Raw genomic sequence first — 126,466 nt, 5'->3', positions numbered from 1 at the left:
AAAAAAAAAAAAAAAAAAACAGATATAACTACACTTAAAAAGAAAATAGCAAAAAATATATATATAATAATAATAATACTACACGTAAAAAGAACCTTATTTTTTATAAAAACAAAAACCAACAACATAGTACACATTTATATGATTTTAACTTCTCCTATAATTTCTAAGTTGATAAAAATCATAATTTGATTACAATCCAAATTCTATCATAATTTGATTACAATCCAAGTTCTATCTTAATTTGATTACAATCCAAATTCTTCATCTAATCCTTTATAAAAAAATTCTTAATTAAAAAAAAGGTAAAATTTAAGTTGATAAAAATCATAATTTAATTACAATCAAAATTTTATCTTTATTTGATTTCAATCTAAATTCTTTATCTAATCCTTTATAAAAATTAAAATAAAAATTTACTTAAAAAAAACCTGCAACATAGCACACGTTTGAGTTGAAAAAAAAAATCTTATTAAAAAAAAAAAGTTGAAAAACAAATCTTAATTAAAAAAAAAAATAGCAACATAGAGCACATTTTTATGATTTAAAAAAAAAAAATCGATATAGCTACACTTAAAAAGAAAACAGCTAATAAAAAAATATATAATAATACACGTAAAAAGAAAATAGCTCTACCAATTAAGTTTGAATTCAAGAGAAATTGAGTTGAACTAAAACTCTACTAAACCTACTCCACTCTACTATTTAAGAATGCTAAAATCAATACATAAAAAACCAAAATTAATTAAGTGAAGAACTACTAAATGAAGGATTTGGCTTCTTCAATGAGAATAGCTATCTTCTTTTTACTTTTTACTTTTTGCATTTTTCTATTAATGTAGTTCAATTATTGCTTAAATTCTATGCTTTTTTAAAAATATTTTACATAATGCAATTCATCTTAATTATTGATGTATTTTTTTGATTTAGTGTTCTTAATTGATTGTGCAGATTATTTCCTCACTTATAGCAATATCAAGATGGCTAGATACAAATGACAACATCAAAATAGTTAGACACGGGTAATTTATATGTAAACTTTTACACATTTACATTGCAATACAATTTTTCTTTTTTCTTTATGTACTTTCATTTATCTATTTTTTAAATTATTTTGATTGTGATACTCTAGAAGGTCTAGATACTTATATTTTTTTTTTTGTAATTTATGGAATATTTGTTTTAGTCAAAATATTATCACTGAATCTATTTGGGATGGAGCTCATCTACAATATGAAATTATGAGATTTATGTGAGAAGAGCTATCTTCATTTTTTTTTTAGTTTCTATTTTTCTATTAAAGTAGTTCAATTATTGCTTAAATTATATGGTTTAAAAAAAAATTAGATAATGCAATTTATCTTAATTATTGATACTATTTTTTTATTTGGTGTTCTTAATTGATTATACAGATTATCTCCTCCCTTATGGAAACATTAAAGTGGTTATGATTGGTAATTTATAGATAAAATTTTACATTTATATTGTAGTCTAAATACTTACATTTTTTGTAATTTATGGATTTTTTTTGGGTAGTTTATGGATTTTTTTTTGGCCATATATGCAAGAAATTTATCTATAATTAGAATGGAAAGATTTTTAAGTGCCACACACACACACACAATCAAATTACAATTTTAATACTAAGATCTTTTAAAAATTTAAAACTTGCCATAATTTTTTTAAAATATTTTATAATATCTTTTTTTGCAAAAAAAAAAAATACTTACATAATATACATTTTCCATGTACTTAATTTTAAAAATATTTTTACCATTTTATTTGTTATTAAATTTGATTATATTATCAAAAATAATAATAATTTATATATAAGTTTTTTTACTAAGCCGTGCATCGCACGGGCATAATACTAGTATATATATATATATAAAGTAAAGTTTAGAGAAATTTGAAATTAGAATCAATTTTGTGCCATGAGTCTAATTTATGTGGGATCATGCCATAAATTATCCACTTAAGTTTTTTAATCTTTTTGTCAAGTGAGTTAATGAGTGCAAAATACTAAGAATCTAAGTTATCTAACATTAATGAACTATAAATTTTTTTAAAAAAAATCACATATACTCAATAAAATCACTGCACAATAAAAATACCACACGTTTTATCTTATTAAAAATTTTTAAAAAATAATCATAAGTGGTATTAAATTTAGAATAATTTTAATATGTGACTAATTATGTTTACTTTAAAAAATTGACTAATTATTTATATTTTATGATAAAAATTGTGTTTAATTTTAAATATATCTATAATATGGATGTGTTCCATTCTTTTTTTAAAATTTGACTAATTATTTATTTTTATAATAAAAATTTGTTAATTTTAAATGTATGCATGCGTTTACATGCTAGTTTATATTATAACACATAATATATATATATATATATATATATATATATATATATATATAACCTAAGAATGGGCAATTAGCTACATTTTAAATATTATATTCCAAAAAAAAAAAAAACTATACTTTGAAATATAACATTTTATTATTTATTTTTTAAAAAAAATATAAGAGAAAGGGATGGGCCCGTGTACCCCACCCTCCGCCCCGGTTGGTTGGTATAGGTATTAAATCTATCAATTGAGAGTAATAAATAACCTCAACGCTCAACCCCTACATAGGACCACAATTCTGTTTCAAGATCTACCTGAATTACTAGCATTTATTTTTTTGATCAAGAAGGACTTAAACCTTTTGGAATCTATAGCACTTTTGAATCGTGTCATCAGTAGGCATGTTTTGTGGCCAAGCTAACAAAGATATTTCAAAATTTTTTTTTTTTTTTTTCCAGATAATGTTTATTGCACGTGTACAGTTAGACGTTGCATTTATCTGTACACACTATTTTGAAAATTATGTTTTAAAAGCATGATTTTAGTTATAATTTTGAAATGGTGTTTTGAAAACACAATTTCAACTGAGGTGATGTATACACTTTGTACACACTAATGTGTAATAATCAGTGCTCTAAAAAAATATCAACGTGTCAATCATATCTTTAAAACACAATTTCCAATCAATCATAAAAAACTTATGTAACAGGGAAAAATATGGTGAAATTACATTTTACCCCCTAAAACTATACTTCTTTTATATTTACCTCCCTAAAATATAAGAATGCACATTTACCCTCCTAAAACTATTATGCATTGCCTCCCTAAATTATGAGAGTACACACTTACCACCTTAAACTATTACCTGTGTAACATTTTGTACCTCACCCGGTCCAATTGGTAATAGTTTAGGGAAGTAGTACGTATTCTCATAGTTTAGGGAGTGAATGTAAAATACTGTATAGTTTAGGGGGTAAAGTGTGCATTTTTATAGTTTATGGGGGTAAGTATAAAGGGGGTATAGTTTATAGGGTGTAAGTGTGCATTTTCATAATTTATAGGGTAAGTGTAGAAAAGATATAGTTTACAGTGATAAAATGTAATTTTCCCTGAAAAACACATAAAAATATTCAACAAGAGTGAAGCTGGCTAGAATGTTGTTATCAATAAATTCTTTTTCTTTTTTGTATAAATTACAAAAATGGTTTATTGAAAATGAAAAGTACACACTACACAAGCAGTGTACAAAGGAAGTAACAATGCTTCAATCAAAATTACATAAATCTAGAAATTCCTCTAAGGAAGAAAAGTATTGGCCACTTAAATTTAAAGCAGCCAACCAATCGAACATGGTTTGCAGAATATACAATTTTAGCTCCACAAATGGACCCATCAAAAGTACCAAGGTTTTTGTCCATCCAAATGTTCCACATAACACAAAAGGCATGAAATACATCAACCGCATGATGTCTATCAAAGCCCCCCACTTTTTTTATTTACCAATAAGTTATACACACATCTAGATGAGTTTAAATTCAAATCCTTACTCTTCATCCATTCTTAAGGTCAATACTCTTATCAGTGCTTTCATAATAGAAAAAAATACCACATTTTAGTCAACTAAGTTTAAAATTCACAAACATTAGATCATGGAAAGTTATGTAAAAATATATGGTTGCTACAATAAGAGCATTCATACCAATGAATGTAAAATAGAAAAGGTGTCTAGTTATGAACATTTAACCCCAAAATTCTCTCACATCAGTTAAGCTAAAGTTGTGCTAATTTACATTGTTGCTACACTAGTAACCATGTACAATTATAACTTTCTATTCCAATATTTTAATATTTTTTTCTCTCACCTCTTTGCCCTCATTAAGCTTTCTCTCTCCCTCTTGTCCACCCTCACATAACTTGCAACCTAGCACCATTCAACCACCACCACCCAACCACCACTATCAAAACTCATTACAATAACAGAAAATCAACCTAAAAATACAACTGAAAATTAAACCTGATCAACCCAAATCAACAAAAAATCAACTCAAAATCAAGCCATCAATAGAAAACCCATAACTCATAACCTAAAATCAAAATCAAACCCAAACCTAATGGAAAAAGAGAGGCAAGGGTTGATAGGAGAGAGAAGAGAGACATTTGATTGCTAATGCTAAATATGAGAGGGAGAAGGAGACTTGAGATTACAAATGTAGTATTAAAAAAAGAATGAATATGAGTATTTAAATAAAATGGAAGGTAGAATAGATGATCTTATGTGAGTGTTTTGTAAAAGTAGTTGTTTATACAAAAAATGATTTTTATGCTAAAATAGACATAAAAATTTAGATAAACTAATGTTAATGTTCTAATGGTATAAATTTACACTAGCATTATTCATGGATGAATGAGAAAGAGGACGAATGGAGATTGTGTATATGAAGAAAGAGAAATAATTAAAAAAAATCAAGAAAAATTGATATTTTAATGAAATGTGGTGTAAACTAGATAATCTAATGTAAGATATTTTTAAAAATAAATATATAAAATAGAAAAAGTAAGTCTTTATATTAAAATAAACAGAATTTTTTGTGCGAACTGAGCTAACATTTCAAGTAAAGCTCATTTGTGACATATACTCCTATATGAGTTCACTGTTTACAACAAATCCATATTTAGATAACACATACAGTTACACTCCCCCCAACCTTTTGGCTTCTGTGGACAATTGAATATGAACCTGAAGATAATGGCGGAATCTCTACTTTATACCTTGAATCATAATAAGGGAAATATATAGTGCTTGGCCATTTCCTCTACAATTTATGAACTTACTATTGTCCTACAATGAGTTAATGAGAGCACGTGATCAAGATGGAAGTAGTGAAAATATAATTCTCAAATTAACAAAGGGTTTGTTTGGATACAACTTATTGCTAAAAACTGAAAACATTGTAACAAAATAATTTTTAAATGTGTAGATAGTACTATGGGACCAAATTTATATTGAAATCTGTGTTTGGATGATTTTTGTAGGTCCGTAAATAGTGCTATGGGACCCACATTTTTTCAGCAAAACACAGATTTCAATGCAGTCCGTAAACGTGCTCTCTGTTTCAATGCAGTCCAAACACTCACTAAAGAAGTAGGCTTTAGCTTTTTCTAAGTATTTTATATATATATATATATATATATATATATATATATATAAGTCACATGTGATGCCTGTGTGCACAACGTTTATATATACCGACTATCTTTACAAGTGTTTAGAGAGATATATATTACTTATAAATTTTGACCCCCATAAAGTCATCAAATATTGGCTCCTCTGGCGCCATTGACAAGGAGTATGTGGAGGAATATATATATAATTAAGGACAAGGAGTGGAGTTTGGTGTATTATATTATCAAACCTTTATAATCCATAATCGTTATTCATTAATCATAACAATGATTCATGAAAATCATAGTTGTTTAATATATATGATTATATTAAACCATTCTTTGAAAGTCAACAAAGATAATTTGAAAAAACCATGATTATATACCTAGAGTATTTCTAGGATCACTAATTTTTCCATAATATTTTTGCTACAACTCTAATGTGGCAGATTATGAGTAATTAACCATCACATAAAAATTGACTTATTATATTTTCTTCATCAATCACACTCTATCACATCATATTTGTGGGAACAAGTTGTGAAAAATTTTGTGTTACTAAAATTTTGCATACACATATGCTAAACTTTTGTATGACATCATACAAAAATCATATTGTTTGTGTAAATAGCTCAAGTTCACTATATTACAAGTGCACAACTTGCCAAATTATGGGCAGCCCGAGCCCCATTTCTTTGGAGTTTGGACCCAATTGAATTTGCAGTTTACTGAATATTTGTGCCTCTTTGTTTTAATATCTATATCTACTTTTTTTTGTTGCTAAAATTAATATATCTACTCATTTTAGCAAAAAAAGAAAAAAGAAAAAACAGGGGGCGGGGGGGGGGGGGGGGAGTTGGTCTGGGTCAAGTTCGTTACCAACCAGTGTGCCAAACTCAAAAATGAGTAACATGCATGGGGTCACATATGTAATGTAGGTGTTTTAATCCTTTATCGAGGAGTAGGGCGGTGGTTGAAGTGGATCTTTTGTGGGTATGCATGCTATTGTTTTGTAGGAACAAAGTCAACACCAAATTTATTGCATAATCTGACCGAAAAGATTTGAAAGAAGAGACAAAGAAACAAAATTCATTTCTCCTTGTTGGAAGCTGAGACCTTGATTTTTATCTGTACAGATAGCAACGTCAATGAATATGACTTTGTTGAGACAACAGCTAGCTAATTAAGCAATTATAGTCTTCAAGGGCCCTTGACCCTTATTGTTGCTATCGTTCCCTGCAACGCGCACTTTGTGGGATCTGAGATGGGAGAGCTGAAACAGACGCTGCATGTGGAGATTTAACACTTGTGATCCTTACAGTTGCAAATTGCATATGTTGCGAGTGAGATGTCTTAATAGATTGTCTCATAAAACACTTTTTCCGATTGAGAGATATCTTTGTCATGGAAGCAAAAATGACCTTATCCTTGAAAACTAAAATAATGCATAGAACTTGTGTGTATAGAAAAAATACATCAATATTTCTATTTATGGTTTCACTGTTTCAGGAAACTATATTAGTGACCCTCACAAATTTTAAGAAATGATAGTATTCTCATGGGCATTAAAAAGTTAACTTATTTTACTATTCAACTTATTTTTGCTATTATTTATGGGTCTCACTGTACTTTTTGGTACTATTTATGAGTCTCACTGTACTATTTTAGCTAACTTTTACCTTTATTTACAATACTTTCAGCAAAAAGTTTTCAATTTCAGTAAAATAAACGAATTTCAAACAAACCCCAAGTATAACAAATACAATAAAATTTATATTTTACCGTTGAGTAACTTATTTTAATTAAGTTACCCTTTCCCTAACAGTGGCTCTGACAACCACCACCAGAATGGTCTTTCAAGTGACCAGATCACTAGCACCAATCATCTGAACAATGGTTTTGGTGATTGGACCCCTAGCACTAATTGTTGGAGCTGCGGCTCTAGCCACTAGACTGCCAACATCGACGGCCTAGCCCACCAAACTAATGAACTAGCTACCAGATGGGGTGAGAGGAAATTACTATATATTTTTCTAAAATGTGTTACCAAATTTTTATAGGTAAAATGTTTTACATTTTTTTATAAAATGAAAAATATTTTACAAGTTTGACAACATTTTACATACAAACAAACATTCAAAATAGGAAAACATTTTGTCGTGACTCAGGGGTTTTGGAATAAAAATGAGTAAATGATATTTTTTCTGTATTTAAATATTAAATACCTTTTTAAGAAAAAAAATTAAAGGGATAAAAATCAAAATGGGGGAGACCACATATTTTAGTAATGTACATATGTCTTCCTATTAGAGATATATTAGCCCATTAGTATAGGCCCAAACTTAATTCTACTTTGTGTGCAAACCAAATCTCCTACTTGTACTAGAAGCCTGTTAGTCTAAGGTTTAGTCTACTATATATACCCATGTTATGGTTCACAGTAACATAGGTTTTATACTACACATTTATATAATAAAGATGTAACCCTTAAGGGTTTCTTCCATGGACGTAGGCCGTAAGATTGAACCACGTAACCCTAGTGTTCTTGTGTTCCTATTTTATACGTCTCACTTCCGCAACTATTCAAGCATATTCAATATAAAATATATCATAACTAATATTTAACATGGTATAAGAGCCACCTTCTTGTGACTATGATTTTCTGTTCTCACGATGTGTTTAAAAGCAATTTTTGTTTTTCTCGGTGTTTCTTCGTTATGTTCATCTTCTTTGACTTCCCACTGCTACCATCAAAACTCTTCGATATAATCAAGTCATCATTAGAAGTCGCATCAACATTATAAGACCATTACCTTCCTCAAACCACCGTCATAGAGCCAAACTTCATTCAAGGGATCTTCTCAACCTTATCAAATCTCAAGGTTTCATTAATCTTCCTGCATCTTGAGTTTAAGAGGGGATGTTAGAGATATATTAGCCCATTAGTATAGGCCTAAGCCTAATTCTACTTTGTGTGTAACTCAAGTCTCTTACTTGTATTAGAAGTCTATTAGTCTAGGTTTTGGTCTACTATATATATTCATGTTATGATTCATTGTAACAAATGTTTTATACTATACTCTTATATAATAAATATGTAATCCTTAAAAGTTTTCTCTATGGACATAGGCCGTAAAGCTGAATTACGTAACCCTAGTGTCTTTGTGTTTCTATTTTATGCTTCTCACTTCCGAATTTATTCAAGTATATTCAACATAAAATATATCATAACAAATATTTAACACTTTCAAACATCAATTATTAAGTTCAAATCCAATATTTCCATGAGCCATGATTATTAGCATGCACTAAAACTAATGTAAAGTTGAGTCGGCCAGATGCAGGGCCGGCTCTATGGTGAAGCAAAAAATGCAACCGCCTAAGGCCCCAAGTAAAAAAAAGGCCCCTAAATTTTAACCAATAGGATTATTTATAATCAATAAATAAAATAATTTTTTTTATTAGATGAAAAACAAATAAAAAAATAGAGAAAAATGCAACGTCGTTCACAATATTTTTCACAACATTTTTACAACTAATGCTAAGTAGCAAGTTATTACAGCCTATTGTTGATGGCAAAAAAATAATTATAGTGATATTTTCAAATAAAAAACAAAAAACAGTTTAAAATCTAGGATTTGTTGTAAAAAATATTGTGAATGTTGCACTTCTAAAAAAAAAAAAAAGAATAATAATAAGAGTTTAATTAGCAAACTTTTACTAGTTTTCATCTAAATCTACCACTAACACCACTGTTTTACTTACCACTATCAATCTACTACATCAACAAGTATGAAAAATTTTGTCAAATTTTTTTTGTCTTAAAAATTAAAAAAAAAAAAAAAAATTTCTATGTAGTTCATGTTAATTAATAGTAATTTTGCATCTAAATAAGATGATCAATTTTTACTTTAGGCCCCCAAATGCATCAAGCCGCCCCTGGCCAGATGCAACGTCATGGAAACTCTAAGCAGATGGACTTCTCAACCAGAATATTCCAGTACCGTTCACTTTGAAGAAAATTCAATTTCGACTTTCAAGCTACGGACCAATCATTCAAAATTTTCAGACATGTGTTAAATGCTCTTACCAGCATCATTTATTTCCACAGGGCTACTTAAGATGCGCAGAAGTTCAGTACGTACCAATACATTATTCTCAGCTGACTCTGGCTATCTCATATTCACCAAAGGCTGGTCGGTTTCAATGAGGATGACTCTGGGGATGCTATTGGCATTGGCTTTGATGCCAATGCTCTCACGAGCTCTGCACGTTGGTCAAGTAAGGCTATTGGCAGCTCAACATAACGTGACAAGTATCCTAGTTTTTGGAGATTCGAGTGTTGATCCTGGAAATAACAACATTCTTCCAACGACCGTGAAGAGCAACTATCCTCCTTATGGGAAGGACTTCTTTGATGGCCGCCCCACTGGAAGGTTTAGTAATGGAAGACTTGCCACAGATTTCATTGGTAATTAACTGCTACTGCACTAAGTTTTTGTTTTGTTTGGTTAACAATAGCGTGTTCAGAGCTCTTTGAGCAACTAACTATTCCTTGTAATCATATGTTTTTCTATTACAACTTCGAATTTTTACTGTGTCTGTGTTGTTTTCGGAGCCTATTACTTTTGGAAAGAAGAGTGAGTTTCATGCGGATGTAGACTCTCTTAATTTGGTGCCTCCAATACGCTCAAAAGAGGAAGCCATTTTAGTTTTCAGGCTAGTGCAGTACACTGTTATAATAATAATGGTCAAAAGATATTGTCATTTGTGTGTGACTGATGGCCTAGGAAGAAAGAAGTGGCTTATAAAGATGAATCAGAGTTGTTGCTTCGTTATATTAATTATTTTTTGGGTTATGTAAATATTTTAATTGGAGATTTGAGAGTGAAATAATAACACTGTTCTCTCCTAGTCTAAAATTCATTGTACTGTCATTTTCTCATGTTTATAAGTTGATCGTAATGCCACAGAGATTCATACTATGTAAGACCGTAGATCATTATGTGAAGAATAAGTTAACATTCTTGTCAGAATTGGGTTTGTATATTTATCATACATACCTGAAAACTTTACTTTTCATGGCCATGAATCTTGTTGTGTATATTACTATATTTGTTGTGTGACATTTATTTTGCCAAAGCCATTACTTAAATTTGATTGTTAGTATGTATTTCCACATAATCTTTTCAGCTGAGGCCATTGGTTACACAAAAATAGTTCCAGCTTTTCTTGATCCGAATTTAAAGCCAAAAGATATGCTACACGGTGTTAGTTTTGCATCAGCTGCTTCTGGTTATGATGATCTTACTGCTAACCTTTCGGTAATTAAAGTCCTTCTCACTTGCATCAAACTTGTCGCCATTAGAAAAAGGTCCATTTATGAGTACTAACATGTTTCTACTGTTTTTTTTTTTGGTTGAATTTTTATGAAACAGAATGTATTCTCTGTTTCCAATCAGCTGGAGTATTTCATGCATTATCTAATCCATATGAGAAATTTTGTGGGTGAGAAGAAGGCAACTGATATTATTAGATATGCTGTGTTTGTTTTGAGTATGGGCACAAACGACTTTCTGCAGAACTATTACTTGCAACCTATTCGCTCCAAGCAATTCAAAGTGGAAAAGTACCAGGATTACTTGGTCTCTTGCATGTCACGTGACATTGAGGTTATCACTCTCTCTCATTTTTTTTGAGAATTACAATCAATAATTAGCTTGAGTATCACTGTACCAGACTACCAGTACTTTCGCGTGCATAAATATTGAATAAGATATCCTTTTAAGGGTTCATTAAAATTTTTATAAAATAAAAATTCCTTTGTGTTTATACAACATCGTTATTTATGTAAAAAAGAAAGACTATAACATTGTTATTATTGTTGTTTTCTTCTATAAAAAGGATAACATTATTCCTCTTTTTTGAGCAATAAAGAATGCAACAAGATAATTAATTATGAAATAGTTTCCCGATTTGATTTATCGTTGTTATTAATTTATTATTGTTGTTGTTGTTGTGATAATGGAAGGGTAAGATTAGAGTTAGCTCATACTTCTGTTCATTTAGGCAATTAATTAAGGCTCTAAATGAGAGAAGACCTCCTATTTATAGTTTTCTAGTATACGCTACTATAGTACTATATATAATTATATATATAATTTAAAATAAAAAATATTTCGTACCCATTGAAATATTTTAAAGTGATCTATATAGTATATAGTATTCCACACCCAACCCCCCCTTGTAAAAGTCTTTCAATCCTTCAATCAAATCACTCTTTCTTTCTCTCTACATGCATAAATCTATTCACTAGCACTTATTCTCTATCTCTAAAAGTATCTCTAAGCATCCAGCTATCTTTTTTCTCCTACCAACTTATTTCCATAGGTCTAAAATCAATAAGTTTATTTTTTATATTATGCTTTATATATAATAGCTGTGAAAAATATATTATTAAATTGATTTTAGGTGAATTTGTATTTACTTTTAAATGTTAAAATGATTGTGTGATTTTATTGTTAAAATTTTCACTACTACTACTAAAAATGCTATATATATGATTAAAGTAAAATCACGTGAGAGAACAAGAAAATATCTCACTTAAAATTATTATATAATGTATGGATGATTTAATGAAATAAGATGCCCGTTTTATTATAAAAGATTTAATAAAAGATATCCTAAATCCATATATCTACAACTCCTCATTGGTCCATCAGTGCTATTATATATAGAAGATACCTGTGTTATTCTAAATTCTTTTGTATGTTGGAATGCCTCTTTTTTATTCAAAAACTCTAACTTTGTAACAAGTTTGGAACTCTCCCTTTCTCTGTAGTTTTTGAGTTTGTGGAAGGAGGTGTAGGCTAAATATATCCCTTCCCATTCCCTTAGTTTTGTAAGTGATTGGTCTCTTTTCTTTGTAAATAAAATGTGTTATTCAGCAAAAAAGAGAAAAAAACAAAGAAAAAAAAAAAAGAGAGAAAAGAATAAGAGCACTGATGGTCTCTTTTCTCTATGGGAAAAGTGCGAAGGTTCTACTTAGTTGAGTAATGTCATATAAACACAACAGTTTTTATAATAAATTTCTTAGGGCCCATTTGGTATTTGTGTTTAAACAATAGTTTTCAGTTATTTTAAAAATACGTGTGGGTAAAAAAGTTTGTAAAAATACATATAATATTATTTAAAAACTAAAAACATGTATTTAAAATGGTGTACCAAACAAGGTCTTAACGGTTAAATTGACAAATTATTTTGTATTTTTACATAAATCCATTACTGACATAACCACTGTTTTAAAAATCGGACCGGACCGGCCGGTCCGGCCGGTTCAACCGGGAACCGGAAGCCAATCCGGTCCGGTTTAAACCCCCAAACCCGGTCAAGAACCGGTCAAGAACCGGAAAACCGGCCAAAAATCGGTCAAAAACCGGGGTTGAACCGGAAATTCTAAAAAAAACGGTTCTTTGTCCGGTTCGGTTTTCAAAACCATGGACATAACATTATTATTTGGGTAATTATAAGTTTATATTGTACTATAAATGTAAATCCTATATTATAGATTAAACAAATGTAAATTTACATGTAAACTAAAAATTTTCCTTACTATCTATCGCTAAAACATAATGTCACTTCAAAAATTTATAAATTTTTTTGTGGATGAAATTCTAACTCTATGGTTTTTTTTAAAGAAGATTTAACTCTAGACTGATTGTTACTTAGTTCTATCTTCCCTAAGAACCTTAGCAACAAGTGTTTTATTAGTTTACATGATTAGTTAAATTATAGGTGAAACCTTAATTTAAATTCACCATATTGCGTGCTTTTTTTCTTTATGACGTCTATCTCTTATATTGACTTCTTCTAGTTCTTTTTTCTTTATCTTTTTTTTTTTCAAATTACATGATCTAAATATTTTCTGGTGGTTTTGAAATGCAGTTAATGCATAGACTAGGGGCCACAAGGTTGGTGGTCGTTGGAGTCCCACCATTGGGGTGTATGCCACTTGTGAAGACATTAATGGAGAAGACAGGATGCGTGGAAAGTTACAATAAAGTAGCCTTCTCATTCAATTCCAAGATACAGACAAAACTTTCAACCCTCAAGGCCAAATTACGAATGAAAATTGCCTTTGTTGATGCATATTCTATCATTGACAATGCAGTTAACAACCCCACGTTATACGGTTAGTACATTCTTTTTTTGGTGAAAACGGTTAGTACATTCATAAATAAGGAATTTTTTCTCATTAACTCTTCTTTCTTAAAAATATTCGTAATTAATGTAGTTCTTTGTAGTTTATTTTGAATAGTACAGTATTTAACAAAAAATATAAATTTTTTTTGTTAGTTTTTATATTAAATGTGTGACAAAACATTAAAAGTTTACTTCTTTTTTTTAAGAAACTAGTTTTGTTAAATTTATAAAATAAACTAAGACAAAACAAAATAAAATAAAAAGATAATATTTTTTGAACAAAACTTAGGTACAATACATTAGATGCTGTTTCTTAAGTTTCTCTCTTAAGATTCAGTTATGTGATTATTTAATTAAAAAATATACTTCCATTCTATGAGAAAAAATCCACATAATAAAATTTTAAAAGACCTAAGAAATAACATATAAGTATTGTATCTAAGTCTTGCTCATATATATATATATATATATATTTTAGGATCAAAAGATAAAAGTTTTTAACAAACAATAATAAGTAAAGAAATGATTCCAACTATGCCTAAGGCAATCTGTTTTCAACTTCAATATATTCCATTGAGTTTAGTTTCATCAATTTATTTTATTTGTTGTGCAAAATTTCAATTATACAACATTGGAAAAAAGAAGAAAGAAAATAACACATTCAGACAAATTTTAAAAGTAGGAAACAAATAGTCACATAAATAAACTATTCATGTTAAGTATTATTTTGGGAGTTTCTTTAGTAGGAAAATTTGATTTATATATGATGCCAAAATAGTACACTTAACAGTTTGTACATAGTATAGCATAAAAAAGTAATCATTTTTTTTTTTTTTTTGCTAAGCAATTACTATTATTATTTTGAAGTTTCCTTGAAACACAATTGGAGAAACAAAATAATATTTCTAAAAAACATTTGCAGATATAGACGAAACTTCAAAGGGGTGTTGCGGCACAGGAACTGTAGAATATGGCGATTCATGCAAGGGCTTAAGTACATGCACTGATCCAACAAAATACGTATTCTGGGATGCTGTTCATCCAACCCAGAAAATGTATAAGATCATTGCAAATGAGGCTTTGAAATCTCTCAGTGCAGAACTCTTAAGCTAAGGACATAAATTTTTTGTCTTTGGTTCTGAGTTTCTTAGAAATAATTATGTATGGCATATTGTACTTTTTTTTTTTTTTTGGATTGAGAAAGGCATATTGGACTTGATTGTACAATCCGAAGTATTCTAGAATGAAAACTAAATAATTAAATTTTTATTTTTCAAATGTTATTACATTGACTGGCCCAATCCTGTTTTTTTATTATTTTTTATGTAACACTAAAAAACCATTTAAATCCATGGTTTTCTAGGACAATCTGCCACATGAATAAAGATTAAAATGAAGTATGATCATCAATCTGTCACCTGTACTCGATAGTTTTGTACAGGAAAATGCCTCAACTTTTTTCGTGGCCTTTTTCTTGGGTTTGATCTTTGTTTTTTTTTTTTTTTTTTTTTTTTTTTTTTGAGGAGAAACTTGTATTTCATTACACAAGAAAAGGAGTACAACAGAGGCCGAAAGCTAACATAATCATCCTAGGCCTGATTGAATTAAGTGAACTAAGAGGGGCGGAATAACACCATTCCAGAGATTGGAAGCTTGATTACATTTAACAAATTGGGCTAGCTCATGAGCGGCCCTGTTGTAATCCCTTTTCACTTGATGGAACGAACAGCAGGAGAAAGAGGGCCTTACGGACTGAATGCTTTGCACCAGGTGGCCCATTATGCCACCATTACAGGCTTGAGAAACTGCTGATATGACCGAGGAAGCATCAGATTCGAAAATCACCTTTGAAATATTCATCTCCTAAGCCAAGAGTACACCATGCTCTAAAGCAAAAAACTCCGTCCATTCGGCGGGGTAATGCAAGGGCAGAGCCTTACAAAGGGCAGCGACTACCTCACCCATCTCGTCTCGAATGATTACCTCGACACCAGAAATTCCGCTGCCATCAATGGAAGAAGCACCATCTACATTTACCTTGAAATAGCCCGACGGGGGAGCAACCCAACCATTTTGAGGAGACGGCAGAGGGGTAAAGTCCAACAAGGAGGCCTCCTTAAAATCCTCAACCAAGTTCTTGGCCATTTCCCAGATTTGCATAGGCGGCAGACCATTCTCATCATGGATAAGCTTGTTTTTGTTGTACCAAACTGCCCAGGAGATGGCAAAGAAGAATTCAAGGTGTAAGGCAGTCGGGGAAGAGCAAATTTGGAGCACTAAATCATTGAAGTCTTTCGCATTTAGCAGCAAATCAATGGGGCAGTCTTGCCAAAGGGACCACACCGAGAGTGCAAAAACGCAAGAGATTAAAGCATGAATAAGGTTTTCAGGCTCCTCATCACAGATTGGGCAAACACAAGAGGTTTGTATACCTTTTGCAACCACATTTGTGAGCATGGGAAGGCCATTCACACAAGCACGCCAAGAGAAAATCTTAATTTTTTCTGGGAGCTTTAGAGACCAGATTTTCCTCCAAATCCAGTCATTTGGATCTCCAAAGGAGCATTCCCCTTCATCCCTTGTGTCAAGGAGTTTAATAGCGACAAAATAGGCACTCTTAACTGTGAATAGGGGTGGCAAATGGGCGGGTTGGGTCATAAATAGGTTGGGTATGTAATTACCCATTTATTCATTTATAACCTGTTTATATATAAATTAATTATCTATTACCCATCCAACTCATTTAATTAGTAACCCGCCCATTTAATCCAATATGATCCAAATAAATAAATAAATAACTTGTTAAAAACTTTAAAAACAAAAATTAAAAAGTTCAAAAATCACTTTTCTTGTTCTTTCCTTTCATTTTCCCTTCACAAAATTCATTTCTCAGCAACCAAAAAAAGCCACAGAGAGAGGAAAAAAAAAGAAAAAGAAAAAAAGACTTTTTTCTTCTCTATATATATATATATATATATTTTCGATAATGAAACAGAGTCTGAGAAAATATTACCTAAAGAAAAAGAAAAAGAAAAGAAAAATAAAGCCCTAGCAACATCATATAGCTAAGGAAAGCCCAATAAAATTCATGAAACGCGGAGAAGTTAAAAGGAGGGAAAAAGTTTTCATGGAAAAACAAAGCTTTTCCGAGAAACAAACATGGAGTACGTGGGAAGAGCTTCTGCTAGCTTACGCTGTCTACCGTTACGACATGGAGAGTTGGGACTCCGTCTCGGCGGAGCTTCGAAAGCAGAGCACCACCATGTCCTCACACCTCCAAAAGTACCACTCACAGTACATTTTGGCTGGGACGCCTTCAAGCTCGTCGGATTCCAATGCCAGTTCCATAAATAGCTTCCTCAACGGTGACCGGAGACTCAAAGAATCGACCTTGGACTTCAAATCTCTGTTGTAACCGCCACCGAACAAAAGATCTCAATTAAATATCGGAAATATCAGCCAGATCTGACTGTTAACGAAAACATCGTCCGCCGATATTGGCAACCCATCTGGATTCGTACAAGAAAACGAGAACACTGACGAACATAACCAGCTTTGCCGAAGATGAAGCTGATACACTACCTCTGGTGAACTCCGATTCCATCCCCGTTCTCTCTCTAGAATTTCCTTTTGTTTGGTTACTGAGAAAATCTGAAGGAAAGTGTTTGGGCTTAGAAATCTAAAGGTTAAAGTGTTTGGGAAAATGTTTGGTTACTGAGAAAATCTAAGGGAGAGTGAGACTGAGCTCATACTGTTTATTTAAGTTTTAGATTTTAGAAGGGTTTGGGTATTAGTAGGTTTATTTAATTTTAAATTTTAGATGGATTTAGTGGGTATTAGTAGATTTATCCATTTAGACTCATCTAATTAAATAACCAAATGGGTCTTTATCCATTTAACCCAAATATTTAAATGGGTTGGGTTAAGACTTATCCAAATAAGGTAGATAATGGGCGGGTTCATGGATATGAATAAAAATTGACACCCCTAACTATGAAATCACCCCTCTTATTCTCCATCCAAATGAGTTTGTCCTCAGGCAGATTTTAACTTAGAGGAATTTTTAAAATCATATCAGCCTTAAATGGGAAGAAGAGAGCACGGTCAGCCTCCATTTTCCACCATCTAGTCACTGGATCAATAAGGGAGGAGACCATTGGATAGTCCTCAAAAGGGCGGAAAGGGGAGATAACTTTATGAGTTGAGGGGTTTGGGAACCATTTGTTGTCCCAAATGTGGATTAGACGTCCATTTCCCACTCTCCATCTTGTTCCACTTCCTAAAACCTCTAGACTATTAAAAATACTCTGCCAGATGTAGGAGGGGCTGTTGCCTAAATTTGCATGGAGAATATCACAAAAGGGGAAATATTTCGCCTTAAGGATACGATAAACCAAGGAGCTCGGGTTTGATCTTTTTTGAAAAGCAATGCTTGTGTGTGTATAATGTCTACATCTTTTCCTTGCTTCTCAAAAAAATTTTTTTTTTTCCTTTATCAAACTCACATCTAAAATTTGATAATGAAATCTTGCATAATATTTAATCGCAGTCGCATCAAGTAGCTAGGTTGCTAAGGTTGATGGAATAATACTAGTTAAACGAGCTTTGAAAATTGAGATGGTTACTACGTAGCTACGAATGACAAGTTTTTTTTTTTGATCTCCTACGTACGACAAGTTGCAAACAAATGATGCGTCATATATGTGTGGTATAAAAGAAGTTTCAGTCGTTGACGGAAGGTGAAGCTAGATTGACTCTCAAAAAAAAAAAGGTGAAGCTAGATTCTGACAGTTTAAATAAACTATATATTGATCTTCTAAAAAAAATTTAAAAAAAAAAAAAAAAACTATTGAAAGGTTTTTATTTACGTGTTTTTTTTTTTTTTTTTTTTTTTTTGAGGGATTTTATTTAAGTAGCTCTAATTAATGAAATGATAAGTCCATATATGGGAGAGACGGGACCTTGTTTTATTCCTTGACTGTTGGCTTTAATAATCAATAAGTTACTTTTGTTTTAAAAACAAATAGGGTTATTATAAATTTTATTATATAAGTTTTAGAGACTTTTTATGCGTCACAATTTATAAAAAGTAATTAAGGTGTATTTATTTATTTTTTTCTAGATGAATTAGTGTATTTCTTTACTATATCATAAATTTAAAGCCACATCAATCAGACCTTTTGTAAAGATAGTTTTGTAAGATTTTTATAATAAAATTGATAGTATTTTAACATTTTTTTTTTCAAAGAGTTAGAAAATTCTAAAACTACTATTAATTTTATTACAAAATGTTTATAAAATGATTTGATAATTATTATGATTAGTGCAACATTAACAACATAATAAATAAATAGATGAAAAAATTAAGTAAAATATTTTAGGCAAAATACATTAAAATTTTCAATTAAATTCAAATACTTAGTTGCATTAACCAATTTAACCTAATATAATTAGGAGTTCTTAGAGCATTCCCATCAAACATTCTAAAAAATTTAGCATTTACCATCTCAAAAATCAATTTTATAATATTTAACACATCACTTTATTACAACATCATTTACATCAAAACTTCTATTTTTTTAACACTTCATTTAAATATTCTTTCTTTATCATTTTTTATTATTTTTTATTCTTCCTCTCTCCGTCTCTCTCTCCTTTGTGTCTCTCTTTCTCAACCTAGTGCCATCGGCCACCATATCCACCCATCCATACCACAATCACCACATCCACCCACCATCGCCACCACCAGTTACCAGCTAGATCCATCACAACCACAAACAACAGCGGAGGAAAAAAAAAAAAAAAAAAAAATCTATCCAACGTCTTCACCCATCTACCAAAATCACCCAAAACCACCATCAATGCCACCCATAACCTGGCCCACCCTCACCCCAATACCAACAGCCACCAAAAAACCCACCACCACCCACCCACCCACCCACCCTGTTCTCAACCCCAGCCAAAACCCACCACCCCGATCTCAACCCTATCAAATCCGTCATTGAGCACCACCGATACCCACTAAATCACAAACCATACCCATCCACCACCACTAGTCCACCACAAAACTATACCCATCCAAAACCACAAACCATACCTATCCAAACCATACCCATCCACCACTGGTCCATCCACCGACAAGCTTGCGACTTTGCAGACGAAGAGCTTTTGTTGATCAGCGACCTGTAGGTATCGAGGACAAGCAGAGATTGGTGACGAGCAGTGATCGACAACGAGAGTGATCAGTGATGAGCAGAGATCAGGTTTTGGAAGAAGAGACAACGCCAGACCACAACAGATCATGAAACACCAAAGAGATAAGAGAGAAGAGGGAAGAGAGAAGTGAGATAGGAAAGAGAGACAGAAAAGAAATAGATCTATTAGGGGAATAAAAAACCTTTTTTTTCTTCTTTTTTACAATCCAGCTACAGTAAGCTTGTATTGATACAAGCTCACTATAGCTTGGTGCTAAATCTTTTAAGATTCAGCATGTTTGATGGAAGTGGATTTTTATCATTTGAGGTGCTAAAAATGCTAAAAAAATAGCATTTAGCATTTTTAGCACCTTTAATGAGGGTGCTCTTAGAAAAGATAATACTAATTGTGTTTTATAGGTGAATGCAACTAAGTGTTTGAATTCAATTGAGAACCTAATATACTAAATCTAAAATACTGTACCTAAGTTTTATCCCAAATAAAAAATACTACGAATTTCTTTTTTTGATGAACAAAATACTACAAATTTCACTACATAAGTGATAAGACTTACAAATGGATATGTCCAAAAAAAAAACTATTTCAAACATTCAGTTATTAAATTGTTAAAGTACATCAATCACATTCATTAACATATTAATTTGTAAATATTTTATAGTAAAATTTATAGTAGTTTTAATTAACATTTTCATTACCTTATTGTTTTATAATTTAAAAAATGACATATAAATTTGTAAGACCTATGTACCGTAGTAAACGTCTACTATAACACTACTTAAAATTTTCATATCCGTTTCATAAATAGTTAAGGTGGCAAATTAATATTGATTAAACTAACATCGCTTTCATATGAATAAATTATTAATACTACTTGTATTATATACATAATTGGTTATGTTACGAACAAAACATGTGAAATTTCTTCATTTTTCCCATTAATCTTAAAGGTAATGACACTTCCTTTCCCAAAAATTAAATTAAAAACTCGAGTGAGATTAATCAAACCAATCCATTACGGAAAGCAAGGTAGAAGAAATCTTTCACAATCTGCTCTTTGAACAAAGATCACTGATATTGATGGCCGCTGGAATATTTTTATTTTACCCTTTTTTTTATTGTCTGGACATATTTATATTGAGCTTTAGTATATAGGAACTAGGAAGTGATAATCATATGTTTAAATCAATCTCTGCTTTGCAAGCAATGATTAATTGATCATTGAATCTTACCCGCTGGTGATGACATCTATTGTAGAACGAATGTCCTGAAAGACAACGTTGTATGCCATTTCAGTAGGATGTATTGCGTCCCAAAATACATACTTAGAAGCATCAGTGCACACAGTTGAAGCTTGATTACACAAAATTGATGTTTCTACATATCCAGATCCACAACATCCGACATTAACCTCTTCATACCCTACAACAAAAATCACAGCTGATCAGTGAGTTGTGATTGTACTAAAGTTCTAAAAAAATAATTCAAGTTAGATTTAGGCATAATCCTCAATGGCCAATTTTTTTAGATACGGTATAATTTCAACTTATGACGTTCGTTTTATGATAATTATTCTTTATTATCATGTCAAAATACCAATTGATATATTTTTGGTGTAATTAGAATTCAAATTTCATACCTTTTATTCTATAATAAGATATTTAATCAGTTGAACTAACTATAACCTACATTATAGTCAATTTTAGGATTACCCAAAAAACTATCCACTCACCATATTTTTTAGGGTATTGAACCATGTCGAACAACGGTCCATATATGTCAACGTAATAGATTTTGGCACCATGATTTGCTGAACTTTGTTGCATCTCATCCAATTCAGTTTGAAGCATTTGATTATAATCTCTTGCCACAGAGGAATACTGTTCGATACAACTACGATTGGTGAAAGTATTGTTGGAAGAAAAGGTGTCAACAATTGGCAAGCAGCCCATTGGAGGTAGCCCAGACACCCCTATCTTTCGAGCCCCTTCATCCCACAAACCCTATAAAGCATAAACACAGATATCTCATCAGATTTGCATAACATAGGATATTCCAGATTGTGACTTAAAATCTGTCATTTAATTCAACGAATAAAATCTGTCATTTAATTGACACCCTTAATTTGTAGAAAGGGCTTTATTGGACTTTCTTGTTCTAGATGATTTTGGTGTCTCTGTGGTACCAAGTAAGAGAGAATTTGTTTTAAACTTTACAAATCATATTTTTCAAAGCAATCAAGTCCATACATTCCTTTTCTTCTTCTTTCTTTTTCTTAGATATTCTTTGTTGTGGCTTCTTCTTTCTTTCCATTTTGGGGTATGCCCTTAAATGATTATAAATTGCTCTGATCCAGAGTTTAAAGTTCAAAGGTGTTCATGAATCCCAAACGCAATATAATTTAACTTATGTAAGTAGTACTATGAGGAGAAAGAACAAAGGAAGTAAATAATTGACTTCGTGACAGATCCTTGATATACTATGTATGGGGTTTTGCTTTCTTTTGAAATTTTCTAACAAATTTGTTACCTAAAAAAATTCAATGAATTCCTCGGGTTGCTTTTAGAAGTCTTAGAATTAATTTGGATGATTTTATTCATCCAAAACTAATTTTGGTGATTTTATTATTTATTTTTTTGATGATTGGATATGTGACTAAAAGTGTTTCTTTTATACAATTTTTTTTATAAATGTTACAACTACAATATTTTCACAACAAATTTTAGGTGTTAAATTATCACTGGTTATAATTTGAACCTATCATTAAAATTAATTTTTTGTCCATCAGTAACAGTAAGTAACAACCTAACACTTAAGATTTGTTATGAAAGTATTGTAAACGTAATAGCATTTATCATTTTGTTTAACTTGGCAACTCAGCTAGATAAGTGGATATGGATCTTTTGATTGAATTTCCAGACAATACCAGCGATGTATTATACTAGCTATTATGTACATATGTGGGGGAGGAGGGGGGACATTGCAAGATAATATCTCAATTCGATCACTCCAACCCCATATCATCACTATCTTCATTGCTCTCCTAACTCTGTCAGTAGAGAAAGAACCAGTTACTCCTCTTACCTTGTGGTCCAATGGTGAAACGTGTATAGAGCATGAGATGTAAGGGAAAATCTGAACGTGTATGGGTGTGATTGGTGTTGGCCCCCGCTTGTAGTACTTGAAGGAGTGAATGCTATTATCTCAATTCAATAATTTACCTTTTGAACTCTCTAAATTTTTTTTTTCTTTTTTTTTTTTTCCTCTCAAAATATCTTGTATCAATTGGTATTAGAGCTAGGCATAGAGAAAAAATTATTTAGATGTTTGGAGAAATACGCTATCATGAAAATGATGTAGGAAATAAGGAGGGTGATGAACAAATTAAAGAAATCAACTAAGTAGGGTGATGAAGACAGGGTGATGAACAAATTAAAGAAATCAACTAAGTAGGGTGATGAAGACAATGGGAGCTTTATAAAGTCACATTATTTTAGCTTCATGATTGAAGACATTATTGTAAAGTCACACGATACACGGACAAAATGGGCTTCTACCTTTTTCGGGCAAATTATTTAGCCTTTTGCCATTTTTCCCAAACTAATTAGGGAAATGCCCCTCTTTTGAAACTCGATTTTCTCAAAATCAAGTTAAAAAAAAAAAAAAAAAAAAAAAAAAAAAAAAAAACTCTAGAACCCTATAGTGGCGTTTTAAAGAACCTATAGTGGCGTTTTGTAACTTGATATCCATGAGTTTTACCCAATTTCAGATTATGCCAGTGAGGGAAAGGGTCGACTTTAATGGGTAAGGAATGGTACGTGTATGAGTGCACGAGGTGAAAGGGAACGCGCGTGGGTGTAGTTGGTCCCACATGGGCAGCACTTGAAGGTGTGAATGAGTGGGACAATCCTTTGAGAGACATTAGGAGCTGAGTGTATGAGTTTATTTGCTTTTGTTGAATCTATTCAGGATAAGCTCTTAGCCTAAAAGATTATAATAGCTCATGATTATAGAGATTAAAGAGTGCGTCCAAATTAAGATTAGGTTATAGACTTTTGTATGAACTAATTGCAAACCCAAACCCACGTAATGTAATGTGTGCAAATATATAATTATTTTGTAATGTGATATAATTAATTCTTTGAAATTTATTGAAGATAATATATTATGATTAATTGTTTTAAAAAAAAATATACTCACTTAGCAAATACGTGTTTTAACCTTCAACAATTAATTTTCATTTAGTCAAAGCTATAAAGGGAGAGAAGGGATCCGTGACAGAAAACATAATAGAAAACATTAAAACACATCAATCCAAAGTGGGGTTATCAAATATACAAAAACTCATCAACCCAAAGCAAACCAGCGAGAAGGAATTAAAATAAAAAAATTAAAAAAAAAATTCCATTAAAGAAGAGAGCTATAAGAGAGAGTAGTCACCTTTTTTTCAAGGGAAGTAATAACAAATTTATAAAAAATAAAATTGGGATAAAAAAAAAGCTAAGAAAGGGAAGGAAAGAGTTGGAAGAAGAGTAACAATAATGAAGAAATAATGGGGAGAAGAAGAGTTAAAAAAAGGAAGAATGGCGGTTAAGTAAGATTAAATGATTGAATTGGTAAAGTTGTATGGTTGGATTTGAAAAGTTAGTAACTGAATAGTTTCTAAAATTAAGTGTGCGTTTAGGACAAGTTGAAAATTTCAGCTTATTTGTAATTCCAACTTATTTTTACTATTATTTATGAGTCTCATTGCACTTTTTGGTACTATTCATAAGTCTTACTGTACTATTCAGTTAACTTTTACCTTTATCTATAGTACTTTCAGCAAAAAGTTTTCAATTTCTACTAAATAAACTGTTCCCTAATGGACACTAAATGATTGGATTTGTAAAGTTAATATTTCTTTATTTTTAATATTGTTCAACAAATAAAAGAAAATTTATAGAAAAAAGGTGATGATGTAGCTAATGAGGTGATGCAATAAATTGTCTAATATTATTTCACTTGGTGTAGGAGGTCAGGCTCCCTAGAAGGATACTCTTCTCTACAAATTCTAATTCTTTCTTCTATCTAAAGAATTGGATTTCTCATTATTGGCTAATTTGTGAGGTTGAAATCAAGATGAACCTCATATGGCTAGCTTAGTACCCTAACCAGGCTTTCAGGACATGCTAGTAGACTATACATTTATCTCTAGTAAAACCACAGAATATCATGACCAAAAAAATATAATTTCACCTAATATTCAATTTATTATGCTTGTCAAGATAAAAGGTGATGTTTAGTTCGTAATATACCCTTAGTTATTATCTATATGCTAAGCAATGACCAAGATATTTATCATTATATCTGTTTGATAATAATTAAAAGTGGCAGGAGATGCAAACCTGAATGAACTCTTTAACCTTTTGAAGTAAGAATTGCTGGTAACTTGAGACATTGTAGCTCTGTCGTCTAACTGGTACAGTATAATAGTTGACAACGAAGTCGTTTGTACCAGCACTGATGACGAACAATGCATTATTGATATGATTTTCGATTCCTTGGTTTCCAATCGCTGGCTCAATTTTTTTCTTGTACTCTCTAAAATAGTCCAGTTGCTTTGACATTGGAATTACACTCTGAGACAAAATTAATCCACCCGAACGGGTGATTTAGATTTAATGACCAGGCAAACATTTATAGAAATTAAAATAGCCAAAAAAAAAAAAAAATACTCCTAGAGAAGTTGGTGAAAATTTGGATAACATTCGGCCATTACATATAGAAATGGACAAAATTTAGGTACAGTATATTAGGTGCTGTTTCTTAGATTTCCCTTTTAAAATTCAGCTATGTGACTACTTAACTAAAAAATACACTTCTATTCTATGAGAAAAAATTCACATGATAGAATTTTAAGTGGGGAATTTAAGGAATAACAGCTAAGTACTTTACTTAAGTCTTGCTCTATAGAAATTAGTTAAATAATAGATTGACAAAGTTTTAGTTACTTGTAGTCAATGGCTACAACTTGCACTAAAAAAATTAATATGATTATATATTTTGAAAATCTAATCATTGAATTGCATTTTCTTTATGTCCTTAATATACATGTTAAATTTCATGCCAATCAAATGTTATTTACTATTTGATTCATAAACTTATTTTTAATGTATAATTTTATATTACAAAAATTTGAAATTTAAACATTTAATTGATAATATAGTTATTGATCTTTGATATTCTAGAAATTTTGCAAGTATAAATAATATAAGACAAAAATATAATCCAATGATGTATTTTTCCAAACCCACATCTAATAAAAAACATTGAATGAAATTGTAGCTAAACTTTGTCCATACTAGATATTCAATTGTTAGAGTTGTAGGAGTTTTGATTCAAAAAAATTGATAGCTACGTACTTAGTAAAGTCATATTGTTTGTGTACTCAAGGCCCAAGAGTGGACCCAGAAGAATTGGACTTAAATCCATTAAATTAATAGAATTTGAAGGGAAATAACTAGACCTGAACCCAACTTGTTGAAATGCCGATTGAGGCCGGGTCAACCAATACTCGCCCCTACTTGACCTATTTTTTAAAGAAGGGATCTTATTTAAAAATAAAAATAAAAACAAACCTTTTGCTTATTAATTTCTTTTATACTTGAAGGTACAATGTAAATTATAATCTGTAACCAACTTTGCATGATCTAAGATTAAAAAAAAAAAAAAAAAAAAATTCAATATGTTGTTTGAACTCTCTTTAATGGTGCATGATTTTTTTTTTATTTATTTAAAAAATTCGATAATTACAATTGGAGAGGAGGAAATTTGAATACTAGATGTCATAGACACACCTTGATGTTATAGCACACAATCTCTTAAACATTTTTATAATCATACTTGCTTTTTAATCAACTTTTAGTATTAGTCCATGAAACAATTTATGGTGATGATATACTGTACCTAAAAAAAATATATATATGGTCTATGAAATTTAGTTGTCTTTTTTCTTCGTTTATTTATGGTGATAATATTTTTCGTAAATTGTGGATTGTGTAAACTTAAGGATTTATGTATTATTTATGTAGGAGCACATTTTTCAGGCCGAGAGATGCATGGGACCTTAGACCAGTGAGCCCGATACAATGAATTTGTAGAGAGTGGACCAAAGAGTTGGGCTTTAGTGTATGGAAAACGATCATCGCGGTGTTCCTCATGGGCCGAGTTTACCAAAGAAAATTGGTCCTCGGCATGATCCGATGAGCTTTTCCTGGTATCCCTGGTGTGTTGGGGGGGGGGGGGGGGATCTCCCTTTCTATTTCTCTTTATTCCCTCTTTATAGTCGTTTTCTTCCTTCTGAATGGGGTCTCTAGGGTAGGTACTTGTCCTATCAGCCTTTCCCTTCAGTTGTTGGGAGTGGTTGTAAGGACAGAGAAGTATGGCTCTGTCAGGCACAAGGCACCGAATGCAATAGTGGCAGCCTTTCCCTTAGACTATTCCGTTTTCTCCGTTGTCTTTTTCTGCTTTAGTGCTTTTCCTGCCTTGTGGAACGATATAGAGTGTCACTACTGGTGGTATGTTGCCTCTTTTACCCTAGACTATATCTCAGTCGAGGAGGATTCTCCCATGGCCGAGGAGGGATTTTCATTGGGCTGGGCCCCTAGCCCAATGTAGACATCGACATGGGCCTATTAGTATTTTACCCTCCCACAATTTAAATTTTATTTTTGAGTCTTTTTTTTATTTGTTCTCTTATTTGTAATGAAAGAAATCCAAGTACAACATTATCATATTATTATTATTATTATTATACTGCATGAGAAAAATATAGGTCACCCGATAACCTAATTAACCTAACCTATATCTTGGTCAACCTGACTCACTCGCAACCTATTTAAAAGGTCCTATTTCGAACCCAAACCCAATCCAACTTATTGTAAACCGATTAATTCAATCCAATCAATTTGCCAGGTCTACCCAAGCCCATCCTTGGCCTCACTATACGCTTGTATTGCTATACTATTTATGTTATATGATTGTGATATACATTTTACTTGTGTATTGCTAATACTTTCTAGTCACTTTTTAGTCTTACTCATGGTTTTAAAAACTAGACCGGATTGGCCGGTTCAACCGAAAATCGACTACCAATCCAATCTAGTTATGATTAAAAACCAAAAATTATCTAAAAACTGAGAATAACTAAAAACCGACCGGTTCAATCGTAAAAACCGAAAACCAGTATGGTTGAACAGGTTATTGGCTAGTTTGCTTAAAACACTAAAATGCAGCAATTTTGACTAGATAGTAAAGATCTAAAAAACAAAACAATCAACCATGACCATCCTTTGTCGCTGAAAAAGAAAAAGTATAGAAAAAAGAAAAAAAAAGAAAAGAAAAGTAGTTGAGGAGAGGGGTTCTTCAATGGAGGCACCATTTGACTATCTGAGCACACACAAGCATTTTGACCAAGACAACTTAGACAAGTCTAAAAGAAAAGTAGAAGTAGATCTAAGTTGAAAGAGAAGGGAGAAATAAACTTTAATAAAATAAGTGGGGATGACTAATAGCATTTCCAATGGTATAGCTAAATGCATAAAAATCTCTATGATAGAGAATGACACCATAAAAATAGTCTCCAATGGACTTTCTATACCTGGAATTTTTTTGGCTTATGAACAGTAGCTCATCAAGTTTGATGGGCTACTGTTCATTCTTCAAATATTTTTTTTTCTATTATAATAATCAGGTATTGAATAAAAAAATATTAGAAGATGTGTAGTTGTTAAAAAAAGAATAAATAATGAATGAAAAAATAATATTTAAAGGAGATAGAGAATGGGATAGAGAATCTATTGAAAAATGTATTTGAAAAAGTGGGTGTTTAAAAGGTAAAAGTCACTGTTTATTCTTCAAACAGTACAAAAATTTGATAAATCTACTAAAGATACTCTAAGAGGTATTTGGCGAAAATAACAAGGAGAGAAAACAAGCGGGGGTAGGTTGGAAAGTAGGGTAGGTGGGGTATTAAATGGTTTTTTTTTTTTTTTTTTTCAATGTTGTCTTGTAGTTTATGTATCAGTATTAGTGTCGTTCTTTTAAGGGTGTGTTTTTAGCTTTTGGGCTTTGGGCAACCTTTGGGCTATTTGCGTATTTCATGAACTTTGATACAGAGGAAAAGAACTAAGTAACATGTTACTTGCCGATTGCCAATTGCCAATTTTGATCATATAAATAAATAATAATAAGATATAATATATGTAGCTAAAGCATAATATATATAAAAAAAATGCACAATAATAATCCATATAAATTTAATAATAAATAATAATACATTTTTTTTTGAAATAATGACTAATTTATTATTTATTGTTAATTTCATACTAAATAATTTTAATACTATATATAAGTTGTGGATTTGTTATTTTAATACTATATACTAAATATTCTTTGTTTCAAACTTATTACATATTCTATTATATATATTTTATAATTTAAAATTATTAATTATGATGTCACTGGTTCGACCATCAGTCCAACCATAAAACTGAGAACCACTACATTTTCGGTTGTTTGACTAGTCCGATTTTTAAAACCATGGTCTTACTATCATCCAATATATAAAGAATATTCATACAAAAACTCAATATATAGGGAATTTTATTCTCAAATTCCAACTTGCCATCAGAACCAAAACCCTAGCTTCACGGTGTTGCCATAGTAGTGATTGTCTTCTCCGGAATTCCTTTAAATACTACCAACATGCTTCATCGTTACAAGACTGCTGCCTTTCTCAAATATCTTAATTCGGAGCCTCTATATAAACAAGCTTCCATTGTACAATATTAAATCATTTTTATTGCATTCTTAATTCCAACAAATATTATATATTCAATCACAAAACTTATCATAACTCTCTCTCTCTCTCTCTCTGGGGACTTGAAGAAGAAAAAAAAATTCACATAATACCCTTATATATAGCCTAAAGATTTGAATCCAAGCTAACATTTCTTTTTGGATCTATTGGGGTACATAAGTGAGTGATCCATGACCTCTTTTGTTTTTGTACCTATCTAATTGAATTCTTCCATGTTAGAAATATATTAGACATATTAGCTCAATGTAATAGGTCCAAGACCACTCCTGCTTGTACTAGTAGTCTAGGGTTTAGTCGCATATATATATATATATATACACACACATATACTCATGTTAGGGTTCATTGTAACACATGATTTGCACTACACTTTTATACAATAAAGATGTAGCCCTTAAGGGTTTCTTCCATGGATGTGAGCCAATAAGGCTGAACCACATAACCCTCGTGTTCTCGGTATTCATATTCTATACTTCCCCTTCTGCATCCACTCTAGCAGATACAACATGATATTACATTACAAGAAGATTCCCACATGCACACCACCATTTGAAGTCACAGATCTGTCTTTGAATCTAGACTCCACGGTATCATGCAACCACCATGGCTCAATGTTGTGTCTAAGATCCAAGATCTCAGGAAAATCGTGACTTCTCAGATTTGTGCGCATCAAGCTTTCGCCTGATGAAACCAATCACACAAACATGCTCAATGGCCTTTCACGACCAAAACCCATGAACTCGGTCTCCATCGACAACTACACTACCACTCCAAAACTTCCTCCACGAGCCACTTCAAATTCTCAACTCCTAAATCAGCTTTTAGGGACACGTGCCGCCATGTTGGCCTCATCATCCGCCGCTCTACGAAGCCTAAGAATTTGGCCCTCATCCGAGCTAACAGGCATTCTCACAAGCCTCTTGTATGTCAGTTGTCACCCCCACGTGCCGTCGCTATCACGCACCATCCACGTGCTAAAAAACTATGTCAGCCTTCTTCTGACGTCATCCATGACGTCAACAAGAGCCACATAAGCCCTAGCCATGTCAGCGTCTAGTTAGTGCCATGTCACAGGACCATGTCAGGGTCTCTACAGCTTGATCTGTGACCTGACTCGAACAACCCAAAATTGACCCGGATCGTGTAGACCATTGACTGACTGTTGTCCCATTGACCGTTGACTTTGACCTTTATTTTGGCCATTGACCAAAAGTAAAAATTTTCGAAATGGCCTATCTTGCTCAGTTTTTTCACGTTGATTCTAATTTTGGACTCTGTTTCTTCATTTAAAACTCCAAAATCACTTAAGTGGCACATTTTTCATCATGATTTCTTCAAGGCATTACCAATGGATCTTCTCATGCTTATCCAACCTCAAACTTTCATCGAGCTTTTGCCTTGATCGAGTTTGAGGGAGGGTGTTAGAAATATATTAGACATATTAGCCCAATGTAATAGGACTAAGCCCACTCTTATTTGTAGTAGTCTAGAGTTTAATTGTATATATATACTCATGTTATAGTACATTGTAACATAAGTTATTGTACTACACTCTTATACAATAAAGATCTAGCCCTTAAGGGTTTCCTTTGTGGACGTAGGGTAACAAGGCTGAACCACGTAACATTTGTGATCTCGGCGTTCCTATTCTAATCTTCTCCTTCTACATTCACTCTAGCATATACAACATGATATAACATATCGCGTTGCTAATATATTTAACATAGTATCAGAGCCAAACTTTGTCCTTGGCATTAAGCAAATATCTCTACCCATAAAGAAGATTCCTACATACACATTTGAACCCCACAATAGTGTCATTGCTTAACTTCAAATCTAAACCCCACGTCATCACACAATTCCCATGGATCATCATCGCTGCCTTGCCACAGTGTCTAAGATCATAAGCCTAAGCAATATGTGCCTCTCCCTTTCAGAAATGTGCAAATCAGGCCTTCTCTTGATGAAACCAACCACAGAGACATGCTTCATGGCCTCCCACAACCAAAACCTAGGAATTTGGTCTCCACTAGAAGCTTCACGCGCTACCACAGATTCTAGCACTTACTCCATGCGCAACTCCAAGATCAAATTTTGGTCACACGCACTAACATTTAGGCCTTGTCATCTGCCAATCTACAAAACCTTAGAATTCGGCCCTCATTTGACCTCCTACACACTTTCACGCACCTTCTGGATATCTGGCTGCACCTTCACGTGCTAGAATTGAAGCACACGCCGAAGAATTTGCTAATGTTATATGACGTCATCTGATGACATCACCAAGCCATGTTAGTAGCCACGCAAGCAAAGCCACATCAGCCTTAGTCCACCTCACGCCACATCATTTGTTTACAAACTCAATGGATCCATGTGCCTTAACTCGGAATCGAACCGACCGACCTAGATTGGACCTCATCCATTGACTTTGATGATTATTGTTGACTTTGACTTCTTGCATTGCCCATTGATTAAAAGTCAAAATTTCTGAAAGGGCCTATTTTGCTTAATTTTTCACGTAGATTTTGATTTTGGAGTCTGTTTCTTCATTTGAAGCTCCAAAATCGCTTAATTGGCACATTCTTCATCATGGTTTCTTCAAAGGTATTCTCCATGGCAACTCCAAGGGATCTTCTCATACTTATCCAATCTCAAACCTTCATCGAGTTTTTGCATTGAGTTTAAGGGAGGGTGTTAGAGATATATTAGACATATTAGCCCAATGTAATAGGCTCAAATCCACTCCTGCTTGTACTAGTAGTCTAGAGTTTAGTTGTCTTTATATACTCATGTTAGAGTTCATTATAACATAGGATTTGTATTACACTCTTATATAATAAAGATGTAGCCCTTAAGGGTTTCCTCTCTGGACGTAGGCCAAACCACATAACCCTCGTGTTCTCGGTGTTCCTATTCTATGCTTCCTCTTCCGCTTCCACTCTAGCATATGCAGTATGGTATAACACTTCACGTTGCTAATATATTTAACATTCAATATTATTTTTTGGATAATTCGATAATTAGGAGTGGAAGAATTTAAACCCTAAATATTTTTGTTGAAAACACCATGAATTACCAATTAAAATACAAGACTCATAGCGGATTATTCACTAAATAATTGAATCACTTGAAAGCATTGATTATATATAAATATTTAACATCATCTAATCATCTGTTATGCTATTTGATTTTTCAACATTAAAAATCGGTAATTCATGCTAAATAGTAAATACAACCGTACAATCTAGTCATATTAATCATAGGATAAAATCCTGAAAAGAATTGGGAGGGCACTATCCAGTAGCAAAAACATGTAATATGAGGTTGAGCTGTTGTACACACATAGGTGAGTTTGACATTAGTTTTAAGTTTTAGCTTTTAATTTTTAACTTTTATGTATAATTTTTTAAAACTTTATTTTTTCCGCTTTTTCTCACTTCTTAAAAAAAAATTTCAAAGTACAAATATACTCTAATACACTTTTATAAAAAAACATTCAGCAAAAAGTTAAATAAGCTATTCTCAAACTGACACTAAAATGTCGGGCAAAACAGAGAAGGAAGGAACAAAAAAAAAAAGAGGAAGAAATTCTCTTTTTGTATATATAGTTGCAAGAGAATTTAAAATTTATGGTGTCCTCCTTATAATGATTTTTCTTAGCACATATCAAGATATCAATGACTTTATTTATTTATTTTTTGTTGATGAGATTCCAACCAAGTCTTCAGGGATGGAACTAGGATCAAAATTTGGAGGGGGGGGGGTGTGGAAACCTCAATAAAAAAAATTCTTTAAAATACAAATTAGCATATATTTATTGTTAAGAAAATATCAACAAAAGAGAGGAGAAACAAAATAACCGTTTATTAATAAATTTTAAATTAATAATTTAAAAATAGAATTCAACATTCTTTTAAATAACAAAAATCATCTATAGTTGATTTTGTACTAAACTTTGCAACAATCTCCCTCAATCCTAATTTTCTTTTGATTAATGATACATGAATTTATAAAATTTATATAATAAAATTTGTAATACTAATGACTGTACACTACACATTAGCACTAATTTATTAACGCAACTATTCAATTCTATAATACCCCACATAAAATTAAACTAATTTACTAATAAACAACCAACTAGTGAGTAGTAAGTTAAAATATATATATATATATATATATATTTTTTTTTTTTTTGAGTTAAAAATTAATAGCCAAACACACCTGCCATCCCACCCCACACATCGATTAATGGCCACCCACGCACCCCACTCTCATTCACTACAAGTACATTAACTTGGTTTGTAATTTGTATTCATCTATCTTTCTTCTTTTTTTCTTTGCGCATTTTTTTTTTCTTTTCAGTAAAAATAGTCATATCTTTTTCACGAAAATTCAAATAGTCAATCTTAACACTTATAAAAAAATAGCTTGGATCTAAAAAGAAAGAGTGAGAAACAGCCAACATAATAACACAGATGTTGTAGTATAGTTGTTTGCTGGGTTTTATCATTTTCATGGGTCAATTTGTAACTTATTGGGAGGAGAGGGCCAAAAATAATTATTTTGGGCTCAATTGTTAAACTATTCATTATACTATTACTATTTAAAAAAAAAAATTTGGGGGGGGGGGGGAAAATGGCCCCCCTCAGCCCTTTACTAGTTCCGTCTCTGCAAGTCTTTCATTTAAGGACAGTAAATTATTTATTTATTTTTATATATAGAGACTTTATCATTTAAAAAACTAATTAAAACCCATAATTCCTTTTCTAATTAAAAATTTGGTAACTTCTGTTTTGCATGAAGCTATCTAATATTTAATTTAAATAAATTTGATGTATTAATAAATAATTGGATGATATAAACATGAAGTTTTACAGAAAGTTTTAATAGTATTATTTCCTAGATTATTTTACCGTGGCGAAGAGAGAGTGAAGCACTTACACTTAGCGTTGGCGTAAGTGGATCATATCCAGAGCCGCCTGACGCAAAGCTAACTCCTGTCACCAGCTCCTGAATGCTTAGAGTTCGATCCAAATACGGTGGAATATACTTTTTTATGCCTAAATACGAAGCTGTGCCAGACATAACCAAAGTATTCCAAAATTAGTGCACAGTTTTAATTGACTTAGTCAAGTTGAGTATTGAAGGTTTGAATTCGGTTAGGCAAGATTAATAAGGCGTTCAAGCTTGACTTGGGCCTATTTCGAGCTCAATTATAAATTGAACTCAAATGTATTGAAAATTCAAGTAATTTGATCTCGGGTTGTGTTATAAATCAAGCCAAAATTAACCTAAGTACTGTCTCAAAACAAGTTCAAGCTCAATCTCACAAACAAGCCTATATTCATTTTTAAAAAGTTTTAGTTGATGCAAAAAAGGTCAGAATAAATTGGATCTAAAATATAAAAAATGTAAAAATAATAATTTCCACGTAAATATCGAGCCAAATCGTGCCAGATGCTTTAACAAATTTTATTAACAAAGCATGACACAATTCTCTGCTCATGAGCTTATTCCTTGGACTTGTTTATTCACGAATTCTATATATATGCTTGTCAGCTTATTTATGAACACAAAGTTTTACTTGTGCTTGGTACGTTTATTAGATAATCCTCAAAATTAGGTTTCACATTGACCTATTTATAAATAAAAAAACAGGAGAAAATCTTTTATGAATACTCTCTCGTCGATCTGATGTAAACATGCTTTAATTTTAGGGAGTCGAATATAATCAGTGTTCATGGCCAACTCCCTTAGTTTACAGCCTCATTTTTTTCTTCAATGCATTAGGCAAACAAAAGGAACAAAAACATAAGCAAAGGAGAAGAAAACTATGAAAACTTACCAACAAAGTCAGTGGTAAGCTGGCCATCACTGAACCTTCCTGTGGGTGTATGGTTTGCAAATTCTCTCCCGTAAGGTGGAAAATTTGCCTTAAAAATCGTTCTTATATTGTTATTGTTTCCTGGATCGACCGTGGAGTCACCAAAAACTAACAAAGCTGTGACATTGCTGTTCAAAGCTTGACCTATAGAAGTGAAGCATAACAATTGGAGAATGAAAAGAAGAGGTAGAGAATGTTTATAGAAGAATTCCATATTATCAGAACCTGATGATAGGAGCTAAGCAAAAACTTGCTGATGATGCTCCTAAATATGGTGAGTAAGGCTGCGATATCTTTCATATTGTAATAGTACGAGGTCATCTAATTGGCTACTTGACTCGTACCTATTGAATTGTCATGACCAAATATTACCCAGTCGGTGAGGAGAGTTGACTAGTTTTACACTCTTCTATTCTCCTAGGTTGCTGGGGTTTGGGAACCAAACCTTTCTTGGTTAATTAGTCTTAGATTCTGATCAACTACCCCTACCAACTTTGGCCACATAACCTGTTTTTCAGTAATTAACATAGATATTCCATTCTTATAGTCTAACAACCAGCATCAATTCTAATTTTATATATAATCCGGCTGACTCAATATATTTTAAAGTTTAAAATGACAAATATTAATTAGTAGAATATTATTATTTATTAACAAAGCTCTGTGAAACCTAACAGTAACAAACAAAATTCATTGTACACCCAAAACAACAAAAGATTAAAAAGATAGAAAGAAAACTTAGGACCTTTTTTATTTTTTTGGCTAGGCGGCTGCTTGCCATCTTCCCTTGCCAGCTCCTAACTGTAATAGTTTGTGGGGGAAGTCTGAGTTTAATTAGTAACCGACTTGGTGTAATTTTGAACGTAAATACAAAATAGGACAAAGTCTGTGCATGAAAGATTGATAAATACATATCAAAGTCGGAGATTTTTTTTTCCTCAAAAAAAAAAAAAAAAAAAATTCGGAGAGATTTTATTTTATTATATAAAATATAATTTAATTAAGAATCAAAGGCAAGCTTCCAGAACTTGAGGAGGTAGATTACGATTATTAACAAAAAACAAACTTAATTCAAAAGGATTACCAATGAATGTAGAAATAGACCAGTCAGTCGGTTTTTCCTCTTTAGCCAGAGCTGCTGTAGTTTTGCTACCTTTGCCATGCTCCTCACTATTGTAAATTTTTGTTCTAGACTGGAGGCCCAAAACTTGTAAAAGTTAATAGCCCAATGAAGGCTAACCCACTTCTCCAATTTGTACATACATGATGTAATTTTTTTATTAGACTTCAAAAAATTGGGCTGATTTGATAACCCAAAGGAAAGTAACCTGACACAGAATAAAATGAGTTGACCGATGACGCAGTTTTTTTAAATTGTCCTTTTTTTAATTAAAAAAAGATACATTTTATAATTCATTATTTCTTTGTTTAGTTTATTTTTTAGACGACAACAAATTATATGTACATTGTATGCAAAGAAATAATGAATTATAAAAGAGCAGATTTGGACTCGTATGCAAGGTTGGAATGAGAAATTACTTTCTCAGGCCGGTAAGGAAATAATGATCAAGGTGGTGGTTCAATCCATCCCTACTTATTCTATGAATGTATTTCGTCTACCTATTGGTTGGTTGAAGGATATTGAAGCTATGATTAGAAAGTTTTGGTTGGGTTGTTCAAAAAATTCTAGGAAAATTCATTGGGTTCAGTGGGAGACTCTTTGTTCTTCTAAATCGGTTGGAGGCTTGGGGTTTAGGGATCTTCGGATGTTTAATGATGCTATGTTGGGAAAGCAAGTTTGGCGTTTGTTCCATGACAGAAATTCCTTGGTGTATAAGGTTTTCCGGGCTAAATATTTTTGGTTTAGTAATGTCTTTGATGCTAAGGAGTCCCCGAGGTGTTTCTTCGTCTGTGGAGGAGGGTAAAGGCTGTAGCATGGCATTTGGAAACTCTGGGTGCCTCAGAAAGTTCGACATTTTTTATGGAGAGCTGTCTGAGAGGCACTGCCTACCAAGCTTAATTTGTTCAAGCAGCAAGTGATGGCTGAAGGTCTTTGTGAGCAGTGTCATGACTTAAATGAAGATAGTATCCATGCTATGTGGTTATGTGATTCAGTTAAGTCCATTTGGATGTCTAATCAGCGTTTTTCCTTTCTGCGTTCGAAGAAGTTTTCCACATTTGAATATGTTTTTCACTTTCTGTGTGGGGAAGTTTCATCCAAGCTGGTGGAGCTCTTCGCCATGGTTGCGTGGAGTATTTAGGAGCATCGGTACAGGGTTCGGGAGAGACAGAAGGTGTGGGGTATTGATGAGGTGTGTCATCAGGCCTCTGATTTGCTAAAGGAGTTCCATGATGTGCATAAAAAGATCCCTCGGATGGTTGCTCGAAGTGGGGATACTTGGTGGAAACTGCCTGCCTCTATTTTATTTAAAGTTAAATTTGACGGGGCTTTGTTTAAGGAGCAGGCTTGTGCAGGTCTTGGGGTGGTTATCAAGGACTCGACGGGGTTGACCATTGGTGCGTTGAGCTAGAAAATTAGGCATCCAGGTTCTGTGGACATGGTGGAAGCTTTAGTTGCCAGAAGAGTTGTTGTCTTTGCCAAGGAGCTGTGTCTTCAATCCGTGGAGGTGAAGGGTGATTCCTTGTGGGTTATCCAAGCTCTTTTGCAACCAAGTCTTCCAGGACTATGTTTTGAAATGTTATTGCTGATATTCATTGTTTAGTGTCTAATATTAATTGTAGTTTTTGTCATGCCAAGAGGGAGGGCAATAAGCTTGCTCGTGCCCTTGCCCGCAGAGCAGTTGCACTTGCAGATTTTGATGTGTGGTTAGAAGATCTACTACGTGATTTGGAGGATGTTTTTCAGTTTGATTTGCTTTAATTAAAATTCCTTACCTGTTTCTCAAAAAAAAAAAAAAATATATATATATATATATATAATGTGCTCGCCTCACCATTTTAAAAAAAAAAATTAAAATTAAAATTAAAAACTAAAACAATGAAACACTAAAGCTATCCAAGTAACCAACCACTACCTTACTAAGCATGCAGACGGTAGCGGACTTAAGTTATTTCCTTTCATGCTTAAGTTATTTGGCCACGGACCATAGTGAGGGTAATTTTTCATATCTCTCTCTGTGTAAACTAATTAATGAAGCTACTTGCCAACTTGAGCTGTTATTTACAAGTATGAAGATTTCTAGTGTTGGATCTACTACTAACATTGAGTAGATTAAGGTGCATTTCATTTTAAATATTTACTTAATTATTCTTATTTATCTAATATGTTACATTTACTTTGTTTTTATTTTACATGTAACATGAACAGGTGCACGTAAGAAATATGATAACTTGAAATGGTCAATGACATCAAATTTCTGATATTGAATTTTTGTTTGTTATTTTATAGTTATGATATCATTAGTGAACTTTGAATTTGAATTGTGTAAACTTTGAATATATATATATATATATATATATATTTAATTGGTTTTTTTGAGTTTTATTGGTGGATTTGAACTAAGTGTTGGAATTTGTTAAAAAAATTGTGCCTTTTCCGTACCAAGTGTGGTGGTTAGAAGTTTAGTTTTTTGTTTTTGGTAATAATTTGTTGCATGACTTATTAAGTTTGAAATACATATATATATTTTTTAAAATCACATAAAAAAAAAATGAGTCACCTAAGTTGACCCGGCCTAACCCATTTGCCTGGCCTAATTTTTATACTATCAAGGACGTAAAAGAGAGAATTATCAAAATCAAACCCGTCGGCCATTATTCCATCAAGCACATTTCCAACATGCCCATTAGAAGTCAAATGCACCCAGAGTTTTCAAGTTCTTGCTCAATCACTTTAATTAAATTCCTTCTCATTTGACTTACCCTAAGGGGGGAAAAAAAAAGAAAAGGTTTCTTCTCTTTTGATATATTAAAGTCATATCACCGCATCTATGTATTATCTCTTGCTTTGATGTTAAGCACATAAACTTCTTCTTTTGTGTCGTTTTAAATTTTTTCTCTTGTTAATATTTTATGGTGACGCGTGCGGCTTCTAATTAAATTGTATTCCCAGCTATTCAGATTTCGTCATCCAAAACATTCTTGGGCCTCAAGAAATGGCCGGCCTAATAATATGGTTACCAAGCATACTGGTTTACGGTACCTAATTATTTGGGTCAGTTTAATTATATGGGCATAATTATTATTATTATTTTTAATTTCTGTTTACCATGCATAAAAGGTGGCAATATGGAGTGGTCTAAAATGAAACTGGTTTTCCCTTTGCACCTTTTTACCATGGTGAGCTTCAAACATGTACTAGAAAACCCCCTTGCCTCCACTTGGTTATTCAGAAGATTCTTTCAGCATAAAAAAGAAAAAGAAAAAGAAAAAAGAAGGCTATTCAAAAAGATGAGGAAAAAGTAAAAGAAAATGTTGAAACTTGGAGAAATGTGAACATTTCTTTGAATAGTAAGTAGTTTCAGTTTAGAGGAAAGGAGTGTATGAAAAGGGTGGTTTTTAAAATTAGGATCTATATTTGAACAAGAATTTAAAATATGCCCTTCTTCTTCTTAAATGTATTTTCAAAGAAACAACGAAGTTCTTAGGGCACGTTTGGTACATGTGTTTAAACACATATTTTCAGTTTTTAAACAACATTACACGTATTTTTACACATTTTTTCACCCACACATATTTCTAAAAAATACAGACAACGTTACCATACTTTTTCACACAAGCATTATCCTTGTAAAATCAATAACTTCAACAACTGGTCAACGCAGTTTACAATTTACACACAAACACTTATTTTCTGCTATATTTCTACTAATCCCTTAAATATTTGAATTCTTACAATCTGCCCCCTGCATTAATACCGTTTTAGGTTGCGTTTGGTTCAACGGAAAGTCAATTCCAAGCGTAAAATGATTTCAGGGGAAATTGTTTTCTCGTAAGGAAAATGAAATCCGAGCGTTTGGTTCTGCAATGGAAAATAGTCCAGAAAACAATTTCCGGTGTTTGGTAACATTCTGAAAATGCTATTTTCTTACAAATTTTTCACATTTTCTCAGCTTCCAAACCTAGCCACCATCATTCACCACATAACCAATTAATCTGAAAAATTATAATCAAAATCAAAACCCATTAATCTCAAAATCAATATCAAAACCATCTACCAAAACCCATAATCCACCACCATTGAAACCCACAAACCACCATAGCCAACGATCCACCACCCCTAATCGACTACCATCAACACTTAAACTCACCCCCAACCCACCACCACTGAAACCCATGAATCACCCCAACCACCAATCCTCCAAAACCTAAGCAAAAATGTTATTTACAATTAAAAAAAAAAAAAAATTAAGACAGCGACGACGTGGGTGGAAGAAGGATGGGTCTGATGAGTGAGAGAGAGGACGAAAGTGAAGTAGATGGGAAACTACCTTAACCGGCAGAGGGGCTTGCAAGCACGACGGTGAGGCCGTGGGTCGAGGATTGGAATGTGGTGAAATCGGGGTGGGTTTAGCTGGGTTCATCGGAGATGGGTTTGGGCATGATGGAGAAGCTGAGGTGGCGCGATCGGATCGGCAATGGGTTTGAGTGGTGCGATTAGACCGGCAGGGCCGTGGGTCAGGGACTGGATCTGGGCTTCATCGACGATAGCTCTCTCCGTCCTTCGACTTGGGCTTGGCGTGTGTGAGGAGAGAAATTTTCTAAAGATAGTGGAAATGATTTGAGGGTAAAATGAAAGTGTAAAATGATTTACGGGTGTGGGGTGGGTATTTTAGAATCAATGGAAATGATTTTCCGTTTGACCAAATTTTCCATGCGCAACCAAACACACGGTAGGGTGTAAATTGTTTTCCCAAATCCATTTTCAGCCGAAACAAACGTAGCCTTACTTCCATTATTCTAAGAATACAAAATTATAATATGTACAAAGTCAATGTACAGTCCATTTCAAGCTTAATATTTTATCTCTGAGTTCAATCACAATGACCCAAATGATATGGCACTAGATGTACTGTTAAATTTGTAATATTTAATTTGAATTATAAAATGTAAATTCATTTTAAATGCAGAGGATAGTAATAACACACATGGATTGCATATGCCATTAGGCCATAAAGCCATTGGCCACAGTTGCTTTTTCTAATTATTAGGGATACAAAGAACAATATTATAATATGTATCTGAAGGTGTATACAGGCAGACTTGTGACGAAGGTATGACTAATGAGGTATAGTACAAACATGCCAAAATATATGTGCACCACGCAAAGGCAATTATAAAAATGTAAATTATACTCTAGCCAGCTTTCAATTCTTCTGCTTCTCTGTTTCTTATGCAATTAATCATGAATTGTAGGAAGGTTTTCCAATATGACATACGAAGTACATAGTATCTATACAAATGATTAGACCAACCACACAAGTCAACATGGGAGCCATTTAATATACAGCCTGAGCTATTTTCATGGTGTTTTAATCCTAATATCCTCCTTGATTTAAGCAGTCAGTGGATGAAACCATAAGTTTCCAACTGGATTCCCTTTGTTGAAAGTAGGATAAAGCATTGCTGAGTCTGAGGTGTTCAAATTACGCGTCTAGCTCTAATGCTTTATATTTCTCAACTCCAAATCTTCCCTCTCCCCTCTTCTATATTTTTATGTGACTTTTGGAGATAAAAGAGTTTGTAATTGGCAATATGGCTGAAAATGGTGAAGATTATGCGGCATCTGGAGCAATGTTAGAGAACGTGTGGGCAAGCTTTATTGGTGGGGATGGAGCAGGTGAAGGAACAAAAGATACATCAGAAATTTCCAATTCCTGGGATGAACTGCCTAGTCTTGATGGGAAAGACAGGTCGATGAAAGTTCTACAACGTTTACCAAGTCTTGGAAGGTGGATATCAATGGGAGCCGAGGCCTGGGAAGAGCTTCTTGATGGCATTAGCCCTGCAACCAATATGCAACAGTCGAGTAATGACAAGCTGGAAAGCAATTCTGCAACAGACTCGTGCTTACCGGAGACTAATGTAAGAGTAGAGAAGGTGGCTACACGTCACTACCGGGGTGTGAGGAGGCGGCCATGGGGAAAGTATGCTGCAGAGATTAATGAAATGATAAGTCCATATATGGGAGAGACGGGACCTTGTTTTATTCCTTGACTGTTGGCTTTAATAATCAATAAGTTACTTTCGTTTTTAAAAAATAGGGTTATTATAAATTTTATTACATAAGTTTTAGAGATTTTTTATGCGTTGTTGAGGGCCATTTGTGGAAGCCCAGGCAGACAGAAAGAAAGCCCAATAATGAGGGCAACAAAAAATTGACAAAATAGACAGCAAAAACCCATTAGGCCTAAACGGCAGAAATAATGGATCACAGGCCCAACAAATAAACAAATGTGTTTTGAAGAGGCAAGCGGGCTCAAAGAAGTCAGGAAAGAAAGAAATAGCATCACATGGGCAGTATATAAGGTAGAAAAGCGAGATAGGGTCGCCACAGGCCCAACATGGGCAGTATATGAGGTAGAAAAGCGAGATAGGGCCGCCGCAGGCCCAAGGCAATGCAAACTAAAAGAGTAAGGGGTTTATGGCAGGCCCATGAACCCCAATGACAAGAATAAGGTTATTAGGCCGGGGAAGCCCAATGAAGTTAGTAAGAAGCTCATGGGAGTGTGGAATTAGCAAACGGGCCGAGGAAACCCAAAGAAAGCAATCGGACCGTGGATGCCCAAAGGAAAGCCCAAAGGGACATAGGATCCCATCAGTAAAAGCAAAACAGTGCCCGTGACAGGCCATTGAGAAAAGGAACAAGCAACTGGCCCAAAAGAGGTCCAGCAGGATTAAGTTATTACGGTAGGAATAACAGTTCAATGTTGCAAGAAATAAAGAAAATCAAAAGTGGACCAAAGAAATGTAAGACCCATCACAAGACAAAACCCAACTCTTGAATGGAACGGGAAACCAAAGAAAAGCCCACATAAAAAGGTCAGAAAACATAGACAGAGAGTCTCCAGATCACGGCAAACGCATGAGCAACAGGCAGACTTTTGGACATATCTGAAAGGGAAGCACGCGCAAGGCCCAGGCACCACCAGCCTGTACCTAGCTAATATAGGACGTGGTGGGGTCATGGGCCAAAGGTAAGAGGTAAAGGGGGTATGGTTTGGTGGTGGGGAGAGGGGAAAAGATCTATTTTGCGGCTCCTGCCCAAGCCCTTTTAGAAGGTACATCCTGCTAGGATGATAGACCACCAAAAAGAGGCAAGTTTAAGGGAGAACCGTTGGGTGCATGCCTTAAGGGAAAGAGAGAGAAAGCATTTATACCGTGGCAGGAAAGAAGTGCTACAATAGACTGAGGAATGAAACAAACCTACCTTTGTCTAGCGAGGGTAAGTGTCACACACCTTTGGTAGTCGGCAAGTATGCTCAGACCAGACAAAAGCGGTTAAGGGGCAAAATGGTAAAAGATTGGTCATGGCAGGCACTATAAAAGGGCCCTTGCCGTGTCCTGAAAAAAGGACCGAAAAATAGAGTATTCACGGAGTAAAAAAAGAAAAACAGAGTAAAAGAAAAGAAAAAAGATAAGAACGAAAACAGAGAAAAAAAGAGAGGAAATTAAGGAAAAAAGAGAGAGAGTTCAAGGGGCATGCACCAGTAGGTCGGTTTCCCCTCTCTTCCCCTTCAAATCCTGCTCTCTTCCAAAACGAAACAAGGACCTCTTTTGGGCAATAACCATTCAGGTCTAACTCCCTCAAAGCCATTAATCCCCACGGCAGGATCTTTTCCTAGGAGATTATTTGCATTGAGAAGAGGCGTTCTCCCCTCTTTGGTTTTGCTTCGGCAGACTAAACTTAAAACTTAATTTATGCCCATTTGATTAGTTCGTATTATTTTCTTTTTCCTTTACTTTCTCTGTGAATGACATTATGATGACTGTAATCATGCTTTATAAGTAGGGATTACATAACCATTTATTTAAATAGTCAGAATACTCTGTTTTGGTTATTATTATTATATCTGCCTACCGTAACTCGTCTAAAACAGTTCTGCTTGTCATAAGCTTACTCCTGGCAGACAAAGCATAAGTTTGTGCACAAACCGACCCAAGTTGAATTACAATTGGACCGGCCCCAACTCCCTTACTCAGAAACATTCGGGCCCATTACCACAGGAGGCAGCCCAGCCCAACACACAATACACAAAAAAGACCCCTACATTAAATTGGCGACTCCACTGGGGAGTTAGGAAGCAGACAGGGGAAAAGGAAAAGAAAAGAAAACAGAGCCCCTCGTAAACGATGCCACCAAAGTTCAAGATGACACGGAATATGAGTGTCGTACCCTCACAAGCAAAATCCAGGCCAACAACGCCTCACCAACAACAACTTAACCAAACAGAAGGTGCCAACAGAACAGGGACTGATCCTCAGCCTCAGACAAGAGTCCCCGCGGACAATGTCAACACCTTCATCGAAGTATTGCAATCATTACAGCACTCGCAGAAATAAATGATGGAAGAGATCCGTCAACTGAAGGCAAACAAAACAAAAGAGAAAGGCAGCCAGCATGACCCGGATCATACGGCAGACAGAGAAGAGACACTGGCAGGAGGTGTCCCACAGAACGCAGAACAGCGTTTCATTACCATGGCTGAAGTAGCGGCTCTCTTGGAGCAAGAGAGAGCCAGAACACCAAAGGAGAGGTTTTACGCACGAAGACCTCCCTATCCTCTAAAAGTACTCAGCAAACTGTACCCCGAGAGGTATGAACCAAGGGCCTTTGCCCAGTACGATGGCAGGAAGGGAAGTGCAGTAGAGCACGTGAGTAAATTTATTGACACCCTTGGCCCTTACGCAGCAGATAAGGACTTATGTCTGCGGGATTTTTCAAAGTCACTATGCGACCGGGCATACACCTGTTACATTGGCTTAAAACCAGGATCAATCCCAACCTGGGATGACATGGTGGATGTATTTTGCACTAAATACTTTCACGAGGAAGAAACGGTAACGCTTGCAACTCTACAAGTGACCAAGCAAAGGAATGGAGAGGATCTGATGGAATACATCAAACGGTTCAGGGACATAGCACTTGATTACTACGACCACTGTGAAGAAAGGACATTAGTAGAAATGTGCATGACCAATATGATTCGGGAATTCAGAGCTGTCCTGGAGAATCTGAAGATTTCCCAGTTTGCATAGCTATTGCAGAAAGCTAGAAAGATGGCTCAGTCCGTGAAACCCAGTTCAGACAAGAGAAACGCCCCGCAGGCTATGGCGATGTCCACTGGAAATCAGAGAAGGAAAACAGAGGGAAGGGAGTATGATACGCCCCCACCCTTACCATGTACCCCTAAGGAGCTGGATGTGTTACTCGACAAATGGATAGCGGACGGGATCTTTAAACCCAACCAAGTTTCTAGAGAGCCCACGAAGGAAGAAAGGAGGGATCCTCGCTTCTGCCGCTTGCATAACTATGTACAACATCCCACCACAGAATGTTGGGCGCTCCACAGGCTGGTGCACCGCAGGATTAAAGAGAGCACATTAGAGCTAACCCAGCAGGAAGTCCAAAGGAACCCACTCCCAAACCAAAAGGGAAAGGGTGTAGCAGCAGTGGTGATATGTGCAGACCTGGGAGAAGACGAGGAAGAAAACTTGGCCTTGCCTGCCGCGGCGATTACCACTCTTTAGCAGAATGCCAAGTTCAAGAACCTATTTGACCAGTTGGGACTTACAGCAAAAGAAAGAAAAATAGCCACGGAGGCTTTGGTAAGCATCGCCTCCGGGGCAGGGGTGGAGTGCCTGTCGGTAGAAATGTCAGAAGACAGGGCCCTCCTGCAGGAATCAATAGAAATCACCTTCAACAGTGAGGATATGGAGGTGGGGCACCCAGATCATAGGAGGCCTCTCTATTTAGTAGCATCTATAAATCAAATCCCCATCAAGAGGGCCCTGGTGGATACGGGTGCTTCCGTAAACCTCATTCCGTTGAGCACCTTGCAAGCAACAAGAATTTCAGAGAAAAAGATCCAAGGGTGCCCGATGGAAGTAACGGGGTTCGGTGGAAGAGGTGAGTACACCACAGGCCACATTCAGTTATGGTTGAAAGTAGGCCCTATAGCCTCTTTAGCTCGTTTCCATGTGGTCAGAACGAAAGTATCTTACCATGTGCTTTTGGGGAGACCCTGGTTACACAAACACCGACTAGTCCCATCCACCTACCACCAATGTGTGAAAGGAAGATTGAATGACAGGATGATACGCATAGCTGCAAACCCCTCGCCATTCGAGCAGGCAGAAGCCCACTTGGTGGAAACCATGTTTTATGACCAATGGGCTCCATCTGGGGAAAATTCGGTTTCAAAGCCACAAGGCACCTTTGTGCCTAGGTGGGAAGATGTTCAAGATGACCCAAAACCCGACTTAAGAGAGCTACTGGCACGAAAGAAGAAACGAAAAAAAGCGCCTGTCGCAGAGCTAGACGAGATACCTCAGTGCATCAAGGTTCGAGGCTTTGATGGCAGGATTGTGTATAAATTATGAAAGTGTGTGGGGCCCACGAGTGAGATGCAAGTGGGTCCCACCCAAAAAGGGCAACACAAGAGTTTGGTGTGTTGCGTTGCTGAAGGAAGTTTGGGAAAAGAAGAAGAGAAGGATGAGGCAGTTGCGGCAGAAAAGGACATCCAGGTTATGGCAGAGGAAGAGTTGGAAGAAGTTGACTTAGGGTCTGATTCGCGAGAACCAAGGCCTATCTCAATTAGTGCAAGCCTGACAGAAAAGGAGAAATCAGAACTCATACTGTTGTTGAAAGAATTCAAAAACGTTTTTGCTTGGGATTACAATGAAATGCCAGGACTCGATCCCGGGCTTGTTGTACATACATTGAATGTAGAGCCAGAGGCCAAGCCGGTGGCCCAGCCTGCCAGGATATTTCACACAAAAATAGAAGGGCAGATAGTCAAAAAAGTGCAGAAGTTGCTAGCCGCAGGATTCATCAAGCTTATCCAGCATCCTTGCTGGCTATCCAACATAATACCAGTAAAGAAGAAGAACGGCCAGATAAGATGCTATGTAGATTTCAGAAATCTCAACAAAACTTGTCCAAAGGACGAATTCCCATTGTCGAACATGGATTTACTAATAGATTCCGCAGCAGGAAACGCCATGTTCTCATTCATGGACGGCTTCAGCGGGTATAATCAGATCAAGATGGCACCAAAGGATGCAGAGAAAATTGCTTTCAGAACACCCATGGACAATTTTTACTATACTGTGATGCCCTTCGGGTTAAAGAATGCAGGTGCAACTTATCAACGAGCAATGATGGCCATATTTCACGACATGATGCACCAGGAGCTAGAAGACTATGTGGATGACATAGTGGTTAAGTCAAGGAGGAGAGAAGAACACTTTTGAGTATTAAAAAAAGTATTTGAAAGATGCAGAGCTTTCAAGTTAAGAATGAATCCCCTTAAATGCGCATTCGGAGTGTCCTCTAGGAAATTTTTAGGTTTCCTGGTTCACAGCAGAGGCATAGACGTGGATCTGGCCAAAGCCACGGTCATAGCAACTATGAGACCTCCGACCACAGTAAAAGAATTGAAGAGCTTCTTAGGAAAAGTCTCATATATCCGGAGATTCATCCCTAGGTTGGCATCAATCACCTCTGCCTTCACCAAGTTGCTTAAGAAGGGGCAAAGTTTTGAATGGGGGGAAGCGCAGCAGACGGTCTTCAAAAGGCTACAGCAGATAATGATGAACCTCCCCTCGGTGTAGGCCCCTATTCATAAAAGACCACTGCTACTCTATCTGGCCACCAACTCGTACACCATCGGCGCACTAATCACTCAGGAAGATGGAGGTGGTATCGAGCAGCCAATATACTACATCAGTCGCACCTTAAAAGATGCAGAAACTTGTTACCCAAGGGCAGAGAGAGCATGCCTAGCCATTGTATATGCTTCGCAGAGGTTGCATCACTATTTCTTGGCCTATGAAGTATGGCTGATGACTAAGTCCCATGCCATTAAAGCTCTGTTACAACAGCCGATCCTCTCCGACAAGATATCCCATTGGTTGCTACAGTTATCGCAATACGACTTGAGAATGGGGACACCTAGGGCAGTGAAAAGTCAGGCTATAGCAGATTTATTGGCGCAGTTTCCAGGAAAGGAAGAATTCCCACTGGATGATGAAGTTCCAGGGGAAGTAACTATAGCAGAAGAAGTCAGGGAACAGTGGGTAATGAAATTCGATGGGTCTTCTACTACCCATTCCGGAGGGGTGGGAGTAGTTCTATATCATGAAGAAGACAAGGCAGTGGCGTTGTCATTTAAGTTGGAATTCCCCTGTTCAAACAACATGGCGGAATACGAGGCCTATCTAACCGGGCTTGCCATAACGCTCGAAATGGGAGTCAAACATTTGAGAGTACTGGGAGATTCGAACTTAGTTGTCTGCCAGGCCAAAGGAAGCTTTTCCTTAAAGGAGCCTAGCCTAGCCCCGTACAGAGTGATGGTCCAAAGAATGGAAGAAAAATTCTCAACCTTTAAAATAGAACATGCTCCAAGAAACGAAAATCGGTTTGCGGACGCGTTAGCTACATTGGGTTCGCAAATAATCTTCAAAGGGAATAGCATTAATATAAAAGTCAACAAGAGGGAAGAATCCATCATTGAGGTGTTGAAGGAAAAGTTCAGGGAGGAATAGGGCGAAGGGGATTGGCAAACCCTCATAAAGGAAACCTTGGTGAAGGGAGACGATGCAGCAGAATTGAAGATATTAAAAGACTATGCCTTGGTAAAAGAAGAGTTGTACCGCAGGATGCCAGGAGGAAGCCCAGAGAAAATTGAAAGAAATACACAACAAGACTTGCGGGTCTTGCGGGGAAGTTAGTCTTTACCGCAGACTTCAGAGAGCAGGCTTCTATTGGCAAAGCATGGGTAAAGACGCGGATCAAGTCCAAATCCAGTGTGGGACCTGCCAGCTTGCGACAGACAGGGAGGAAAGTTACGCTGTGTTCATCAGCGAGGATTGGAGAAGCCCTTTCATGTAGTACCTAACAGAAGGCGTCCTGCCACAAAGCCACAGTGAAAGGTACAAGCTTAAGAGGTTGGCAACACGTTACTTCTTGCATAACATGGTCCTTTTTAAAAAATGATATGATGGAGACCCTTTGAGGTGTTTGGGCCCTGAAGAGGCTAAAGAAATGATAAAAGAAGTACATTCAGGGGAATGTGGTGAACATCAGGGGAAGAAAAAGTTTTACAGATGCCTGCTGCAGATGGGCTACTACTAGCCAAACATGAAGAAAGATGCGGTAGAATTTGTAAAAAAAGTGTCATAGTTGTCAAGTACAAGCCAACTTGATTCATACCCATCTACAAGGGTTGCACAGCATGGTCACCCCATGGCCCTTCCACACTTGGAGGCTAGATTTGGTAGGGCTAGTCAACCCACCATCACGTGGATACATATGGATATTAGTGGCTACAGAATATTTTACTAAGTAGGCAGAAGCAGTGCCACTCCGCAAGGCTACAGGGGGAGCAGTGGCAAACTTCATCAAAGAAAATATAATTGTGAGGTTTGGGGTGCCCCACAGGATCATCAGTGACAACGGCACACCATTTGTCAACAGTGATGTAAGGAGAATGCTAGAGTTCTACCAAGTCAAACACCATAGGTCATCACCTTATTACCCTCAAAGGGATGGGCAGGCAGAGGCAACAAACAAAACTCTCATAAAAATCATTAGCAAAATGAGCCAAGAGTATACGGGAGGATGGACGATGCACCTGCCAGATGCTCTCTGGGCTTACAGAAAATCACCAAAGTCAGCCACAGGCTTTTCACCCTTTTCCTTAGTCTACGGAACTGAAGTAGTGAGTCCGGCAGAAATAATGACACCGTCCCTAAAGGTCATGCAGATGCGAAAAAAAGAAAAAGAGGGGGAAGTCTTCGCGGTAGAAAGGTTCTAGGACCTAGAAGAGCTTGATGAAAGGAGGGAAGAAGCCCAGGAACAAAGTCGAAGATACAGGTAAAAGATGACTGAAGCCTACGGCGGGATGACCAAGGAAAGAGTGTTTACGAAAGGACAACTAGTGTTAAAAGTGGCAGACTATGTCAGGCGAGGTCTGGCAAGACCATCCAAATTTGCACCAAAGTGGGAGGGACCCCTTGTGATAAAGGAAGCACATCAAAGTGGGTATTATCGCCTAACTCAAATGGATGGCAAGGACTTGATGGATCCCATCAATGGAAAATGGCTGAAGCGTTATTTTGCTTAGAGAAGAAAGTTATGAGGTTGTCCCTTTCTTTAGTTTTTTGTTTATATTTCCTTCACTTTTTCTTTTTATTCCTCCAAGTAACTATGTCACAGAAGAAATTGTAACGTGCTTTCATGAGTATGCAATGAAAAAGTACAGAGTATTAGCATCATGTCATAGCAATAGTAAAGAAAAAGTAGCAAAGTGTAGCATCATTACAAACCCAAATTGTGGCAAACACACGTCAAATAACTACCGTAGGAAACATATAAGTGTTCTGTGTGACATAACAAAAACAGAGAAACAGAAAAAAGGAAAGGGAACCGCGTCATCATCAATGAAGTCCAAAAATGAGACTCTTATCTCCAAAACGACTAGGCCCACTAACGTCGGAAAGAAGACGCTCACGACGACCCTCCAAATCCGCCACCTCTTTCTTCAAAAGCTCAATATAGGCATCTATGGCATCAAGGCTGGCTGAACTCTCCTCATAAAAAAGGCTCGGGCAACCTCACGTAGATGATCAAGAACAAACTCCACGGCGAAACCCACACTGATGAGTTCTTGAATCAAGACCCTCCACTGCAGGATTCTCTCGGCAGAAACAGAGTTGATGAAGTTATGCTCAATGTCGTTCAGCACACACCCCAACATTTTCAAGAAATGCTCCCTAGCAGAACGGCCAAGACGAAACTCCTGCATGAAGTTGCCACGACTGCTGTAGATCATCACTAAGTGAGAAACGCAGTCCTCAGGGACTCAAAAGCCATAAAAGTCTACGTAAGGAGGACCGGAAGCCCAGAAGTCTCCCGAACCAAGGTCGTTAACCTCCGGTTGATCAAAGCGGGCAAGGAAGGTAACAGCATCATCCGGAACGGCGGCAGAACTACTACTCGCCTCAAATTGAGAAGGGATAGTAGGAAGTGGACCTATAAAAAAGGAAACGCAAGCCAGAATGAGAAGCCATGACATGGGAAGAGAAGACTTACAAAAAAAGAGGATGAAATAAAAAGAAAAAAGAAACTTGCCAAAGTTACCAGGAATGGGGGCTGCGGGTGTAGCAGAAACAAATACTGCAGGCACAGAAGAAGCAGGAGTAGTAGGTACGGCTGAAACAGGTGCTGAAGGTGTGGCAGGAATAGGCGCTACGGGTGTGGCAGGAGCAGTCATTCACACGCCTGCTGCAATTTCTGGCCCCTCAGAAGTCTCTCCAAGCAGGGAGATAGGTGTGCAAGTGAAACACAAACACAATAAATAAATAAAAGAAGGGGAGGAAAGATACATACCCATGAAGTCAAGCTCGAGCGAAGCACTCCCCTCTTCATCGGAATCGGAAATCCTCTTCTTCAGGACGGGCGCATCATCAGGATCCTCAAGAATGTCATCGGATCCCTCTAAGGATAAGTCCGTGTCAAGACCATGGGTAGCGAAGCTGAGAATGGAGGAAGGAGTAACAACAAGGGAGGCACCGCCTTTTGCAGCCTGGGAGATAGCTGCAAAAGGACTAGTCGAAATCACAAGCAGCAGAACGGAAGAAGTGATCTTGGTTTGAACAGCGGCAGGAGGAATGGCTCCCTCTGAAGGAGTGGGTCTCTCGGCAGGCAAAGGTGTAGTCTCACCAACCCCTTCGACATGAGTACCCTCTCTAGGTACCGGCTCGGCAGAAGGAGTGGGAGTTTTGGCAGGAGCCTTGTATGCAGCAGTAGAAGGAGTAGGTGTTGCTAATACTGCATTGGCCCCATCAAAAAAGCCTTCCATGGGTACACCCATAGAGGCGAAAATCTCCTCGGCAGTGGGGCGATATATGGATAGAGGCTCAGGCTCCTCCTAAAAAAAAAAAATTATTAAGCAAAAAACAAAAGACACGTGGCAAAGGGAGCGCGTGCAAAAAAGAAAAAAAAAGTGAAGAAGAGAGGCTTACCTCAGATTCAAGCTCATCAAGCAAAATGGGGTGGGTAACTGACGAGTCTTCCTTATGCTTGGACTAGAAAGAAAAAGGCAGAGGAAATTAGCAAGTTAACCGTAAGAAAGTTAAGAAATTTTGTCAAAGAAGAAAAAATGGGAGAAGTAACTTACCCTCCGTTCAGCGGTAGATACGGGGTGAGGAGTAGTTTTCCTTTTGCTACCACGAGTTCGGCTAGCCAAAGGAGCACTTGTAGGAGGTAGTGGGGTGGCAGGCTTGTTTTTGCCCGTGGACTTAGGTTTGGCAGGAGCTTTCTTGCTCGGTACAGAGATGTTTATTACTTTAACTTTTTTCTCCCAACCAGGGGGATAGTTGCCAGCGTGCCAGAACCATCCTTTCTTCTCTGCATCCCATTCAAAGATGGCTGACAGGCTTTGTTTTCTAGCATACGCCAAAACAGACTTAGAAGGAAGCAGCAGGCATAAGGGAGAAGCCACGGCTACCCGCTAGCTCATCCACCAATGTAGCCATCACTGTGTGCTAATAACCGTGCATGGGAAAAGTACAGACACCCTCCCTTAGCAAACCGGGAACTGTAACGACGTTGAAGCACTGCCTCCAAAACTCAAAGGCAGTGTGCCGCAGGAAAGGACAGACTGAAGTAGGAGATTCCATGAGGAAAGAAATATCATCGGGGATATCTTGATCCAACCCAAATTGCCTTCTCACCCAGTTGGCAGGATAGTGAACAAACCTATTGCCTTCATTAGCTAGGTAAGGCAGCCATCCGGCATTGGTAGCAGCAAGATAGGTGATCCCGGTTTCATCAAAACTAACCAATGGGGTAGTGGTCCCAATGGTGTCAACAAACGAACCCATGGTAGAATCCGCACAAGTGTAATCTGCACCCAAATTTCTATAGGCTCTTCAAGAGAAACCGACGCCCTCATCAAAAGATTCAACCACAGAATAGCCAATTGGCTTCAAACCAGACCAACGAAAAGCAAGCGGAAAATCGGATTCAAACCTACCACAAAAGTCAGTAATCACTTTTGGACATGTCTGGTACTTCTCTCTGGCAAACCGAGCGGATCTACACTTTGTCAAGTACTGAGCACAACGTTCAAACAACAGCTGCTGAAGTATGGTACAGTGAACGGAAGAGATAACAATGTGGTAGGACCCAGCCTGACTCTCATCACTACGGAGGATATCTAATTGAACATACAAATGTCCTAGGAACATAAGGGCCAGTGGCAGGCTCACCCCAGCAGATATTTTGATAGCCAAACGAAAGTACAAAGGCTTTATGGCGTAGTGGGGGTGGGACCCAAAAACAAACTTGCAATGTCAAAATGCAATAAAAGCTGCACGGCGGGCAGCAACAGAAAACTTAGAGGAAGAACTCACCCAGTATGACAACTTGACGTTTCCGGCCATCCTTTTCCTCAATTCAACCTCAATGGCCTCTTCCTCCAAAGAAAGCCCTAGGGCGGCAGGATCGGCATCGCTAAGAATGGGCAGGAGCAACTGGTTAGCCACATCTTCAAGGGTCACAGTGAGTTTGCCGCACGAGAAAAAGAAGGTGTGGGTGGTGGTACACCATCGCCGAACCAAATGACAGAGGTTATAGAGGTCCCGGAAATTCGACAAGCAGCGAGATGAGACTATAACCTTCAAGACGCCGGCTCTTTACAACAAACCCATAAAGCCCATATCGGAAAGCTCACTGTCAACCCATTCCTTCCAACCCAAGGCTATGCCGGACCCAAATTCAAAATGAAGGGGTACGGGAAGCGAGGTACCTTAACGAATGGACAGATCGGGGATCGAAGATGCTAAAGGAGCCCAAGAGACGTCGGGGTTTCGCCGGACAAGGGCAATCAATACACGGCCCGGCGGCGGCGGTACATAGTCACCAGGAACTTTTGGGAAGTGAGGATTGACTTTGTACCACGGGTCGATTAAAGGAGCGCATTCACTGTTGGGGTTGCGTTGCGTCTCTTCCTCAATGGACCGCTCCGAATTGGAACGTTCCATCTCCTCACCCACATCAGGAACGGTGAGAGAATCGGAAGCAATCGCCTTCCCTTTGCGGCGGGAAGAGCCTTGGCTTTTCACTGGCGACATGGTGAGAAGGCTTAGTCGGAGAAAATGGGTATGAGTGCTTGAAAAGAAAAAGGAGAGTAAGAGACGGAGAGTGTGTGTTCTGGGAAAAGAAAGAGTTTGTGATTAAAGTGCAGAAGGATTCTTCCTTAAATACCCAGGTCATTAATAATAGCACGAAAGAAGGTGACGGGTCAGCCATCAGAATGGGATGAAATTAATGAAGCGGTGGCTCTGTTTCGAAAATAACTGCCAAATTGGGAAATTCGAAGAGACAACCCTGTTCGTGGCAGGAAGGAAAATATATAAATAAATATATATATATATATATATATATATATATTTATGTATATATATGTGTATGTATAAGAAGGGGTCCACAGCTTAAAAAAAAAAGACCCGCAAAAAAGAGAAGAAGAAAAAAGATTAGAGAAGGGCAAAAACTCCTTTTCATTCACATATGAATCGCAAGAACGTTTCATATGTTTAGGGGGCTAAATGTTGAGGGCCATTTGTGGAAGCCTAGGCAGATAGAAAGAAAGCCCAATAATGAGGGCAACAAAGAATTGACAAAATAGATAGCAAAAACCCATTAGGCCCAAGCAGTAGGAATAATAGATCACAGACCCAACAAATAAACAAATAGAACTTGAAGAGGCAAGCGGTCTCAAAGAAGTCAGGAAAGAAAGAAATAGCATCCCATGGGCAGTATATGAGGTAGAAAAGTGAGAAATGGCTGTCGCAGGCCCAAGGCAATGCAAACTAAGAGAGTAAGGGGTTTATGGCAGGTCCATGAACCCCAAGGACAAGAATAAGGTTATTGGGCCGGGGAAGCCCAATGAAGTTAGTAAGAAGCCCATGGGAGTGTGGAATTAGCAAACGGGCTGAGGAAGTCCAAAGAAAGAAATTGGGCCGTGGATGCCCAAAGGAAAGCCCAAAGGGACATAGGAGCCTATCAGTAAAAGCAAAACAGTGCCCGTGACAGGCCACTGAGAAAAGGAACAAGCGGCTGGCCCAAAAGAGGTCCAGCAGGAATAATAGTTCAACGTTGCAAGAAATAAAGAAAATCAAGAGTGGACCAAAGAAATGTAAGGCCCATCACCAGACAAAGCCCAACTCTTGAATGGAACGGGAAACCAAAGAAAAGCCCACATAAAAAGGTCAGAAAACACAGACGGAGAGTCTCCAGATCACGGCAAACGCATGAGCAGCAGGCAGACTCTTGGACATATCTGAAAGGGAAGCACGCGCAAGGCCCAAGCACCACCAGCCTGTACCCAGCCAATATAGGACGTGGTAGGGCCATGTGTCAGAGGTAACAGGTAAAGGGGATATGGTTTGGTGGTGGGGAGAGGGGAAAAGATCTATTTTGCGGCTCCTGTCCAAGCCCTTTTGGGAGGTACGTCCTGCTAGGATGATAGACCACTCAAAAGAGGCAAGTTTAAGGGGGAACCGTTGGGTGCATGTCTTGAGAGAAAGAGAGAGAAAGCATTTATACCGTGGCAGGAAAGAAGTGCTATGGTAGACTGATGAATGAAACAAACCTGCCTTTGTCTGGCGAGGGTAAGTGTCACACACCTTTGGTGGTCGACAAGTACACCCAGACCAGACAAAGGCGGTTAAGGGGCAAAATGGTAAAAGATTGGTCACAGCAGGCACTATAAAAGGGCCTTTGCCGTGCCCTGAAAGAAGGACCGAAAAACAGAGTATTCACGGAGTAAAAAAAGAAAAGCAGAGTAAAAGAAAAGAAAAAAGATAAGAAAGAAAACAAAGAAAAAAAGAGAGAAAATTGAGGAAAAAAGAGATATAGTTCAAGGAGCATGCACCAGTAGGTCGGTTTCCCCTCTCTCCCCCTTCAAATCCTGCTCTCTTCCAAAATGTAACAAGGACCCCTTTTGAGAAGAGGCGTTCTCCCCTCTTTGGTTTTGCTTCGGCAGACTAAACTTAAAACTTGATTTATGCCCATTTGATTAGTTCGTATTATTTTCTTTCTCCTTTACTTTCTCTGTGAATGACATTATCATGACTGTACTCATGCTTTATAAGTAGGGATTACATAGCCATTTATTTAAATAGTCAGAATACTCTGTTTTGGTTATTATTATTATATCTGCCTGTCGTAACTCGTCTGAAACAGTTCTGCTTGTCGTAAGCTTACTCTTGGCAGACAAGGCATAAGTTTGTGCACAAACCGGCCCAAGTTGAGTTACAATTGGACCGGCCCCAACTCCTTTACTCAGAAACATTCGGGCCTATTACCGCAGGAGGCAGTCCAGCCCAACGCACAATACACAAAAAAGGCCCCTACATGCGTCACAATTTATAAAAAGTAATTCAGGTGTATTTATTTACTTTTTTCTGGATGAATTAGTGTATTTCTTTACTATATCATTAAAGCCACATCAATCACACCTTTTGTTAAGATAGTTTTGTAATATTTTTATAATAAAATTGATAGTATTTTAGCAATTTTTTCTTCAAAGAGTTAGAAAATTCTAAAACTACTATTAATTTTATTACAAAATGTTTATAAAATGATTTGATAATTATTATGATGAGTGCAACATTAACAACATAATAAATAAATAGATGAAAAAATTAAGTAAAATATTTTAGGCAAAATACATTAAAATTTTCAATTAAATTCAAATACTTAGTTGCATTAACCAATTTAACCTAATATAATTAGGTGTTCTCAGAGCATTCCCATCAAACATTCTAAAAAATTTAGCATTTACCATCTCAAAAATCAATTTTATAACATATAACACATCACTTTATTACAACATCCTTTACATTAAAATTTCTATTTTTTTAACACTTCATTTAAATATTCTTTCTTTATCATTTTTTATTCTTCCTCTCTCTGTCTCTGTCTCTCTCTCCTCTGTGTCTTTCTTTCTCAACCCATTGCCGTTGGCCACCATATCCACCCACCCATATCACAATCACCACATCCACCCACCATCGCCACCACTAGCTACCAGCCAGATCCATCACAACCACAAACAACAACCAAAAAAAAAAAAAAAAAAATCTATCCAATGTCTTCACCCATCCACCAAAACCACCATCAATGCCACAAATAACTGCAAATCCAAACCCTACCACCGCAACCTAACCTCACCCCAATACCAACAGCCACTACAAAACCCACCACCACCCACCCTGTTCTCAACCCCAGCCAAAACCCACCACCCTGATCTCAACTCTATCAAAACCATCGCCAAGCACCACCGATACCCACTAAATCACAAACCATACCCATCCACCACCACCGGTCCACCACAAAACTATACCCATCCAAAACCACAAACCATACCTATCCAAACCATACATATCCAAACCATACCCATCCACCACTGGTCCATCCACCGACAAGCTTGCGACGTTGCAGACAAAGAGCTTTTACTGATCAGCGACGTGTAGGGATCGACGACAGGCAGAAATCGGTGACAAGTAGTGATCGATAACGAGAGTGATCAGTGACGAGCAGAGATCAGGTTTTGGAAGAAGAGACAACGCTAGACCACAACAGACCATGAAACATCGGAGAGATAAGAGAGAAGTGAGATAGGAAAGAGAGATAGAAAAGAAATAGATCTATTGGGGGAATAAAAAACCTTTTTTTTTTTTTCTTTTTTTTACAATCCAGCTACAATGAGCTTGTATTAATACAAGCTCACTATAGCTTGGTGCTAAATCTTTTAAGATTTAGCATATTTGATGGAAGTGAATTTTTATCATTTGAGGTGCTAAAAATGCTAAAAAATAGCATTTAGCATTTTTAGCACCTTTAATGAGGATGGTCTTAGAAAAGATAATACTAATTGTGTTTTATAGGTGAATGCAACTAAGTGTTTGAATTCAATTGAGAACCTAATATACTAAATCTAAAATACTGTACCTAAGTTTTATTCCAAATAAAAAATACTACGAATTTCTTTTTTTGATGAACAAAATACTACAAATTTCACCAAATAAATGATAAGACTTACAAATGGATATGTCCAAAAAAAAAAAAAAAAAAACTATTTCAAACATTCAGTTATTAAATTGTTAAAGTACATCAATCACATTCATTAGCATATTAATTTATAAATATTTTATAGTAAAATTTATAGTAGTTTTAATTAACATTTTCATGACCTTATTGTTTTATAATTTAAAAAATGACATATAAATTTGTAAGACCTATGTACCGTAGTAAATGTCTACTATAACACTACTTAAAATTTTCATATCCGTTTCGCAAATAGTTAAGGTGGCAAATTAATATTGATTAGACTAATATCACTTTCATATGAATAAATTATTAACACTACTTGTATTATATACATAATTGGTTATGTTACGAACAAAATGTGTGAAATTTCTTCATTTTTCCCATTAATCTTAAGAGATTAAATTCTATAAGGATATGGTGTAAAACCCATGTTTTACCCCTTCAATCCCAACATGTCATATCATCTTATCACATATTTAAGAATAAACATAATCACACTTAATCAATTCTAATACTCATATCTAAATCGAACCAAATTGGGAATCTATCAAGATGTTATTAGGTGTAATAAGATATATTGAATTTTAAGTAAAATGCTGATATGATAGTCACTTATTGGATGGTGTAAAACATGGGTTTTACACCCCATCCTTATAGAATTTAATCTCTAATCTTAAAGGTAATGGCACTTCCTTTCCCAAAAATTAAATTAAAAACTCGAGTAAGATTAAATCAAACCAATCCATTACGGAAAGCAAGGTAGAAGAAATCTTTCATAATTTGCTCTTTGAACAAAGATCACTGATATTGATGGCCGCTGGAATATTTTTATTTTACCCTTTTTATTGTCTGGACATATTCATATTGAGCTTTAGTATATAGGAACTAGGAAGTGATAATCATATGTTTAAATCAATCTCTGCTTTGCAAGCAATGATCAATTGATCATTGAATCTTACCCGCTGGTGATGAGATCTATTGTAGAACGAATGTCCTTAAAGACAACGTTGTATGCCATTTCAGTAGGATGTATTGCGTCCCAAAATACATACTTAGAAGCATCAGTGCATACAGTTGAAGCTTGATTACACAAAATTGATGTTTCTACATATCCAGATCCACAACATCCGACATTAACCTCTTCATACCCTACAACAAAAATCACAGCTGATCAGTGAGTTGTGATTGTACTAAAGTTCTAAAAAAAGAATTCAAGTTAGATTTAGGCATAATCCTCAATGGCCAATTTTTTTAGATACGGTAGAATTTCAACTTATGACATTCGTTTTATGATAATTACTCTTTATTATCATGTCAAAACACCAGTTGATATATTTTTGGTGTAATTAGAGTTCGAATTTCATACCTTTTATTCTATAATAAGATATTTAACCAGTTGAACTAACTAGAACCTACATTATAGTCAATTTTAGGGTTACCCAAAAAACTATCCACTCACCATATTTTTCAGGGTATTGAACCATGTCGAACATCGGTCCATATATGTCAACGTAATAGATTTTGGCACCATGATTTGCTGAACTTTGTTGCATCTCATCCAATTCAGTTTGAAGCATTTGATTATAATCTCTTGCCACAGAGGAATACTGTTCAATACAACTACGATTGGTGAAAGTATTGTTGGAAGAAAAGGTGTCAACAATTGGCAAGCAGCCCATTGGAGGTAGCCCACACACCGCTATCTTTCGAGCCCCTTCATCCCACAAACCCTATAAAGCATAAACACAGATATCTCATCAGATTTGCATAACATAGGATATTCCAGATTGTGACTTAAAATCTGTCATTTAATTCAATGAATAAAATCTGTCATTTAATTGACACCCTTAATTTGTAGAAAGGGCTTTATTGGACTTTCTTGTTCTAGATGATTTTGGTGTCTCTGTGGTACCAAGTAAGAGAGAATTTGTTTTAAACTTTACAAATCATATTTTTCAAAGCAATCATGTCCATACATTCCTTTTCTTGTTCTTTCTTTTTCTTAGATATTCTTTGTTGTGGCTTCTTCTTTCTTTCCATTTTGGGGTATGCCCTTAAATGATTATAAATTGCTCTGATCCAGAGTTTAAAGTTCAAAGGCGTTCATGAATACCAAACGCAATATAATTTAACTTATGTAAATAGTACTATGAGGAGAAAGAACAAAGGAAGTAAATAATTGACTTCATGACAGATCCTTGATATCCTATTTATGGGGTTTTGCTTTCTTTTGAAATTTTCTAACAAATTTGTTACCTAAAAAATTCAATGAATTCCTCGGGTTGCTTTTAGAAGTCTTAGAATTAATTTGGATGATTTTATTCATCCAAAACTAATTTTGGTGGTTTTATTTTTATTTTTTTGGGAATGGGATATGTGACTAAAAGTGTTTCTTCTATACAATTTTTTTTAGAAGTGTTACAGTTACAACATTTTCATAACAAATTTTAAATATTAAATTATTACTAGTTATAATTTTGACCTATCATTGAAATTAATTTTTTGTCCATTAGTAATAGTCAATAACAACCTAATACTTAAAATTTGTTATGAAAGTATTGTGAACGTAGTAGCATTTATCATTTTGTCTAACTTGGCAACTCAGCTGGATAAGTGGATATGGATCTTTTGATTGAATTTTCAGACAATGCCAGCGATGTATTATACTAGCTATTATGTATATGTGTGGGGGAGGAGGGGGGACATTGCAAGCTAATATCTCAATTCGATCACTCCAACCCAATATCATCACTACCTTCATTGCTCTCCTAACTCTATCAGCAGAGACAGAACCAGTGACTCCTCTTACCTTGTGGTCCAATGGTGAAACCATGGACGGAGCCATTCATGGACCAAGGGGGGCAATGGCCCCCCCTAATTTTTTTTTTTTAAATAATATAATTATATAACTATATATTTAGGTACTAATTTTAGCAACTTCCTTCAATAAAATTACATTTTATCCCCCTTATTGATCATTATAGGAAAAATGTTATAGTTACAAACTTTTTTACAACATTTTTACAGACTATTGAGGTAGCAAATTCTTACTACTTTGCATCTGGGTCCACCATTTATATCACTTTTTTACTTACTAATAACCACTAATCACAAAAAAAAAAAATTTGTAAAAAAAATTTGTAGATCTAGTATTTTCCTCCTTTTAAAGTCCATAAAAAAATTTGTAGATCTAAAATCCAAAAAATATATATATATACAAGCCCAAAATATTAGCCCAACAACAAAAATTACCAATAGGCAGTAGCAAAGCTAAAAAATAAAAAATAAAAATTGAGACTAATCAACCAATTTTACCAAAAACAAACAACTTAGCCCTTTAAAAAACTTTAAACAAAATAATTTTGTCCTTACTAACAAAAGACACATTCTACACACACATAAATAATAATAATAATAATAAAAGAAAACCTTTGCCGGCTAAGCAATTTGTCCCCCTTATTGATCGTTATAGGAAAAATGCTACAGTTACAAACTTTTTTACAACATTTTTACAGACTATTGAGGTAACAAATTCTTATTGGTTTGCATCTGGATCCACCACTTATATCACTTTTTTACTTACTAATAACCACTAATCACAACAAAAATTTGTAAATCTAGTATTTTCCTCCTTTTAAAGTCCATAAAAAAATTTATAGATCTAAAATAAATAATAAAAAAATATATATATATATATATATATATACAAGCCCAAAATATTAGCCCAACAACAAAAATTACCAATAGGCAGTAGCAAAGCTAAAATAAAAAAATAAAAAAAATTGAGATTAATCAACCAATTTTACCAAAAACAAACAACTTAGCCTTTTAAAAAACTTTAAACAAAATAATTTTGTCCTTACCAACAAAAGACACACTCTATACACACATAAAAATTTAAAAAAAAAAAAAAGTAAAATCTTTGCCGGCTAAGCAATGGAGCCAAAAGCCGAAATCACTGCATATAACTAACAATAAAACCGCCCCCTCTAACTTTAAGTTCTGGCTCCGTCCCTGACCGCGAAACGTGTATAGAGCATGAGATGTAAGGGAAAATCTGAACGTGTATGAGTGTGATTGGTGTTGGCCCCCACTTGTAGTACTTGAAGGAGTGAATGCTATTATCTCAATTCAATAATTTACCTTTTGAACTCTCTAAATATTTCTTTTTCTTTTTTTTTTTCCTCTCAAAATATCTTGTATCAATTGTATTAGAGCTAGGCATAGAGAAAAAATTATTTAGATGTTTGGAGAAATACGCTATCATGAAAATGGTGTAGGAAATAAGGAGGGTGATAAACAAATTAAAGAAATCAACTAAGGAGGGTAATGAAGACAATGGGAGCTTTATAAAGTCACATTATTTTAGCTTCATGATTGAAGACATTATTGTAAAGTCACACGATACACATTCCTTTTAGTAGAAGGAAGTGGTCCATTGTAAGCGAAAAGACCTAGGACCAAGTACATATACAACCACAAATTCCAGATGGATAGTATTTATTACACACCCTATTAGGCTATTATACACTCACACCCATGCTCTGCTCATAAATGTGTGAACAAGTTTTACCCAATTTTAGATTATGCCGGTGAGGGAAAGGGTCTGACTTTAATGGGTAAGGAATGGTAAGTGTATGAGTGCACGAGGTGAAAGGGAACGCGCGTGGGTGTAGTTGGTCCCACATGGGCAGCACTTGAAGGTGTGAATGAGTGGGACAATCCTTTGAGAGACATTAGGAGCTGAGTGTTTGAGTTTATTTGCTTTTGTTGAATCTATTCAGGATAAGCTCTTAGCCTAAAAGATTATAATAGCTCATGATTATAGAGATTAAAGAGTGGGTCCAATTTAAGATTAGGTTATAGACTTTTGTATGAACTAATTGCAAACCCAAACCCACGAAATGTAATGTGTGCAAATATATAAATATTTTGTAATGTGATATAATTAATTTTTTGAAATTTATTGAAGATAATATATTATGATTAATTGTTTTTAAAAGAAATATACTCACTTAGCAAATACGTGTATTAATTTTTAACAATTAATACTTTTCATTTAGTCAAAGCTATAAAGGGAGAGAAGGGATCCGTGACAGAAAACATAATAGAAAACATTAAAACACATCAATCCAAAGTGGGGTTATCAAAAATACAAAAACTCATCAACCCAAAGCAAGCCAGCGAGAAGGAATTAGAAAATAAATAAATAAATCCATTAAAGAAGAGGACTATAAGAGTAGTCACCTTTTTTTCAAGGGAAAAACATGGACTAAATGAAAGAGAAATGTGCAAGGGGGAGTAATAACAAATTTATAAAAAATAAAATTGGGATAAAAAAAAAAGTTAAGAAAGGGAAGGAAAGAGTTGGAAGAAGAGTTAAAAAAAGGAAGAATGATGGTTAAGTAAGATTAAATGATTGAATTGGTAAAGTTGTATGGTTGGATTTGAAAAGTTAGTAACTAAATAGTTTCTAAAATTAAGTATGCCTTTGGGATAAGTTGAAAATTTCAGCTTATTTGCAATTTCAACTTATTTTTACTACTATTTATAAGTTCCACTGCACTTTTAGTACTATTCATGGATTTCACTATACTATTCAATTAATTTTTACCTTTATCTATAGTATTTTCAACAAAAAGTTTTCAATTTCTACTAAATAAACTGTTCCTTAACGGAGACTAAATGATTGGATTTGTAAAGTTAATATTTCTTTATTTTTAATATTGTTCAACAAATAAAAGAAAATTTATAGAAAAAAGATGATGATGTAGCTAATGAGGTGATGCAATAAATTGTCTAATATTATTTCACTTGGTGTAGGAGGTCAGGCTCCCTAGAAGGATACTCTTCTCTACAAATTCTAATTCTTTCTTCTATCTAAAGAATTGGAGTTCTCATTATTGGCTAATTTGTGAGTTCGAAATCAAGATGAACCTCATATGGCTAGCTTAGTACCCTAACCAGGTTATCAGGACATGCTAGTAGACTATACATTTATCTCTAGTAAAACCACAGAATATCATGATCAAAAAAATATAATTTCACATAATATTCAATTTATTATACTTGTCAAGATAAAAGGTAATCATGTTTAGTTCGTAGTATATCCTTAGTTATTATCTATATGCTAAGGCTAAGCAATGACCAAGATATTTATCATTATATCTGTTTGATAATAATTAATAAAAATGGCAGGAGATGCAAACCTGAATGAACTCTTTAACCTGTTGAAGTAAGAATCGCTGGTAACTTGAGACATTGTAGCTCTGTCGTCTAACTGGTACAGTATAATAGTTGACAACGAAGTCGTTTGTACCAGCACTGATGACGAACACTGCATTATTGATATGGTCTTCGATTCCTTGGTTTCCAATCGCTGGCTCAATTTTTTTCTTATACTCTCTAAAATAGTCCAGTTGCTTTGACATTGGAATTACATTCTGAGACAAAATTAATCCACCCGAACGGGTGATTTAGATTTAATGTCCAGACAAACATTTATAGAAATTAAAATAGCCAAAAAAAAAAAAAAATACTCTTTGAGAAGTTGGTGAAAATTTGGACAACATTCGGCCATTACATATAGAAATTGACAAAATTTAAGTACAGTATCTTAGGTGTTGTTTCTTAAATTCCCCTCTTAAAATTCAACTATGTGGCTACTTAACTAAAAAATACACTTCTATTCAATGAGAAAAAATTCACATGATAGAATTTTAACATCTACTGTACCTAAGTCTTGCTCTATAAAAATTAGGTAAATACTAGATTGACAAAGTTTTAGTTACTTGTAGTCAATGGCTACAACTTGCACTAAAAAAATTAATATGATTATATATTTTGAAAATTTAATCATTGAATTGCATTTTCTTTATGTCCTTAATATGCATGTTAAATTTCATGTCAATCAAATGTTATTTACTATTTGGTTCATAAACTTATTTTTAATGTATAATTTTATATTACAAAAATTTAAAATTTAAACATTTAATTGATGACATAGTTATTGATCTTTGATATTCTAGAAATTTTACAAGTATAAAAAATATTTTAAAAAAAAATGTAATTCAATGGTGTATTTTTCCAAACTCACATTTAAAAAATATTGAATGAAGTTGTAGCTAAACTTTTTCCATTCTAGATATTCCATTGTTAGAGTTGTAGGAGTTTTGATTCAAAAAAATTGATAGCTATGTACTTAGTAAAGTCATATTGTTTGTGTACTCAAGCCCAAGCGTAGACCCAGAAGAATTGGACTTAAATCCATTAAATTAATAGAATTTGAAGGGAAATAACTAGACCTGAACCCAACTTCTTGAAATGCCGAGTGAGGCCAGGTCAACAAATACTCGACCCTACTTGACCTATTTTTTAAAGAAGGGATCTTATTTACAAATAAATAAAAAAACAAACCTTTTGCTTATTAATTTCTTTTATATTTGAAGGTACAATGCAAATTATAATCTGTAACCAACTTTGCATGATCTAAAAAAAAAAAAAAAAACCTATTTTTTAAAGAAGGGATCTTATTTAAAAATAAAAATAAAAACAAACCTTTTGCTTATTAATTTCTTTTATATTTGAAGGTACAATGCAAATTATAATCTGTAACCAACTTTGCATGATCTAAGATATAAAAAATAAAAAAATAAAAATAATAAAAAAAAATATATATGTTTTTTGAACTCTCTTTAATGGTGCATGATTTTTTTTTTTTTTTAATTCGATAATTACAATTGAAGAGGGGGAGATTTTAATACTAGATATTATAGACACACCTTGATGTTATAGCACACAATCTCTTAAACATTTTTATAATCACAATTGCTTTTTAATCAACTTTTAGTATTAGTCCATGAAACAATTTATAGTGATGATATACTGTACTCAAAAAAAAAAAAAAATTGGTCTATGAAATTTAGTTGTCTTTTTTCTTCGTTTATTTATGGTAATAATTGTAGGTTCCAATTAGTTTAACAAGTAAAGTCTCTGATGGTTGTATAAGAGATTTGGAGTTCAATCCCCGCCTACACAAAAAACTGATTGGTGTCTTGGTCTGATGATAAAGAGCAATCATCAGGAGCGGACGTCATAGGTTGAAACTCTCTCTCAAAAAAAAAAAAATTTAAGGTGATAATATTTTTCGTAAATTGTGGATTGTGTAAACTTAAGGATTTATGTATTATTTAAATTTTATTTTTGAGTCTTTTTTTTATTTGTTCTCTTATTTTTAATGAAAGAAATCCAAGTACAACATAATAATAATAATAATAATAATAATAATAATAATAATAATAATAATAATATATTATTATTATTATTATTATTATTATTATTATTATTATTATTATTATTATTATTATTATTATTATTATTATACTGCATGAGAAAAATATAGGTCACCCTATAACCTAATTAACCTAACCTATATCTTGGTCAACTTGACTCACTCACAACCTATTTAAAAGATCCTGTTTCCAACCCAAACCCAATCTAACTTATTGTAAACCGATTAATTCAACCCAATCAATTTGTCAAGTCTACCCAAGCCCATCCTTGGCCTCACTATACGCTTGTACTACTGTACTATTTATGTTATATGATTGTGATATACATTTTACTTGTGTATTGCTAATACTCTTTAGTCTTACTCATAGTTTTAAAAACTAGACAGGATTGGCCGGTTCAACCGAAAACCGACCACCAATCCGATCTGGTTATAATTAAAAATCGAAAAGTATCTAAAAACTGAGAATAACTAAAAACTGGCCGGTTCAACCGTAAAAATCGAAAACCAGTATGGTTGAATGGGTTATTGGTCGGTTTGCTTAAAACACCAAAATGCAACAATTTTAACTAGATAATAAAGATCTGAAAAACAAAACAATCAACTATGACCATCCTTAGCTACTGAAAAAGAAAAAGTATAAAAAATTTAATAAAAAAAAAAAAAAAAGTAGTTGAGGAGAGGGGTTCTTCAATGGAGGCACTATTTGACTATATGAGCACACACAAGCATTTTGACCAAGACAACTTAGACAAGTCTAAAAGAAAAGTAGAAGAAGTAGATCTAAGTTGAGAGAGAAGGGAGAAATAAACTTTAATAAAAGAAGTGGGGATGACTAAGAGCATCTCCAGTGATGTAGTCAAATGCATAAAAATCTCAATAATAGAGAATGACGCCATAAAAATGGTCTCCAATGGACTCTTTATACCCAGAATTTTTTTTGGCTCATGAACAGTAGTCATCAAGTCTAATGGGCTACTGTTCATTCTTCAAATGTTTTTTTTTTCTATTATAATAATCAGGTATTGAATAAAAAAATGTTGAAAGATATGTAGTTCTTAAAAAAAGAATAAATAATGAATGAAAAAATAATATTTAAATGAGGTAGAGAATGAGATAGAGAATCTGATGGAAAATGTATTTGAAAAAATGAGTAATTAAAAGGTAAAAGTTACTGTTTATTCTCCAAACAGCAAGGACGGACCTACACTATGCAAGAGGGGGGCCATTGCCCCCCCCCCCCCCAATTAAAAAAAAAAAACTAGTATAAAAATATTAAGATTTGCCCTTATATATATATTTGTCTCTCCTCCTCTAAAATATTTAGATATTGACTTACAAGAAAATAAATAAATAAATAAAATTCATGTCCCTTTAACTACAAAACCAAAATTAAAAAAAATAAATATAAACTAAACAAAAATCGCACACAAAATAAGAAACACTTATTTTGTATGTTATACTTTGTTGATGTGTTTTATAATATGAAATGTTTAAGAAATACTTATTTTGTAGGTAGTAATTTGTTGAATATGAAATAGATATTAGTTTTTATTTTCATAAATTTTTTTTTTTGGTTTTAAGCTTTGGCCCCCCAGGTATGAATCCTGGTTTCGTCCCTGCCAAACAGTACAAAAATTTGATGAATCTGCTGAAGATACTATTCGGCGAAAATAACAAGGAGGGAAAACAAGTGGGTTAGGTAGGAAAGTGGGTTAGGTGGGGTATTAAATGGTTTTTTTTTTTTTTTTTTTCAATGTTGTCTTGTAGTGTATGTATCAGTATTAGTGTCGATCTTTTAAGGGTGTGTTTTTTGCTTCTGGGCTTTGGGCAACCTTTGGGCTATTAGCGTATTTCATGAACTTTGATACAGAGGAAAAGAACCAAGTAACGTGTGCATATAAATAAATAATAATAAGATATAATATATGTAGCTAAAGCATAATATATATTAAAAAAAATGCACAATAATAATCCATATAAATTTAATAATAAATAATAATACATTTTGTTTTGAAATAATTTAATGACTAATATATAAGTTGTGGATTTGTTATTTTAATACTATATTCTAAATATTCTTTGTTTCAAACTTATTTCATATTCTATTATATATATTTTATAATTTAAAATTATTAATTATGATGACATTGGATCGACCATTAATCCAACCATGGTCCGACCATAAAATCGGGAATCACTATCTTTTCGGTTGTTTGACTGGTCCGACTTTTAAAACCATGATCTTACTATCATCCAATATATAAAGAATATTCATACAAAAACTCAATATATAGAGAATTTTATTCTCAAATTCCAACATGCCATCGGAACCAAAACTCTAGCTTCATGGTGTTGCCATAGTAGTGATTGTCTTCTCCAGAATTCCTTTAAATACTACTAACATGCTTCATCGTTACAAGACTGCTGCCTTTCTCAAATATCTTAATTCGGAGCCTCTATATAAACAAGCCTCCATTGTACAATATTAAATCATTTTTATTGCATTCTTAATTCCAACAAATATTATATATTCAATCACAAAACTTATCATAACTCTCTCTCTCTCTCTCTCTCTCTCTCTCTCTCTCTCTCTCTCTCTCTAGAGACTTCAAGAAGAAAAAAAATTCACACAATACCCTTATAAATAGCCTAAAGATTTGAATCCAAGCTAACATTTCTTTTTGGATCTATTGGGGTACATAAGTGAGTGATCCATGACCTCTTTTGTTTTTGTACCTATCTAATTAAATTCTTCAATGTTAGAGATATATTGGACATATTAGTTCAATGTAATAGGCCCAAGGCCACTCCTGCTTGTACTAGTAGTCTAGGGTTTAGTCGCATATATATATATATATATATATATACTCATGTTAAGGTTCATTGTAACACAGGATTTGCACTACACTTATATACAATAAACATGTAGTCCTTAAGGGTTTCTTCCATGGATGTGAGTCAATAAGGCTGAACCACATAACCCTCGTGTTCTTGGTATTCATAATCTATACTTCCCATTCTGCATCCACTCTAGCAAATACAACATGGTATTACATTACAAGAAGATTCCCACATGCACACCACCATTTGAAGTCACAAATCTGTCTTCGAATCTAGACTCCACAGTATCACGCAACCACCATGGCTCAATGTTGTGTCTAAGATCCAAGATCTTAGGAAAACTGTGACTTACTTCTCAGATTTGTGCACATCAAGCTTTAGCCTAACAAAACCAATCACACAGACATGCTCAATGGCCTCCCGCGACCAAAACCCAGGAACTCGGTCTCCATCGGCAACTACACGTGCTACCATGTGTGGCCATAGACTCCAAAACTTCCTCCACGAGCCGCTTCAAATTCTTAACTCCTAAATCAGCTTTTAGGGACACATGCTGCCATGTTGGCCTCGTCATCCGCCGCTCTACGAAGCCTAAGAATTTGGCCCTCATCTGAGCTAACACGCACTCTCACATGCCTTCTATATGTTGGTTGTCACCTCCACGTGCCGTTGCTGTCAAGCACCATCCACGTGCTAAAAAACTATGTCGGCCTTCTTTTGATGTCATCCATGATGTCAACAAGAGCCACATAAGCCCTAGCCATGTCAGCGTCTAGTTAGTGTCATGTCACAGGACCATGTCAGGGTCTTTACAACCTGATCTGTGACCTGACTCGGACAACCCAAAACCGACCCGGATCGTGTAGACCATTGACTGACTGTTGTCCCATTGACCGTTGACTTTGACCTTTGTGTTGGCCATTGACCAAAAGTCAAAATTTCCGAAATGGCCTATCTTGCTCGGTTTTTTGCGTTGATTCCAAGTTTGGACTCTGTTTCTTCATTTAAAACTCAAAAGTCACTTAATTGGCACATTTTTCATCATGATTTCTTCAAGGCATTACCAATCGATCTTCTCATGCTTATCCAACCTCAAGCCTTCATCGAACTTCTGTCTTGATCAAGTTGGAGGGAGGATGTTAGAGATATATTAGACATATTAGCCCAATGTAATAGGACCAAACCCACTCGTACTTGTACTAGTAGTCTAGAGTTTAGTCATATATATATATACTCATGTTATAGTATATTGTAACACAAGTTATTATACTACACTCTTAAGGGTTTCCTCTGTGGACGTAGGGCAACAAGGTTGAACCACGTAACATTCGTGATCTCGGTATTCCTATTCTAATCTTCCCCTTCCGCATTCACTCTAGCATATACAACATGATATAACATATCGTGTTGCTAATATATTTAACGTAGTATTAGAGCCAAACTTTTTCCTTGGCATTAAGCAAATATCTCTACCTATAAAGAAGATTCCTACATACACATTTGAACCCCACAATAGTGCCATTGCTTGACTTCAGATCTAAACCCCACGTCATCACACAGTTCCCATGGATCATCATCACTGCCTTGCCATAGTGTCTTAGATCATAAGCCTAAGCAATATGTGCCTCTCCCTTTCAGATATGTACAAATTAGGCCCTCTCTTGATGAAACCAACCACATAGACGTGCTTCATGGCCTCCCACAACCAAAACCTAGGAATTTGGTCTCCACTAGAAGCTTCACGCACTGCCACAGATTCTAGCACTTACTCCATGTGTGGCCACAGATTCTTGACTCCAAGATCGGATTTTAGTCATACGCACTAACATTTAGACCTTGTCGTCTACCAATCTACAGAATCTTAGAATTTGGCCCTCATTTGACCTCCCACACACTCTCACGCACCTTCTGGATATCTAGACTCACCTCCACGTGCTAGAATTGAAGCACATGCCGTAGAATCTGCTAATGTTATTTGACATCATCTGATGACATCACTAAGCCACGTTAGTAGGCACGCAAGCGAAGCCACATCAACCTTAGTCCGCCTCACGCCACAACATCAGTTTACAAACTCAATGGATCCATGTGCCTCAACTCGGAACCAGACTGACCGACCCAGATTGGACCTCATCCATTGACTTTGATGATTATTGTTGACTTTGACTTCTTGCATTGCCCATTGATTAACAGTCAAAATTTTTGAAAGGGGCTATTTTGCTTAATTTTTCACATAGATTTTGATTTTGGAGTCTGTTTCTTCATTTGAAGCTCCCTTTGTTTCTTCATTTGAAGCTCCAAAATTGCTTAATTGGCACATTCTTCATCATGGTTTCTTCAAAGGTATTCTCCATGGCAACTCCAAGGGATCTTCTCATACTTTTCCAATCTTAAACCTTCATCGAGCTTTCATATTGAGTTTAAGGGAGGGTGTTAGAGATATATTAGACATATTAACCCAATGTAATAGGCTCAAGCTCACTCCTGCTTGTACTAGTAGTCTAGAGTTTAGTTGTCTTTATATACTTATGTTAGAGTTCATTATAACATAGGATTTTTATTACACTCTTATATAATAAAGATGTAGCCCTTAAGGGTTCGTTCATGGACGTAAGCCAAACCACATAACTCTCGTGTTCTCGGTGTTCCTATTCTATGCTTCATCTTCCGCTTCCACTCTAGCATATGCAATATGGTATAACACATCACGTTGCTAATATATTTAACATTCAATATTATTTTTTGAATAATTCAATAATTAGGAGTGGAAGAATTTAAACCCTAAATATTTTTGTTGAAGACACCATGAATTACCAATTAAAATACAAGACTCTTAGCAGATTATTCACTAAATAATTGAATCACTTGAAAGCATTGATTATATATAAATATTTTACATCATCTAATCATCTTTTATGCTATTTGATTTTTCAACATTAAAAATCGGTAATTTCATGCTAAATAGCAAATACAACCGTACAATCTAGTCATATTAATCATAGGATAAAATCCTGAAAAGAATTGGGAGGGCACTATCCAGCAGCAAAAACATGTAATATGAGGTTGAGCTATTGTACACACATAGGTGAGTTTGACATTAGTTTTAAGTTTTAGCTTTTAATTTTTAACTTTTACGTATAATTTTTCAAAACTTTATTTTTTCCGCTTTTTCTCACTTCTTAAAAAAAAATTTCAAAGTACAAATATACTCTAATACACTTTTATCAAAAATATTTCAGCAAAAAGTTAAATAAGCTATTCTTAAACTAACACTAAAATGTTGGGCAAAACAGAGAAGGAAGGAACAAAAAAAAAAAAAAAAAATTCTCTTTTTGTATATATAGTTGCAAGAGAATTTAAAATTTATGGTGTCCTCATAATGATTGTTCTTATCACATATCAAGATATCAATGACTTTATTTATTTTTTTTTTGTAGATGAGATTCCAACCAAGTCTTCAGGGATGGAACTAGGATCAAAATTTGGGGGGGCCAAAACTTCAATAAAAAAAAATTCTTTAAAATACAAATTAGCATATATTTAATGTTAAGAAAATATCAGCAAAAGAGAGGAGAAACAAAATAACCGTTTATTAATACATTTTAAATTAATAATTTAAAAATAGAATTCAAGATTCTTTTAAATAACAAAAATCATCTATAGTTGATTTTGTACTAAACTTTGCAACAATCTCCCTTTCAATCCTAATTTTCTTTTGATTAATGATACATGAATTTATAAAATTTATAAAATAAAATTTGTAATACTAATGACTGTACACTACACATTAGCACCAATTTATTAACGCAACTATTCAATTCTATAATACCCCACATAAAATTAAACTAATTTACTAATAAACAACCAACTAGTAAGTAGTAAATTAAAATATATATATATATATATATATATGTATTTTAAGTTAAGAATTAATAGCCAAACACACTTGCCATCCCACCCCACACACCGATTAATGGCCACCCACGCACCCCACTCTCATTCACTACAAATACATTAACTTGGTTTGTAATTTTTATTCATCTATCTTTCTTCTTTTTTTCTTTGCGCATTTTTTTTTTCTTTTCAGCAAAAATAGTCATATTTTTTTCACTAAAATTCAACTAATCAATCTTAACACTCGTAAAAAAAAGGTTGGATCTAAGAAAAAAGAGTAGGAAACAGCCAACATGGTAACACAAATGTTGTAGTATAGTTGTTTGCTGGGTTTTATCGTTTTCATGGGCCAGTTTGTAACTTATTGGGAGGAGGGGGCCAAAAATAATTATTTTGGACTCAATTGTTAAACTATTCATTAAATGTGTATATTATTACTATTTAATAAAAAAATTTTGGGGGGGGGGGGGGGGGGTTGGGAATGGCCTCCTCAGCCCTTTACTAGTTTCGTCTCTGCAAGTCTTTCATTTAAGGACAAGAAAATTTTTTTTTTCTTAATATATAGAGACTTTATCATTTAAAAAACTAATTAAAACCCATAATTCCTTTTCTAATTAAAAATTTGGTAACTTCTGTTTTGCATGAAGCTATCTAATATTTAATTTAAATAAATTTGATGTATTAATAGATAGTTGGATGATATAAACATGAAGTTTTACAGAAAGTTTTAATAGTATTATTTCGTAGATTATTTTACCGTGGCGAAGAGAGAGTGAAGCACTTACACTTAGCGTTGGCGTAAGTGGATCATATCCAGAGGCGCCTGACGCAAAGCTAACTCCTGTCACCAGCTCCTGAATGCTTAGAGTTGGATCCAAATACGGTGGAATATACTTTTTTATGCCTAAATACGAAGCTGTGACAGACATAACCAAAATATTCCAAAATTAGTGCACAGTTTTAATTGACTTAGTCAAGTTGAGTATTGAAGGTTTGAATTCGGTTAGGCAAGATTAATAAGGCGTTCAAGCTTGACTTGGGCCTATTTCGAGCTCAATTATAAATTGAACTCAAATGTATTGAAAATTCAAGTAATTTGATCTCGGGTTGTGTTATAAATCAAGCCAAAATTAACCTAAATACTGTCTCAAAACAAGTTCAAGCTCAATCTCACAAACAAGCCTATATTCATTTTTAAAAAGTTTAAGTTGATGCAAAAAAGGTCAGAATAAATTGGATCTAAAATATAAAAAATGTAAAAATAATAATTTCCACGTAAATATAGAGCCAAATCGTGCCAGATGCTTTAACAAACTTTATTAACAAAGCATTACACAATTCTCTGCTCATGAGCTTATTCCTTGGACTTGTTTATTCATGAATCCTATATATATATGCTTGTCAGCTTATTTATGAACACAAAGTTTTACTTGTGCTTGGTACGTTTATTAGATAATCCTCAAAATTAGGTTTCACATTGAATTATTTATAAATAAACAAACAGGAAAAAATCTTTCATACACTCAGCGCATGAGATACTCTCATGTAAACATGCTTTAATTTTAGGGAATCGAATATAATCAGTGTTCATGGCCAACTCCCTTAGTTTACAGCCTCATTTTTTCCTGCAATGCATTAGGCAAACAAAAGGAACAAAAACATAAGCAAAGGAGAAGAAAACTATGAAAACTTACCAACAAAGTCAGTGGTAAGCTGGCCATCACTGAACCTTCCTGTGGGTGTATGGTTTGCAAATTCTCTCCCGTAAGGTGGAAAATTTGCCTTAAAAATCGTTCTTATATTGTTATTGTTTCCTGGATCGACCGTGGAGTCACCAAAAACTAACAAAGCTGTGACATTGCTGTTCAAAGCTTGACCTATAGAAGTGAAGCATAACAATTGGAGAATGAAAAGAAGAGGTAGAGAATGTTTATAGAAGAATTCCATATTATCAGAACCTGATGATAGGAGCTAAGCAAAAACTTGCTGATGATCTCCTAAATATGGTGAATAAGGCTGCGATATCTTTCATATTGTAATAGTACGAGGTCATCTAATTGGCTACTTGGCTCGTACCAATTGAATTGTCATGACCAAATATTACCTAGTCGGTGAGGAGAGTTGACTAGTTTTACACTTCTCTATTCTCCTAGGTTGCTGGGGTTTGGGAGCCAAACCTTTCTTGGTTAATTAGTCTTAGATTCTGATCAACTACCCCTACCAACTATGGCCACATAACCTGTTTTTCAGTAATTAATATAGATATTCCATTCTTATAATTTAACAATCAGCATCAATTCTAATTTTATACATAATCAGGCTGACTCAATATATTTTAAAGTTTAAAATGACAAATATTAATTAGTAGAATATTATTATTTATTAACAAAGCTCTGTGAAACCTAACAGTAACAAACAAAATTCATTGTACACCCAAAACAACAAAAGATTAAAAAGATAGAAAGAAAACATAGGACCTTTTTTATTTTTTTGGCTAGGCGGCTGCTTGCCATCTTCCCTTGCCAGCTCCTAACTGTAATAGTTTGTGGGGGAAGTCTGAGTTTAATTAGTAACCGACTTGGTGTAATTTTGAACGTAAATACAAAATAGGACAAAGTCTGTGCATGAAAGATTGATAAATACATATCAAAGTCGGAGATTTTTTTTTCCTTAGAAAAAAAAAAAAAAAAACGGAGAGATTTTATTTTATTATATAAAATATAATTTAATTAAGAATCAAAGGCAAGCTTCCAGAACTTGAGGAGGTAGATTACGATTATTACAAGAAAAATCAGCTTTAATAGCAACAAAAAGTTTGGCAGCGGGAACAGCTAGTAAGTTTATAGATCTTCTAACCCAGCACAACTACTCACAGCTAACAAAAAAAAACTTAATTCAAAAGGATTACTAATAAATGTAGAAATAGACCAGTCAGTTGGCTCTTTCTCTTTAGCCAGAGCTGCTGTAGTTTTGCTACCTTTGCCATGCTCCTCACCAGGGGCGGAGCCAAGGGGGGGCGAGAGGGGGCAACTGCCCCCCTGACTCCTCCTGAAAAGTCCCCTAGATTGTAGCATTTAGGTTCCTTTTTTAAATGCTTTGCCCAACATAGGAAAAAAATTCAAAAAGACAAAATGTCTTGTTATAGAAAAACAATCCTGACATGTAAAAATAAAAAGGGAAAAAGCTGCACAGATCATCCACTTACAATAGTACTATTTATTTTCTCTTTTAAGCTTTTATATTGTCCAAATTTATAGCTTATCACCATATATGACACTTTACTGTTTAACTCAATTTTCTTCTGTTATCCTTCTTCTTATTTTTTATTATTATTTTTGGGGTTTTTTTTTTTCACCGCAATTGATGATGGTGGTCTTAAATTTTACACTCTTTATTATTATTATTTTTATATAGAAAAGATAAACTACCTAATGTCCCAGTACGGTATTGAAATTCTCAAACCTCCACTATCCATTTTTTCTCCTTCTTGACTTTTTAGTTTCCAGTTTTATAGGTTATTGCTATACTTTTTTTACTTTGATTATTAGTGACTATGAAACAGTTTCAAAATATAAATCATTAAATACTGTTGAGCAAATTAAATTTGTTATGAAAAAATAAACTGTAGTTTATACTTGCATTAAATTTTGTATAACAATTATAGTTATTTACAATTGTTTATTTATTAGGTTATTAATATTGATTAGTTTTTTTAAGGTTATTTTAGTTTAATATTGTCTTTAAACCTTGCCCCCCCTAAACTAAAATCCTAACTCCGCCACTGCTCCTCACTATTGATAATTTTTGTTCTAGACTGGAGGCCCAAAACTTGTAAAAGTTAATAGCCCAATGAAGGCTAACCCACTTCTCCAATTTGTACATACATGATGTCATTTTTTATTAGAATAAGCAAAATTGGGCTCGATTTGATAACCCAAAGGAAAGTAACCTAACACAAAGTAAAATGAGTTGACCGATGACCCAGTTTTTATAAATTGTCCTTTTTTTAATTAAAAAAAGATACATTTTATAATTCATTATTTCTTTGTTTAGTTTATTTTTTAGACGACAATGAATTATATGTACATTGTATGCAAAGAAATAATGAATTATAAAGGAGCGGATTTGGACTCGTATGCAAGGTTGGAAGGAGAAGTTATTTTCTCAGGCCGGTAAGGAAATAATGATCAAGGCGGTGGTTCTATGAGTGTATTTCGTCTACCTATTGGTTTGCTCAAGGATATTGAAGTTATGATTAGAAAGTTTTGGTTGGGTTGTTTAGAAAATTCTAGGAAAATTCATTGGGTTTGGTGGGAGACTCTTTGTTCTTCTAAATCGGTTGGAGGCATGGAGTTTAGGGATCTTCAAATGTTTTTTCCATGACAGAAATTCCTTAGTGTATAAGGTTTTCCTGGCTAAATATTTTTAGTCCGGTAATGTCTTTGATGCTAAGGAGTCCCCGAGGTCCTTCATCTGTGGAGGTGGGTAAAGGTTGTAGCATGGCATTTGGAAACTTCGGGTGCCTTAGAAAGTTTGACATTTTTTTATGGAGAGCTGTCCGAGAGGCGCTGCCTACCAAGCTTAATTTGTTCAAGTGGCAAGTGGTGGCTGAAGGTCTTTGCAAGTAGTGTTATGACTCAAATGAAGATAGTATCCATGCTCTGAAGATGTTTTTTGCTTTCTGTGTGGGGAAGTTTCATCCAAGCTGGTGGAGCTCTTCGCCATGGTTGCGTGGAGTATTTGGGAGCATCGGAACAAGGTTCAGGAGAGACAAAAGGTGTGGGGTATTGATGAGGTGTGTCATCAGGCCTCTAATTTGCTAAAGAAGTTCCATGATGTGCATAAAAAGATCTCTCGGATGGTTGCTCGAATTGGGGATACTTGGTGGAAACTACCTGCCTCTGGTTTGTTTAAAGTTAACTTTGACGGGGCTTTGTTTAAGGAGCAGGCTTGTGCAGGTCTTGGGGTGGTTATTAGGGACTCGACGAGGTTGACCATTGGTGCGATGAGCCAGAAAATTAGGCATCCAGGTTTTGTGGACATGATGGAAGCTTTAGCTGCCAGAAAAGCTGTTGTCTTTGCCAAGGAGCTGTGTCTTCAATCCGTGGAGGTGAAGGGTGATTCCTTGTGGGTTATCCAAGCTCTTGTTGCAGCCAAGTCTTCCAGGACTATGTTTGGAAATGTTATTGCTGATATTCATTGTTTAGTGTCTAATATTAATTGTAGTTTTAGTCATGTCAAGAGGGAGGGCAATAAGCTTGCTCATGCCTTTGCCCGTAGAGTAGTTGCATCTGCAGATTTTGATATGTGGTTAGAAGATTTACCACGTGATTTGAAGGATGTTTTTCAGTTATATTTGCTTAAATTAAAATTCCTTACCAGTTTCTCAAAAAATATATATATAAATATATATATATATATATATATATATAATGTGCTCGCCACACCATTTTTAAAAAAAAAAATAAATAAAAAATAAAAACTAAAACAATGAAACACTAAAGCTATCCAAGTAACCAACCACTACCTTACTAAGCATGCAGATGGTAGCGGACTTAAGTTATTTCCTTTCATGCTTCAGTTCTTCTTCTCTCTCACTATTACTATCCAGTTCTAAAGAGTCTCTAATTGTCCAGTTCTCTCTCACAATCACAGATGCGGGTAGTGGCACAACCACAGGGCACCTCCATTTGGCCACGGACCATAGTGAGGGTAATTTTTCATATCTCTCTCTCTCTGTAAACTAATTAATGAAGCTACTTGCCAACTTGAGCTGTTATTTACAAGCATGAAGATTTCTAGTGTTGGATCTACTACTAATATTGAGTAGATTAAGGTTCATTTCATTTTAAATATTTACTTAATTATTCTTATTTATCTAATATGTTACATTTACTTTGTTTTTTTTTTACATGTAACATGAACAGGTGCGCGTAAGAAATATGATAACTTGAAATGGTCAATGACATCAAATTTCTGATATTGAATTTTTGTTTTTTATTTTATAGTTATGATATCATTAGTGAACTTTGAATTTGAATTGTGTAAACTTTGAATATATATATATATATATATATATATATATTTAATTGGTTTTTTTTAGTTTTATTGGTGGATTTGAACCTAAGTGTTGGAATTTGTTAAAAAAATTGTGCCTTTTCTATACCAAGTGTGGTGGTTAGAAGTTTAGTGTTTTGTTTTTGGTAATAATTTGTTGCATGACTTATTAAGTTTGAAATACATACATATATATATATATATATATGTATATTTTTTTTTTTTAAATCACGTAAAAAAAATGAGTCACCTAACTTGACCCGGCCTAACCCATTTGCCTGGCCTAATTTTTATACTATCAAGGACGTAAAAGAGAGAATTATCAAAATCAAACCCTTCGGCCATTATTCCATCAAGCACTTCCAACATGCCCATTAGAAGTCAAATGCACCCAGAGTTTTCAAGTTCTTGCTCAATAACTTTAATTAAATTCCTTCTCATTTGACTTACCCCAAGGAAAAAAAAAAGGTTTATTCTCTTTGATATATTAAAGTCATATCACCGCATCTATGTATTATCTCTTGCTTTGATGTTAAGCACATAAACTTCTTCTTTTGTGTCGTTTTAAATTTTTTCTCTTGTTAATATTTTATGTTGACGCGTGCGGCTTCTAATTAAATTGTATTCCCAGCTATTCAGATTTCGTCATCCAAAACATTCTTGGGCCTCAAGAAATGGCCAGCCTAATAATATGGTTACCAAGCACATTGGTTTACGGTACCTAATTATTTGGGTCGGTTTAATTATATGGGCATAATTTTATTTTATTTTTATTTTTTAATTTCTGTTTTCCATGCATAAAAGGTGGCAATATGGAGTGGTCTAAAATGGAACTGGTTTTCCCTTTGCACCTTTTTACTATGGTGAGCTTCAAACATGTACTAGAAAACCCCCCTTGCCTCCACTTGGTTATTCAAAATATTCTTTCAGCCTAAAAAAGAAAAAGAAAAAGGAAGGCTATTCAAAAAGATGAGGAAAAATTAAAAGAAAATGTTGAAACTTGGAGAAATGTGAACATTTCTTTGAATTAGGATCTATATTTGAACAAGTATTTAAAAAATGCCCTTCTTCTTCTTAAATGTATTTTCAAAGAAACAACAAAGTTCTTAAGGCACATTTGGTACATGTGTTTAAACATATGTTTTCAGTTTTTAAACAATATTACATGTATTTTCACACACTTTTTTACCCACACATATTTCTAAAAAATACAAACAACGTTACTAGAACAACGTTACCACACTTTTTCACACAAGCATTATCCTTGTATAATCAGTAACTTCAACAACTGGTTAGCGCGGTTTACAATTTACACATAAGCACTTATTTTCTGTTATATTTCTGCTAATCCCTTAAATATCTAAATTCTTACAATTTGCCCTTTGCAGTTAATACTATTTTAGGCTACGTTTGGTTCAACGGAAAGTCAATTCTGAGTATAAAATGATTTCAAGGGAAATTGTTTTCCCGTAAGTAAAATGAAATCCGAATGTTTGGTTCTGCAATGGAAAACAGTTCAGAAAACAATTTCCAATGTTTGGTAATATTCTGAAAATATTATTTTCCTACAAATTTTTCACATTTTCTCAGTCATTTTCTTAACTCCCAAACCCAGCCACCATCATCCACCACATAACCAATTAATCTGAAAAATCATAATCAAAATCAAAACCCATTAATCTCAAAATCAATATCAAAACCATCTACCAAAACCCATAATCCACCACCATTGAAACCCACAAACCACCATAGCCAACGATCCACCACCCCTAATTGACCACCATCAACGCTTAAACTCACCCCCAACCCACCACCACTGAAACCCATGAATCACCCCAACCACCAATCTTCCAAAACCCAAGCAAAAATGTTATTTTACAAAAAAAATAATAAATTAATTAATTAATTAAGGCAGAGATGGCATGGGTGGAAGAAGGATGGGTCGATAAGTGAGAGAGAGGATGAAGGTGAAGTAGATGAGAAATTGCCTTCATTGGCAGAGGGGCTTGCAGGCACGACGGTGGGTTTCATGGTTCATTGAAGATGGGTTTGAGCACAACGGAGAAGCTGTGGCTGTGCGATCAGACCGGTGGGGCCGTAGGTCGGGGATTGGATCTGGGCTTCACCGACGATAGCTCTCTCCGTCCTTCGGCTTGGGCTTGGCATGAGTGATGAGAGTGAGTGAGAAGAGAAATTTTCTGAGGATAGTGGAAATGATTTGAAGGTAAAATGAAAGTGTAAAATGATTTACGAGTGTGGGGTTGGTATTTTACAATCAATGGAAATGATTTTCCGTTTGACCAAATTTTCCATGCGCAACCAAACACATGACAGGGTGTAAATTGTTTTCCCCAATCCATTTTTAGTCGAAACAAACGCAGCCTTACTTCCATTATTCTAAGAATACAAAATTATAATATGTATAAAGTCAATTTACAGTCCATTTCAAGCTTAATATTTTATCTCTAAGTTCAATCATAATGACCCAAATATGACCCAAATGATATGACACTAGATATACTGTTAAATTTATAATATTTAATTTGAATTATAAAATGTAAATTCATTTTAAATGCAGAGGATAGTAATAACACACATGGATTGCATATGCCATTAGGCCATAAAGCCATTGGCCACAGTTGCTTTTTTTATTAGGGATAAGAAGAACAATATTATAATATGTATCTGAAGGTGTATACAGGCAGACTTGTGACGAAGGTATGACTAATGAGGTATAGTACAAACATGCCAAAATATATGTGCACCACGCAAAGGCAATTATAAAAATGTAAATTATACTCTAGCCAGCTTTCAATTCTTCTGCTTCTCTGTTTCTTATGTAATTAATCATGAATTGTAGGAAGGTTTTCCAATATGACATACGAAGTACATAGTATCTATACAAATGATTAGACCAACCACACAAGTCAACATGGGAGCCATATAATATACAGCCTGAGCTATTTTCATGGTGTTTTAATCCTAATATCCTCCTTGATTTTAGCAGTCAGTGGATGAAACCACAAGTTTCCAACTGGATTCCCATTGTTGAAAGTAGGATAAAGCATTGCTGAGTCTGAGGTGTTCAAATTACGTGTCTAGCTCTAATGCTTTATATTTCTCAACTCCAAATCTTCCCTCTCCCCTCTTCTATATTTTTATGTGACTTTTGGAGATAAAAGAGTTTGTAATTGGCAATATGGCTGAAAATGGTGAAGATTATGCGGCATCTGGAGCAATGTTAGAGAACGTGTGGGCAAGCTTTATTCGTGGGGATGGAGCAGGTGAAGGAACAAAAGATACATCAGAAATTTCCAATTCCTGGGATGAACTGCCTAGTCTTGATGGGAAAGACAGGTCGATGAAAGTTCTACAACGTTTACCAAGTCTAGGAAGGTGGATATCAATGGGAGCCGAGGCCTGGGAGGAGCTTCTTGATGGTATTAGCCCTGCAAACAATATGCAACAGTCGAGTAATGACAAGCTGGAAAGCAATTCTGCAACAGACTCGTGCTTACCGGAGACTAATGTAAGAGTAGAGAAGGTGGCTACACGTCACTACCGGGGTGTGAGGAGGCGGCCATGGGGAAAGTATGCTGCAGAGATTAGAGACTCCACAAGAAAAGGCGCTCGAGTTTGGCTTGGGACTTTCAACACAGCTGAGGAAGCTGCTCTGGCTTATGACAAGGCTGCTTTGAGAATTAGAGGCCACAAGGCGTATCTTAACTTCCCACTTGAGACGGTTGCCAAGGCTTTAGGAATTGATGTGAACAACTCTTCTATAACTTCTCATCTAGATGAAAAAGAAACATTTCTTGGTTGCAGTGAGAAAGTTTGTAATCCTCGAAAGAGAGTGTTGAGAGAGTGGGAACAAGATGTTGATATGATGATCGAACAGCCTGCTTTGAAAAGAATGGCAGGGAATGAATTTGATGTTGTTGAGTTTCAGGACCTGGGGAGTGATTTCCTGGACAGTTTGCTGTCTTCTTTTTGACAAATAATTCACAGGATGAGTTACCCATAGAAAAATGATTGAGGCAAGTAAAAGATCAATATACTTAATTAGTTGAATTTATGTAAAACAGTGTTGTGATTGTAAATGCATATCTAGATGACATTCTTTGCAATATGGACCATCCATATATATGTATGGAATTGGATGGTCTGGATTATTTGTAGTTAGGCATCCATGCATCTAGTAAAAAGCATTGTTGCACGTAGACAAGCATTATGGATGAGTGAACAGGTCAATACGAAGGATTGATTTATATACATACATAACCTGACTGAATATTTTAAGCTAATATGTATCAATTGACTTTGATCCAAGCGTTTAATTTCCCTATTTAAGAACTCATTAGAGATAAATTTGAAAGAGGAGCAATTAATGCAATAACTGTGAAGTTAGTTGCTCGAACATTAGCATTTTAAGTACTTAGGCTCATTCATAATATCAGCAGAATATAATAAACAGTCCTCGATAAACAGGAAGAGAGATGAATTTAAAATAAATTTAAGTGTTAAGGCAGGTGAAGATACAATCATACAATTCAGTATGTGAGAAGCATTTCTGATTTTACAGAGTAGTCATAGTCCATGCGGGCAACAACACAACAACTGGGAAGCAAAATGAATTTCAATATGTACCTCGATGCCTAATATGTGTCCAAACATCCACACAAGTGATATTACGTTGTTTAAATGAATCACCCTGCAATCATTCTAAGTAGTAACATGATTTGTCAAATAAAAAAAGCTTAAGGTACTAGCTATTTTAATACAAATCCATACAAATTAATATGATTAATGTCACATTCACAACTTAATAAACAAAATTATTGTTATTGTCAATTTTTTTATTTTTGAAGTTGGCATATATTAGTAATATTTAAGATTTATGTAATACAATTGATATTATCCCTAATATCACTCTTTTGACATCTAGCTAGACAAGAGTTTAATCTAGGCACGTATCATTTGATATCCGCATCTACCCAAAGGAATATTTTGACTTGAACTAAGCTTCATGTTGAAATTGATGTACAAGAAGTTATCAACATCATCAAATATTGTCATTGATTATAGGAGGCTAATGAGTGTGTCCCACCATACCTCCATCGAACACACGCTTCTGGTGGCTTACAAATGTACGAGACCCTTTGCAAGGAGGGGATGCAATCAACGAGAAGATTCTGTAATTTATGGGTTCACTCTCTCCTGATGTTGAAATATTTGTTATATTTGTGATGTGTTTAATCCTCACCCTATTCGTGACATAGTTATAGCACACTCTTTAATATAGATCGTCGGCATACGATCACTTATTTCATATGTTAAATGTGGACAACGTGTGAAAAATTATGAAAATTTATTAAAAGTCTTATAGTTCAATTGCTAACATCTCATGGTATTTTTGACGGAGACATCCAAAGTTCAAATTCTTTTTATCCAACTATAAAATTATCAACATAGAAGTATAGTATTCCACAGTCCACATTGACAACCATCATGAAATCAGTGGTGATGGTTTAACTAAAATTTGAGGACAAATTTACCTTATGATTAAAGGCGCATCAATTCTAGAACTTTAGGGCTTTACCAAATTGGTGAAACATCCAGAGTCCAATGGATTCAATATTTTTGGGAGTGAGCTTGTGAAGTGGGTTCTTTAAAAGCACTTTGCGTGATTATCCTTCTTGGACCTCAACCAATTTGGTAGCCTCTCTAATAATATTATAAAGTCAGGAAAGACTTTCAGATTGTGAAGGCATATATAGTAAAGTTAGATGAGTTTGGAATTAAAAGATATAGAGAGTCTCATCAGGAGACCAACTTGATGCCCGTGTCGAAATCATTGAACAAGTTTCAACTGTCCTATTAGTGCTCGATCAGTAGACGACACATTATAGGAAAAGACAGTCATGTTGGTGTAGTTAACACCCATGTTGGTGTAGTTAACAACTGGGTGTAAACAAAACCTATAGTATGCATTAATTTTGGCAAATTGTGAGGGGTCCTAATCAAATTTGAAAACGGCACAAAGAGACAATCTTGATTATTGAATTTATTGATTCGGAATATTATATCGTGTGACATTTATAGCCATCATTTACAACCCTAACTTATAGTCGACGATGGAGATGTTGAATTGTATAGTTCAATCTTATTTTAGACTCTTTTTCACTATTTGGTTTAACAAGCAGAGATCCAACCTTCAAGTACTAGCCAAATGTCTCCGGTCCCTTACATATATATTTATATACAATCTAATACCACTGACAACTCTTTCTCCATTAAAAGTTTTGTTAAATCTTATACATGCCACCTAAAATCAGAGATCAAACAGCCTAGCTTATTCTGTTACCACTCATTGTATGCAAATTTTTATATGTTTGTGCATGTGAGACCAATACTCAGAAAAAATAAATAAATAAAGGACAGAAAATATTCTTAAAAAAAAAAAAAAAGGTCATGGAGGAAGAAAATAACTCCCGCCTTTCATACTCTTCATCATGAGGTGGTATATGATGTGACGGCTATATATAACATCTCATTTATATGGAGGTAATTATATAAGAAAGATTGTTTGTTTGTTTAGACCCTCTTAAACAGATTGTTTAACCTAATATATTAGCCAAGTAATTACTTAGGTTAATTATGAGATCTAGGTTAAACAATGAAAGATCATATCATCCATAGCCGTGGAAAAATAAAGAATACGATGATACAATTATCTAAGAAAACTAATGAAACGAACCGTTTTAAGGTAAAAATCTAAGGAGGATTTGACCTAACTACCCTCAAAGTAAACAAATCCACTAATGAAGAATTAAAGTTTTTACAATAAGATTTAACCCTAAATCTATTGTTATCTCCAGTAGTATCTTACTGATACGACCACATACAAGTTTCGAATTCACAGACTCTTCTCTCTTGGATTTGTTGAAACACAAGCTCCCATGCTTATGACTTTGAGATCCTACTCAAAAGTTTAGCAACACCAACTCTCTAGTTTGTGACTCCAAGAACACCCTTGACGGTTTAAATCTCTAACACCTTTGATGACTAGTGATGGCAGCAACTTCTACAATATTGGATCTTGAGTGTCTTCAAGAAATATTACTGGTAGAAGATATGAGAGAGATTTGGGTACAAAAACCCTAGATCTAAAATTGGAGGCATACGATGCACTCTTTTCTCTCTGAAAACCACAACTAGGGCTAGTTTATAATGTCCTTTAAATACTAAAAAAAAAAAAAACGGATCGCAATTTGGGCTTCAAATGAACAAGTTATGAGTTTTTTATGTTTGCTAATTTTTGCTAATCTGTAACTTCCGATCGATTGAAAAATTCTCTTGATCAATTGAACCAATCTGATTTTAATTTTTTGAACCTGCAACTTGTATATTCTTTGAATTTTGACTTGCAACACTTTGAGTATTGTCTAATATGACTTCATAGACTCTAAAGATTTATATCTAGACAAATTTATATTCATGGTTTGTCAATTGTTCTAAACTTTTAGAACCTAACAAATATGTTATTTATACCAACTATACAAAATAAAAATTCCTTTACCATATTAGCAAAAAAAAAAAAAAAAAATTCCTTTACCATATATACCAGATATGCTAATTATTTATGAGTAAGTGAATAAAAAAGATGTTACCACAAATTTTTAATATAGACCAGAAAAATTGTGACTTGCCTAATGAGTAATGACTCTAAATAAGTCACTTTAGTTAATAAAATATTATAAAATATAAAGAAATTAATGGTTTAGATTTGAACACGGTTTCAGGGGGCCCTTTACTGATTAAAAAAAAAAACAAACAAACCAAACAAACGAAAACAAACAAACATGGAAGTAGGTAGGACTTCGCTTTTGCAAGGGAAATAAGATTCTACTTAGATGGCCAACAGGTTTTATAATGTATTCCAGATTTCCAGTCTACCAAATTCTTGGACCGTTGCACAAGCATACGAGGTAATTTTCCTCGAGGTAATTATCACGTGTCGATATGAAGGAATTTTAAAATTTGTTAGTTGTGTTGGACCAGCTGTTTTTGTTTTTATACTTGTATTATAATCTTTCATTTCCAAAAAAAAAAAAAAAAAAAAATTCCCACTATTCAATCTGTGACTTCTACGACGAAGGAACAAAATTCTACGATATTTAAGCTTATCCGATAGCAGTAAAAGTTATAATAAACACTCATATATCGGCCCCAAGACACATGTGGCATATAGTTTGGTCCAGGGAATTACACAGTTTCACACCAGTTGTCTTGTGATTTGTGACCTTATGATATGACCTGCATGTAATATTCTATTCTATTTTATTTGCGACACAAGCCCTGCTTGGTAACAGTGTTTACACAATAATTTTTATGGTTTAAATATCATAATATGTATTTTTATACATTTTTTTCACTTATTTATATTTTCACAAAATTTAAAGTATATTATTAAAAATCTCTTACCAAATGGCCAAACTATTCCACCAGTTCTGAGGTTTAATTATTAAAACATAAATTGTTGTCATAATTTGTTTCTGCCCACAAATAAAGCCAGCGTTTGAACCAAATATATTTCGTTGGAAAACCATGTTTTACCCAAAATATCCACATTACTTTATCACAAACATTTTAGAAAAATTATTATATTTTGAAAATAAAGGTCTTTTCTCTCATGTAAATGATAAATCTCACACGAATTTAATTAGCATAATTTGTTATCATATGAAAGAGGGAATATTATTCTTGAAACATACTAAATAAGTAGGTTGAGATGGGGCTTCAAGATTCTCATCAAGCACAGCAAAGATTATATCTATACATTATATTTGTTTTAGACCAACTCAATTTCATAACATTTTTTTTCCCTTTCATTCAATACTTTGCATTTCTGTGGCCTTACTGGCCTTCTTATTACATTAAAATGAATGAGATGTACATTTCAGGTAGATTCGAGCATTTCTCACCATTTGCAAAGGAAATAAGCAACACAAACTTCGTAACTAGACCTCTTTTTTTTGGTTTTTTTTTTTTTTTTTTTTTTTGTTTTTTTTTTTTTTTTTTTTTTTTTTTTTTTTGGTTTTTTTTTTTTATGAGCAACTAGACCTCTTTTATATACACAAGCAAGGACCCGTCAAATTAAGGACACTGACAAAACAAAATGAAAAAACCTTCACACACACACCTACATCCTAGTATTACATGAAATTTGATGTCCCTATGTATGCTAGACATAATAAATAATTGACCAAGCTCCTATTTTTCTAGGTTGTCAAACCCCTCCGGCCTCCCCAGCTGTGCTACAGCTACTTTCAGATTCTAACCTTGAATTCCCAATGGAATGTGTGCTAGAACTACCACTTGATTCTGAATCATGCCTAGTTGAGCTCACCATGCTTGAGTTTGGATTAAATCTTTGAACAGAAGAAGCAGCCACCACTTCAGCTGGAAAATTAAGGAGAGCCTTAGCACCACGCATCCTAAAAGCAGCCTTATCATAAGCCAAGGCAGCCTCTTCCGCGGTTGTGAATGTGCCTAGCCATATACGGGCACCGTGTCGTGCTGAATCACGAATCTCCGCCGCGTATTTCCCCCATGGCCTACGCCTCACGCCTCTATAGTGTTTCTTGCCAATGTTCCGGGCTGGTTCTAGGCTGCTTGAGGTATTGATTTGGTGTCTTTGGGGTACAAAAGAAGTGTTGAGAGCCATGGTTTGATTGGCTTCATTTAGAACATGGTATAAAGTCATGTCTTGTGAGTCATTCTCATTGAATGGTAGTTCATTTTGGGAGGCTAAAACCATGGCTTCCTCTTTATTTTTCTTCTACTCCAAAGAGGGTTTTTTTCTTTTTTTTTCTTTTTTGGTGTGTGGAGATTTTGAAGACTGAAGATTGTGTTAGGTCGCTGAAGACTTGTATTTAACTTTGGAACATGATAGGCAAATTGTGGGGACAATGAATTCTATATTGTGGAAATACGAAGGTGATGGGAACCAAAGAGAGGAATGGGGCATTTTTTCTTCTTCTACAGGTTGGTTGGTGGCAATAGTGTAAACGTCACCCATTGATTACCTTACAAATTACATATTTGCACTTGCCTTCTAGATTTCAGTATGAAAAGAACCCAAGCTAACATAAAATATTTTGTGCTTTATTTATAATGATACAAACATATTAGCTACTCTGCCAATTAATCTTGGGATAATGATGCCCCAAATATCTTTCCAAGGGTCGGGTTACTGCAGTGAACTTTTGAATTTGATCCTTCATTATCCCAAGAGTGGCCATGGTAAGGGACGGAGGAATTAATTGACCCGGGGAGGGAATGGCCCCTCCTAAATTTAAATATATATATATATATATATATATATATTAGTGTAATATATATATATATATATATATATATATATTAATTTTAGCAATTTTGTTCTATAAATTTACATTTTGCCCCTTAACAATATCGATGATTCTTTTTAAAATAACGTTATAGTTACAAAATTATCTATAATATTTTTATAAACTATTGAGGTACAAATTCCTATTGGTTCGCATCTAGGCCTATTATTTACATTACTTTTTTACTTACCAATAATCACTCACTATATCAACAATATATTTCTAGCACTTTCCTCATTTTAAAGGCCATTAAAAAAATTTATAGAGCTAAAACAATATATACTATCCCAAAAACATTTGTGCAACAACAAAAATTACCAATAGCAAAGCTAAAAAAAATTAAGTCCAATTAATCAATTTTACTCAAACAAACAATTGGCCCTTTAAAAAGTTTTAAACAAAATAATTTTGTCTTTACCCAGCAAACGCACACATCAAAAAAAAAAACCTCCACAGCTAAGAAACCGCCGAACTAGAGGTTAGAGTCACCCCTTTTAACTTAAAGTCCTAGCTCCGTCCCTGACCATGGTATTTGGGTCGTTCTTTATATATTTTGCTTCACTAGTATGAAGAAAAATAAAGCAAAACAAAGCATGTTATGTGGAAAAAGTTCATCTTACATCATTTGTTGAATATTAGTGGCAAATTTAGTGCAGCAAAATCCGTTGAATCTAGCAATAGAAACCTGTACAAATGCATAAGGTGAAATAAAACAGGTAAACCCAATTCCTTAAAAGAATTAGTAGATATAATGTGTTGGTGATGTCAAAGTAATGATCAATGGGAGAATGTATTTGCATTTCTTATGTGGAAACAACTGCAAAACACAAGAATCGAACATTGATTGCACAAGAAGGAAATTATCAGCTAATAAAAGTCAACCTTGTACAAATACAGTGCAACAAAGAAAATTTATTTCAATTCTTTCTTTCTGGCGTGCTGTGCTTGTTATTTTTGTTCCAATAGGAATTTAGGTCAATGCCTGTTTGGAATCTACTTATTTTGCTGAAACTGAAAACTTTTTACTGAAAGTACTGTAGATAAAGGTAAAAGTTAGCTAAAATAGTACAGTGGGACCAATAAATAGTATCAAAAAGTGCAATAGAGCCCATAAATAATAGCAAAAATAAGCTGAATAGTAAAATAAGTTGGCAAAAATAATTTTTGCCCAACACACATTGAGATTAGAGAAAAAGATAGTAAGGAAAGTTCTTTTTCAACCCCTCTGTGTGTGGAGAGAGAGAGAGAGAGGATCAAGATCAAAGATCAAGTTACAATCAATTTAACTCTTTGTTCATATTATACTACTCAATAACTTTTTGTTAAATTAATATTTTAAAATTCAGAATTAAGGCTGAAAAATAACTTAGAAATTGTTAGGCCAGTGTAAAATAAAAATCTATAAAATATGATTAGGTCCTTGAATAAAAAAATAAAAAAATAAAATACCTAAAAGACTTAAGAAATAGAAGGCTTATAGTACTACTAATTGTAGACAATGTACTCAAGGTTTATAGGAAAAATGATTCAATACTACTGTACGGGCAATGTTTCCTTCTCATGCATGAATAATGAATTTCATAATGAATTTAATTAGTAAGAGACTAAGAGGGGTGCATTGTTCCGGGAATAACTACTCGAGTTTATGTGACATTTCCTCCAATCAAGCATAATAAATGAATGACAAATTCCTGAGCAATATATGTAAATTCACTATTTTTTTTAAACATATATAAATAAGTATGATCTTGTTACAACCAATATAGTAACAATTTTTTTTCGCACTCCATTTTGATTGCTCTTTATCATAAAAAATGACATTAATTGAGTTTTTCTAATGAAAAATTAAAGATTGTTTTTTATATATGAAGAATATATCTTTTTTTTTAGAGATAGTTTTAATTTACAGTTTCTGCTTCTAATGATTACTCTTTATCATTAGACCAAAATACTAATTAGCTTTTAGTGTAAGTGGAAATTAAATCCTATATTTTTTATTTGACAATAAGAAACTCTATAGTTGAGTTAACTGAACCCATGAAGAAGAATATATCTTTAATTACACAAGAAGGCAATTATCAACTAATGAAAGTTTAGGCAACCGTGTACAAATACAATGTTCATAAAATTTGTTGCACTTTATTTTTGGCTTGCTGAGCATGTTAATTTTATTCCAATAGGAATTTAGGTCAATAAGATTAGAGGAAAAGATAGCAAGGAAAGGACTTTTATCAACCCCTGCCTATAAATTAATACTTTATATAGACAATAGAGAGTTAGAGAGAGAGAGAGATTCGGGATGAATTCGAAGTTACAAATGGTATAACTCCTTGTTCATATATACTATTACTCAATAAATTTTTGTTGCGTTAATTTATTAAAATCCATAATTATGGTTGAAAAATAAGTTGAAATTCGTTTGACCAGTGTAAAAAAAAAAAAATATATATATATATATATATATATATATAAACTAAGATTGGGCCTTAAATCAGACAAGCTAAAAGGCTACTCAAGGTTTATGGGAAAAAATGATTCAATAGTCTAAGGACAACGTTTCCTTCTCATACATAAATAATGAATTTTATTAATAAGAGAAAAGAGCATTGTCATGGGAATACGAAATAACTACTTGGGTTTATGATACATTTCCTCTAATCAATCAAAGAAACTGAATGACAAATTCTTGAATGATAAATGTATGTCCATTATTTTTTTTTAAAAAAAAACATAAATAAACAAATATGATCTTGTTAGAATATAAAATGACTCTTTTGTAATTGGCATGCTCCATGATGATTCCTCTTTTTCATCAAGCAAGACATTAATTGGTTTTTGTTATAAGGAAGATAACTCAAATCCTTATCAAAATTGACACTCATTATTAAGTATTTTGCACATGAAATATAAAAGGATTGAAACAGTAAAACATGTTATGTGACAACTTAATCTCTATAATCATCGGGGAATTTGTAAAAGGATTTTGTTTATAAGGTATTTTGCTATATAATAACAAAAACTAACCAAAAAAGAAAATTGAAAAATTAAATCACAATTTTTTATTAATTGGGGGTAATTTTGCTATTATCATATTTTAGCTAATCCTTTGACAAAATGTACTTTACTTGTAATTGGGTAGATCTAGGATGGGTTTAGTACTTCAAGAAACAAGTATTCAAGTCAAGTGTTAAAGCCATGAAGATTTGACCAAGAAACAAGTGACGAAAAAGCTGTTCATTAAAGCTTGACAAGCAAAGTCTCTTGTACCAACATTAAAGATCTTATTGGTGTTTCTATGTGAAACTGTTACAAATCAACTATAACAATCAAAGGGTTGCTGTAGAGTTAAACACGTACTAGGATCCGTGCATCATTGGTTAGTCACATACTAGAATTCGTGCATTAAGCAAAAAGATTACCGCTACAATACAAGTCCAATTGGGTATTGGTGTAAGGGTTCAATTGTAGATTGGTATTTTGTAATAAGCCAAAGGGTTTGGTAAGATTCCTTATACTTGTAACCGCTTGTGATTGATAATAGTGGATTCTTGGAAGTGGTGACCTTAAAATCAACAGGTGGGGTTTTACCTCGATGGTTTTCCCCATTCGTAAACAATCATTGTGTCAAATTTAATTTCCGCTGTATTTAGTTTAGTTGGTGATTTGTTTGTACTACCATGTCATTGCATGTAATTGAACCTAATAAATTAACTTGGGTAATTAATTTGCAAGAGGTTAATTCATTTTAACCCAATAAGTGGTATCAAAGTGAGCATACTCTGATTAGGTTTTAACCATTGTTGTATGATCTATTGACCCCTGTTGTCATGAAAACTCTTAATTGTTTTGATTTGCATGATCTTATGTTGAATGATGATGATGATATTCAAGATGCCTATTGCAAGTTTTATAATTTTTGTATGAAATCTCTTGAATGTTCAACAAAATTAAAAGCTAAATTTAAAAAGGTCAAACTTTAAAAAGATGATTTGATTGAAAAATTGGATGAAGTCAATAATTAGACTGAGAATTTGAAAATCAAATTTCATCTCAAGTGAATAAAATTAAAAGTTAATTTGGAAGAGCAACTAGTTGAATCTAAAACTGAAGTTAAAAAATTAACTAGTGCCAAACTTGTTGTTGAATCTAACTCAAAAGAAAAATATTTTTATATTCCTCCATTTAAAAGGAATAATGAAGAGTTGAAGGATAATTTTGCTAGGATAGACAAAGGTAAAAATTTTGATGATAACACTGAAGTTTCTAAACTTATGTCTAAAACTCCTCCTAGGTTGAAAGAAAAATCTGAATTTGTCTCCACTTGTCATCATTGTCATATTGTTGGTCATATTAGGCCCAATTGTCCTAAGTTAAGGTCTCTATCAACCTCTAAGGTTAGATCTCCTTCTAGGAAGCCGAGTAGCTCTAAAACTACTCATGTTTGTCACCATTGTGGTGTTTCCAGTCACACTCATCCTAATTGTTTCAAGTTGTTTTCTCGTAAGTGAGTGACAAATAGGTCTCATCCTTTGGCTAAAGGCTCTGTACCTATTATTGGTGAGTTATTATAAGTTTTGAGTTTTTTGACTAAATTTCATGGGAATTCTAATTCCTCTATGTCCTTTAGTAATCATACTAGGACACGTGCTTTTTCATCTTCACGGCTAAAGACTCATGCTGTGTGGGTGATAAAGGAGCCTAAGATTTAATTTTCTTTCTGTTTGTCCTTTGCTTTAATTCTTTCTATCTGGAATAGGACTCTTTTGCTTGATTTCTTGTGCTTTTAGAATCATGCTTTCATGCATTTGCATCTAGTTTTTGTTATAAGGAAGATAACTCAAATATAAAAGGATTGAAACTGTAAAACATGTTATGTGACAACTTAATCTCTATAATCATCGGGGAATTTGCAAAATGATTTTATTTATAAGGTATTTTGCTATATGATTACAAAAACTAGCCAAAGAAGAAAATTGAAAAATTAAAGCACAACTTTTTATTAATTGGCATAATTTTGCTATTCTCATACAAAACAATGACTAGATGAAATTAAAAACCAATCCAATCCATAAGGATCATGTTTGGTAGTTGGGTCATTAGGTTGGAACTATTTTTTTTTTTTAATGAAAAACTATTGGAACTTTATTAAAAAGAAGATAAATTCATTAAATCATGAGAAATAACAAAATCAATTAGCGATGGATTTTCTTCTATTCAGGTTAGATAATTATCAAAGCTATCTATTTCTTTGGCATGCTTAGCCAAAAGATGTGCAAGCCTATTACCTTGTCACTTCACATGGGAGGCTTCGGCTGATCTAAAATCCCGAAATTGATGAACTACACTAGTCGAAATATTGGACATAGTTAACCATTTTGTTTGGCTTAATAAAAATATTAAATATTTATTTTTTTTTTAAGTTCATTATTCAAAGAAGTTATAAAAATTTATACAATTTGGTCTAATATTCTAACTTCATTTAAACTAAATATCAAAATTCAAAAAATAATTTAATTTTTTTCAAATAATTAATAATAAGGATTAAATTAAATTATATGTATTCAAAATATTGTCATCATAAAACCCAACCAAACCCGAGTTTCAATAATTTTGAAACCCATTATACCCATCAATTCAAAAAAACAAGAGATGTTGGATTGGATTAGATCAAGTTTATCATGTTAATGGGCTAAATGAAGTAACGTACACTCCTACATAAAAATATAAGAGATTTGAAAATGTTTAGAGTTATTGAAAACAAAAAAACCAAAAACAAAAAAAATTGTTGAAGGTAAAACTTGACTTACAAGTAATTTTTTGGAATTTGTAAGACTAATAAAAATAAAAATAAAAATAAAAATAAAAAATTGAAACTTTTGCTGTACCCATGAAAGGACAATTTCGCAATTCATCCACCAATGCAATGGCAAAGAATAATGTGGTAATGTGATGACGTCAGCATATTCGACCATAGTAAGCGAGTTCCAGACGTTTCTCCAGTGCGATGACCACGCACGCACATGTTTGGAATTTTGCACCCAAAAAAAACACTTATTACGTTATCTGAATCTGAGCCCATCACGGTCGTAATCTTGCTTTTGCATTTAGTGGGGCCCACATACAATTACCTTCAGTCTGTCCTTATGTTTGACTTTTCAAAAAAATGTAAAAATAGAAGAATCAAACCCTTTTTTTTCTTTTTTTTTTTGAGAATCAGAAGAATCAAACTTTAACAAAGAATCCTAAGATTTTTTTTTTTTGGGTGGAGAAAGAGAGAGAGTCCTAATTGATGACTAAAAGGATTCACGTGGTTTGAATAAAAGAGAGACATTATGATTCATGAGAAAAAAACAGACTCGTCATCAAATACAATTCCATCTCACGTGGAATTGAGGGCTTTTGCCAAAGACAGGTTAGGTTTTGAATTTTATCATTTTTTTCCATACATGTAAGTTATTAGACTATTTCTTCTACTATTTAATTAATTAATATGATAATAACAGCGTTCCTTTAAGTTTGCTAGGGTCTAATCACGTTCGAGTCTTCCAGATGCCTAACATTTATCTAATATTTTGGGTAGTGATTAGGTAAATTATGATGAAGTCCAAGGGTGTTACTTCTTTGTAATGATCTTCTAGAAGGATTTTTGGCAATGCCCTCAAGTAATGCCCTCTAAGTCCATTCATGTTTAAGGTTGTCTTTTGCTATTGTCTATAGAAGTTCCTTATTTTACATTTAAGTGGCAGGAATAAATTTAGATATAAATCACACACTCAATTTTACAATTTTATGATTTGTGTTATTGTGAGTGATGGATACTTTCTGCTCATTATTGATTTGTACAACTCACCACTTTTTATCAACTACTCACAATCATACAAATTAAAAAATTTTGATTGTTGGTGTGAAAATAGTTGTGTTTCTAGTATGGTTAGCAATTTACTTTTGTAGGCCCATTTGCACTACAAGTTGGCTTTGTTCACATGGCATGTAAGGGGAAGACAAATAAAGCCAAAGGTAAAGGATCTCTCTCTCTCTCTCTCTCTCTCTCTCTCATAATAAATATAGAAATTAAAACCCAAGATTTTCCTATAAAAAAAATTGGTCAATGCCACTGAGTTACAAGATTTTTGACAAGAATAAAAAAATAAAAATTGAGAACTATTGTTCCAATATATTTTTTTGATAGAGAACTATTGATCCAATATGAATCACAAAATGAGATGTCCAATAATATGTCATAAATTTTGATGTGGCGACAAGCAATGCTTTAATAAGGCTTGTTTAGCATTTATGCGAATGATTTTTTTTTTTTTTTTTTTTTTTGAAGTGAAAACCATAATCATTCATTCATGAAATAACCATTATCTTTTTCTCGAAAAAAAAAAAAAAAGAAATAACCATTATCCAAATACAAAGCTTCCAGAATGGGCGGTGGAGATTCTTCCAACCAAACAACCTCATCATCTACCTGTCTTGCATATTTTGCTAAAGCATGCGCAGCAGAGTTAGCCGTTCGTTTAACACAACTAAAAGAGCAGGTTTGTAGAGTCAAAACCATACAGCCTATGTCCTAGCCTAGACAAATTGATCTCTGATGACATAATGGTCTTTATCACAGTGGCGTTGTCCCCTTCTATTAGGCACATGCTTAATGGTTGAAGAAAGCTAATTACACATATCATATGCTTAATTAAGATGTGTGATCAGTGGTGGAGCCAAAATTTGAGTTTAGAGGGGGTAAGATTGAAAAAAAAAATACTAAAAACAAAAGTAATCTAAAAATATTAATAGATAATAAAAACAAAATAAATAGACAATTGTAACTACAAGTATATATTTCATATTATTAAAACAAAGAAACAAAAATAATCAATCATAGTTACTAACAATCAAAGTGAGAAATTAATTTAAATATATAAAATTTAGACATAATTTGATTGTTTAAAATAAATTAAAAAAATAAATCAATCTACAAAAGTTAACTATAGAACATACTAATTGAATTGTCATAACAAAACAATTTTTTCAAAATAAATTTTATAATTGTTAAAATAGTGGACTAGGACTTGGGAAGGAAATAAAGTAGTGGGTTTATTAATGTAAGTTGTTCACCCTTTACAATTAACTATTTTTACAATTGTGAAATTTATTGTAAAAAATATTATATGTATAGAATTATAATTATAATAAGAAAAGAAAAGAAAAATTAGAACAAGGAAGAAAAGTATTGTGAATGGTAGAATGGATGGGACAAGATCAACGAATACTTGAAATAAATACTATTTAAGAATAGTAAGATCGGTAAATAGTAGAATGGATGGGACAAGATCAAGACTATTGGAAATACTACTTAAGAATAGTAAAATAGGTGAAAGTGTGATTGTGTTAGAGAATTGAGTAGCTTTTTTTTTCTTTTCTTTCTTTTTGGTGTCAGGCTGTTTTATAATAGTAGGAGTGCTTTTTCTACTTAAATATACATCATATGGTAGGTATCAATGCATTTTTTAGAGGAGTCAGGGTAGACTATGACTTGTAAAGGAAATAAAGTAGTGGGTTGATTAACGTAAGTTGTTTATCCTTTATAATTAATTATTTTTATAATTGTAAAATTTATTGTAAAAAATATTATGTGTATAGCATTATGATTATAATAAGAAAAGTAAAGAAAAATTAGAACAAGGAAGAAAAGTACTGTAAATAATAGAATGGATGGGACAAGATCAAAGACTAGTTGGAATAAATACTATTTAAGAATAGTAAAATAGGTAAATATTAGAATGGATGGGACAAGATCAAGACTATTGGAAATAAATACTATTTAAGAATAGTAAAATAGGTGAAAGTGTGATTGTGTGAGGGAATTGAGGAGATTTTTTTTCTTTTCTTTCTTTTTGGTGTCAGGGCTGTTGTATAATAGTAGGAGTGCCTTTTCTACTTAAATACACATCATTTAAGTTTCAAAAAAATACACATCATATAGTAGGTATCAAGGCATTCTTGTGTCATATGTTTGCCTTGTGTGTTGTGTTATTTTTCAATTTGTTTTCACCTCTCACATATTTGGGATTTTGTGTATTTTTCCAATATTCTATTATTTTGACAACTGAATTATATAAAAAAGAAATCTCCCTCTTATTTAAATGTATTAATATTTTGCTTGTATCACTCTATCTTATTTAAATGCATTAATATTTTGCTTGTATCACTCTATCTTATTTAAATGCATTAGTATTTTGCTTGTATCACTATGGACAATGAAGTTATTAAAAAAACTGAGACTGATGGATAAGCAAGCCTATTGATTAAATAGAGAATGTATGAGTGTATGACTAAAAGAATAAGCAATTAATGGAGAAGTAACCAAAAATGAGGGGGAAAGCAAGAGAAGACATCAAAAATTGATCTCATCATTTGTCGCGAAACAGTACTTGGTTATCGAATTTGCAAAGAAAACTAGAAAAGTGGCTCCACCCAACTCTGTACAAGAGAGATAAAACAAAAGCCATGAAAGCCAGAAAAAAGGGGCCTAATATTTCTCCAAATTCAGTTCGTCAATCGGCTTCTGTTAATGAAAACTCATTGCCAATTAACCTTCGTTTACTCAGCCCTATCCTTATCTTAGGGTCCGTTTGTTTTGGGTGTAAATGATTTCAGGAAATCATTTTCCGTAAAATAGGCTGTTTGGTTGGCTTTGAAAATAGGCTCTTCCGGAAATGCTTTTCAGTTGACCTTAGTGTTGGGTGTAAAATGATTTCCGTTTTTATTTTACCTTCAAATATCTTTTTCCGGAAAACAGAGAGAGAGAGAGTGAGAGTGAGATCGCGCCCGTGCACAAAGAGAGAGAGAGAGGAAGAAGAGAGAGCCCATCGCTGGCGACCCACGAGACTTCGACTTCGCCGGCGACCCAGAGATTTCGCGCCACGAACCCACGAACCAATCTTCGACTTCGCCGGCGAACCCAGAGCCCAGATCACGCCACGAACCCAGAGCCTTCGACCCAGAGGCAGAGCCTTTGACCCACCGATCTTCGACCCAGAGCCTTCGACCCACGAGCCTTCCACTTCGCCGGCGACCCAGAGCCTTCGACTTCGTCGGAAACCCATGAACCGATCTCTCTCTCTATGTGATTTTGATTTCTATATGATTTTGATTTTTGTTGTTGTTGTGGTGGTGTGGGTGGTGGTGTTTTGGTGGTTTTCCTATTGTGTGGTGGTGGGTATTGCTTGCTTGCCGTCAGTTGTGGCTTTTGATTGCCGAAGTTTGTTGCCGGGGGTTGAATTGGAGTTTTAGTGGTGTGTGGTGTTGTTTCGGTGGTGGGTATAAATTTCGGTGGTTGTGGGTTGTTGTTGGTGGTTGCAAGTGATGGGTATTTAGCTGTGATTTGTTCTGTGGATTGGGATTTGGCTGTGATTTTGAAATTTTCTGTAATAAAATTTGTTTGGATGCTGAGAAAATGTGAAAATTTTGTAGGAAAATAGAATTTTCAGAATAGAACCAAACACATGAAAATATTTTCTACAACAATTTTTATAATGCAACCAAACACTTGAAAATATTTTACGGGAACCAAACACAGCCTTAATTACCTTCTCTTTAATGAGGATTCAGCCTACTTATGGAGAACTTAGTCCAGGTTATTAAGAAGTTCATTTGGAATCACATAAATCAAACTCAAGTTCATATATATATATATATATATATAGAGAGAGAGAGAGAGAGAGAGAGAGAGAGAGAGAGAGAGAGAGAGAGAGAGAGATAAGTTCAAGTTAGACCTGGTGTAACTTGACAAGAGTTACACTATTTGTAGATCGTAAATTTGTAATTTTTTTTTTTAATACAAGATAGAATTCTACTTTAGCCTAATCTAGAGTGTATATGTGTATGAAGCTCTCTCTTGGAGACTTGAACCCTGACCCTTACCCTCCACACCCCATAAGCACTTATACCTGTGGAGTGACCATCGCATCAAGGGTGTGCAGTAGTAACCATAGATTTGTAATTGATTTAATGGTTAAAAAAATAGTATTAAATGCTAATTGACTTATACTTTATTCACTTAATTAATAGCAATTTTATTTCTCTCTCCTTATTTATTATTTAAAACCTTTTACATAAATTCCTTTTTTTGCCAATGACTTTACAAATATATTTGCAATACTTTTCTTTTTTGGTTGAGTTCATACTACTCTTTTTTTTTTTTTTTTTTTTTCTTCTTTTAAGCCGGTCATACTTTTCTTTTTAATTTTTTTTTTATAGAATACTAAGTATTTTTTAACACACACACACAGGAAGAGGAGAGAAAGTTTTTTAAAGAAATTTACAATGGTGTATATTCAAAAGGGTCTAATTCTTAGATACACAGTACAGGCTTTAAACCTCTTTAACTTATACTCATTTTCTAAGCAAGGATGATTCTTCTTCTTCTTATTATTATTATAAAAATTGGACATGTTAGGATGTCTTATTGGATTAAGAAAGTTGAATAATATAAATATCATGCAAATGTACATATATCATGACTCATGTGTTGGCATGTTGCCAATTTTTAAAAGTTGTGCATGGTAGACACGGCCAATGTTTCGTCCGTTTGAGCTTTGAAAAGCCAAAATTCATTAATAAAAAGATTTCTTCGTGGATATATGCTTACAATTATATTACCCAGCAATTTTATTTTTTTATTTTATTTTAAGAAGGCAAAGAAAATATTCACAATTAATAGAGTATTACCGGCTTAAAGAAGAAAAGAAAATGACATGAGTATTACAGACTCAGGCACACCCAAAAAAGAAGAAGAGAGAATTGCAAAGTATATGTGTTAATTATTATTTGAGAAACTTATTATTTAAAACCCCATTAAACAACACTTAGCCATTTATTTATTTTTAAGGGGACAAGATATATATTTACTATAAGAGTATGAGAGATTCTACATCTACAACATTTTTACAACAAATCACAGATGGTTAGTTGTTATTGGTTCAAATTTGAAATTAACACTAATATTACTTTTTTGCCCTAACAATAACAACCAGTAACAACCTGTCACTTAGGATTTGTTGTAAAAATATTGTAGACATATCATTTCTCTAAGAGTATGGAGTAGTACAAACTCAACCAAAAAAAAAAAAAAGAAGTATTGCAAATATATTTGTAAAGTCATTGGCAAAAAAAGGAGTATATGTAAAAGGTTTTAAATAATAGATAAGGAGAAAAAAACATAATTGCTATTAATTAAGTAAATGAGTTGTAAGTCAATTAGCGTTTAATGCTATTTTTTAAACTGTTAGATCAATTGCAAATCAATTTTTAAGAATCTGATGCTTATCTTAAAAGAGTTTGTGGATACTAGCCAATTAAGGGTGTGTTTGAATAGAACTTATTTTGCTGAAACTGAAAACTGAAAATTGAAAACACTGTAACAAAATAATTTTTAAATGTGTAGATAGTGCTGTGGGACTCATTTTTAATGAAAAAGTTGATGAAAAGTGAAGTTTGTGGGTCCATAAACAGTACATTCGTGCACTGTTCATGGAAGAAAAGTCAACATAAGCTGCTAAAAAAAAAAAAAAAGGAGAAAACACAGCCGTGAATTAAGTTGGATCCAAACATGCACTAAAAGTAAAAAATTAATCACTTGTTGTCAACCAGGTGTCAATTATTGGCAATAAATAAATCATAATATAATATTATGGAAACCATAATTATTGTTTCACCAAATTCCAAGCCATTAAAGAAAATAGGTGTGTTGTACACTTTTTCTTCCACCTCAAGAAGGCCATCAAATTTGGAGAATTTGAGGTGTTTAAGGTTTAGGAGGTTTTGTGGATGTAGGGTTTAGAATTGTAAAAAAAAAAGGGTTAGGGCTCAAAATTTGCTAGGGTTTGAAGATTTTTTTTAATTAATTTATATATATATATATATATATATATATATATATATATATATATATATTATGGCTATTTGATAGAGAGGAACACGGGGTTTTCAAATTTTTGATCAATAAGAGGAAGGACTTGACTTGGGGTTCTAAGAAAGAAGGAAAATCAAGAAATTTAGTGTTCAAGGGCTGTATGAACATTATCTATGAACAATACCACAAGAAAGAGATAAAGGATAGAGAGAAGAGAAAGGGAGGGGGGAAAAAATTAAGGCCAATGTGTCTCAATACTTAAACACTAAATATTTTTATTAATCAACTACATCTATATTTTTCAAATACATTGAACATAAATATATATGATAACTCTTTCTTGTAGTGTTAGGATTCCTAATTTGACTAGTAAACTGAAAAACCTAATAAGGTAGTAATAACTAATTAAAAACTAATTTGGACTCAAAGAAAATAAATTCTAAGATACTTGGGACATCCTATAAAATTTTAGACTCAACCAAATTATCAAAATACCCTTAATTTGCAGAGATTGCAAAAATTATAGTTTTATCCTTGAATACAAAATTGACCAAATTTTATTAAATGCAAACCCAACTTTTACTTTTAGAATCACGTGACTCTTACTTCAATTGGATTTTATACGTAGATTCCATAAAATAAAATCTTGAATAGACAAATTTATGTAGTAGCAAATTAATTTGCCATGACTGCATCATATACGTTCTTCTTATTGAAATTATTGAAGTGCTACCTATGGTAGGAGTAAATGTTAGCCTCGGTATATATCTAGGACCCATTTTAATTTGCTAATTGTGGTTCAGAAATATTGGAAGCTTGTAATGGTGGCCTCTTTTTTAGTGTTTCATGTAGTGCAAGTCATGCATGCATTATAACCTGCATTGGTTATATGAAAATTAATAAGACTATAGTCATGTTAGTGTTTCTTACCGTTAGTTACACTTATTTGCCTAAATTATCTTGTTGTACCATTGTGGGCGCAAGTGCCCACAACGGGTGGTGTCATCCTCGCAATGGGTGAGTACGCCTTAACTTAAGGTGGACCATGGCGGAGAAATGGAGTCGCTGCCTAAATTAAGTCTAGAAACCATATATTAGTGCCATTCGTGGAAGAACTGATCTATTACCAAAGCATATGTCTGGAGTTTAGGCATGGGGGTGGGAAGGTGTTAGACACTCAACCCCACTTGACCCGTGGGTCGGTTTTCACTCATTGTGTTCCATAGTTTAATCATTCATCTATCATGGCATTAAACAAACATATCCACGGGTAGAAACACCATAAGGTAGAATCATACAAGTATATTATTGCATCTAAACATCAAAGACATGTCATTCAACAAAACATGTTTGTGTTCATCAAACGAAACAAGGCCATATTCAAATCAATGCATGTTCACATGAATGCATGACTTACCTTGCTTACCTCACTGCATCACAGCACCTATGCATCAATGCATGTTCATAGTAAACAATCAAATCAAAACCCTACTAACATCAAAGAAACAAACAAACAAAGCAAAGCATGGAAGCAAAAACTTATAAGCATGGATACCAACTTAGGACAGAAGCATATTACATAAATAAAACAAGGAAACAGAAGTAACAAGGTTCGAATTAGGGTGGCTTCTAGGCATGAGTATGCGTGTGCATACATAGGGCCTATGTGCACAACCTAACTATATGCATACGCATACTTCGAGTATGCGTATGCATGCAATAAGCATGTGCGCGCATACACGCCCTAAACCCTAACCCAAAAAATAGGAACACTAAACAAGCAGAAGCTAAAACCTAACAACCTAGCATGCTTAAAACATAAAAGAAAAATAAACCTAAACTAAACAGGCATGTCAAAGCACATATAAAGCAAATAAAACATATAAAACAAGAACTAAAACAAGAGGAAAACAAAGATGAAGCTAGAACCTTTACCTCCAAACAAAAAGTTCCTTAGCTTAATTTTGACCGTTCCTTTTAGTCAATTTAGTCACAACCAAACCAAAATCAGTTAGTAAACCTTTGAAACTCGAAGATCAAGACCTAAATATGTCTCAATCAAACAAAATTTGACTTGAGGATGTTTTGTGAAAAACTCGGCCTTTGATTCATTATTTTCTAGTGAATCTTATGTGTTTTACCACTAGAATTCATCTTCCTTTGAAAATATACTATATCAAGCTTTATATAGTCAAAAATAGGGGTTTGGGCCGGCTCCCAAACGATGTGAGTTTCATTCCAAACTAAGTTTTAATGCAGAAAACCTTTCCTTTCTAGTTTCTAGATGCACACATGCCCAAGTATGCATACGCATGCATGAAGCATGCGCATGTAGAGCTTGAGCATGCGTGCGCATATGCGTGTATGCGTACGCATGCCCTAAGGTTTCTATGGTTTTTATTTAAAAAAAGCAAAAACTCAATTAGTCCAAAAAGAGTTATATTTTTTCAAAAACACTTCCTTAAGTCAATTTCTATTTGATTGGGCCTTAAACCAACCTTGAGCTTTAGAATTCCAACATCATTGGAAAACAGGGGCCTGAGTCGTAAGGGGTACAAAATCAAGGGAGTTAATCTCGTATCGTTATAATAAATATAAAAGTTTACCATAAAACATTACCTCAATTTAGAATAAATTATTTATAGTTTTAAACTTTAGCATCAACAAAAGGAAAAAAAGAAAAAACACATTATAAGAAACAAAAAGCTTAGTTGTTCATTGCATACTAAGAAAACAAATAATACTAATAACTTACCACTCTGCCCTTACAAAAATTCAAAAATTACAAAACTTTAAAAATAAAAAAAATAAAAAAATCGGTACCAGCCGGTACACCCGAAATCGGCTAGTACGCCCGATATATAGCCGATACGTTTGGTATTTAAACCGGTACAAAACACTGGCGTTTTGATACCGGTACATGTACCGGCACGGTACTACGGCTGGTATCGGTATGGTACTACCGGTCGATATCAGTATGGCATCGACCACCTTGTACAAAATACAATGTCTACAACCATGTGAAAGTATCTTTGACAAATGGAGGTTATAGGTGAACTGGACTTGGTTTGGTTTTAGTGATCCTTGAGGATTGGACCATTGGTTAGTGGGTGCTCTACCTGCATGTTGATTTATTATTCCATTTCTACTATTCCTGCCATACGGGGGGTGGCTAGTGCTGCTCTCATTGATCTGCTAAATCTGATAAAATTGCTATCCCATTTTTAGAATAAAAAAATTAGTCCCATCAAGATTACTTGGAAAAGGCTGATAAAGCACAGAGTGAAAGACTTTCTTAAGGTTCATCTTCTACTAAATGATTTTTGAGAGTTTTCTATTGAACTAGGGTGGCTTCCAACTAGCATTTTGACATTTTTTTTATTTTAAATTTTTATTTTAATTTTTATGTTATTAGTAATATAGATAAACTTCTCTTAAACACTTGAAAAGTGAACTTTTGTAAACTACCCATGTAATAAATTGTTAATATTAACTACCTAATCTTTTACCGAATTACCACACATCAATCAATCTCTCTCTCTCTCTCTCTCTCTCTCTCTCCATATTATTATCAAATTGGAAATTAGATTTTAGCTTTCCTTCACCATACATCGCATAACCCAAGATAAAGTAATATTTTAACTTGCTATCAAGTTAGTTCCTATAATCAACTCACTTGTGGAAAATGTCTACATGGTAGACGGTATGCAACATTGACACACTTGAAGCTTATGTGACAAATAAAATAAAATAAAAAGTAGTATACATTAAGAAATGCCACATCAACATTTAAATAAAAATCCAAATAACAAGAAGAAATAAAAAAAATATATATTGTATTTTACTTTCTCTCACTTTCTAGCAACCAAACACAGCCAAAAAAAGAAATTAAAAAAAAAAAGAAAAAAGAAAATCTCCTTTCTATTTTTTTTTTCTCATAGTCCAGAACCAAAACTACCAAACAACACTATAACAACAAACAAATTGTCTATTTCTTTATCTTCACCTAACTTCTTTAGAAACAAACACAATCTTTGTACCAAATTCAACTTTCTCAGAAACCAAACAGCTGAAATAAATAAACCAAAACATACATAATTCCCAAATCAATAAACCAAACAGAAATTAAAATTAAAAAGTAAATTTAGAGCCTAGATTAGGGTTTCTTTTTGTGTTTCTAAGATAGAGGAGGAGAGAACTAACATATCCCGAAACCATGAGATGAAGGAGTGTCGATGATGTTGTCATCAATGAACGGAAATGAGAGTGAGAGAAAGGGAAAGATTAGAGACTTAGGTAGCTTTTATTCTAAGAGTGTGAGAGAAAATAATGATGGAGATTTTCTTTTTGTTTGTTACTATGTTTGCTATTAAGAAAGTGAGGGAAAAGAGAATAGGATTTTTTTTTTTTTTAATTTCTTATTCATTTGATTTATTTTTTTAATTTAAATGCTAATGTGGCATTTTTTAATGTATATTAAAATAATTTTTATTATTATTTTATTAGTCATATAAGTTTCAAGTATGCCAGTGGCGCCCACCATTTGTCACATAAGTATTTTAAGCAAATGAGTTTGACACTAGTGAATAGGGACTAACTTGACAACAAATTAAATATAATGAAGTTCAAATTAATTACTAGAAAAAAGTAAGGACTAAATTGAAAGTGATCCCAAAATGTAGGGATTAAATTATAATTTTTTCTTAAATCTCATATAAACTCTCAATTTGTACACCCTAAATACAAAAATGCAATTCCTCCAAAACGTAATTAATCATTTTACATCTACTAAGAAGACTGAATTTTTTTTAAAGATTTTTTTTTTTTGAGAAACAATTTTTTTTAAAGATTAAAATATAGAAACTGAAATAAATATTATTTAATTTATATTTAAATATAAACAAGAACTCATTCAAGATAGTGGCCTTTAAGTTTAAAATTGTACGGACCCATCATGAACCGACCAGCATAATCATTAACATTTTTGACAAAGGAAGCTGGTGTGCTAAAGCTTGGGCCAGTCAATATCCAATCTTTTTTTTTTTTTTTGAGAGAAAGTCAATACCCAATCTTATAATATAGCAGTGGTGATGTCTTAGGAATCTTCTTCTTCTAATTAGTTCAGGAAGGAAAAAAAAATGCTTTATCAATTATCCATAGATATCCATAGTGACCTCTGTAGGAAAGGATTCGTGACTAAGGAAGTTTTTTTGAAAGTATGAAACTGACTTGATAATTATATTGTTACTCATATAATTGACTATATAATTATATGAATAATGTAGTTTTAAGCCAAAAAAAACAGAACAAGAAAAACATCTAGTAAATATAATTTCAGTTGCTTTTTTTGAGACCAACATTTGAAAATCTTTTTTTAAATGAAAACTAAAAATGGGATAGTTTAGGCCTTTGAGTACTTCTTATCGGCCCATTTTGTAAAAATAATGGCTTATTAATTGTGGAGATTGATCCGTATAGAAAAGAAAAATGGGCTATAAAGCCCAATTCATACTTAAGGCTGGACCCATGTTTAGTAAATAAGTGAAAGGCTCATGGCTTATTTGATCAAAGTAGAGTAATTAGGCTTCTCCGATAGCACATTTCTCTTAATAGAAATGTAGGCATAATACAAACTTGTGTACTTAATTGCTAGGATTTTGGCATGGGCCTGTATATGCTTGGCCCATCATCTTATATGCTATGAGCCATAACTACTCAGCAGTTTCAATTTATTGTGAGCTAATTCAGAAACTTTACCATATATCTGTCCTCTCAACTAATATTGGTAAGTTCCTTAAGCATTACAAGATTAAAAAAGAAAAGTTCCTTAAGTATTATAGTTTTGGTTTCAGATTTTGAGTGGAAGAAGGTAACACATTTGTGCCACACAAAACCGCTTCTAACAGTGAATGTGAAAATGTTGGGAATAAAGGTAAATTGTTTAACCGGAGTGAATAAACTAGATTGATAATATTCTTTTTAAACATCTTTACTACTTCCATGTAATAACAATTTCACTTACAAGAATTACTTGCCATGTGAAAGTTTTTAATTATTAACAACTTATAAATGAATCAAAAATTTAAAAAATGTTACGGAAAATTTTTAATTTACTTCTTAGCATTAAGTAAGTTTATTCATCATAAATATTCTTTATTTGAAATGGATTAATTTTATGATTCAGATTGACATTTTATAAGACAATATTTATTCAATTTTAAAAAATTAGACATTTATTGCACTAAACTGCAGAGAACCTAATATTTTTTTTGCGTTAAATAGGGTAGAGCTATCTTATAGAATCCTTTTGAGTTTAATAATACTTTGTGAACTCCATATATTGCAATAATAAATTAATTATACATCCTTTTTTTATTATTTATTTTTAATTATACATCCAAATGAGAGAAAAAGAGGAAAAGGGTCGGCTGGTTGGTGGGTCTGGTTTTTAAATTTTTTAAAAACATAAAAAAGAAATTATTTAATGAAATATTTTCATTACTTACCAAAAATAATCTTTAAATGTTGAGAGGAAATTTTAAGAGAGAAATTTTTGTAAACGGTTCTTTCATCAATTGGTATTTGAAAGCACAAAGGAAAACTTGATAAACTATATTCGACAAATTTTATGCACCCAAAAAAAAAAAAAAAAAATTGAAAATCACTATTTGTTTTAGAAAGAAAAGTCAATAACGGCTACTAATTAAGCATTTCATTTGAGACGTTATTTTGGTTTATATATCAAAAGAAACTCACACGTGCAACCGTGCCAAGACGCTAACGGCTAGTAATTATAAAATAGTCTTTTCAAATTTTTCTCTCTCACTTTCCCTTACCCTTTCTACACTTTCCTTCACTCTTCTCTCTCAAAAAATTCTCTCCCTTTCACAGACTTTCCCCGATAACCCATCTTCAAACGCAGGAAATTTTCCCTCAAGAAAGTGGTTTTCCTTTTCCTTACCACAAAAACATACAGATTCAATTCAAGAAAACGGGTTCAAAGATTTTCCCCAGAGAATGAAATCTGATCCTCTCTCTCTCTTCAAATTCATCTTCTACATTTCTCTGATCTAAAGTGAAGCGAGGAGAGGAAGGAAGTTGTGTTAATTAAATTATAATTACGGCTACAGAAACCCACCACTCTCCAACGGCGCCGTTGCCAATGGAGATCTGTCCTCTAACCCTAACCCTATACCGAACGAGGTCGTCGCCGCCGTAAGCAGAAGAAGAACTCCAACGCCTCCCAAACCCCCTCCAGCGTCACTGATGACGATGATTCCAAGGAGAACAACAATCCTCAACAGGTTCTTTTTTTTTTTTTTTTGGTGTGTGATTTCATTTGTATGGGATATTGGAATCTGTGATAGCAAAGGTTGTTTAATGTTTAGTGGATTTTGGTTTATGATAGTTGAAGTTAGGGTTTATGCGTGTTGAATTGAGTGGAGCATGGAGTTTTTCTTTGTGATTTATTTCCTGCTTTGTTTGTTTGTTTAGAAACCGAAGGAAAACGAGAGAAAGATTATAGGAAACTAGCACTTGATGAGATTTATTAAAAACTATTTAAATTAAAGAAAATATTTCACGAATATCTTTGAAATTGAGCAATGAAGTAATTGTTCTTGAACTCAAAGAGAAAGGAATATAAGCTTGAACTCTTTAAGGAGTAATCATTTATGGGGGTAAAATTTTCTATTTGCATATTTGAAATCTGGATAGAAGGTAATCCTTTTGGAAACAAAGTAATCTTTCCCTCTCTCTGATGGAGTTTAATTGAGAGTTTATTTTGGTTTAGTTTTCACATTACCAGAGAAGAAAAACTGAATAAGATAGATGAATTTCGTCTTAAATTTAAGCTGGTTTTGCATTAGCTTGAAAAAAGAGTGTTAAGATCTTATAATACCCATATTCATGTTGTCCAATGAATTATAAATTAGGAAGGTCTGTTACATGGTTCTGAACATGTTTATTTCTCTTATATGTTGGAAATTTGTAGACATTTCCGCAAGTTGAAGTGGAGTATGTCCCAAAGCTTGCTGAGCTTGATGATGGAATGGATGAAGAATTTAGATAGGCTTTTAGCCAATTTAGTTTCCGTGAAACTACTGCTACTCAGGTTAGAGGAATCTTCGGTCCCTTCTTTTTATGTAATATTGACTTTATGTTATTCTATTTTCTGCTGGGAGAAGTATGAGCCTAACATGATGCATTAATTATTCTACCCATTCAGGATAATGATAACAAGGATGAGTCTGCCGAAAATGCAGCCTCAACCAAGAAGGCTGACTCAGACTCAGAAGAGGAAGAACAGGATAACCCACAAAAAGAGAAAGGCGTGTCAAACAAGAAAAAGAAGGTATATATGACTTGTTAATAAAAATATCAATTGATATTTTGTATAGTTTCATATAGTCGTTATGATTGCAGCAGTTTGTCATAAAAGACTAAAGGATTTCTGTTTTCATCTTTCAGCTACAACGGTGGATGCAGATTGCTGAACTGAAGCAAATTTGCTCAGGGCCTGATGTTGTTGAGGTAGGGATATTTGCTTGTGCTTTGTTTCTTCTTATTATTCTTCTCATTATTATTCTGTGGTTTATATACAGTTTATTCACTTCTAGGTGTGAGATGCAACCTCTGCAGACCTGAAGTTGTTGGTGTTTTTGAAATCATACAGGAACACTGTGCCTGTCCCAAGGCATTGGTGTCAGAAACGTAAATTTTTGAAGTTTAGTAAGCATCACTAGGATTGAAGACTAATGGGTTAAAAATTAAAATGTGCATGCATGACTTGTGGAAATAGTGAACCTATGGGATTTAGAGAATAGGGTGTAGGAACATCAAGTTGATAAGGTTTCTCTTATATGTATATATGTGGTTCTTGCAGGGGAGTTGCTGTGACAATCATGGAGACTGGACTTGTAGGTGTTTGGCAATGAGCACCCTTAAATGATTTCTTTGTTCATGTATTTGCTAACGTGGGGGGGGGGGGGTGGTTGTGGGAGGAAGAGGCATAGATATTTGTATGATGCCATATATGGGGAAATTTATTTATTTATTTTTAAGTTTTATAACAAATTACTTTTGCATGATATATGTTGGGGATTTGTTTACATATGAGTTGCTAATTAATCTGCTTTGAATTTATAGATGCCTTTCCATTGTGCTTAATGCTCGGGCTGAATTCCTCTTAAATTTGAAAAAGGGGGGGGGGCAGGCATAGATATTTGTATGATGTCATATATGGGGAAATTTAATTTTTTTAGTTTTTTAACGGAGTACTTTTGCATGATATGTGTTGGGGATTTGTTTACGTATGAGTTGCTAATTAATCTGCTTTGAATTTATAGATGCCTTTCCATTGTGCTTAATGCTCAGGTTGAATTCCTCTTAAATTTGAAATTTTTTTTACTCTTGCAGAATTATCATTCTATTTTGCTAGTGCAATTGCTTATGTCTCATTATTGGGTATTCTTTTTGCGGGGCAAGTGTGGTATTGAGAAACAGCCATTTCAGCTTCCTGATTTTTTTGTGGCAACAGGAATTGAGAAAATTAGACAGGTTAGTACAATTTCATGATTTTCTGAGATGAGGAATAATAAAATCATCTTTGTGTAGCTATATCTTGTCAACAAATTTTCATTGTGGGATTTTTTTGGCTTTATATTATTATTATAGTTATTATTTTTTCCTGTCACTTTTTTCCCAATCTCCATGGTCCTTGTAGTTGTTTTTCTATTGTTAATCTTGATACTTCTTCTGGTGTTTTAAGTCTCAGCTATATCTTTTTTGTGCTTTCATATGGTTTAGACTAATGGGTTTTTTTTTGGATTTTGATTCTGTTTGAATTGAATTTCAAGTTCCTGTTGATTTTGATTCATTGTCAGTAATGAAAAACTTCTTTTTGGATTTTCTCAATACAAATGTCTCGGCTATATTTTTTAAGTTTGTTTTTTCCTAGATAAGTAACAAATGCATTAAAAATGCACAAAAGAGCATGGCCCTTGTACATGGGATGTATTAAAAAGATTTTCCCCATAAAATATGGTGAGGGGATTTTCCATGCTGCCGCTGGCCGATGATGCCTATGTCAGAGAGGAAGACTAATGGGTTTTTTTTTTGTGCTTTCATGTGGTTTAGTCTAATGGGTTTTTTCTGGATTCTGATTTTGTTTGAATTGAATGGCAAGTTCCTGTTGATTTTGATTCATTGTTAATAATGAAAAACTTCCTTTTGGATTTTCTCAATACAAATGTTTGTGACTCAAGCAATGGGTCTTTTGTAGACAATGGGGTATGGGAGTTGGGTTTGTTAAAAAACATGTCTTTAACTTTGGAATTTTGCTTCTTGAGCTAATTACAAGGAAGGAACCCATTGAAATTTACAATTATTCATATGGTTTATATGGGAGTTTGTTTGATTGGATAACTCACTTTTTGAGCAGTTCATTTGATCTTTACAGTGTTATTGATAATTCTCTGATTGACAAAGGATTTGATGGTGCAATCTTTGAGTTACTTATAATTGCATGTACCTGTCTTAACCTCTTCCCTAGTGAAAGGCCAATAACGCTTGAATTGTATGAATACAATAAGTACTTTGGGAGATATGGCGTTGCAAATGACTGAGATATTGATGCAACTTGAAATTGCTACTGCAAGTAGCTAAATTGAAATCAATACAATAAGTACTTTTGGGGAGAGATATAGCATCACAAATGACTCTGAGATATTGATAAAATCAAAAATTGCTATTGCAAGTAGCTCAAATGAAATTTTTGAGGAAGAAATTGCACAGACCAATTGAAGCATGACATGTAGCTTTTACCTTCTGAAAAATATGTAACATATTTGCTGTCCCAGATGTTATTTGGGTTATTTTTGCCTAATGTAATCTTTTCAGCCCTTCACTGTCTTTTTGTTCTCTTTGCCCCCAATATGACAAAGGCAAGACCAACCTATGTTGGTGTATGCATATTATTGTGTTCTGTGTAGCATCTGGAAGAATTTTATTTTGTTTGGAAGCTTTTCATTGCCTTTAATATCTAGGATAATGGTAAGAATTTAATTTTGTATGCATCAAATTAGTTTTATATATGCACAGAAGGATGCTAGGAGTTTTATGGGACTAAAAAGCATGTCATGCATAATAATTGTATTTGCTTCTAAAACCCTATTTTATGTTGAAGGATTTTGGTTACATACCTTGGTATCAACTAGTTGCTATGAGGATGCTTAAGTAATGTATTGATTTTCTAACGAACATTTATGGATATAACATGCATATATTTGCCTGTAAGTGTTTCTTATATTTTACAGAGATCTGGAAGAGTTGAAATGCTTCAGCTCAAGCTGAAATATATTGGAGAAGGTATAACTTTCAGTGGAAGGTTCAAATAACCGCTGAACAGGAAATTTCAAGGGCTTTCTCCCATCAAAATTTGATAGTTTTCATGTTTAAAGATTACCCATCTAGATTTTTTTTTTTTTTTTTTCCATTTTGTATTGGTTATATATATTATCAAATGTTTGTTTCTCAAACTACAGTTGATAGACAAGGACCCAAGCAAGGCAATTTCCCTATTCTAGTGTGCCTATATGTTGGGGATCGGGTTGATAGTTCCTTGAAAGACATGGCAATTGTGATGAAACAATTGGATGTTGAACTCTACAAGGTAAAACTAAAACCAATTTTATCCAATAAAGAGTTTCTTATATTTTACTTGCCATCTTTCTCATTTTGCTGTTTAGCTAGTTACATATATTTCATCACCTTAGAAAGATTAGTTGGGTAAAATGCTTGTATCAACTATAAAGGTTTAGGGATAAGATACTAGATCTTGTTGCTGCTGTAGAGATGGGAAACATGTGATTTATATGTTGAAAACTCTTACTTAGGATTCATAACATGATATGATTACACGTAAGAAAGCAAACTGGAAATTATAAGTTGACACCTATTTTATACTCATTAAAAAAAAAAGTTGACACCAATTTATATAATGCTTACTGTTGATGCAACCTATTTGGTCTCGATGATTTGTTAAAGCAATGAATAAAAGAAAATTTGAATCTAGTAGTCATTATTACTAAAAAAAGAATACCGAAAATGAAAATTCCAAATGACTGTGATGGTTGAACTTTATTTTGTTATTTTATTTTTAATTGCAGAATTGGATACCTTAATGTCTATTGTTGGGAGCTGAATTGATTTTTAAGGTTGTGATTGGATGAAGAATTTGAGAAATTCTTAGAATTTCCAAATTGAAGGGACTTAAATTGATGGGAATTTTAATCCCATTAATCTAAATCTCTATTGTTTAGATAAGTATAATTAAGAATTTAGAAATTAGAGTAGTATAATTTTTTCAATGATGATGGTAATGGAAGTGGCAATGATTTGGTGATGACGGTAGTATGGCAAGTGGCAGAGGTAGCAACACATGTTTTTGGTGGCATTGATGGTGGTGGCATCATTGACAGTGGTGGTAATGGAATGGTACTGGCATTAGCAACAATAGTGGTAATGATGTGAAAATCAATAGTGGGTTGTTTGAGATAATTATGGTGGTAGAAATTTGTACAATGACAGTTCTTTCACAATTTTCTCTTTTGGGGCTTTGTACATTCCTTCATGGAATTTGAACTTGGGCTATGGATATTTGAAAACCAAGTTCACTCTATTGTCAAAGCAAACAAGGGAAATCAATGTTTGAAATTCCAAAATTGCAACCAAGTAAAATCCTACATAAAAATCTCTCATGCAAACACAACATTATTGAAATTCCAACTCTGAAAGTAACTAGACCTAAAAGGACAATCTTCAACACCACCACCACCATTGTTACATGTTTCAACTCACCATAATACCATAAGCCATACCACTCTAGCTCTACTGCCTTTATCATATATCTGTACACCATCTCTTAACTGCCATATCAACTCCCTTTTGCCACCACTGCCTCTGCCTATTTTGTATTGGCAACCACTCGGGCATCAATTTATAAGTGTGCTGGATTTAAGGTTTGTCCTCTTTAGAGTGCAACTCCATGTTGGCTGTTCCTGTTATGTTAGACGTTCTTGGAATGGACTTAATGATTACTTGTTTAGCACCTTGTAGACCACATCTTCTAGTAATTTTAGGATCAACATATTGTAACTTTGCTTTCAGGATTTGACATGTAAGTAGACAGTCAAGTATTGTAACTTCTGGTAATTATCATATGCTAAACTATTCACATACACAGTCAAGTATGTCTAAATGGCATCTCCTTCCTTGTAGGGTATGTTCATTCCATATTGTTGTGTGAGTTCTAATTATATAAGAAAAAACAAAGTTTAATGTCATATTGTCTGGTTCTATATAGGTACCCTAATCTGTTAGCATTCACATATGAAAGGTGCTTCTTCCGTCCTTTTTAGTATGCTCTCCAGCCCCCTCTGTGGCATAAGCCAGAGCACGTAGCTGTAAACAAGCCTGAGGTACCTTATGGGGTGTTTGAACTAAAGCAATATGATGGACCTTAGTGTTTTGTTATTCCAGTAAACCATGGTTTGTATAAATTTTGAGTCTAAGCCTTTCATGATTTACTTTTGTTCCTCCACAAAAGAGAAAAGTTTTTGGAACTGATTTGTTGTTTTCATTTATGAATTTATTACTGCATTTACTTGATAACATGAACTAGTATCAAATTTTAGACCTTGATTTTGCTCATTGAGAAGCCCTTAAACTTTGTAATCGTCTAGATTGTCACCATGGTGAAATAATATTCTCTGTTTGAACGCAGATTGGTTTGATGGTCTTAATACTCTTTAGAACCTATGTCATAAAGGCTAGTTGGGCGGGTGGTTAATGCCTCAAAAGAAGAGTTATTTTGCTTTGCAACTACTTAAAAGGTGGTGGGAAGTGGTCTCGATCTTGCACTCCTTGGTGATATTGATGTATACCAATTCAAATCTTTTCAGAAGTAGTAAAGAACAAGGTATTTCTTCTTTTCCTACTTTGCTATTTTAATACTCTTTTGAAAATATCACAAGTGGATGATATTGCTATTTTAATACTCTTCTTTTCCTTGTTTCCATGGTCCCCTTGTTATTGTCTCAATCTTGTTAGGTTGAATCTGATGCCTATAATCAAATTTTTACAGATGGGCATATTACATTGTGTCTGTTACACATGTTGACAAGCATTATATACCCTAAAAAAAAATGACTTGTTTCGACCCAAGGCAATTCAATGGCTCTATTCAGCTTCACATGGTAAAGATTTTTTACACCCATTTTGTTTGTAAAACTCACTAGAGCTTATGAATTTTATAAATTCATTTTCAAGTTATGAAGCTTGAAATTGGATATCTATTTTTTCCCATTTTATTTGTTAATTGTTTTGTTCGAATGAATACAAAGCTTGCATTCTTTTTTCTTTTTGTAGAATCTTGTTTATTCTTTTATATATATTGTATTTTTGATATTCGAGTAATGAATTTGTATGGATGTGATTAATTCAAGTAAGAATTTTTTGGTGATTGATAGCAGGTGTAGGAAACTAAGCTAATGAATTTGCAGGAAGGATCACTGTCACATCAATCCGATGGTAGAACTGGGGTAAGTTTTTCAGTGTATCTGCTATGCTCAGAAACTAGTTATTCTGCCCAAGGCTGCATAGAGGCAGCCCATTTTTCTTTTGTAATGTACTTTAGCCACTAGCTAGAGAAAGCTATATAGCGCTTAGTGCATGTACACATATGTAGTATATTGATGCCTTATGCATCCAAAGAAGGAAAAGCTTAAATAAAAAATTAAGTTATTTTAAAATAAGTGAACTCAATAGCCATTGCAAGAGAGGGAGAACTAGAGCCGAAAGGATTAGTTTTATGATGCTTTAAGTTAGCCATATGAAAAAGTTGTTCATATGTATTTTTTTTTTCATTATTTCATCCACAGTGTAAGCTATTAGCAGTGTTAGGGACAAATTGTTGTTTCTGAAAACTGGAGGGAAGTCCCAAACATTACCCAAACCTCAAGAGTGGTTAGTGTAATTTATCCTATTCTTTTCTTACTCCCATGCGCAAAGAGGAAACTTTCTCCAAGGACTGAATGTGAGTCACATAACAATTAGTAGTTCAAATGAAGGATTGACAGCTTTTAACTAACTGCTTTTGTGGCTAATGTGCAGATAAATGCAACAGAATTCTCTTGTCCATATTGTTTTCCTCTTGAGGTGAAGTCATTGATACAAAAAATACTCAATCCTAATTCTAAAATAGTAAGTATTTTGTTTTGCTATCTGCATATCCTAAAACTACAAGCATTTTGTTTCTCTATACACAGATCATAGAATTGGCTTTGTTATTTACTTATATACATTCATTATGCATTCTTTGTTTAGCAAGTCCATTGGGTTCCAATTGCTTGATCTGAATTACTTGATAAGTATGACTTAGAATTACCTTTGGTATCTAAGAGATGTTGAATTTCATTTCAAACCTTCTTTCCTACTACTATGGGATCAGATAGATTGTACTTCATGCAAAATCAATAATAAGACGATCTTATAATGCCATTCCTCTTTAAAGAGCTGATATTTATTTCTAGATTCTCTGGAATTGCTTACAAGCAAAAGGATAGATCTCATTGTTATCACACACACACACACACACACATATATATAAAACCTTATACGAGTGGTCTCGTGCATGGGGTTTTATGAGTGGTTTGTATCATGAATGGATTTAGTTTAGTTTCTGAAAGAGTTTTTGTCTGGAATTGCTTTGCTTAGCTTGCATCTAGATAATTTCTTTCGGGTAAAATTTCAAACTTCTTTCAACTTTGAGAAATACCCAAATTGTGTGGCTAAATAGGAAAAAAATTTCCTGTTTTGTGTTTCTTTTGTGAATAAAGTCTGTGTGTGACATTGATGTGGTTAAAATTCGTAGACGGTTCACTTAATTATACATATAGGAATATGATTTCTTTGGTTTAGTCCTATATTGATTACAAGGGCATGTATGCATTTCTCTGTTAAATGAGAAGAAGAATGAAGCATGATTAAAGTTAATGTTAATATGTTAGTGTTAACAATCATTTAGAAATTTATAGAAGTGTGGACTTACGCCAACAAACACTTACATTACTCTCATATGGTTATGAATCTAGATTTGATTTTCATATCTTTATTGAGGGAATCATATGCTATTCTTCTGGCTAATAGTCATTAGCTACATTTTTTGCCTTCTTGTTATTCTTAAAAGAATTTGAAAGATATCAATCTCAACTGGTGCAGGCTTTAGTGTTTATGCACGAAAAATTATTTTTTCTCATTTTGAAATAACTAATTTTATATATACAGAAAATGAAATAAGTTTATGATGTTGCTACTAACTAATGTACATCCTTGCGTTTCCACTTTATCATAATATTCGATCGACATAGGACAAATGCTTTGATATCCACGCACATTTGTCTTTGAAATGAAGGGGGCCCATTTCATCATCAATATCTAGTTTTCATGAATCTAAGGTTATACATGGTGTCACATCATTAAAAATCATTTATCATTCCTTATTGGATACAAAACTTATACTCCAATAAGGATACATGGTGTCACTTCATTTTATTTAAAATCTCTTTTCACTACCAAATTTACTAACTGGAAGCTGGTGCTTTTGTATGCTAGGCCAGGGACTTAACTTCTTTTTGATAAATAGACCAGGGACATCTTTATTAGTTTATTTTCATATGTGATGCTTTTAGGATGTTTGTTATCTAATCAGTTACCTTTGCTAGTGATCTATGACTCAAGTAGGATGTTTGTGACATTATAGCATTTGCTTTTGTGTAATTCCCCATCTTTATAGCTTGGGTTTTAGTGTTTTAGGCCAAATTTCTCAATGTCTAAGTTCCTGTGGCATAATTTGTTTCATATCCAATAGACAATGTCTATATCTCTTTTGTCTTTAGTTTTAGCATCTCTTCCTCATCTTTTGCATGTAGTATCTTAGCATTCTGGGATTATTGGTCAGCATTCTAATTTATATAAATATAATTTTTTTTTTCTCAGGTTGCTGTAAATACTATCCTTCAAGATGAGAAGGAATTTCTTGACCATATTATCAAGTCTAACAACATGAAGTGCCTTACACCACTGTAAGTTCTATAGCTCTGCATTAACCTTTCTTTTCCTTATGCTAATTGACTAAGGATATGTGTGTGTGTGTGTGTGTGTGAATCATTTGAATGTATTAGTAATCATATTTGTCTCTCTTTTTTTTGGGGGGCGGGGGTGGTTATTTCTTTTTTGATTGAACCATTGTGAATTATGACGTACAGAATAAGAAAATATGTCTTACTCTTTTTGTGAATTATGACGTACTGTATAAGAAAATATGTCTTAAGGTATTCTTGGATATCGCTTATATTGCTAAAACTGAAAAATTATTGCTGAAATAGTACAGTGGGCTAGGTTGCACTAACACGCCATTTTTGGCAACGTACCGGAATTTGACATGTGTCGGACATGGATACTGGTATGACTCGTTGGACTTTGGTGTCCGAGCGGTGTCCTTTTTTTTCGCTTCTCTGACACTACACCGATGCGGTGGACACGCCAGCAATTAAAAAAAATAAATAGAAAATCACATATTTTGAAAGATGGACAAATCATTACTGTTGATTTTGTGATATACCCTAAAACTAAGAGAGTTGATTTTATACCGTACTAGCCAGTACCGCTGATATATTCCATACCAGTGCCTGAATCGGTATAGAAATGCTGCTATATCGTACCGGTTCAAATACCGGATGTATCGGGTTCGTTTTGGATTTACCAGACTATTTACCGGATTCCGGCCGAAAATTTAAAACTGGCTAGTACCAAAAAAAACCAGCAAAAAATAAATAGAAAGGAAAAATAAACGTTTAGTTATTATTACCGGCATCGCCAAAAACTTTTCAGGTATTAAACTGTATTTCGCGGTCTCTCCCCCACCCGTCTTCTTTTTCTTCTTCCTAATGCCTCTGTTCTTTATCTTTTCATTTTCGTCGTTCAACTGCCCAACTCCTTAAATCTGTATCTTGAGCAGTGAACTAGTAATAGCATTTGGTTAAGTGTGCCCTTGACAAGTGATAACACCACTACACTCATGTGAAATACTGAAGTTTAATGGAGTGTCTATTCAACTTTTTTGAAATTTTTTACCATTGGTCAAATTGATAATGTGTTGTGCACCACAACTACTACTACTACTATTATTATTATTATTATTATTATATTATTTATTAAATAAATCAACTAAAAAAACTATCTATTGAGTATTTATTAAATATATAAACTATCTATAATTATTAAAATGAGCTAACTTTTGAAGTTTTTAAATAAAGTTTAGCATATTGATTAAGATATAGACTTATAATTATAAATATATTTAATAAATTATATGGATTTTGGCTAATGAACTTATAAATAAGTAAATAAATAGTTATATATTTATTTTTATATATGAATATATAAAACGTATTTTATGTGTAAAAATATTAAAAAATATGCTTAAATATAAAATTTAATTAATTATTCAATTGCTGTGTTCACGCCGTGTCGTATCCTTATTTTTCAAAAATTGCCGTATCCCCGTATCCGTGTCCGTGTTGTATCCGTATCCATGTTCGTGTCGGTGCAACTTAGACAATGAGGCCTATAAATAGTGCCAAAAAGTGCAGTGGAGCCCATGAATTGTTGCAAAAATAAACTGAATAGTGAAATAATTTTAATTTTTCATTCTTACCCAAATGCACGCTTACTCTTGTTTGGAGTCTTGGATGTATGTCATGCTATACAATGTTTGTTTCTCTTTTGGTTTAGGTAAGACTTGAGAAGGATACAAATTTCATTGTTAATTTTGGTTTATGGCATGCACAAAGATGATATATAAATGTTGCACATAGTTTGGGAAAGAAATCTATGATGATTCCTATAAAAATCACCTTATTTTACCAATTTTTTCATATAAAATGCTCTTCACATAATTTTTCTTTTGTAATACCATGTGAGCCACCTTCTCCCATTCCTTTTGGGTTCCTCTTTTTCTACTATGCCATAAGTAATTGTATATAGAAGGTAAATAATTTTCCAATCAAAATGAAATAATTTTGTGTGTGTTGGAACTTAATTAGTGTAGGCAACCTTGATTCCTTATATTAAACAAAGGAAGAAAAAAAAAATTCAAATACTTGTTTGTGTACTTGTGTCCTTAAATGCTCATATTCTTGTATGCTTACATACTTGTATGCACTTATGCTCACAGTCTTGTATACTTTCATGCTTAAATGCTTACATGTTCAACTACGTGTGACTCCTTCATAAGACTTATTCATTAATTCTCATTAAGCATCAACCTTTAGTTTGATCCACATGTGCACAGCTCATGTAGTTGGATGCTCGTGCACACACATGCTTTGATGATCATGCTTAAATGTTAAGGTGATTGGACGGTAAGATGTATATGTACTTGGATGATTAAATTCTCATGTGCATGTATGTTCACATGCTTTGTTGATCACATGCTCACCTGTGTACTTGGTTTAATGATCATATGTTCACATGTATGTGTACATGGATGCTTAAATGCTCGTGTGTTTATATGTTCATATACTCGGATGATCACATGCTTACATGTTTACTTGCTTTGATAATTACATGCTTCTATGTTCACGTACTTAGATAATCGTTTGCTCCCATGTCTACATGCCTTGATGATTTTATACTCTCATGTCAACATGCTTTAACTATCACATGCCCATATGTTTGTGTGCCCTCATGCTTATATGTTTGGACGCTTTGCCCATACTCACACTTGGATGATCACATGCTTGGATGCTCACATGCTTGAATGCTCACACGCTCACATGCTTTGATGATCACATGCTCCTAAGTTCACATGCCTTGTTGATCATATGCTACTATGCTACATGTTTTAATGATAACATGCTCCCATGCACACATACATTGATATTCACATGTTTCATATCCATACACATGCGCACACACTTGGCTGATGATATGTCTCTATGCTTGGAGGCTGAAGTGGTCATGCAATTGCATGTTCTTATGCTCAAATGCTTTCATGATTGTGCTTGAATGCTGAGGTAATTGGGCGATAAAAGGTATGTGTATTTTGGTGTTTCAATGCTCATATGTTTTTGTGCTCATGTGCTTGTATTCTCCCACTCACATGTTTGTATACTCTCATGTTTAAATGCTCATACACACACACACATATGCTTGGAGGCTGATGTGCTTAAGAAGTTGGATGCTTGTGCAATCACATGCTATGATACTCGTGTTTAAATGCTTAGGTGATTGGATAGTAAGATGTATGTGTACTTGGATGCATAGGGGCCATTTTGTAACGTTGTTTTAGTAATATTGTTTGTATTTTTTGGAAATACGTGTGGGTGAAAAAGTATGTGAAAATGCATGTAATGTTTAAAAACTGAAAACATGTGTTTAAACTCCTATACCAAATGGCCCCTTAAATTCTCATGTGCTTGTATGTTCACATGCTTTGTTGATCACATAGTCACCTGTGTACTTGCTTTAATGATTATGTTCACATGTATGTGTACTTGGATGCTAAAATGCTTATGTATTTATATGTTCACATACTTGGTTAATCACATGCTTCCAAGCTCATATGCCTTATTGAGCATATGCTATTATGTCGCATGTTTTGAAGATAACATGCTCCGATGCACACATACATTGATATTCACATGTTTGATATCCACACACATATGCACACACTTGGTTGATGATATGTCTCTATTCTTGGAGGCTTAAGTAATCATGCAGTTACACGTTTGTACGCTCAAATGCTTTGACAATTGTACTTGATTGCTAAGGTAATTGGGCGGGAAGAGGTATGTGTACTTGTGTGCTTCAATGCTCATATGATTTTGTGCTCATGTGCTTGTATTCTCCCACTCACATGCTTGTATACTCTCCTACTTAGATGCTCATATATGCAATTACGTGTCACTCTTTCATAACACTTATTCATTAATTCTCGTTAAGCATCAACTCTTTGTTTGAATCCTAATGTGCACACACTTGGATGACAATATATCTATATGCTTAGAGGATGATGTGCTCATGCAGTTGGATGCTCATGCAATCACATGCTTTGATGCTTGTGCCTAAATGCTTAGTTGATTGGATGCTTAAATGCTCATGTGTTTATATGTTCACATACTTGGTTGATCACATGCTCACATGTTTACTTCCTTTGATGATTACATGTTTATATATCTACTTGCTTTGATGATAGGTTCAAATGCTTTGAATGCTTCTATGTTCATGTACTTAGATAATCGTTTGCTCCCATGTCTACATGTCTTGATGATCGTATGCTCCCATGTCTACATGCTTTCACTATGACATGCCCACATGCTTGTGTGCCCTCATGCTCATATGTTTGGATGCTTTGATGATCATATGATCACATGCACGTATGCTCTTATGCTTACATGTTCTTACGTGCTAGGCTTGTCACATGTGTATATGAAAGATCGTATTCTCCCATACTCACTCTTGAATGGTCTCACTTGCTTGATTGCTCATATGCTTGGATGCTCACATGCTTGGATGCTCACATGCTTGAATGCTTACATGCTCACATGCTTTGATGATTATATGATCCCAAGCTCACATGCCTTGTTGATCATTTGCTACTATGTTGCATGTTTTGACGATAACATGCTCCCATGCACACGTACATAGATATTCACATGTTCTCATGCTTAAATGCTCACATATTCAATTAAGTATCACTCTTTCATAAAACTTATTCATTAATTCTCATTGAGCATCAACCCCTTGTTTGTATCCTAATGTGTACACACTTAGATGACAATATATCTATATGCTTGGAGGCTGATGTGCTCATGCAGTTGGATGTTTGTGCAATCACAAGCTTGGATTCTCGTGCAATCACATGCATTGATGCTCGTGCCTAAATGCTTAGGTGATTGGATAGTAAAATGTCTATGTTCTTAAATGCCTAAAAGCTCATGAGCTTCTATATTCACATGGTTTGTTGATCACATGCTCACATGTATACTTGCTTTGGTGATCATGTGTTCACATGTATGTGTACTTGGATGTTTAAATGCTCATGTGTTTATATGTTCGCATACTTCGTTGATCACATGCTCACATGTGTATTTGCTTTGATGATTATATGTTCACATGTCTACTTGCTTTGATGATAGTTTCAAATGCTTGGATGATCACATGCCTCTACGTTCATGTCTGCATGCTTTGATGATCATATGTTCCCATGTCTACATGTTTTAACTATCACATGGCCACATTCTTTTGTGCCCTCATGCTCATATCTTTGGACGCTTTGATGTTCACATGCTCACATGCATGTATGCTCTTATGCTCACATGCTCTTACCTGCTTGGCTTGTCACGTGTACAAGGAAGCTCATATTCTCCCATGCTCACTCTTGGATGCTCACTTTCTTGATTGCTCACATGCTTGAATGCTCACACACCACATGCTTTGATGATGACATGCTCCCAAGCTCACGCGCTTTGTTGATCAAATGCTACTATGCCACATGTTTTGACAATAACATGCTCCCTTGCACACATACATTAATATTCACGTGTTTGATATCCACAAACATGTGCACACACTTGGTTGATTATTTGTCTCTATACTTGGAGGCTTAAGTGATCGTGCAGTTGCACGTTCGTAGGCTCAAATGCTTTGACGATTGTGCTTGAATGTAGAGATGATTAAGCAGTAAGAGGTATGTGTATTTGGGTTCTTCAATGCTCATATGGTTTTGTGCTCACGTGCTTGTATTCTCCCACTCATATGCTTGTATAATATAATGCTTAAATGCTCATATATTCAATTAAGTGTCACTCTTTCAAAAGACTTGTTCATTAATTCTCATTAAGCATTCCTTTGTTTGTAACAAAATGTTCACTCACTTGGATGACAATATATCTATATGCAAGGCAGATGTGCTCATGCAGTTGGATGGTCATGCAACCACATGTT

General features: G+C 34.0%; 8 protein-coding genes across 9 annotated transcripts; 4 read left to right on the top strand and 4 right to left on the bottom strand.

Annotated features, from left to right (window-relative positions):
- The first annotated feature begins 9,634 nt into the window (after nt 1-9,634).
- Nucleotides 9,635-15,070, top strand: LOC115992259 (GDSL esterase/lipase At5g45950). The gene is made up of 5 exons (XM_031116359.1): nt 9,635-9,994; nt 10,717-10,847; nt 10,962-11,195; nt 13,468-13,714; nt 14,648-15,070. The coding sequence occupies exons 1-5, from the start codon at nt 9,646-9,648 to the stop codon at nt 14,836-14,838; spliced, it is 1,152 nt and encodes a 383-aa protein (XP_030972219.1). The 5' UTR covers nt 9,635-9,645; the 3' UTR covers nt 14,839-15,070.
- Nucleotides 15,071-15,588: 518 nt separating this feature from the next.
- On the bottom strand, nt 15,589-16,410 carry LOC115990525. Its single transcript, XM_031114351.1, has one exon. The coding sequence runs from the start codon at nt 16,408-16,410 to the stop codon at nt 15,589-15,591; it is 822 nt and encodes a 273-aa protein (XP_030970211.1).
- Nucleotides 16,411-19,704: 3,294 nt separating this feature from the next.
- On the bottom strand, nt 19,705-35,959 carry LOC115992933 (GDSL esterase/lipase At5g45960-like). The gene is made up of 6 exons (XM_031117180.1): nt 35,649-35,959; nt 34,745-34,875; nt 25,326-25,559; nt 21,671-21,941; nt 21,171-21,360; nt 19,705-19,908 (listed from the first exon to the last, which is right to left on the bottom strand). The coding sequence occupies exons 1-6, from the start codon at nt 35,899-35,901 to the stop codon at nt 19,794-19,796; spliced, it is 1,194 nt and encodes a 397-aa protein (XP_030973040.1). The 5' UTR covers nt 35,902-35,959; the 3' UTR covers nt 19,705-19,793.
- Nucleotides 35,960-42,671: 6,712 nt separating this feature from the next.
- LOC115992377 (GDSL esterase/lipase At5g45960-like) lies at nt 42,672-76,051 on the bottom strand. Of its 2 annotated transcripts, none has more exons than XM_031116560.1 (6): nt 75,712-76,051; nt 74,803-74,933; nt 65,199-65,432; nt 60,449-60,719; nt 59,949-60,138; nt 42,672-42,798 (listed from the first exon to the last, which is right to left on the bottom strand). In XM_031116560.1, the coding sequence occupies exons 1-6, from the start codon at nt 75,962-75,964 to the stop codon at nt 42,717-42,719; spliced, it is 1,161 nt and encodes a 386-aa protein (XP_030972420.1). In that variant the 5' UTR covers nt 75,965-76,051; the 3' UTR covers nt 42,672-42,716. The 2 variants fall into 2 exon arrangements, with proteins under 2 accessions (XP_030972420.1, XP_030972421.1); XM_031116561.1 differs by lacking the exon at nt 42,672-42,798 and adding an exon at nt 57,734-58,507.
- A 2,689-nt stretch (nt 76,052-78,740) lies between these two features.
- On the top strand, nt 78,741-80,050 carry LOC115990523. The gene is made up of 2 exons (XM_031114350.1): nt 78,741-79,327; nt 80,026-80,050. Exons 1-2 carry the CDS (start codon nt 78,741-78,743, stop codon nt 80,048-80,050), a joined length of 612 nt encoding a protein of 203 aa, XP_030970210.1.
- A 2,664-nt stretch (nt 80,051-82,714) lies between these two features.
- On the top strand, nt 82,715-84,110 carry LOC115988718 (ethylene-responsive transcription factor ERF091). Its single transcript, XM_031112329.1, has one exon. It carries the CDS (start codon nt 83,274-83,276, stop codon nt 84,066-84,068), a length of 795 nt encoding a protein of 264 aa, XP_030968189.1. The 5' UTR covers nt 82,715-83,273; the 3' UTR covers nt 84,069-84,110.
- A 4,869-nt stretch (nt 84,111-88,979) lies between these two features.
- Nucleotides 88,980-90,093, bottom strand: LOC115991924 (pathogenesis-related genes transcriptional activator PTI5-like). The gene has a single exon (XM_031115904.1). It carries the CDS (start codon nt 89,892-89,894, stop codon nt 89,364-89,366), a length of 531 nt encoding a protein of 176 aa, XP_030971764.1. The 5' UTR covers nt 89,895-90,093; the 3' UTR covers nt 88,980-89,363.
- A 20,170-nt stretch (nt 90,094-110,263) lies between these two features.
- LOC115989141 lies at nt 110,264-112,360 on the top strand. The gene is made up of 5 exons (XM_031112803.1): nt 110,264-110,703; nt 111,393-111,512; nt 111,627-111,752; nt 111,869-111,931; nt 112,284-112,360. The coding sequence occupies exons 1-4, from the start codon at nt 110,666-110,668 to the stop codon at nt 111,897-111,899; spliced, it is 315 nt and encodes a 104-aa protein (XP_030968663.1). The 5' UTR covers nt 110,264-110,665; the 3' UTR covers nt 111,900-111,931; nt 112,284-112,360.
- The last annotated feature ends 14,106 nt before the right edge of the window (nt 112,361-126,466 follow it).

The sequence above is a fragment of the Quercus lobata genome, chromosome 5 (assembly GCF_001633185.2).
Source record: "Quercus lobata isolate SW786 chromosome 5, ValleyOak3.0 Primary Assembly, whole genome shotgun sequence".
Taxonomy (NCBI): Eukaryota; Viridiplantae; Streptophyta; class Magnoliopsida; order Fagales; family Fagaceae; genus Quercus; species Quercus lobata.
This window is presented reverse-complemented; position numbering and strand designations above follow the sequence as displayed.

Coding starts and splice junctions, on each gene's coding strand:
- LOC115991924 (XM_031115904.1), bottom strand. CDS start 89,894: ATGGTTTTAGCCTCCCAAAATGAACTACCATTCAATGAGAATGACTCA.
- LOC115988718 (XM_031112329.1), top strand. CDS start 83,274: ATGGCTGAAAATGGTGAAGATTATGCGGCATCTGGAGCAATGTTAGAG.
- LOC115990523 (XM_031114350.1), top strand. CDS start 78,741: ATGGTTGCGTGGAGTATTTGGGAGCATCGGAACAAGGTTCAGGAGAGA. Junction 79,328..80,025: donor TCTGCAGATTTTGATATGTG/GTTAGAAGATTT, acceptor TTTATTTTATAG/TTATGATATCATTAGTGAAC.
- LOC115989141 (XM_031112803.1), top strand. CDS start 110,666: ATGACGATGATTCCAAGGAGAACAACAATCCTCAACAG. Junction 110,704..111,392: donor AGAACAACAATCCTCAACAG/GTTCTTTTTTTT, acceptor GGAAATTTGTAG/ACATTTCCGCAAGTTGAAGT. Junction 111,753..111,868: donor TGTCAAACAAGAAAAAGAAG/GTATATATGACT, acceptor TTCATCTTTCAG/CTACAACGGTGGATGCAGAT.
- LOC115992933 (XM_031117180.1), bottom strand. CDS start 35,901: ATGGAATTCTTCTATAAACATTCTCTACCTCTTCTTTTCATTCTCCAA. Junction 34,876..35,648: donor GCTTACCACTGACTTTGTTG/GTAAGTTTTCAT, acceptor TGTCTGGCACAG/CTTCGTATTTAGGCATAAAA. Junction 25,560..34,744: donor CACTTACGCCAACGCTAAGT/GTAAGTGCTTCA, acceptor ATTTTGTCTCAG/AGTGTAATTCCAATGTCAAA.
- LOC115992259 (XM_031116359.1), top strand. CDS start 9,646: ATGCGCAGAAGTTCAGTACGTACCAATACATTATTCTCAGCTGACTCT. Junction 10,848..10,961: donor ATCTTACTGCTAACCTTTCG/GTAATTAAAGTC, acceptor TTTATGAAACAG/AATGTATTCTCTGTTTCCAA. Junction 11,196..13,467: donor GCATGTCACGTGACATTGAG/GTTATCACTCTC, acceptor TTTGAAATGCAG/TTAATGCATAGACTAGGGGC.
- LOC115990525 (XM_031114351.1), bottom strand. CDS start 16,410: ATGGGTAATTACATACCCAACCTATTTATGACCCAACCCGCCCATTTG.
- LOC115992377 (XM_031116560.1), bottom strand. CDS start 75,964: ATGGAATTCTTCTATAAACATTCTCTACCTCTTCTTTTCATTCTCCAA. Junction 65,433..74,802: donor CACTTACGCCAACGCTAAGT/GTAAGTGCTTCA, acceptor ATTTTGTCTCAG/AATGTAATTCCAATGTCAAA. Junction 60,720..65,198: donor AGGTTAAAGAGTTCATTCAG/GTTTGCATCTCC, acceptor TATGCTTTATAG/GGTTTGTGGGATGAAGGGGC.